The following is a 114,549-nucleotide window of genomic DNA, read 5'->3' on the forward strand; positions in this document are numbered from 1 at the left end:
CTTCTGAGATTGAAAGTGAAACCTATTATGTTTTACCAAACTTGGGGAAATCATTTTTAGAGTTTGTGAATGATAATGTAGAATCCTTGTTTGTTCTCACCTATGGAGGGAACGATCTGATAAAAATGGGATCCCTCCTGAGATAATGTTTCAAGTAATTATTAATAATTTAAATTCCTAGCAATTCTAGTTTAATCACTATAAGAGATTTTCAAGACAGACAAAAGAGATATGCAAAACATTTTGGAGCCATTGGATTTTTCAGAAATTCCTTTGTTCACAATGAAGAAACAATAAATTAGAATTATGTATACTCTATCTTTCAAAAATGTTTTTTGCTTTTCTTTTTATTTCTCTTTATGTTATTACAACGAAATTCTTTATAATCAATTTACATGCTTAGACATCCAATTTTTTGAAGTAACACCCAAAAATATATTTCATCAACAAAGCAGATTTGATGCTCAGAAGGTCAAATCCTCCTGCATATTTGTTTAATTTGACACTTTTTTTCACAGCATTTTGATTGGAAGACGAAAATTCCTAGCAATTCTAGTTTAATTACTATGAGAGATTTTCAAAACAATGAAAAGAGATATGCAAAACATTTTGGGGCCATTGGATTTTTCAAAAATTCCTTTGTTCACATGAAGAAACAATATATAAGAAATGAGTATATTATATATTTCAAAAATGTTTTTGCTTTTCTTTTTATTTCTCTTTACGTTATCACAGCGAAGTTGTTTATAATTAATTATATGTTTAGACATCCTTTTTTTGGAGTAACACCCAAAAAATATACTTTATCAATAAAGCAAATTTGATGCTGAGATGGTCAAATCCTCCTGTATATTTATTTAATTTGACACTTTTTTCACTGTATTTTAATTAGAAGAAGAAAATTCCTAACGATTCTAGTTTAATTACTGTAAGAGATTTTCAAAACAGTCAAAAGAGATATGCAAAATATTTTGGGGCCATTGGATTTTTCGGAAATTACTTTGTTCACAATAAAGAAACAATATATAAGAAGAAATGGTATATTCCATCTTTCAAAAATATTTTTGCTTTTCTTTTTATTTCCCTTTATGTTATCACAACGAAATTCTTTATAGTCAATTATATGCTTAGACATCCTATTTTTTTGACTAACACCCAAAAAATATACTTCATCAACAAAGCAAATTTGATGCTAAGAAGGTCAAATCCTCCTGCACATTTGTTTAATTTGGGACTTTTTTCACAGTATTTTGATTGGAAGACGAAAATTCCTAGCAATTCTAGTTTAATCAGTGTAATAGATTTTCAAGATAGTCAAAAGAGGTATGCAAAACATTTTGGGGCATTGGATTTTTCAAAAATTTCTTTGTTCACAATGAAGAAACAATATATAAGAAATAGGTATACTCCATCTTTCAAAAATGTTTTTGCTTTTCTTTTTATTTCTCTTTATGTTATCACAACGAAATTCTTTATAATCAATTATATGCTTAGACATACTATTTTTTGGAGTAACACCCAAAAAATATACTTCATCAACAAAGCAAATTTGATGCTGAGAAGGTCAAATCCTCCTGTATATTTGTTTAATTTGACACTTTTTTCGCGGTATTTTGATTGAAAGACTAAAATTCCTAGCAATTCTAGTTTAATCACTGTAAGAGATTTTCAAGGCAGTCAAAAGAGATATGCAAAACATTTTGGGGCAATTGAATTTTTCGAAAATTCCTTTGTTCACAATGAAGAAACAATATATAAGAAATGGGTATACTCCATCTTTCAAAAATGTCTTTGCTTTTCTTTTTATTTTGTCTTTATGTTATCACAACAAAATTTTTTATAATTAATTATATGCTTAGACATTCTATTTTTTTGAGTAACCCAAAAAATATACTTCATCAAAAAAGCAAATTTGATGCTGAGAAGGTCTAATCCTCCTGCATATTTGTTTAATTTGACACTTTTTTTCACAGTATTTTGATTGGAAGATGAAAATTCTTAGCAATTCTAGTTTAATCACTGTAAGAGATTTTCAAGACAGTTAAAAGAGATATGCAAAACATTTTGGGGCATTGGATTTTTAAAAAATTCCTCTTGTAAAATGACAACATTCGATATGGAGAAGTGCTTTGAAAGTTTGATAAAGACGGTGATGGAAAACTTTCAGCGGAGGAGCTCAGAAACTGTCCTCTTCGCGTGGCCCTAGATTCCAGTATCAGTATTGACGAGATCAAAAGGTCCCATTTTTCTGTGAATATTGGTTTGGTTGGTTTGATTATATTAGTGTGTGATTATATTGGTTGATTGGTTTGATTAGCATCGTGGTTATTATGTGAAATTTTTGTGTTATTTTTAGTAAATTTTTGTGATTATGCATGGGACAACATTGCCTTGAGGGGCTTAGCCAAGTAAAGTTTCTTGTTCTGAAATTGTTATTTTTTTTTTTAATTTTCTTTGAAACTGACAGCAAGATCCCGATTTCAAATATTCTTCAAGGCGATGGAACACTTTTATTGGAGGAGCGCTTTGATACAAACGGTGATGGTTTCATTTCAGGAGAGGAGCACGAAAAGTGCTTGCACAGCTGTTGCATCCCTATAGATGATGGCGAGAACAAATCATTCAGAAGGTTGCAAAAGAGAAAGATCCCAATTTTACATCTTCTTGGTAAAAAGGATCCAAACTACTCAAACATTAAGCTACGAGAAATATTCTTAGGACTCACTGGTTCTGCAAATGCTTCTTTCATTGCTTATGCTCCGACGGTTTCCTCATCAGCTGCGCCACCCCTGATGGATGTTATTGTGGTCGTCAACGCTATGACTTTTGTTTTCCTCTTGCTTAGCTTTTGGCTTCGCAACAAGAAGCCGGTGGCCGCAGAGAGAATTACAAGAGCAATAGGGATTGTTGCTGCGGCGATGGTTTTCTTCTTGATAATGGGCATGTTCTTGCCTTCTGGAAGAAATTAATTAACATGCGATATCCATATAATAACTAGCTATTATTATATGATTAAGGCTAAAACAAGAGACATGGCAAACGCATGGAAGGTCTTCGATGGAAGTCTTCTGAAAATAATTGATTGAATTCTGTTTCCGTCCTTAATAGAATGTTTGTAGATATGAAGACTTTCAGCGGAGGAAAACTTTCAACGGAGGAGCTCAGAAACTGCCCTCTTAGCGTGGCCCTGGATTCCAGTATCAGTATTGACGAGATCAAAAGGTTCCATTTTTCTGTGAATATTGGTTTGGTTGGTTTGATCATATTAGTGTGTGATTATATTGGTTGATTGGTTTGATTAGTATCTTGGTTATTATGTGAAATTTTTGTGTTATTTTTAGTAAATTTTTGTGATTATGCATGGGACAACATTGCCTTGAGGGGCTTAGCCAAGCAAAGTTTGTTGTTCTGAAATTGTTAATTTTTTTTTTAATTTTCTTTGAAACCGACTGCAAGATCCTGATTCCAAATATTCTTCAAGACGGTGATGGAAAACTTTCAGCGGAGGAGCTCAGAAACTGCCCTCTTAGCGTGGCCCTGGATTCCAGTATCAGTATTGACGAGATCAAAAGGTCCCATTTTTCTGTGAATATTGGTTTGGTTGGTTTGATTATATTAGTGTGTGATTATATATTGGTTGATTGGTTTGATTAGTATCGTGATAATTATGTGAAATTTTTGTGTTATTTTTAGTAAATTTTTGTGATTATGCATGGGACAACGTTGCCTTGAGGGGCTTAGCCAAGTAAACTTTCTTGTTCTGAAATTGTTAATTTTTTTTTTTTTAATTTTCTTTGAAACTGACAGCAAGATCCCGATTCCAAATATTCTTCAAGTTCCTAAAGGCGATGAAGACGATTGGTTTCAAGAATTCGGGGAAGAAGACGACGGTGATCGGACACTTTTATTGAAGGAGTGCTTCGATATCTTTGATACAAACGGTGATGGTTTCATTTCAGGAGAGGAGCACGAAAAGCGCTTGGACAGCTTTTGCATCCCTATAGATGATGGCAAGAACAGATCATTCAGAAGGTTGCAAAAAGAGAAAGATCCGAATTTTACATCTTGGTAAAAAGGATCCAAACTACTCCAACATTAAGCTATGAGAAATATCCTTAGGACTCACTGGTTCTGCAAATGCTTCTTTCATTGCTTATGCTCCGACGGTTTCCTCATTAGCTGCGCCGCCCCTGATGGATGTTATTGTGGTCGTCAATGCTATAGCTTTTCTTTTCCTCTTGCTTAGCTTTTGGCTTCGCAACAAGAAGCCGGTGGCCGCAGAGAGAATTACAGGAGCAATAGGGATTGTTGCTGCGGCTATGGTTTTCTTCTTGATAATGGACATGTTCTTGCGTTCTGGCAGAAATTAATTAACATGCGATGTCCATATCTTGAGTGCTCTTTTTTTTTTTTTCATTTTTACGGTATGATCTCTGTAATTTGAAAAAAATAACTAATTCATATTTGTAAAAATAAAATGTATATTTTCGTCATTTCATAAGGTACTTGACAGAAAAAATATAAAAATTGGACGGAAGGACTTTATAAAAGTAAATTATAAAAATATTTTAATCTATTTAAAAAAAAAACAGTGACGGATTAATTGTATTTTGCAATCCACAAGAATCTTATTGTATTTTTCTCTTTTTTTTTCCATTTACCAAAGATTTTGGCTATTGAAGCCAAAATAAAAAGATAAATTTTGTTATTTAAAAATATGAATATTATTTTTATTTCTTTTTTAACAAATAGAAATTATTAATTAAAATGTCATCATTTAAATTCAGAATAATCACCTTTGGAATAAATGATTTAAAAAAAAAAACCAAATTTATTGATAAAAATTGTTTATATCGTCTTTCTTTTTTTTCAAGAAAAAAAAAAAAACCTACTTTTTTCTCTTGTTCCATTTCTTTCTCAATTAAGGATGTTCTAGAAATTCAATTCTAAATTCATTCGAAACATAAAAATTTTAAATATAATCAAATTAGGTATTTCAAATTGGCAAAAATTTCTATTGGTTAATTTTATTTAAAATTTATATACGAATAAATTTATAAAAGCATTAGAGGAATTATTTAAAAACCACAGTCCACGGGCCATTTTTGCCTTCAGGGTTTCAACTCATTTAAATCGGAGCAGCCTCAAAACGACGTAGTTTCTGTTTTGTAAGATTACTGACGTGCACTGCAACGAAAACGAAACCCCTTATTCAATTTTCTACTACAGTTCTCACAGTTCTTAGCCGTCTCGACCATCTGCTGCCCGTTCCTCTTCTTCTTCTTCTTCTCTCCCACTCGTGTCTTCCAGGTTTGTGAACTCTCATCCTTTTTTTTTTCCCCCTTTTTGTTTACTTCGATCTGTTTTTGACGCTAGCCTTTCGATAAGAATTTTTATTAAAAAATCACCATATCCTTTTATTAGATGACAAAAAGAATTTGTGTTTGGAAATTATCCTTCTCTTTAATTTCTTTATCCTGTACTTATTTTCGTTTTCCCTACTTTACTGATTTTTGAATGTTATAGATGGCTTTGAGAGGTGTTTGGCAACTTCAAAAGCTGGTTGTGAGCTATTGTGACTGGGGAGGAAGCAGTAGGGGCATAAGGTATGATTTTGAAATTATAAGCTTTTAATGTTAAATTAAAATGTTAAAAATGAGGTCTAGCTATGGGTGTACTTCTTTGTGATGGATTGAGAAGATAGAGGCATACCCGACCTTAAATTGTAGCTCAGAAATTTTGTATCATTTGATATGAAACTGAATGTTGTCCTGTTGTGTTGAATTGGTTTTAAGCTTCTGTTATTCTTTGATCTCGAAAAGTTATTTTGAGTAATCCCATTATCAGTTTTGTAAAATATTCTGCTGGAAAGAGTTGCTCTTAATTTTCTATATGGTTTATTTCTTTAGTAGATCAATTAACTAACATGCAGGATTACTTGTCTATTCCATTTTTCGAGTAATGTAATGAATCGGCTTCATTGAAACTATTATATCTCATTTCTTAAAGAGTATTTCGCTTCTATAGAACAAGAAAAAAAGTTTATCGAATTTACTTATTCTTTGAGATTTAATCAAATCTATTTATTACTAATATTTTTCATATATACAATCAAATGTCCTTTTAACTTCTAGATGCATAGTTTGGAAGTTTTTCCTTTTCCTGCTTCACATAGATAGACAGATGGAAATTGTAAAGGTGAAGAAGGCATGGTAGTACTTAATTTAGCTTATCTCACTTCTTCTGTTCTAGGTTATTTTAAGTAGGACAAGCTTATTAGTACACAAGCTGGCTCCCAATTATCCAATTATAAAGTTGATAGAGAATTTTGATAACTAGGCATGTGAAAATTTGTAAATAATGATGTTAAAAAGTAAAATTAATTAGTGATGGGATAGAATAACAAGTGAACTTGGTTCTTCATATTAATTGATAGATGTCCCAAGTAGCAGTGTTTGTCTGTTTGGTTTTCCTTGATGCTCGTAGCATTATTCTTGATTTTCCTGGTAATTGGTTCACGTACTCGTGTCATTTGACTCCCCAGCAATGCTTTAAATCTAGTAGTCGGTTTGACATTTTCCTTGAACACAAGTCTTTATCAAATGTGGCAGGCAATTTATGGAGTCGCATCTCCCAGCATTTAAAGAGGTAAATCCTCAATTGGAGGTGATTACTGAGCTCAATCGTGGGCAACATCCATGCTTGAAGGGCTTTTACAGTAAGTAGTCTGTCTCTCTTCCCGTGTATTTGTGCTTACGTCCCCGTGTCTATTCCCAATATGTTGTATGGTGTGTTCATGCACATACTAAATCCTCAATCTTTTTTGGCTCACCATATGAACAGAGAACAAGAACGAGAGGGTAGTATGCGTGAAGAATCTGACTCCAGAAGATGTACTACTACAAGCCACCAGGCTAAGGAATTCTCTGGGAAGAAAAGTAGTAAAACTAAGGACAAGGCATGTGACAACACATCCTAGTGTGCAGGGTACGTGGACGACCGCCGTTAAATTTTGAGTTACTAAACCAGAGTTGTTCTTGGCTCGGTTGTAGTTTTTGAAGCCTGCAGCATGATGTAGCACTAGCTTTAGAATCAAACAAAAATGCTTTATGGAGTTCTCCATTGATGCATCAACTGCTAAACACTACTGAGATGCTGTGTTTTCTACTTTGGATCTGTTTCTAATTGCGTTTGTTTGGCTTTAAAGTAGACCAAGCATTTTTGGGCATCATCTGTATTCATGTGAAAATTTGATTGAGGTCTCCTATTTTTCAGCCGAATCCACTTTTCACAAGCATTAGGTTTGTGTCTTTCCGATTATATAAAGTATGAACCAATGTCGCTATTAGTGACTTTGCTTTATTAAAATTTGTGTATCAGGTGTTTGAAATGATAGAATTATACAATTAGATGTATTTGGCTGCATTTTTTTCTAGAACATCAAAGTAGATTTTTTTTTTACCCGAATGTTTTACTCTATTGATTTCTTTATATTAACAATTATCTCTCTATTTGTATCTTATTACTTTATTTTTTATAGCTTCTCTATTTATTTTATTTCATCTTAATTTGATTTTGAAAATAAAAAGAAAATTATAAGGAATTTTGGAGATTTTTTTTTTCTTTTTGAAAAGAAACGACAAAAAAACAGTGAAAAAAATCAAGAAATATAATTAATAAAAAAACCATTTATACACTTAATTGATAAAAAATAAAGTTGAAATGCTTAAATAAAAACATAACAAGTAAGAATATAAATTTTATGTGCCTAGGGCGATGGGGAAAACAGAAAACGACATTCGAAACACCATAAAAAGCAAGAATTGCACAACTGTGAATAGTGATAAAAAAAAGATATCAGTGGAACTTCTGAACTTCACAGCTACTAAAAGCTTGAAAATCAAATTTTACAATGAAACTATGAAATGTAGATGTAATTATTATTTTTTTTTTTCTTGAATTTATGATTGGGATTTATCATGCATGGTCCTAAATATAACAAAATATGATCCATCAACTTGTTTGTAAATAGTCATTAGACCCCACAAAACTGTTACAATCATAAAATTTCATACTAGACCTCCACATGACTGCAACACTGAAACTATTTGTGTATGTAAATGCATCTTTGCCATATGGGAAAATTTGAACACATGAAAACACCTTTCACATGCTTATATACTTGTGCTCTATTAGATCACCTCACACTATCATCAAAAAGCCAAAAGTAAGAAAATTTCTACGATAAGATTTGATCCAGCGCAAGCTTTATCAGAACCTGCACCACTCCCTCTTGAATGGAGCTACATATAGCACATTTGCATCTGATCAGGAACTCCCGGCAGCAGCCTCAGCAGCCTTCTTGGCCTTCTGTTTCTCTCTTTTCTGCTTGTTTTTCAGTGCGTTCTTGCTCATTTGCCTAAAGTTAATGGTATACATTGATGAGCATTTTAACAACATGAAAATGTAAGAGTTTATAGAAACATGTAAATAGAATCTGTACTTACTCGGTAGTGTTCCCTCCAAACAACTGCAATTGCAAAATATTAAAATCATTAATATCAGCAAGACAATTAACAGAATTCAGTTGAACAGCATAAATCTGTACTTTAGTCCCACAACATGTTATTTTCAAAGAGTTTAAAGTATACCATCTATTTCCTATGAAATTAAAAGGATATTGTATGCAAAGTAGTCCTAATCTTCAACAGACGCTACCCTTGCTATCAAATTGGTGTGCAAAGGTTTCTGTAAGCAGTTATCGGGGAGGATAACTGTCTCATACTCTACCAAACAATTTTGTACAAAGATTTCTGTAAACAATTCAATCACCCTCCTTAACACAAAGCAAACTGTCTCATACTTTACCAAACAGTATGTCTAATCATTCTTATCCTGACCCATGATTCTAAGAAACAAACTTCTTAATTAAAAAGTTCAGTGGTTCTTTTATACCTCTGCCTGAACAGCAGCTGCATTTTTAGCATGTGGCGGGCGATAGGCAGCAGGTTTTTGAGCAGGAGGATTGACAGGAGCAGTTTTCTTGGAGGTTAACCCTTGTCCTGATAAAAATTAAGAATGTCTTAAGGAACCAAACATTTATATGCAAAGGCTTCTAGAAATTGATCGAGTTTCAAGGTACTAAACAAAGGATAGAACCTTGTGGTTTGGTTTCTTCAACCTTTAATGAATCAACAGATTTCACAAGTTCTGCAATTTCACCAAATCTATCTGGTGATTCTGGTTTCCACTCAGCCTGCATATAATCAAAGGTTGAGCAAGACAAAGCTAACAGAAGATTAGTGCAGAAATCCAACATTCTTAGATGCCAACCTGGTATAGCTTGTCAAACATTTTTTTGAAGTACAATGATCCATCATAGTGGAAAATCTTAATCCTTCAAAAACATCAGCGAAATAAGTTCTTGAACCATGGGCATATAATCTCATGTAACATATACATTAACCAAAAACCTATAGAATTGCACATGCCTCTATTGCACAGTAGAAGTTTAAGCACCGGGCTTAATAGCACTGCTTAAACTATTCCATCAAAAGCATAAAGGAGAAACTTCTAAATGTATTTCAAGAATGGTAAAAGATTTACACTAATAGTTTTAGCACCATTTACTATTGCACTCAAAACCATTCCTCTGAACAAAGGATTATTGATCATGGCAGCTCAGAGCTTCAACAAAATCAGGTAAGCATTAGTAGGCAGTAAAGAACTGAATCTCGATTAAAAAGGCGAGTCTATTATCAAGATCCTTCACCTCACGGACAAACAATGTAAATCTTTTCAAAAGTAGAGCATCTACCCTATATATTATAAACCAGAAGTGAGAAAATATGTAAACATGAACCAGAACACTTTTTTTCTCAAAATAATAATGATAACAGTATAATTACTGGATACACAAAAATAACCAAATTATTACTATGACGGTGAGTACCAAATTTCTATCCAAACAAGCATGCAATGATCTGTCACAAATCTTATTAAAAAGCAACCATGGTCCATGGATAACTAGACCTGCATAAAATTGCTTAAGGACACCAATGATCAGCATACCCATTGTCAACTTGTAGTCTCGGTGCTGTTGTGGCAGTCATGAAATAACGTCCATCTGGAGACCACTCACTAGTCACAGAACATTCTGCCCTAGTTGTTCCAAGTTGTTTTTTGTTCACGTAGTCCCAAAATGCCTAAACATAATTAGACATAAAATAAAGTATAAGAAAGAACTCAATCATTTTGTTGGAGTCACAAGCAGAAAATAGACACAGATATATAGGATTGAAAGGTAACAGTTTTTCTTCTTCTCTATTGTCTCTGAGAGAAGGGCATCAAGTTACCACTAAGGTGCACAACAAAACCAGCACATACAAGCACGATGCAGCATTTTAATGAGAAAGTATCCAGTAGACCTGATGTGTCGATTCTCACTACCGTAACTTAATATGGTACATATAGCAAATTGATAGCTTTTCTTTTTCTTTTTATTGCTTGTAGGAGAAGGGTGTAAAGTTACAAATACGTTGCATGAATTCTTTTTTTTTTAACAAAAAAAGTAGGTATGAGACAAAAATAACATTTTAATGAGAAATAAGTCAGTGGATGGTGCATTAAGTCTCAAGTTAGCATTTGATTGATGAACCAGGCCAGTGAAAAAATGTGATTTCCTTCTATACATTTGATAATGGATGTTAATAAAGGAAATACGAGTAACTTCCTAGTTCCAAGTGATAAAACGTGAATTCCTTTTATACATTTGATAATGGATGTCAACAAAGGAAATAAGTGTAACTTCCTAGTTCCAAGTGAAGATCCTAAAGACAATAAAAACACCAGAAAATAAGCATCCTAAACTTACATACCATATCACCAGGTAAGTTACCAAAGCCAGCCAAGCACAGAACTGTGAACAAAAGAATTAAGGTTGCAAATTATAAAGTCAAAAGAATGGCTAATAAGTGCTTCAAGTTAATCAACTTATACAAAATTAATGCAAGGGGCACAAATTTTCATTTCAAGGATACATTTCCCTTTTGGGTTCCATCTGACAGTATTGTAAGGGCCTGTTCCAAGCTCCAGTAGAGGATTGCACTTCTTATCAAACAATGTCGCACTTGCAGGCATGACTGAAATAGATTAAGGGAAGCACAATACTTTGGAAGCAAACAAAAATTATGAAATGCTATCAAAGAATGTTCGTGAATAACACAAAATATTCTAATTTTATGTCAGTTGTCAAATAACTTGTAAAAGAAGCACTCACATTGAATTCCAGACTGAAGGAAATCAAGATCTTTGTGATCCTCAGAATCAACATATTAATTCTTAAGCATCATAGTGAATGCAGAGACATGAATCACATGATACTTGATCAACCAGTGAGAAACCCCATTCTATAGAATGCAAGCGCATGTAATCCTCACCATCACCAAACGAATTTGTCCCTTTGGACATGAAAGCTTCTCACATAAAGTTTTCACGCTTTTCCAATCAAAAGGTTTGAAGAACAATTTTAGAAGTATCACATCAAAACTAACCACTTTCGCTTACTAGATCCCATGGACCATGAGATAAGATCAACTTACCCAACAACTATAGCATGCATCCAACAATACAAGTCTTTAACAAAAATTCCGTTAAACTGCATATGTGCAAAATATGTGCCAACAAATACATGCAATAAAAGTTTACAATAGTGTACATAATAGACACACAGATGCAGAGAGAGAAGGATACATCCATAAACAACAGCAAAATGTGAACCAGAATATGACCACTGAACATCATGAATGGGTCCCTCCTTGCCTGTCAATAAATCCAACAATTAGCAGCTGCCTGTAATCAAAATAACTCAACAGTTAAGCCAGACATACGAAGAGGTACAAGCCCTTCATGGGTCGCATCAGTTGTAAGGTAGTTGAGCTTCGACTCTCCGTAATAACTTTGATTGGTCTTATCAACATCTGACTGCACCACAACCAGAAGCCCAGTGGAACCCCGATTCCAATTCAGTTGCACAGTAGAACATCGAAAAAAGCTTCGTCGAGCAACAGGCTGAGTTTGCATATCTTTCCCGCAGGCAAATATCTGAACACTGGCTGGACTTCCCTATACAATCAAAAAGTGAACTTATATATCAAAATGAAAATGCAATCAAAACAAAAATATGGAAATCATCAGTTAAATTTTGTGTTCTAGCTGAGAAAGAAGTAAATCACCTAGGTAATTTATAGTAAGCCACATGTTGGATTTGCTAAGGCCTCACATGCATTGAGAATTTCATTATGTGAAACTTATTATAATAATCCAAGAAAATCAACTGAACCCCTAACTTCCTAAGTTCAAACTATTGTAGACCATGAAATATCAAATCAAAATTCCCAGAATTTTGAAGTGTGAACCAAACATGGACCTGTTAGCAGACAAATTCAAGTGTTTTAGCAAAAATAACTGTTTCAGGATCTCTATTTGATCGTGATGGAAACAGAAGAGAATAGTCAAATTTTCAGCAAGATAATTAACCATGCAGACAGAAAAATTTTTCAAGAGTTTCCGTGAAAAGGAAAATTGCAGCACAATAAATTTTACATCTTAGATATGATTAGCTTCCATTTATTATAGGTTATCTCTCTTACAGTGAGGATAGAGACCAGTGTCCAAACTCAGCATTGAAGCACAGAGCACAAACCTTAGATTCTGGAACAAATGCTGCTACGTGTGACCCTGGGACCATCGAAAGTGCAAATGCAGCCACCCCAGGAATTCTTAGGCGATGTACAGTTCCTTTTGAGAAGTCTGTAGGATCAAAAAATTGTATCTCATTTGTTGCCATCCGACAAGCAACCACTTCATCAGAACTGAATCGGATTGATGGCCTGATTGGAAGGTGCAAACAAATTCGAATGTTATGAAAATGACTTAAATCTCCAATCACATAAACACATAGGAAGACCAAAAAAAAAAAAAAAAAAGAAAAAGAAATTATCTCAAGAAGAAGAAAAAATTTTTAATGACCTATTTTGATAATTTCTAAGGAAGTACTAATTCAAAATTTTGAGGAAACAACCACAGTTGCACAAAAAAGGGGATGGGGAGAGCTAAATTAAATTTTGTAAAACTTTAAAAGTACCATGTAGTTTTAGTCATGTTTTTTTGAAAATGATGATGTACAGCATCACCAGTCTCTATCTTCCATAAGACCACATTCTTATCCTGTGGCGTCAAAGATTTCTGAAAAGTTTGAAGATAAGTCCCACAAGGGGACAATGCAGCAGCAAGAACATTGGAAACTTGGAAAGATCTAATCTCCTTAAAGCTGCTACAATCATATATGCTAATGACAGAATCAGATTTCATAACAATAAGCTTGGACCCATCTTCACTGAATGTTGCATTGTTGCAAGGAACCCTCTCAAGTTTGATACTAGGTTCACCATTGCCAAATGGTGGCCCAGTCCAGATACAGAATCCTTCTGGCCCTCGAACTGAAAAGAGAGAAGTACAAGAAAAACATAAGAACAACACCTATTAATTGTTGTAGGCAAAGATAACAATTGTTTTTATTGAAGTACCTAAAATCTCCATAGAAGAAGGATTTGCAGCTGCCATAGCAGAACAACACTAAGATAAGAGGACAACTGCAAAGATACAGCACAGCAAGGTAGGCACTGAAATTTATCAAAATCTAACTGATAAAGAACAGTTGTAAACCAAATCAACCAATAAACACTCAATGCCCGCTTTATATATTACAAATTATTTAGAATATATATTGTCTTTTTAGTATAAATTGCAATACTTTATGTTAACATAATAATCAATTCGTAAAAAGCAATCAACCCAAGAGGCAAAGAGCTGTTTTTGGAAAAGAAAAAAAAAATCAATTTATCTCACTCATTTTGCAGCTATGCTATGAAAAAGAAGCCCCCAAGTCTTTTGAGAGAGAGAGAGAGAGAGAGAGAGAGAGAGAGAGAGAGAGAGAGAGAGAGTTAGTACCTTAAGTTGTAAAGAACAAAAAGACTGAATTTTTCGCCGGGCTGCGGTGCCAGCGATTGTTGTAAGACAGTCAAAAAATGGACTGGGATTGAGGTCCTTACAAACGACGTCGGAATTTATCTCTGAGCTCAGCGGCAACAATTGTTGAGAACTAAGAAGGAAAACAATTCGCCTGAAAAAGAAATTAAAAAAAAAATGGAATTTCTAAATTTATTTTTTATTTGACGAGTGTGTAAAAAAAATACTTTAGATTTATTTGAAAAGTATTTTATAGATTTTTTGATATTTGAGGTGTTAAAAAAATAAATAAATAAAAATATTTTGTAGATAAAATAAAAAATTAGTCATTTTTTAAGAAATAAGAAATAATTTCTCACATCTAAAAAAATAGAACCCTTTTTTATTATCAACAAAATTATTATAATCTTATAAATACATGAATATTATCACAATTTATTATTTTTATATTCTTTTTTCTCATTTTAATTTATAGACACACTTTTTATTTCATAAGAATTTAAAAAATAATTATTTTAGTTGGAAACATAAATTTATATGTATTTTTCTCGTTATATTTTTATTTTAATATGAAATATACTCGATAATCTATTATTGACTTTTTACATTAAATAAAATTAATTAATTATCTAAAATAGTTTAACATGAATTTGAAAGTAGGTAAACTATTGTCAATAAATAATGATATTAAAAAATAAAGAGTAATTAATAAAAAAAAGAATTTTTTTTTAACAAGTCACATTAAATACGAATATATTATAACAGAAGTGAATTTTCATAGTTACTGAATTACCTATGTGCCTATATATGCAAATTATCAGATATGAGGTGATAGATCTACATCTTAAACTCGCAGCTAAAGTGTGTAGGAAAGTTAAACAAGCCTCAAAGTCACATTCAATCGCGTTTTGGGGAGTGGACATATAAATCTTGTTCCCCGAGTGAGTGCATGTCCAACATGGCTTCTCAATGCCGTTAGATCAAAAACTATCTCTATGAGATATGAACCTTGTACGTGAACCCTCAAAAGCCCAAAGGAGAACCATTACCGTCGATATCAAAAGCGAGAGCAGGACTGATCGACGAAAAAGGCAGAATAAAGATTCTGACGATGATGCAGAAGACGACGGTCTGACTGGGTTCCAATTAAGAATCAGTCTAAAACTTAGTAATTGGATTGAATTGCTTCGAAGAGCCTCCTTTCCTTTTCCTTTTTGCCTACCCAGTCTCGTCTCCCTATCACCATAACATCTCCTTGGCTTGCTCTATAGATCAACAACGAAGTTTGCCGTTATGAATTATTTGGTCTTTGACTCTAACTCTCCCATTGCTTATAAGCTTCGCCGGTTGTAGATCAATAGCAGCGGATAGTGTTGGTGGTGGTGTGCTCACTCAAGTGGGACCCACACAATTATGAAAAGAAAAAAAAAAAATCAAAGGTTGACAACTAACCATTGAATGGTTGGCATGCCAGTTGAAAATAATGAAGAGCCGTGCATGAGCAATGCACGGCTCTCTCAAATCTTTGCCTATAAATAGAGGCAGGAGCATTCAGCAGACACCAACAAGTGAGAGCAATAGAGAGTGTTTTGAGTTTTAAGAAAAGGGTTCTTAAAACTACGGGTTTAGAAAATAGTGAAGATTATTAGGGTGTTTTTGGAAAACACGTGTGATTACCACTAGTTTGTATTACTCTCTTTGTAAACCTACTATGTTTTTAATAGTGGAAGAAATATTTGGAGTTGGTCCCGTGGACGTAGCCTTAAATAGTTGAGGGTGAACCACGTAAATTTTTGTGTGTCCCATTTTAATTTTTCCGCTGCCGTAATTATTCTCGTAATTTTATTGCCGGTATCCTAACAAGTGGTATCAGAGCCTGGTTCAGCCGGTCAGATAGCGGTACCGGATCTGTGGATATATTTTGAAAATAAATATACCACGAAGACGAGAAAATTACGACGAGTCCGTTGGTGCAGTCCGCTCGGAAAGACGTTGCAAAATCGACTTAGTGATGAATAGTAAAATAGTAACTCGTAAGTGAATAGTTACTATTGACGTTGCTGAGCCCGTCACTGTTAAGCCCAGCACTATTCACGTATAGTACTATTCACACATACAGGTACTATTCACGTATAGAACTATTCACACATATAGGTACTATTCACGTGTACAGTTACTATTCTCATATACTGGTACTATTCATATATACGGTTACTATTCACTCAAAAGTCATGGAAGCTAGAACAAGCAAAATGATCAGTCTAAATGGCGCAAATTACCATATATGGAGAAATAAAATGAGAGATCTCCTTATGGTAACCAAAATGCATTTGCCTGTGTTTGGTTCAAGCAAACCGGAAGACAAGACTGATGAAGAATGGGCTTTCGAGCATGAACAAGTTTGTGGTTATATTCGACAATTTGTCGATGATAATGTGTACAACCACATATGTAACGAGACTCACGCCAGAACATTATGGGACAAGCTTGAACAGCTATATGCCTCAAAATCCGGCAACAACCAATTATTTTATTTGACGAAGCTGATGAATTTCAAATACCAAGAAGGTACTTCTGTAGCAGATCATTTGAGTGAAATGCAGGCGACTATTCACCAGCTGTCAAATATGGGCATAAAATTTGATGATAAAATCCTCGGCCTTATGGTGCTTGCCTCCTTACCAGAGTCTTGGGAGACTTTGAAGATATCAATAACAAACTCTACACCACATAGTGGAGTTAGCTGGGAATTTGTTAAAAATGCTGTTTTGAATGAAGAAATGAGACGTAAAGCACAGAATCCTTCTTCATCTCAGTCAGACATTTTTTTAGCAGATGCTAAAAGAAATAATCAGCCTAGAGGGAGGAGCCAATCTAGAAGTTCAAATACAAGAGATAAGAGCAGAGGTAGATCAAACAAATTTGCCAATATTGTGTGCCATCATTGTGGGAAGAAGGGGCACATTAAAAGGTATTGCCGGAAGTTCAAAAGTGATCAGGAGAAGATCAAAGGCAAGGCAAAGAAAGAAGAAAGCAGTGATGATGAAGCCAATGTTATTGCTGAGTTCCAACTGTTCATTGAAGACACTATCAATCTTGCAACCCAGGAGACCAGTTGGGTAATTGATAGTGGGGCTACACTTCATGCAACATCCCGGAGAGAGAATTTTTCATCTTACACACCAGAAAATTTGGGTGTGGTCAAGATAGCAGACGGTAAACTGTTGAAAGTCGTCGGTAAGGGAGATATCTGCCTGGAGACAGAAAATGGTTCGAGATTAATTTTAAAAGATGTCGTGCATGTACCAGACATGCATTCAAATTTAATCTCGGTTGGCAGACTTGATGATGAAAATTTCTGTAGCACCTTCAGAAATGGGAAGTGGAAGCTCACAAAAGGTTCCATGGTGATAGCAAATGGAAAGAAAGATCCAAAGCTGTATGTAATGCATGCGAAGCTCTCCCGAGATGCTTTTAATGTAGCAGAGGATGACAGTGCAGTTGAATTGTGGCATAAACGACTAGGCCACATGAGTGAGAAAGGAATGACAACTCTGGTCAAAAACAACATGCTATCTCGATTGGATAAAGTCCATTTAGAGAAATGTTCTGATTGTATGGCAAGAAAGCAGAATAGAGTAGCCTTCAAGATTTCTCAGCCTTCCAGAATGAAGAATGTGTTAGATCTGGTACATTCAGATCTGTGTGGACCATTGACGATGTCATATGGTGGAAATCGATACTTCGTTACATTTATCGATGACCATTCTAGGAAGACCTGGGTGTACACTTTGAAGTCTAAAGATCAAGTTTTAGATGTTTTTAAACAATTTCTAAACTTGGTTGAGCGACAGACAGGCAAGAAGCTGAAGTGCATCAGAACAGATAATGGTGGAGAATACACTGGGCCATTTGATGCTTTCTGCAAAGAGCATGGTATTCGACATCAAACAACACCTCCCAAGACGCCGCAATTGAATGGTTTGGCTGAGAGGATGAACAGAACTTTGATGGAGAGAGTCAGATGTTTACTCTCACATGCAAAGTTCTCTAAAAGATTTTGGGGTGAAGCTCTTCTTACAGCAGTTCATCTTATAAATCGTTCACCTTGTGTTCCTCTACAGTATGATACTCCAGAAAGAGTATGGTCAGGAAAGGATGTTTCCTATGATCATTTGCGGGTGTTTGGTTGCAAAGCATTTGTGCATATTCCTAAGGATGAGAGGTCTAAGCTTGATGTCAAGACTCGACCATGTGTATTCATTGGCTATGGCCAAGATCAATTTGGCTATAGATTTTTTGATCCACTCCAGAAAAAGATGATAAGAAGTAGAGATGCTGTATTTGTTGAAAATCAGACTATTGAAGATGTTGAAAAGACTCAGAAGCAAGTTGCCGATAGATCTGAAGATGATTCAACAGATGTGCAAATAGTTCCTCCAGCAATAGAACAAAGACAAGTTGGAGATGAAGAAAATGTTCCACAAGAACAAGAGCCAGAGTTAGAAAATCCAGAAATTCCTCATCAGAATGAACCAGAAGATGATTTTGATGGTGTTCCTGTTCAGCCACCAGCTCCAGAAGGTTCTTAAACATTAAGAAGGTCTAGTAGAATCAGACAACCATCTACTAGATATTCAGCAAATGAATATGTATTGATGACTGACGGGGGAGAACCTGAATGTTTTGAAGAAGCAATGGAAAGTGAACACAAAAGGAACTGGATTGAAGCCATGCAAGATGAAATGAAATCCTTGCATGAGAATAAAACATTTGAGCTGGTAAAGTTGCCCAAAGGCAAGAAAGCTTTGAAGAACAAGTGGGTGTTCAGGATCAAGCAGGAAGAACAAAGCTCCCAACCACGATTCAAAGCTAGACTGGTTGTGAAAGGATTCAATCAAAGAAAGGGTATTGATTTTGATGAGATCTTTTCACCAGTTGTGAAAATGACATCCATTCGGACAGTGCTCGGAATGGCCGCCAGTTTTAATCTGGAAATCGAGCAAATGGATGTAAAGACTGCCTTCCTACATGGAGATTTGGAAGAAGAAATATACATGGAGCAGCCAGAGGGTTTCATAAAAAAGGGGAAAGAAGATTGTGTTTGTAAACTGAAGAAGAGCCTGTACGGCTTGAAGCAGGCACCAAGACAGTGGTACAAGAAGTTTGAGTCTGTTATGGGGGAGCAAGGTTACAAAAAGACCACTTCAGATCATTGTGTCTTCGTAAAGAAATTCTCTGATGATGACTACATTATTCTCTTGCTCTATGAAGATGATATGTTGATTGTTGGTCAGAATTCTGTCAGAATTAATAGCTTGAAGAAGCAGCTAAGTAAGTCTTTTGCTATGAAAGACTTGGGACCAGCAAAGCAGATTCTTGGTATGAAGATTACGAGAAATCGAAGAACCAAGAAATTATGGTTGTCACAGGAGAAGTACATTGAGAAAGTACTTCAAAGGTTTAAAATGGAGAATTCTAAAGCGGTTAGTTGTCCTCTTGCTAATCACTTTAAATTAAGCTCAAAACAGTGCCCTTCTACCAATGGAGAGAAGGAAGAGATGGAAAAGATCCCATATGCTTCAGCAGTCGGAAGCTTAATGTATGCCTTGGTTTGTACACGACCAGATATTGCTCACTCAGTCGGAGTGGTGAGTCGGTTTCTTTCAAATCCTGGAAAGGAACATTGGGCTGCAGTTAAATGGATTTTCAGATATCTACGAGGTACGACCAAAGTATGTTTATGCTTTGGAGAAGAGAAGCCAGTATTAGTCGGTTATACTGATGCAGATATGGCTGGGGATGTTGACTCGAGAAAGTCCACATCAGGGTATCTAATCACATTTGCAGGGGGAGCTGTGTCATGGCAATCAAGATTGCAGAAATGTGTTGCTCTATCAACAACTGAGGCTGAATTCATAGCACTAACAGAAGCATGCAAAGAGTTGCTGTGGATGAAGAAGTTCTTGAATGAACTTGGAATTCATCAAGAACGATATTTGATTTTCTGCGATAGCCAGAGTGCAATTCATCTTGGGAAGAATTCCTCCTTTCATTCAAGATCAAAGCACATTGATGTTAGATATCATTGGATCAGGGATGTACTGGAGATGAAGCAGTTACAGCTTGAGAAGATCCATACAGATGAAAATGGATCAGATATGTTGACGAAGATTCTTCCAAAAGACAAGTTTGAATATTGCCGATTAGCTGCAGGGATGATGGAGAGTATGGCTAACGTCCCCACTTGAGCATGCAGGGGGAGATTTGTTGGTGGTGGTGTGCCCACTCAAGTGGGACCCACGCAATTATGAAAAGAAAAAAAAAAATCAAAGGTTGGCAACCAACCATTGAATGGTTGGCATGCCAGTTGAAAATAATGAAGAGCCGTGCATGAGTAATGCACGGCTCTCTCAAATCTTTGCCTATAAATAGAGGCAGGAGCATTCAGCATAGACACCAACAAGTGAGAGCAATAGAGAGTGTTTTGAGTTTTAAGAAAAGGGTTCTTAAAACTACGGGTTTAGAAAATAGTGAAGATTATTAGGGTGTTTTTGGAAAACACGTGTGAGTACCACTAGTTTGTATTACTCTCTTTGTAAACCTACTATGTTTTTAATAGTGGAAGAAATATTTGGAGTTGGTCCCGTGGACGTAGCCCTAAATAGTTGAGGGTGAACCACGTAAATTTCTGTGTATCCCATTTTAATTTTTCCGCTGCCGTAATTATTCTCGTAATTTTATTGCCGGTATCCTAACAGATAGGACCAAAGCCCTCGCTCCACGATTTCAAAGACTGGAAAGCGTACTCCATAGACTCCTTCCAAGACTGGTAGGCTGAAATAGAGATTGGATTTAAACGACCAGGTACAGCATCACACTTGAGGAAGGTACAGTCCAACTATGAGGTACATCAGCGGATATTCCATGTCTGCCTATTCTAGGACCCCGCAGCTTCCTCAGTTCTACGTTGTTTTTCGTATACAATGAAAGAAAGCGGATCAACAAAAATAGAGACTGTTCTTCTATCAACATCATTTTATTTTTTCCGGTCATCATTTATTTTTTCCAATCATCATTTTATTAACTTTATTTTTATTTATTTTTATCCAGTCAACTCTTTTACTCTACGTGGATTATGGTGTTATTATTCAGTCCACATCATCGCGCTTGTATTTCATCTCTTTTTTACATTTTGATAAAATGCAGGGTTATTAAAAAATTTGATAATACACTGCCTCGATAGAGCCCATAAAGTTCAAGACCACCGGCAGAAACCACAGTAGTTCACAGGAAAATTATGCATGAGGCCCAAATTGAACTCATCCGGTAAGAGCATATTGATGCATAGAGCTATGACACCATAAGCAGCTCCAGCACATTCAATGCAATTGTAGTCAATATTCTAGCACCAAGCCGTGTTTTGTCTGCACATCAACCTACCGCTAAATCAAGAAATATAATCGACAATATTACACCCCACTGCCACATACAGTAGGATTTCTATATTGCTTGAGAGAATGGTTGCCCAAGCGATCACACTAGATGATACAGTAAGATTTCTGCGATTGCGCAGTGCATCCACCCCTACAGATGGACCATCTTGGATTTGTGTTTGGACTTCATTATCATTAAGTGCTGGTGCTCCAGGCGTCGGTCTATTAAGCTCATATATGCTTGAATTGGGATTCATTTGATAAACCTCATTATATTCACGATCACTGTTTGTGTCTTGTGAATCACTCACGTCGATTTGACCTCTGTACAATTAAAATTCATAGAGAAAAAACAAGAAAGAGCAAACAAATATTAACCAAAGAGAGAAAGGAAGAAGAAGAAGAAGGAATTGGACACAATCTTGAATAACTGCGGTGGCAGTAGAGCCAACAGTTACAGAGAGACAGAAGGATATTTCTCTCCGCTGTGTGAGCAATAAAGAGAGGGAGAGGCCCAAAAACGCAAAAGAAAGGGAGGCCTTCTTAGTAATTTTTCTAATCGGAAAAGGTTAAAAACAAAAAATGGTTAATTAATCGTTAAGAAATTGACCGATTTAAATTGGCGAAGCTTCCAAGAAACACCCTGATAAAGACGTGCCACCGAACACTTACAAATCAGGTTTTCTTTTATGCGCGTTCTCTCTCTTCTAGGAAGGTGTTTTGGAGCAAAAATTTTCTTCTCATTTTAAATACTGCAACAACTTTTTTCTTTGAAGGGAATTTTTCTTCTGTTTTGAAGTACTGCAACAAAGATGGGACGCGAATGGAAGAAGGAGATGGAGCAAAACCTGAAACCTCTCACTCCTTCTCTGCTCCCATCGCGGCCGTCTACTACCGGATTCCTCCACGCCGGCGTCATGAAATTGATTTTGTTCGGTTCTTTGGCGGCCGGTATTATTGTCAAGCTACTTCCCTACGAGTACACTGACCGCGGCGATCCAGTTCCAACCGGCATATTCAAGGGGCTTCCGGTGACAACGTTTCATGTTTTTGTAATCTCGATCATTTTTTCCTTCGCCGGGGCGTTTAGCTCGTTGCTGACTAGCGGAAGACCAAAAAATGCGAATTATGAAAAATTCTGCCGGTATTATTCGCTTGTGTTTTCGGCTTTGGCCATAGCAATTCTTGTGCGGGCTGCGATAAGGTTGACTTTTCGATGGGCGCCGATTGTTGATGACTAAGGACAGATCCGAGTATTAAAGAATCAGGTGACTATGTAAGAGATAGCTATGGCGTTTGCTGTGCGTTGCTTTCTCTGATCTGCCTGGCAATGTTAAAGATGACAAACTCAATCCATGTAGGAAATAGCTATGGCTATCGCTGTGTGTTTCTTCATCTGATCTGCTTGGGCATTGGTGATCAAATCAATCAATAAACTTGCGCTTTTCGTAAAATAGGGCCTAATTTGATTTTTTTTTTTTTTAATTACTCCTATATTTTGTTATTTTCAATATAATTCAATTAGAGTTAATTTTAAGAGTTTTGCTTATAATTAAGTATTTATCTTGCACAAATCAGTGAAATTTATTTTTAGTTTTCATAATGTCAAAATTTAATCTTGAGACGGGAGTATTAATTATTATTTATTGAAAATTTTAAAATATATGATGAATGGTTAAATGGTTCATATATTTTTTTATTATTTAATAAATTCAATCAATATTACTTATTCACATGAATTATCATAGAGGATATCATGCAAAAGTGAGAAATGGTTTTAAAAATATAAATTGGCTAAATTTTTTGTACGCTTAAGGCGATTTGAAAAACATAAAACGACAAGAAAGTAGTGAAATCCATTTCCATCTGAATAATTTTCTGAATAAAATTTTTAAAATTTAAATTTCCAATAAAACTTTGAAAAATAAATGTAATTAATTATTTTCCATGTTTCTTGAATTGTATGATCCATTATTTTGTTTGTAAATCTTCACTAGAGCCCACAAAAATGTTACAATCATCTTTACAAGTTCTTCCTCAAACCCTGCCACCATAAACTGCTACAGTGAACTCTTTTCATTTGCTTATATACTTCTGCTCCATTTGATCACCTCAATCTATCATCAAAAACCCAGAAGCAGGAGAAAAAAATTTGTAAGATTTGATCGTCAAGCTTCCAATTCCTATGAAAAAACAAAAGACATAGCAAGCAAAGCAGAGGCTTTTGTCCCTTGCATTCTACAACAGGCAAGTCTATTACCAACATCCTTCACCCCACAGACAAACAATGTAAATCTTTATAAAAGTGGAGCATCTGCTGATTATATTCTAGACCAGAAGTAAGAAAGTATGTAAACATGAATCAGAACACTTTTTTCCTCAAAATAATAATGATAACAGCATAATTACTAGATGCACAAAAATAACCAAATTAAGACCAATGGCTGTGAATACCAATTTCTATCCCACACAAGCAAGCAATAAGCACTGCTTTGTTGTAATTCTCATTAAGCAATGACCAAGCATTGCTGGACACACATAAAATTGCTTAAAAAGAAACCAATGATCAGCATACCCATTGTCAACTTGTAGTCTCGGGGCTGTTGTCGCAGTCATGAAATACTGTCCGTCTGGAGACCACTCAGTAGTCACAGAACATTCTGTGGTAGTTGTTCCAAGTTGTTTTTATGTTTGTATAGTCCCAAAATGCTTAAGCATAATTACACAAAACATGTTTGCATAGTCCCAAAATTCCTAAGCATAATTAAACACAAAACAAGGTATAAGTAAGAACTCAACCATTTGGCAGTCACAAGCAGAAAGTTAACTCAGTATATAGGATTGAATGGTAACAGTTTCTCTGCTTAATTCTTTTTATCGTCTGTGAGAGAAGGGCATCAAGTTACCGCTACAGAGCACAATAAAAGCAGCAGATATAAGCAAGCAGCATTTTAATGAGAAAGTATCCTTACAACTGAAGCATCAACCCTCAAGACAGCATCTGAATTTGAAGCAAATTGAAAATTAACAGCTTTTCTTTTTCTTTTTTTTGCATGTAGAAGAAGGGTGTTAAGTTACAACTAAGTTGCAAAAAAAATCATTTAAAAAAAAAAGAATGGTACAAGCCAAAAACAGCATTTTAATGAGAAATAAGTCGGTGGATAATGCATAGAAGTCTCAAATTAATATGTTGATTTGATGAACCAGGGCAGCGCTAAAATGTGATTTCCTTCTATACGATGACAAGGGATGTCAACAGAGGAAATAAGTGTAACTTCCTATTTCCAAATGAAGATATTATAGACAAGAAGAACAACAGAGAATGAGCATCCTAAACTTAAATGCCATATCACCATGTAAGTTACCAAAGCCAGCCAAGCACAGAACTGTGAACAGAAGAATTAAGATTGCAAAATATAAGATCAAAAGAATGGTCAATTAGCTGCTTCAATTTAATCAAATTATACAAAATTAACGTAAAGTAAACGGCAAAAGTTATTGCTTCAAGGATACATGTCCCTTTTCGGTTCCATCCAACAGTATCGTAAGGGCCTGTTCCAAGCTCCAATAGAGGACTGCAGTTCTTGTCAAACGATGTCGCACTTGCAGGCACAACTGAAATTAGATCAAGGGAAGCACAAATTATGAATTGCTACCAAAGAATGTTTGTGAATAAACAAATATCCTAATTTTTCTTTAAGTTGTGAAATAACCTGTAAAAGAAGCACTCATATTGATTTCCAGACTCAAGGAAATCAAAAGTTTTGTGATATAATCCACAGAAACAACATATTAATTCTTAAGCATCATAGTGAATCCAGAGACTTGAATCACATGATACATGTTCATGACAATAGGATCCACCAGTGAAAAACTCCATTTCTCAGAATGCAAGTACAAGTAGTCCTCGCCATCACCAAATGAAATTGTCCCTTTGGACAAGAAGCTTCTCACCTAAAGTTTTTCGCACTTTTCCAATCAAAAGGTTTGGAAAACAATTTTAGATATTATAACATCAATATCAACCACTTTTGCTATTTCAAGCCAACCATATTTTCCCAGGTCCCATGGACAGATATTCTCTCTAGATGCCCTCAAGCGCTCAACTTACCCAGCAGCTATGACTTGCATCCAACAGTAAAAATTTTTTGCAGAACTTCTGTTAAACTGCATCTGTGCAAAATACATGCCAACAAATACATGCAACAAATTGTATGTAGTGTACATACATAGACATATATAAATACACAGATGCAGAGAGAGAAGGATACATCCATAAACAACAGAAAAATGTGAACCAGAATATGACCACTGGACATCATGAATGGGTCCCTCCTTGCCTGTCAATAAATCCAACAGTCAGAAGCTGCCTGTAATCAGAATAAGTCAACAGTTGAGCCAGAACACATGAAGAGATACGAGCCTTTCATGGGTTCCATCAGTGGTAAGGTAGTTCAGCTTGGACTCCCCATTATAATTTTGACTTGTCTTGTCAACATCTGACTGCGCCACAACCAGAAGCCCAGTGCAACACTGATCCTAATTCAATTGCGCTGTAGAACATCAAAAAAAGCTTCATCGAGCAACAGGCTGACTTTGCATCTCTTTCCTGCAGGCAAATATCTGAACGCTGGCTGGACTTCCCTATACAATTAAAAAGTGATCTTATGTATCACAATGAAAATTACAATCAGTACAAAAAGGTGGAGATTATCAGTTAAATTTTGTGTTCTAGCTGTGAAAGAAGTAAATCATTTAGCTAATTAAAGTGAGCCACATGTAGGATTCGCCAAGGCCTCACATATGTTGACAATTTCATCATGTGAAACTTATTATAATAATCCAAGAAAATCAATTGAATCCCTAACTTCCTAAACTCAAACAATTGTAGACCATGAATTCCTAAATTCAAACAATTGTAGATCATGAACTATCGGATCAAAATTCCCAGAATTTTGAAGTGTGAACCAAACGTGGACCTGTTTGCAGACGAATTCAAGTTATTTAGCTAAAGTTTTAGCTAATAGACTGGAATTCTGTTATTTTTTTGTAACTTTAGCTAGATTCATTTAAGAGGGAATGTTTTTTCTGTTGTATAACACAATGCTTTTTCATATGATATCATTACACACACACACACACAGAGATATATGATATAAAAAAAAAAAAAAAACTTTTATTGCATAGAAGCCAACAGACAATTAAGGCAATTGTCAACCAGAAGACCATCCGCTACAACCCAATACAAAAACCTATCATATCAAGGTGCTCCAAATCTGCTAACAACCAATTAAGGCAATTGTCTCTGAGGAAAGCATAACAACCAATTAAGGCAATTGTTGACAAAAAGAACACCTGAGAACCCTGTTCTGCCAACAGCCAATTAAGGCAACTGTCAGCAAGAAGACCACACGCTACAGCCTAATACAAGAAAACCTATCATTTCAGGGCTGCTCTAATCTGCTAACAACCAATTAAGGCAATTGTCGGCTCAAAGAGCATCTGTAATCCGCTAACAACCAATGAAGGCAATTGATAGCAACAAGAGCATCTGCTAACAACCAATTATGGCAATTGTCGGAAAGAAGAGCATCTGTAGTTACAGAATCCGCTAACAACTAATGAAGGCAATTGTCGGCAAGAAGAGCATCTGCTAACAACCAATTAAGGCAATTCTCAGGGAGAAGAGCATCTGGAGTTACAGAATCCGCTGACAACCAATGAAGGCAATTGTCGGCAAGAAGAGCATCTGCTAACAACCAATCAAGGCAATTGTTGGCGAGAAGAGCATCTGGAGTTACAAAATCCACTAACAACCAACGAAGGCAATTGTCAGCAAGGCTAACAACCAATTAAGGCAATTGTTGGCAAGAAGAGCATCTGCTGACAACCAATTGAGGCAATTGTCGGCGGAAGAGCATCTGCTAACAACCAATTAAGGCAATTGTCGGCAAGATTAATAACCAACTAAACCCTTAGAAAAGGGTAGTAGCAAATTTCCAAAGTAACAAAGCTGACCCGCACATTTTGCACCATTAAACCTTCAGCAAAGAGTATAAGCAAATTGCACAAGCAACAAGGCTGACCCACAAGTTTAGCGGATCATCCAAGAACATACTCATGGATGTTATAAAACCAACAGCAGCTCCAGCAAATGCAAGTCTAGTCAATATCCAACTAGCAAGCCCTGTGTCTTGTCTGGACATCAAGGTACGGATAAATGCAGAACCAAAGCCAACAATAATACTCAATGCTGAGACGACTAGTAGAATTTTTCGATTTTGTGATAGATCTTCACCATGCCAACCTGTTAACAAACTGCCAGATACATTGGCAGAAGCAAGATTCATACTTTTCAAATCTATCCCAGTCTCGTTAAGTATTGCTAGTAGTCCATCGGGAGCCACTGGAGTCACTGGAGTTCTAGAGCCATGGCCATTATTTTCAATGGCAAAGGTACTAGATGTCAACTCAGCCTGATGGGCTACTACAGACAATCTCTCCTCATCTCCAGGCAATCCTATTGCTATGGCAGAAGCATCTTGAGAATTGCCCTGCTCATCAATCTGCACAAAAACAGCATCAAATGGTAGTCAGATTTGCCAATTGATGAAAAACTGAGGTATGGCATTCTGTAACCAAAATAAAAGTAGGACTCTCAGACCACTAAGTCAACCATCAAAAAGAGGACATTTTGTTTTCCAAAACTGAACCAAAAATCTTTGCAAGCTTCTTGTTTTTTATTAATATTGTCCTTTGCATCGAATGAACTGGAATTAAATATGGGTTTTGAGTGTGCATTATAAAAGCTACAGACAGAAGAAAAAATTGACTTTGATCTCGTTCATGGAAAATAAAATCATGAAGTAATGAAAAAGAAAAGCAAATAAGTATTAAAATCATAAAAATAGTCTAATTCAGATCGCGTACCAGTATAATTTCATCATGAGATGCTTGGTTGCCGCTCATGATGCTGTCCATGAAGAAATGGAGAAGATAAGAAAAAGGCTTAAATTTCTTTGCGATGATCTAGTAAAGTTGATCGAAAAATTCAAGTCATCAATAACTGGAAGAAACCAAGAAATAAACCCTCAAGTGCGAAATTATAGAAGATCCCCTTTAAGATTAAACAATTCCATTGAGTTGTATGAGTGATAGCATCTACTATACCAGGAATATCAATGAACCTTAAGATACCCATTTTTTTTTTTTTTTTAGCTTCTAGAATCTATTATCTTAGTTCTAGATCCCTTTTACTAACTGGAATGAAAAAATTAATAGATCTGTCTAAAGTAAAAAATTTTCCATACCTGCTTGAGCTTGGATTCAAACTAGAAACCTCCTCCTCATATCCACCAAGACTGATAACATGTGAACCGCTCATGTTGATTTAACCTCTGCACAATTAAATTTGTGAAAAAAATCTAAGCTATCACCAAAATGAACAGCTAAATATTAACCGGAGAGACAAAAGAAGAAGAAGGAGACTGTTGAAATACCTGCTGTGACCGGGGATCTCTCCGCCGTGAGAACAAGAAAAGAAAGTTAAAGAACAATCAAAATTAAATAGTCTTTGAAGAAGAGAGTGAAGGTTATTAGTAATTTAAGTTAAATTAAAAAATATTAAATTAATCGTGCTGTTAATGAAGTTTAATTAGTCGTTAAGAAATTGACATAGTCAAAATCGAAGAAACTTCCTTGCCAGAAACGCCGTGAAAAGGACGTGTAAGCTAATACTGTACCAGTATAAACTTTTCTTTTTCCACCTTCTCTCCTTTTTTATGGAGTTCAAATTTTTCTTTCGAACCGAAAATTTCCTTCCTTTTCAAATACTGCAATAAAATGAGACATGAGCGGAAAAAGAAGATCCAGCAGAACCTGAAAACTCTCCATCCTTCTGTACGCCCGTCGCCGCTGTCTACAACCGGAGTCCTCCACGCCGGCGTCATGAAATTGATTTTGGTCAGTTCTTTTGCGGCTGGTTTATTGTCAAGCTACTTTCCTCCGAATACAGGAACGGCAGCGATCCATTTCGAAACGTCATATTGCCGTTAAAGAATTAGTTTTTGAAAAACAGTGCAAAGTAAAAAGGAAAGAAAGAAAGAAACGAAGAGAATGTCAATGGCTTGATTGATGATGGGTGATTACGTCTCGTTTTGACCACGTGCGGTCCACGCATTTACTCCAGCTCAACAAATATGCTACTCATTTTTTTTTTTTTTTTTTTTTGGCTTTATGGAGCTTTTAGGCCAAAAAAAAATTAAATACTAAACTTTTTTTTTTTAAATTCATAGTATGATGCATATGATTAAATTGAATCAATGAGTCAAACCGTTAAAGAAAATCGAATCAACTTGGTAGCTGTTTGTGGAAAAACGAAGTCTCAAATACACTATATTTAAATATTAAAACAAATAATAAAAAAAAGTTGTATAAAATATAAAAGTTAAAGATAGAATATCAAACACTAATTAAACTTTAATTAATCTAGTTAAATTCTACAATATATAAGGACCCCAATATGATTTTTTTTTCCCTTATATTATTTGTTGTTATCAGCGAATTTGCAATATAAAATAATTATATATTAATTTAATTATGAAAATTTTCATACTGCAAAACAACCAAGTTTATTTTAAATATATGAGAGCAAGTTAATTTAATAACTATCATTAATACAATTGTTAAAGGCAAATATCTTAGATTTACTTTTATATCTTAAAATATACTATCATAATAGATTAGATTTATATTTACAGTCGAAAAGTTTGAAATTATTGAATTTTGAAATCGATTTTTCATAAAATGAAATTTTAAATTTTAAAAAATATTCGAAAAGGAATAATTTGAAAAAAAAAAACAATAATTCATCATATCGATTGATAAAAATAATAATTCATTGTATCAATTGATAATAAGTTTCATACTTTTTTTTTTTATCATTTGCTCTTTCTTGAATTGTATGATTGTGTTTTATACAAGAGAATATGATTATGGCATCTTGTTTGTCAATCTTCATTAGAGAGATTATCTTAATCCGAATACATACAAGAGAATTGTATGATTGTGTTTTATATTTTTTTTATCCTAAATACAAGAGAATAAGATAGATCATCTTGTTCGGAAATTTTCATTAGAAACTAAAAAAAATGCTACAATCTGTGTCAAAAGTTTTCCCCCACACATTGTCATCTTTGAGTTGAATCTTAATCCAAATATATAAATTTATAGTCATTGTCACAAAAAATTACAGCATCTTAAACTTTGTAAAACACCTATTATATTTTCTAAATTAAAAATTTTAATAATATCACACACCTCTAAGCATGAGTAACAGTTTTTAAGATTTTAACTTTTACATGCATGAAGCCTATTTTATCTTGTTTACTTGATTTAATTTACAAATTGAAGTATTTAATACAATAATTTTATAAGTTGAAGTGTTGAATAAGTCTAAGTTGAAATTGTCGTAAAATTTCTCCCTATAAATTCAGGGATGAATCTATACATTTGACTTGCACCTTTGCCATATCATGGAGGCGCCTTTTATACGCTAACGTACTTTTGCTTTATTTGATAACCTCACATTCTATCATCAAATGCCACAAGAAAAATAATTCTACCACAAGATTCAGGGCAAGCTTATGGTGAAATGCACCAGATCCTCTTTAGTGCAGCTGGAACCTAATATAGTACATTTGCATCCGATCGGGAACCCTTAGCTGTTGCTGCTATGGCAGAAAGGACGGCAGCAATAGTGGCAGCAGCGGCAGCTCCAGCAGCTATGGCAGTAGTGTCAGCTGCAGCTGCAGGCTTTCCTTTTGTTGCCGCTAATATAGCACCTATATCTAACTTTGTTTCCTCCTCTTCTCCTTGTTTCTCTTGTTTCTCTTTCTCTGTGTCAGCAGCAGCAACTGCCGCTGCAAGCTTTCCTTTTGTTGCTGCCTTTTGTTGCTGCCTTTTCTTTTGTTTCACCCTCTTCTCCTTGTCTCTCTTTCTTTGTGCCTCGCTCTTTTGCCTAGGTTAATGGCATACATAAATCAGCATTTTAACGTCGAGAAAATCCGAAAGTAAACAGAACATGCAAAGAGAATCTGTACTTACTTTGTAGTGCTCCCTCCAACCAACTGCAATTGCAAAATATTAAAATCAGTAAGGCAACTAACTGAATTCAGTTCAACAGCATAAACCTGTACTTAATACCACAACATGTTCATTTCAAAGAGTAACTATACAATTCCTACTAAAATAAAATGGCATATTAAGCAAAGCAAAACTGATTTTCTGACAGATGATTTCCCCAGCTACTAAATAGGAAGGCAAAGTTTTCATTTAGCAGTTATTGGAGGAACAACCCGCCAGTAAATGTTTCAGATATTCATTCACACATCTCATCTTCAAACTGTGATTGGGAATGGATGGAGGGGTCATTATGGGAATAGAGAGAACTAGCTCCACTGTGTGAAAACTTCTGTAAATGTGTAAAGTAAGGATGTCATGCAGCTGGCAGTGTATCGAATGGAGCAGCAAATAAATAGCTTATATTCTTAATTTCCATTACGCCAAAAAAACTAAAACTAGCAAATTTTTAAAAGCAAAACCAGCAATGAGCAATTCAGTCGCCTTCCTCAACACAATGCAAACTATCTTACACACTATCAAGCAGTACGTTCAGTCATTCTTAACTTCTAAACTTCTAAACAGTACCTTTGCCCGAGCAGCTGCATTTTCATCATGTGGTGGGTGATTGGCTGCAGATTTGACAGCAGGAGGGTTCGCAGGAGCAGTTCTCCCAGAAGTTGCCTCTTGCTCTGATAAAAATTAAGAATGTTTAAGAAACCAAAGATTTATGCACAAAGCCTTCTAGAAATTAATCAAGTTTTGTACTAAGTGAAGTATAGAACCTTGTGGTTTGCTTTCTTCAACCTTCAATGATTCTGGTTTCCACTTGGCCTGCATCATCTGATTTGCAACAGATGATTTCCCCTGCTATAAAATTGGTATGCAAAGTTTTCATTAAGCAGTTATCAGAGGGACAACCCACCAGTAAATGTTTGAGATATCCATTCGCACAGTCTCATGTTCAAACCGTGTCGGGTGGGGTCTGTTGGGTGAAACATGCTTCAACCCAAGACATAAACAAAGACAAGGATAATCTTTCTAAATGAAAACACTAGTGAGAACTAGCCACACAGTTTGCAAATTTCTGTTAAGTGTGCAAAGAAAGGATGACATGCAGCTGGAAGTGCTTCAAATGGAGCACCACAATAAATAGCTTATATTCCTAATTTCCATTATTCAAAACAAACTGAAACTAGCAAATTCTTAACAGCAGAACGAGCAATGAACAATTCAGTCACCCTCCTCAACACAAAGTGAATCATCTTATATTCTGTCAAACAGTATGTTTGGTCATTTCTTATCCTGATCCATGATTCTAACAAACAAACTTCTAAATTAAAAAGCTGAGTAGTTCTTTTATACCTTTGCCAGCACAGCCGCTACATTTTCAGCACGTGGTGGACGATTGGCCACAGGTTTCTCAGCAAGAGGGTTGGCAGGAGCAGTTTTCCCAGAGGTTGCCTCTTGCCCTGATACGAATTAAGAATATTTAAGGAACCGAAGATTTATGTGCAAAGCTTTCTAGAAATTAATCAAGTTTTGTACTAAACAATGGATAGAACCTTGTGGTTTGCTTTCTTCAACCTTTAATGAATCAACCGCCTTCGTAAGTTCAGGAATTTCACCAGATCTACCTGGTGATTCTGGTTTCCGCTTAGCCTGCGTCATCTGATTTCTGACAGTTGATTTTCCCTGCTACAAAATTGGTATGCAAAGTTGGCATTAAGCAGATATCAGAGGGACACCCACCAGCAAATATTTGAGATATCCATTCACACTTCTAACATTCGAACTGTGTTTGAGGAGGCTGGGTGGGGCTCATTGGGGGAAGCATTATGGGAATAGAGAGAACTAGCCGCACTGTGTAAGGGCTTCAGTAAGTGTGCAAAGAAAGGATGACAAGCAGCTGGAAGTGCTTCAAATGGAGCATCACAATAAATAGCTTATATTCCTAATTTCCATTATTCAAAACAAACTGAAACTAGCAAATTTTTAACAGCAGAACAAGCAATGAACAATTCAGTCACCCTCCTCAACACAAAGTGAATCATCTTATACACTGTGAAACAGCATGTTTGGTCATTCTTATCCTGATCCATGATTCTAATAAACAAGAGGTGATTCTGGCAGCACAGCCGCTGCATTTTCAGCACGTGGTGGACGATTGGCTGCAGGTTTCTCAGCAAGAGGGTTGGCAGGAGCAGTTTTCCCAGAGGTTGCCTGTTGCCCTGATACGAATTAAGAATATTTAAGGAACCAAAAATTTATGTGCAAAGCTTTCTAGAAATTAATCAAGTTTTGTACTAAACGATGGATAGAACCTTGTGGTTTGCTTTCTTCAACCTTTAATGAATCAACCGACTTCATAAGTTCAGGAATTTCACTAGATCTACCTGGTGATTCTGGTTTCCGCTTAGCCTGTGTCATCTGATTTCCGACAGATGACTTCCCCTGCTACAAAATTGATATGCAAAGTTTTCATTAAGCAGTTATCAGAGGGACACCACCAGTAAATGTTTAAGATATCCATTCACACGTCTCGTGTTCAAACCGTGTTTGAGGCAGCAGGTTGGGGTTGGTTGGGGGAAGCATTATGGGAATAGAGAGAACTAGCCGCACTGTGTAAGGGCTTCTGTAAGTGTGCAAAGAAAGGATGACATGCAGCTGGAAGTGCTTCAAATGGAGCACCACAATAAATAGCTTATATTCCTAATTTCTGTTATTCAAAACAAACTGAAACTAGCAAATTTTTTACAGCAGAACGAGCAATGAACAATTCAGTCACCCTCCTCAACACAAAGTGAACCATCTTATACACTGTCAAACAGTATGTTTGGCCATTCTTATCTGGATCCATGATTCTAATAAACAAACCTCTAAATTGAAAAAATTAGTAGTTCTTTCATACCCCTGCCCGAACAGCAGCTGCATTTTCAGCATGTGGTGGGCGATTGGCTGCAGGTTTAACATATCCATTCACACGTCTAGTGTTCAAACCGTGTTTGAGGCAACAGGGTGGGGTTGGTTGGGGGAAGCATTATGGGAACAGAGAGAACTAGCCGCACTGTGTAAGGGCTTCCGTAAGTGTGCAAAGAAAGGATGACATGCAGCTGGAAGTGATTCAAATGCAGCACCATAATAAATAGCTTATATCCCTAATTTCTGTTATTCAAAACAAACTGAAACTAGCAAATTTTTTACAGCAGAATGAGCAACGAACAATTCAGTCACCCTCCTCAACACAAAGTGAACCATCTTATACACTGCAAACAGTATGTTTGGTTATTCTTATACTGATCCATGATTCTAATAAACAAACTTCTAAATTGAAAAGATTAGTGGTTCTCTTATACCTCTGCCTGAACAGCAGCTGCATTTTCAGCATGTGGTGGGCGATTGGCTGCAGGTTTCTGAGCCGGAGGATTTGGACAAGCAGTTTTTCTGGAGGTTGCTCCTTGTCCTGACAAAAATTTGGGATGTTTAAGGAAAAAAGATTGATGTGCAGAGCTTTCTAGAAATTAATCAAATTCTGTATTAAAAAAAGGATAGAACCTTGTGGTTTGCTTTCTTCAATCTTCAATGAATCAGCGGACTTCATAAGTCCAGCAATTTCACCAGATCCACTGGATGATTCTGCTTTCCAGCTTGTCTGCATACAACCAAAAGGATGAACAAGACAAACTTATAAAAGATCACAGCAAGATATCCATAAGATGCAAATTGTTGCTTTATTTACACTCACTCAACCAATGGCTACCACAAATTAGATTAGCAATAAAAAGGACAGACTTTAAATTTTCATGAAACTCCTATAAGAGAGTAGATAAAATAAATTTTGGAAACCTTTAGCATTCGATATCAATTTCTTAGTGTGGTTTCCTTATCATTATCACTGGTAATACAACATAGAAATACAGAACAAACAGAAGAAGATGCTAAGGTATTGCTATTAATGATGGGTACATCCAAATCACTCTCTCTTCATATGCCCAATTATTGCCGAGTTCTAAAGAATAAAGCTTTTTTATCTTTTTTTGTTCTCTAATAAATCTGTCCTCCTTCAATCACACTTGTTTCTGTTAATCAAGCGATGCATTTGATGCAATACAAAAGTAACTAACAATTAGATTACATGGATTTAGGGTGACCAATTGCATGAATATACACAAATAAGCATTTATAATTTAGTTGCTTTATAAATTTAAGTTATAGATGCGGAAGCAGATAATAAAAACAGTAAATTGAATATTACAAATTAAGTAAGAGAATAATTGAAGATAAATAACCTGCAGAAACCTAATTTTTATTAGCTCATGAAAATAATCTATTATTTCTTTGGTTGCATGCAGTTGATGAAAGAAAAGCCTGTAAACTATATATATATATATATATATATATATATATATATGTGTGTGTGTGTGTGTGTGTGTGTGTGTGCTGTTGAGTCCTAAATTACATAACATGTAAATAACATAAAATAATCTAATTATGAAAAAGCAAAACAAAATAGGAACTCTGTGCTAAAAGAAATTAAAATGAAATTACCATTTGCAGTCTGTGACTGGAACAACAACCAAGGAACGAAACTATGAAAGTGAACAGTTAAGTGAAGGAGAGTGACTATGAGACTGAGTGAGACTGAGAAGAAATGAGAAGCCTTTACTATCAAAAGCATTTAGAATTTCTAATCAAAGATTTCTCTATTGCTCATCCATACAGATTATTATAGTCTTCATTTAATAAAATCCATTATCAATGAAACCAGTGCATCAAATTCAATCATCAACTACCCAAACACAACCCAAAAACAAATGTATCAAATGGAGGTGCAAATGAGGGACGATTTTTATATGTTTTGGCAAGAAAATTATCTAAGCATAACTATCTAATCCCCTGTAGTTTTTTATCTTTTCTCTAAATCAGGAGTAATAGATAGCAGAATAATGCTTATCATAACATAACATAACAGCAATTTACTGTTTCAGAACTTTCTCGACAATCAAAAGGATAAAAGAAAAAGAGATCACTGAATTGACAGAAACCTGATAAGCAGTTGTATACGGAACGCTTACTGTGGCTGACTTTATAGTAGAGATGTTTTGTGATAACCTCAAATTATGCAACCGTGGCTGTGATTGAAGCCTAGAATTCTCACTGGAAAAGGAGGATGCAGTTGACGGTGCTATTCCTCCACAGTCAACCCCTGGGTCAGAACCTTGAGTCCAGATTCCTCCACACATAATGCAATAGTATTTAGCTTGTAAATTGAAGGGGTCCCAGGATTCGTACAAATACATTTCGCAGAGAGAGCATTCTACCTCCACCTGCATTTGATTTACAACCACCAGCTTCAGCCTCGGGTTTTGATAGTTACTGCATTTGATTTACAACCACCGTCTGCTATTCACGTTTTTTCTTGTTTTTTTAATAAGTAAAATGAAAAGAAAATATCTTCAAATTATACAATAAAAAATTACGCAAAAATGAAATAATTTAGACATATTAGTATAAGATTGATATACAAATTGAAAACCAAAGAATTCATCATTCATTAGTTTCTCATAAATCAAACACAAAGAAACTTCAAAAAATTGCACAGCAAGATCTAAGACAAAAAAATATAATTAAAAAAAAAAAAAAGCAAGGAGATACTGCACAATTAATAGTCTAAACAAAATATATATAATAAAAAAGGAAGCAAGGAGAAATGGAGAATCATAAACCAAACACATTAAACATTAAAATTTAAAAATTTGCACAGCGCGATCTTTAAAAAAAAAAAAAAAGCAAGCAATCAGAAACTGCAGAATTAATAGTCTAAACAAAAGAAAAAACAAGAAGAAACTACAGAAATAATAGTTACAGGAAAGGAAAAGGGCTGCCACAGCTCCGAGATCCAAATATTTGGAATTGATTCGTGCTCCTTAATCGATGAAACATTTTTGTTGAGTGGTTTTTTGTACTGTGTCATTTAAATCAGAGTGGTCTTTCTTCCTTTCTCTCTTTGTTCATTTCCCGTTATTTCACTCCCTTTCGTTCGTTAATCATTTTTTTTTTCTTTATTCAAATCGAACACGAAAACTTTTACTGTTTGTCCTTATAGAAAGTGAGAAAACCAACAAGTGATTGCTTTTTTTTTTTTTCCTTAAAAAAATGATTATTATTTTATTAGAAAAGTACAACATGACACAACCTTTTATTTTCTTTTGAAAAAAGTATGACACATCGGGAAACATGGACTAACAAACATTTAGAATTTCTAATTAAACATTTCTCTACTGTTCATCCATACGTATAAATTATAATCTTCATTTAATAAATCTATTCACAATAAAACTAGCACAACAAATTCAATCCCCAACTTACCAAACACAACCAAAAATTAATGTATCAAATGGACGAACAAATGAGGGTTGATATTTATATGTTCTGGTAAAAATTATTGAAGCATAACTAACCAAATTTCCCTGTAGCTTTTTATCTTTCTCTAAATCAGGAGTAATTGATGTGTGAATAAACTACACACATGTAGAGCTTATTTTGTTTACACTTTTATCTTTATTTTTATAGTTTTCATATCGTTTTCATATGTTTTTAGTTCCGTTGTTAATCTATCTTACTTTTGGTTGTTTTTGATGTATTTAGGTTCTTATTGAAGCTTGGATTAAATGTTCTGAAAGTGCAAAGAATAGAGCAAAGGTTGGAGCAAGAAAAGCTTTGAAAGGTAGCTTCCACAAAATTTCAGTGCTGACATCTCTCCACTATTTTGCAATATCATGAGCTACAGATGGAATTTTTGAGTGATTCAAGTTCGATTAATAACTAGATTCAAACGTTTCTGGCAGTATATTATATGACCAATTTGATTGAGCATTGACGCTATAGAGCATTTTCAACTCGGTATACTGATGCCGAATTGCAGAAAAAGCTTGGAAAACTTCATTAGAATGAATAACAGCCCAGGCTGTTAGTTTATTAGCAGTCGTTAGCCAATTAATGATAAATTGGAGAAAAGAGACAGAATCAAGAGAAGAACAAAAGGCCTGGGCCATACGGGCGTTAGTTTTGAGCAAAAGCTCAGCAGATTTCCTGATTCGAGGAGTTGTCCTCTGTTTACTATTTTGGGCATAAATTCCTCTACGTATGTTGGATTGAGGTGATTCAAAATGCTATAGAAAGCTAAAACATAGGGCTACAGCTTTCCTGAAGACTTTAACTTCCATTTCAATCATCTTATGGTACAAAATTGGCTCATAATTCTCAGGGCTCTACATTAGGCAGTTTTGAAGTTGGAATCCTTACGGGATTCAGATTGCTCTTTGCTTCTATAAGAGGAGGGGACTTGACCAGCTATTAGGAGGACAAATTTAGAGAGGAATTCAAAGGCTTTTCTCATAAAAACCAAGCCACCAAAAAGAGATTAGGAAGTAGATCAAAGATTCAAATCTTGAACGAGATTGAAGGGACTACAAATCAAGCTTGAAAATTTAGAAGACCAAAGACAGATCTATTATCTTCTTTAATTCTTGAGTATTTTTTTGTTTATTGAATTCATGATTTGCTTTGTTTCTTTAAACTCTTGTACTTATTTGATAAATATCATGGAGTAGTTTCTCTCTTCAAGGTTAGGTTGTAAATCAACAATATTATAATTGTAATGTAGATTTTTATCCTAATTAATGATAGCTTATGTCTTTTGATTAATTAATGCTAGTTTACGTCTTTTGATTCAATTATTATTCTGTTTATTGCTTGTGATTATATTGATGTCTATAATAGCACGATTTATAGATTTTAAGCGAAGAACTGAAAGGTGAATTTTAAAATTGGAAAAGCTAGCAATTGAGCCTAGGAAGTTTTGGCTTAGATATAAGAAAAATTACTTTGAGGAGTGCATTGAGATTTCATGAATTGATGGTTTCTAATTAATTTAAATAGCCAAGATAACAAGGTTTACTTTAATTAGAATGCAATTTTGTATCTCGATGGAGAGAATTAGTTACTTTAGGAAATCTCACCTTTCAAAAGAATAATCCTGTTAGTTACAATAATCATAATAAATTGATGTAGTGAAAATCCTAACCTATTAATATAAATTGGTGCTTATTTTTTATTTATTGTACCTAAAGGTTTGAGTTTGGTTAGTTTCAAATCTTTAATCATCTAGATGATTAAAATCACAATAGTTTGGTATTCAAAACCAATCCTCGTGGTAAGATACGCTACTCACTCTTTATTATCTGATAATGACTCGTACACATGCAGTTTTCGCACAAGAGCAATGGATAGCAAAACAATGCTTAACATAACATGACACCAATTAACTGTTTCAGAACTTCCTAACAATCAAAAAAGATAAAAGAAAAAGATCACTAAATTGATAGAAACCTGATAAGCAGTTATATAGAGAGCTTTTGCTGTGGCTGAATTTGTGGTACAGATGTATTGCGGTGACCCCAAATTATGCCACTGTGGCTGCAATTGAAAACTAGAATTCTCACGTGAGGAGAAAGAAGATGCAAATGACGGAGCTTTACTTCCACGGGCATCCACTAGGATAAAATGTTGAATCCAGAATCTTTCACAAGTATAGCAAAAGTATCTAATTTTGACTGAATCGGACTGCCAAGACTCGTACCAGCAGAAATTTATTTCCCGTGACCCACAGAAAGAACATTTTTCCTTTACCTGCTGCAGCTGCACCACCTGCATTTTATTTACATCCATTGCCTTCAGCCTCCAATTTTGCTTATTACCGAAGAGAATTTAAAAGAGAGCATCAAAGTTGACAATCTAAAATTTTGACACTACTTAGATTGCTCAGACCTCCTTATTGCAAAACAGCCACTCGACCAATGGCTACCACCAATTAGATTAGCAATCCAAAGGACAGACTTTAAATTTTCATGAAATTTCAGTCAGAGAGTGAATAAAATAAATTTTGGAAATCTTTAGCATCAATGTCAATTTCTTACTGGATATATCTTTATCATCTTCACTGATGATACAATATAGAAATGCAGAACAAACAGAAGAAGATAAAGGTGGGATTGTTATTGATGGTAAGTACCTCCAAATCCCTGTCCCTCTCTCTCTCTCTCTCTCTCTCTCTCTCTCATCTCATATGCCCAAAATTGCAGAGTTTAAAAATAAAGCTTTTTAATCTTTTCTCATCTCTAATAAAGTTTTCCTCCTCCAATCACTCTTGAACTGTGTTAATCAAGCAATGCATTTGACGCAATACAAAGTAAACTAAGAATTAGATTACATGGATATAGGTTGACTAATTGTATGATTATAAATTATTAAGCATTTATAGTTTACTTGCTTTATAAATTTAAGCTATGGAAGCAGAAACAACTAATAAAAACAGTAACTTGTCAATTACAAATGAAGAGAGAGAAGAAATGAAGAAGAATAACCCGCAGAAAACCTTATTTTTATTAGTTTCAAGATCATCTACTTTTTCTATGGTTGCATTCAATTCATGAAAATAAGGCTTGTTAAAAGGCATAGACACACACAAAACCCAAAAACTAACTGTTATGGTCCCTAGATAAGGATCTAGTTATGGGGCGATGGGATGAGGGATTGGTGGGTGATTGGGATGACGAAGGGCGTTTACTGCGACCTATGGTTGCAGACGTTCAGGCTCAATAGAGGGACCCTGAAAACCTCTTGAGTTTAAGTCTCAAAAACTGTAGAAAGTTCAAAACTGAATTTCATTAACAGAAATGAAAGATTAAATACAGAAATATAAGTAACTGTCTCTACAATTAAGGAAGTTACTGCCTTAGTGGAATTGGTAAACCACCCACTAACTTAGGGAAAGCAAACACATGACAGAACATGGGAAAAACAGAAAAACAGAATAGAAACTAACTGCTGGACAGACAAAACAGAAAAGAAGCTAACTGCTGGACTTGACTGACTTAGCTTTCTGTCCATGGGTGAACCTCTTGTACACCTGGACGGGCTTGCTAACACTAACATGTCAAATGGACATGCAAATGAGGAACCATATTTATCATTTTGGAAAGAAAATTATTGCATTGTAGCCAATCTAATCCCCAGTAGCTTTTTATCTTTTCTTTAAATCAGGAGTAATGGATAGCAGAATAATGCATGACATAACATAACATAACACAACAGCAATTTACTATTATAGAACTTTCTCAACAATCAAAAGGATAAAAGAAAAGGAGATCACTGAATTGATAGAAACCTGATTAGCAGTTGTCTGGGGAGCTTCTGCTGTGGCTGAACTTAGAGCAGAGATGTGATTATGTAATGACCCCAAATTATGAGACTCTGGCTGCGATTGTGACCTAGAATTCTCATTTGAGGAAAAAGAAGGTGCAGATGATTGTGCTTTCACTCCACAATCATCCTCTAGGGTTAAACCTAGAAACCAGCATATTCTACATTTATTGCAAGAGTATCTAAGTTTGACAGCAAGATCCCAAGATTCAAAAAAATGAAAGACTGTTTCCAGATCCCCACAGAGAGTGCATTTTTCCTTCACCTGCACTTGATTTGCAACCCTCAGGTACAGCCTCAGATTTTAATTCTTACCGGAGAGAGAATTTTAAAAGAGAAGATCAATGTCGAGAATGGAAAAATTCGACACAGAAAATTCCAACATATATACACCTCAGTCTGCTATTCGTGTTTTTTTTTTTTTTTTTTTTTTTAAAAGTAAAATGAGAAGAAATATCTTCTATCTAAACAAAAAATGAAACAATTGAGATACATATTTGCATAAGATTGATCTAACAATTAGGAAAACTAATAATTCATCATTCATTAGCTTCTTGCAAACCAAACACATCAAAACCTAAAATTCAAAAATTAGCAAAGCAAGATCAAAAACAAAAGAAATATAATTTGAAAAAGAAAAACAAGGAGAAACTGCAGAATTAATAGTCTAAAACAAAAGAAATATAAAAAGTTTAGTAGTTCTTTTATACCTCTGCCAGAAAAGGATCTGCACTTTTAGCATGTTGTGGGAAATAGGCAGCAGGGTTGGCACTAGCAGAATTACTGGAGTTTGCCCCTTGTCCTGATACAAATTAAGAGTGTTTAAGGAACCAAAGATTTGTCTGGAAACTATTCCAGCAATTAATCAAGTTCTCTACTAAACAAAGGATAGAACCTTGTGGTTTGGTTTCTTCAGCCATTAATGAATCACCAGACTTCATAAGCTCAGCAATTTCACCAAATCTACCTGGTGATTCTGGTATTCACTCAGCCTGCATATGACCAAAAGGTTGACAAAGGCAATCTTATATAAGATCACAGCAAGAAATCCATAACATGAAAATTGTTGATTTATCGCAGTACTTAGATTACTTAGACCTCTTGTATTACAAACCAGGCAATCGACCAATGGCTACCACCAATTAGATTAGCAATCCGAAGGACAGACTTTAAATTTTCATGAAATTTCAATAACGAAGAGAGTGGATAAAATAAATTGTGGAAACATTTAGCATTCGATTTGAATTTCTTGGTGGGGTTTCCTTACCATCTTCCCTGGTAATCGAGTTCTCTCTCTCTCTCTCTCTCTCTCTCTCTCTCTCAATCGTCTCAAATGCCCAATTATTGCTGAGCTTTAAAAAATAAAGCTGTCATCTTTTCTCATCTCTAATAAATATTTCCACCTCCAATCACACTTGAATTGTGTTAATCAAGCAATGCATTTGATGCAATACAAAGTAAACTAAGAATTAGATTACATGGATATAGGGTGACTAATTGCATGATCATAAATTATTAAGCATTTATAATTTACTTGCTTTATAAATTTAAGCTATAGAAGCAGAAGCAACTAATAAAAACAGCAAATTGAAGAGGAATAACCTGCAGAAAACCCTAAATTTTATGAGTTCAAGAAAACAAAATAATTTTTCTTTGGTTGCATGTATAAAAGTGTGTGTTATGTATGTGTGTGTGAAAAAAGAAAAACAAAATAGGAACTCTATGCTGGAAAATAAAAATTAAAATGAAACTACCGTCTATGTGACTGGAACCACAACAAGGGAATGAAAATATGGAAGTGAACAGTTAAGTAAAGGGAAGCGTCTGTGAGACTGAATGCGAACTGGTGCCAGATTGAGAACTGAGAAGAAATGAGAAGACTTGACTAACAAAGTCATTTAGAATTTCTAATATATTGTTCATCCACAAGCATAAATTAAAGTCTTCATTTAATAAATCGATTAAGTATTAACAATAAAACTAGTGCATCAAATTCAATCCTCAACAATCCAAACAGAACCCAAAAGCTAATGTATCCAGTGAACGTGCAAACGGGCAAGATATTTATACGTGTTGGCGAGAAAATTATTGAAGCATAACTAATTTAATCCCCAATAACTTTTCATCTTTTCTCTAAATCAGGAGTAATGGATAGCAGAGCTTAATGTAACATAACACAACAGCAATTTACTGTTTCAGAATCAGAACTTTCTCAACAATCAAAAGGACAAAAGTAAAAGAGATCACTGAATTGATAGTAACCTGATAAGCACTTCTATAGGGAGCTTTTGCTGTGGCTGAATTTGCAGTGATGATGTTTTCTAATGACCCCAAATTATGCGACTGCGATTGCAATTGAAACCTAGAATTCTCTGTTATTAGTAGTTCAGCCAAGCTTAAAATATAATATTAAAAAGTTAGAGAAAAATGAGATGGCTCATGTCAATTCCTTCATTGCTAAGAAGCCAAAGTCCAAGTTTCAGTTCAAAAGGAAAGAAAAGTCCAACTCAAATTATAACAAATTCGGCAATATATATATGAGCAGTGATACCTGCAATTCGCTCCAAGGCACGAGACATTTTTTATATTAAAGGTGGGCCACCGTAGAGTTCAAGTTGAATACTACGTATAAGAAATAAGGATAGTAGGTGTAATTGGTTCTTTAGTGGAAGTTAAAAGAAGCAATTTACTAAATATTTGAAAATTTGGACCCAAATCCACTTGGAGGTCTAGCGATTCTAAATTCTAATCCCTAATCGGAAAAGAGCAAGATACAAAGAATGAACAATGGCTGTAATGATGATGTAGCACACGCAGAATAAAATTAGTCTTAAAATTATAATCTCAACAAGTTTTACATATACTTAGTTTATAATTTTTTTTTTATTTTTCAATATGAAACTTTAAATATCCTAAAAATCATATATTAAAATTTTTAAAACAAAATGAATATTTAATATATCAAGTTCTCAAAATTAATAATATTAACCCTTTTTTCCACTATCTAATAAATTCAACTAATATTAATTATTTATACAAATTATTATATGAGAAGAATGAAAAAAATATAAATTATGAAAGCCAGTAGTCCATTGGTAAATAGTGACTGGTGGTAGTAATTATAATGATTAATAAAATAAAAAAATATATATAGATATAAAAGGTTTGTCAATATTGAAAATATTTTACTCTTTCAAAATAGAAAACTATTTTTCTTACAAAAATAACTTATTTTTTTAAACGCTCCAAATAACGAAAAATTATGAAAAATATTTTTCTATAAATTATTTTATAAAAATAAACGAAATTTTTATATCTCGACGAAAATATTTACAATCGAGTGTTTAAATTCAAAAAGATTTTTAATAAATTGTCTCCGATTTACAAGCCAAGCGAAATTACAAATAGGATGGGAAGTGTTATACCCCATCTATATTTTGTCTTTTTAGCATAAATTGCAATACTTTATGTTAACATAATAATCAATCCGTAAAAAGCAATCAACCCAAGAGGCGAAGAGCTGTTTTAGGAAAAGAAAAAAAACTTCAATTTATCTCACTCATTTTGCAGCTATGCTAGGAAAAAAAAATCCCCAGGTCTTATGAGAGAGAGAGAGAGAGAGAGCAGTACCTTAAGTTGTAAAGAACAAAAAGACTGAATTTTTCGCCGGGATGCGGCGCCGGCGATAGTGGTAAGACAGTCAAAAAATGGACTGGGATTGAGGTCCTTATAAACGACGTCGGAATTTGACACTGAGCTTAGCGGCAACAATTGTTGAGAACTAAGAAGCAAAACAATTCGCCTTAAAAAGAAATTAAAAAAAATGGAAATTTCTAAATTTATTTTTTATTTAACGAGTGTGTAGAAAAAAAAATACTTTTTAGATTTATTTGAAAAGTATTTTATAGATTTTTTTTATATTTGAGGTGTTAAAAAAATAAATAAATGAAAATATTTTATAGATAAAATAAAAAATTAGCCATTTTTTAAGAAATAATTTCTCACATCTAAAAAAATAGAACCCTTTTTCATTATCAATAAAATTATTATAATCTTATAAATATATGAATATTAATTTATCAATACCATCAGTTACTAGTAACCATCACGGGTTATCTTATCACAATTTATTATTTTTATATAATTTTTTCTCATTTTAATTTATAGGCACACTGTTTATTTCATAATAATTTAAAAAATAATTATTTTAGTTGGAAATGTAAATTTACATGCATTTTTTTCATTATACTTTTATTTTAATATGAGATATACCCGATAATCTAGTATTGACTTTTTACATTAAACAAAATTAATTAATTATCTAAGATTGTTTAACATGCATTTGAAAGTAGTTAAACTATTGTCAATAAATAATGGCATTAAAAAATAAAGAGTAATTAGTAAAAATAAAGAAGTTTTTTTTTAACAAGTCACATTAAATACGAATATATTAGAACAGAAGTGAATTTTCATAATTATTGAATTACCTATGTGCCTATAATATGCAAATTAACAGATATGAGGTGATGGATCTACATCTTCAACTCGCAGCTAAAGTGTGTAGGAAAGTTAAACAAGCCACAAAGGTGACCCACAAATTGAATGACCTAATGCATAATTTAAGACCACCGGCAGAAACCACAGTAGTTCACAGGAAAATTATGCATTAGGTCCAAATTGAACTCATCCGGTAAGAGCATATTGATGCATAGAGCTATGACACCATAAGCAGCTCCAGCACATGCAATGCAATTGTAGTCAATATTCTAGCACCAAGCCGTGTTTTGTCTGCACATCAACCTACCGCTAAATCAAGAAGTATAATCGACAATGTTACACCCCACTGCCACATACAGTAGGATTTCTATATTGCTTGAGAGAGAATGGTTGCCCAAGCGATCACACTAGATGATACAGTAAGATTTCTGCGATTGCGCAGTGCATCCACCCCTGCAGATGGGCCATCTTGGATTTGTGTTTGGACTTGATTATCATAAGTGCTGGTGCTCCAGGCGTCGGTCTATTAAGCTCATATATGCTTGAATTGGGATTCATTTGATAAACCTCATCATATTCACGATCACTGTTTGTGTCTTGTGAATCACTCGCGTCGATTTGACCTCTGTACAATTAAAATTCATAAAGAAAAAACAAGAAAGAGCAAAAAAATGTTAACCAAAGAGAGAAAGGAAGAAGAAAAAGAAGGAATCGTACACAACGTTGAAATAACTGCGGTGGCAGTAGAGCCAACGGTTACAGAGAGACAGAAGGATATTTCTCTCCGCTGTGTGCGCAATAAAGAGAGGGAGAGGCCCAAAAACGCAAAAGAAAGGTGGGCCTTCTTAGTAATTTTGATAATTGGAAAAGGTTAAAAACAAAAAATGGTTAATTAATCGTCAAGAAATTGACCGAGTTAAATTGGCGAAGCTTCCAAGAAACACTCTGATAAAGACGTGCCACCGAACACTTACAAATCAAGTTTTCTTTTATGCGCGTTCTCTCTTTTCTAGGAAGGTCTTTTGGAGCAAAAATTTTCTTCTGATTTGAAATACTGCAACAACTTTTTTCTTTTGAAGGGAATTTTTTTTCTGTTTTGAAATACTGCAACAGAGATGGGACGCGAATGGAAGAAGGAGATGAAGCAAAACCTGAAACCTCTCACTCCTTCTCTGCTCCCATCGCCGCCGTCTACTACCGGATTCCTCGACGCCGGCGTCATGAAATTGATTTTTTTCGGTTCTTTGGCGGCCGGTATTATTGTCAAGCTACTTCCCTACGAGTACACTGACCGCGGCGATCCAGTTCCAACCGGCATATTCAAGGGGCTTCCGGTGACAACGTTTCATGTTTTTGTAATCTCGATCATTTTCTCCTTCGCCGGGGCGTTTAGCTCGTTGCTGACTAGCGGAAAACCAAAAAATGCGAATTATGAAAAATTCTGCCGGTATTATTCGCTTGTGTTTTCGGCTTTGGCCATTGCAATTCTTGTGCGGGCTGCGATAAGGTTGACTTATCGATGGGCGCCGATTGTGGATGACTAAGGACAGATCCGAGTATTAAAGAATCAGGTGACTTTGTAAGAGATAGCTATGGCGATTGCTGTGCGTTGCTTTCTCTGATCTGCCTAGGCAATGTTAAAGATGACAAACTCAATCCATGTAAGAAATAGCTATGGCTATCGCTGTGTGTTTCTTTATCTGATCTGCTTGGGCATTGGTGATCAAATCAATCAATAAACTTGCGCTTTTCGTAAAATAGGGCTTAATTTGATTTTTTTTTTTAATTACTCCTATATTTTGTTATTTTCAATATAACTCAATTGGAGTTAATTTTAAGAGTTTTGTTTATAATCAAGTATTTATCTTCCACAAATCAGTGAAATTTATTTTTAGTTTTCATAATTTCAAATTTTAATCTTGAGACGGGAGTATTAATTATTATTTATTGAAAATTTTAAAATATATGATGAATGGTTAAATGGTTAGTATATTTTTTTTATTATTTAATAAATTCAATCAACATTACTTATTCACATGAATTATCATGTTTCTTGAATTGTATGATCCATTATTTTGTTTTTAAATCTTCGCTAGAGCCCACAAAAATGTTACAATCATCTTTACAAGTTCTCCTCAAACCCTGCCACCAGAAACTGCTACAGTGAACTCTTTTCATTTGCTTATATAGTTCTGCTCTATTTGATCACCTCAATCTATCATCAAAAACCCAGAAGCAGAAGAAAATTTGTAAGATTTGATCCAGGGCAAGCTTCCAATTCCTATGAAAATAAAAAGACATAGTAAGCAAAGCAGAGACTTTTGTCCCTTACATTCTGCAACAGGCAAGTCTATTACCAACATCCTTCACCCCACAGACAAACAATGTAAATCTTTATAAAACTGGAGCATCTGCTGATTATATTCTAGACCAGAAGTAAGAAAGTATGTAAACATGAATCAGAACACTTTTTTCCTCAAAATAATAATGATAACAGCATAATTACTAGATGCACAAAAATAACCAAATTAAGACCTATGGCTGTGAGTACCAATTTCTATCCCACAAAAGAATGCAATAAGCACTGCTTTGTTGTAATTCTCATTAAGCAATGACCAAGCATTGCTGGACACGCATAAAATTGCTTAAAAAGAAACCAATGATCAGCATACCCATTGTCAACTTGTAGTCTCGGTGCTGTTGTGGCAGTCATGAAATACTGACCGTCTGGAGGCCACTCAGTAGTCACAGAACATTCTGTGGTAGTTGTTCCAAGTTGTTTTATGTTTGCATAGTCCCAAAATGCCTAAGCATAATTAACACAAATCAAGGTATAAGTAAGAACTCAACCATTTTGGCAGTCACAAGCAGAAACTTAACGCAGTATATAGGATTGAATGGTAAAAGTTTCCCTGCTTAATTCTTTTTATCGTCCATGAGAGAAGGGCATCAAGTTACCACTAAGGAGCACAATAAAAGCAGCAGATATAAGCACAGCATTTTAATGTGAAAGTATCCTTACAACTGAAGCATCGACCCTCAAGACAGTATCTGAGTTTGAAGCAAATTGAAAATTAACAGCTTTTCTTTTTTCCTTTTATTGCTTGTAGAAGAAGGGTGTTAAGTTACAACTAAGTTGCACAAAAAATCATTAAAAAAAAAAAAAAAAAGAATGGTACAAGCTAAAAACAGCATTTTAATGAGAAATAAGTCAGTGGATGATGCATAGAAGTCTCAAATTAATATGTTGATTTGATGAACCAGGGCAGCGATAAAATGTGATTTCCTTCTATACGATGACAAGGGACGTCAACAGAGGAAATAAGTGTAACTTCCTACTTCCAAATGAAGATCTTATAGACAAGAAGAACACCAGAGAATGAGCATCCTAAACTTAAATACCATATCACCACGCAAGTTACCAAAGCCAGCCAAGCACAGAACTGTGAACAAAAAAATTAAGATTGCAAAATATAAGATCAAAAGAATGGTCAATTAGCTACTTCAAGTTAATCAAATTATACAAATTAACGTAAAGTAAACGGCAAAAGTTATTGCTTCAAGGATACATGTCCCTTTTCGGTTCCATCCGACAGTATTGTAAGGGCCTGTTCCAAGCTCCAATAGAGGACTGCAGTTCTTGTCAAACAATGTCGCACTTGCAGGCACAACTGAAATTAGATCAAGGGAAGCACAAATTATGAATTGCTACCTAAGAATGTTTGTGAATAAACAAATATCCTAATTTTTATTTAAGTTGTGAAATAACCTGTAAAAGAAGCACTCATATTGATTTCCAGACTCAAGGAAATCAAAAGTTTTGTGATATAATCCACAGAAACAACATATTACTTCTTAAGCATCATAGTGAATCCAGAGACTTGAATCACATGATAAATGTTCATGACAATAGGATCCACCAGTGAAAAACTCCATTTCTCAGAATGTAAGTACAAGTAGCCCTCACCATCACCAAATGAATTTGTGCCTTTGGACAAGAAGCTTCTCACCTAAAGTTTTTCGCACTTTTCCAATCAAAAGGTTTGGGAAACAATTTTAGATATTATAACATCAATATCAACCACTTTTGCTCTTTCAAGCCAACCATATTTTCCCAGGCCCCATGGACAGATATTCTCTCTAGATGCCCTCAAGCGCTCAACTTACCCAACAGTTATGACTTGCATCCAACAGTACAAATTTTTTGCAGAACTTCTGTTAAACTGCATCTGTGCAAAATACATGCCAACAAATACATGCAACAAATTGTACATAGTGTACATACATAGACATATATAAATACACAGATGCGGAGAGAGAAGGACACATCCATAAACAACAGCAAAATGTGAACCAGAATATGACCACTGGACATCATGAATGGGTCCCTCCTTGCCTGTCAATAAATCCAACAGTCAGATGCTGCCTGTAATCAGAATAAGTCAACAGTTGAGCCAGAACATATGAAGAGATACGAGCCTTTCATGGGTTCCATCAGTGGTAAGGTAGTTCAGCTTGGACTCCCCATTATAATTTTGACTTGTCTTGTCAACATCTGGCCGCACCACAACCAGAAGCCCAGTGGAACACTGAGGCCTGAGCCTAATTCAATTGCTCTGTAGAACATCAAAAAAGATTCGTCGAGCAATAGGCTGACTTTGCATCTCTTTCCTGCAGGCAAATATCTGAACACTGGCTGGACTTCCCTATACAATTAAAAAGTGATTCTATATATCAAAATGAAAATTGCAATCAGTACAAAAAAGGTGGAGAACATCAGTTAAATTTTGTGTTCTAGCTGTGAAAGATGTAAATCATTTTGCTAATTTAAAGTAAGCCACATGTAGGATTCGCCAAGGCCTCACATGCGTTGACAATTTCATGATGTGAAACTTATTATAATAATCCAAGAAAATCAATTGAATCCCTAACTTCCTAAACTCAAACAATTGTAGACCATGAACTATCGGATCAAAATCCCAGAATTTTGAAGTGTGAACCAAACGTGGCCTGTTTGCAGACGAATTCAAGTTATTTAGCTAAAAAGTTTTAGCTAATAGACTGGAATTCTGTTATTTTTTTATAATTTAGATAGATTCATTTAAAGAGGGAATGATCTTTCTGTTGTATAACACAATCCTTTTTCACATGATCTCATTAATTGGTTGTTAGCAGATTAGAGCACCTTGATATGATAGGTTTTTGTATTGGGTTGTAGCAGATGTTCTTCTGGTTGACAGATATATATATATATATGATAAAAAAATAAAATAAAATAAAAACTTTTATTGCATAAAAGCCAACAGACAATTAAGGCAATTGTCAACCAGAAGAACATCCGCTACAACCCTACAAAAACCTATCATATCAAGGTGCTCTAATCTGCTAACAACCAATTAAGGCAATTGTCTCTGAGGAAAGCATAACAACCAATTAAGGCAATTGTTGACAAAAAGAACACCTGAGAACCCTGTTCTGCAAACAGCCAATTAAGGCAATTGTCAGCAAGAAGACCACACGCTACAGCATAATACAAGAAAACCTATCATTTCAGGGCTGCTCTAATCTGCTAACAACCAATTAAGGCAATTGTCGGCTCAAAGAGCATCTGTAATCCGCTAACAACCAATGAAGGCAATTGTTAGCAAGAAGAGCATCTGCTAACAACCAATTATGGCAATTGTCAGCAAGAAGAGAATCTGTAGTTACAGAATCCGCCAACAGCCAATGAAGGCAATTGTCGGCAAGAAGTGCATCTGCTAACAGCCAATTAAGGCAATTCTCAGGGAGAAGAGCATCTGGAGTTACAGAATCCGCTAACAACCAATGAAGGCAATTGTCAGCAAGAAGAGCATCTGCTAACAACCACTTAAGGCAATTGTCGGCGAGAAGAGCATCTGGAGTTACAAAAGCCACTAACAACGAACGAAGGCAATTGTCAGCAAGGCTAACAACCAATTAAGGCAATTGTTGGCAAGAAGAGCATCCGCTGACAACCAATTGAGGCAATTGTCGGCAAGAAGAGAAGAGCATCCGCTGACAACCAATTGAGGCAATTGTCGGCAAGATCAATAACCAACTAAACCCTTAGAAAAGGGTAGAAGCAAATTGCCGAAGTAACAAAGCTGACCCGCACACTTTGCACAATTAAACCATCAGCAAAGTGTATAAGCAAATTGCACAAGCAACAAGGCTGACCCACAAGTTTAGCGGATCATCCAAGAACATACTCATGGATGTTATAAAACCAACAGCAGCTCCAGCACATGCAAGTCTAGTCAATATCCAACTAGCAAGTCTTGTGTCTTGTCTGGACATAAAGGTACGGATATGTGCAGAACAATAGCCAACAATAATACTCAACGCTGAGACGACCAGCAGAATTTTTCGAGTTTGTGATAGATCTTTATCATGCCAATCTGTTAACAAAGTGCCAGATACATTGGCAGAAGCAAGATTCATACTTTTCAAATCCATCCCAGTTTCATTAAGTATTGCTAGTAGTCTATCGGGAGCCACTGGAGTTCTAGAGCCATGGCCATTATTTTCAATGGCAAAGGCACTAGATGTCAACTCAGCCTGATGGGCTACTACAGACAATCTCTCCTCATCTCCAGGCAATCCTGGTGCTATGGCAGAAGCATCTTGAGAATTGACCTGCTCATCAATCTGCATAAAAACAGCGTCAAATGGTAGTCAGATTTGCCAACTGATGAAAAACTGAGGTAGGACATTCTGTAACCAAAATAAAAGTAGGACTCTCAGACTACTAAGTCAACCATCAAAAGAAGACATTTTATTTTCTAAAACTGAACCAAAAATCTTTGCAAGCTTCTTGTTTTTTATTAATCTTGTCCTTTGCATCGAATGATCTGGAATTAAATATGGGTTTTGAGTGGGCATTATAAAAGCTACAGACAGAAGAAAAAATTGACTTTGATCTCATTCATGGAAAATAAAATCATGAAGTAATGAAAAAGAAAACCAACTAAGTATTAAAATCATAAAATAGTATAATTCAGATCGCGTACCAGTATAATTTCATCATGAGATGCTTGGTTGCCGCTCATGATGCTGTCCATGAAGAAATGGAAAAGATAAGAAAAAGGCTTAAATTTCTTTGCAATGATCTAGTAATGTTGATCGAAATAATCAAGTTATCAATAACTGGAAGAAACCAAGAAATAAACCCTCAAGTGCGAAATTATAGAAGATCCCCTTTAAGATTAAACCATTCCATTGAGTTGTATGTGTGATAGCATATACTATACCAGGAATATCAATGAAACTACTATTGAAATTGCTCCAGATACCTTTTTTTTTTTAGCTTCTCGCATCTATTATCTTAGTTCTAGATCCCTTTTACTCACTGGAATCAAAGAATTAATAGATCTGTCTAAAGTAAAAAAATTTCCATACCTGCTTGAGCTTGGATTCAAACTAGAAACCTCCCCCTCATATGCACCAAGACTGACAACATGCGAACCGCTCATGTTGACTTAACCTCTGCACAATTAAATTTGTGAAAAAAAAAAATCTAAGCTATCACCAAAATGAACAGCTAAATATTAACAGGAGAGACAAAAGAAGAAGAGGGAGACTGTTGAAACACCTGCGGTGGCCGGGGATCTCTCCGCCGTGAGAACAAGAAAAGAAAGTTAAAGAACGATCAAAATTAGGTAGTCTGTGAAGAAGAGAGTGAAGGTTCTAAGTAATTTAAGTTAAATAAAAAAATATTAAATTAATCGTGCTGTTAAAGTGTTTAACTAATCGTTAAGAAATTGACAATGTCAAAATCGAAGAAACTTCCTTGCCAGAAACGCCGTGAAAAGGACGTGTACCTAACACTGTACCACTATAAACTTTTCTTTTTCCACCTTCTCTCTTTTTATGGAGGTCAAATTATTCTTTCGAAGCGAAAATTTCCTTCCTTTTCAAATACCGCAACTAAATGAGATATAAGCGGAAGAAGAAGATGATCCAGCAGAACCTGAAAACTCTCCATCCTTCCGTACTCCCGTCGCCGCTGTCTACAACCGGAGTCCTCCACGCTGGCGTCATGAAATTGATATTGGTCAGTTCTTTTGCGGCTGGTTTTATTGTGAAGCTACTACTTTCCTCCGAATACAGGAACGGCAGCGGTCCAGTTCGAACCATTATTGACGTTAAAGAATTAGTTTTTGAAAAGCAGTGCAAAGTAAAAAAAGAAAGAAAGAAAGAAACTAAGAGATGGTCAACGGCTTAACGGTGATGGGTGATTATTTCTCGTTTTGACCATGTACGGTCCACGCATTTCCTCCAGGCTCCAGCTCAACAAATAGGCTACTCATTTTTTTTTTTTTTTTCTAAACTCATAGCATGATCATTTTTTTTTTTTGAAAAGAACTCATAGCATGATCATGATGCATACTATTATGGTCCGGTTTGAAAATTTTATCGAACTCAATCTGAAAGTCAAGTTTATAAAAAGTTTAAATTGAATCAAACCGTTAAAGAAAACCGTTAAATACACTATATTTAAATATTAAAACAAATAATAAAAAAAAGTTGTATAAAATATAAAAGTTAAAGATAGAATATCAAAAACTAATTAAACTTTAATTACTCTAGTTAAATTCTACAATATATAAGGACCCCAATATGATTTTTTTTTTCCCTTATATTATTTGTTGTTATCAGCAAATTTGCAATATAAAATATGAAAATTTTCATACTGCAAAACAACTAAGTTTATTTTAAATATATGAGAGCAAGTTAATTTAATAACTTTCATTAATACAATTGTTAAAAGCAAAAATCTTAGATTTACTTTCATATCTTAAAATATACTATCATAATAGACTAGATTTATATTTACAGTTGAAAATTTTGAAATTATTGAATTTTTAAGTTGATTTTTCATAAAATGATATAAAATGAAATTTTAAATGGTATCAAGACAAGTTTCATTCGGTACCATTCAATTACACCACTATTCATGTGAGCAAATTTTGAAAAGATAATAATTCATCGAATCTATCGATGAAAATAATAATTCATTGTATCAGTTGATAATAAGTTTCATACTTTTTTTATCGTTTGGTCTTTTTTGAATTGTATGATTGTGTTTTATTATACTTGGTCCTAAATACAAGAGGATAAGATAGATTATCTTGTTTGTAAATCTTCATTAGAACCTAGAAAAATGGTACAATCGTGTCAAAAGTTTTTCCCCAAACATTGTCGCAAAAAATTATGACATCTTAAACGATATTAAAACCCTATTATATTTTTAAAATTACGAGTTTTAATAATATCACACACCTCTAAGCATGAATATCAGTTTTTAAGATTTTAGCTTTTATATGCATGAAACCTATTTTATCTTGACTTGATTTAATTTACAAATTAAAGAATTATACAATAATTTTATAAATTGAAGTGTTTAATAAGTCCAAATAAAAGTTGAAAGTGCCATAATATTTCTGTCATAAATTCAGGGATGAATCTATACATTTGACCTGCACCTTTGCCATGACATTTTTTTTTTTTTTTGAAGTTAAAATGGGAAAATTTTATTACGAAATCAATAAATCAAGTAGAACAGGAGGTGGTACAGAATTCCAAACCCCCAAGCCTGCTTCGGAATGTGTTCCAACTGCTAACGTATGTGCAGCTACATTCGCAGACCTATAAACAAAATTACATTTTACGACTGGTATCTCAGACAAAAGAGATTTGCAGTCCTGAATTATCAAACCAAAAGCAGACGAGTCATTTGTAGTATCATCGTTGATGGCATTTGCAACTGACTGAGAATCGGTTTCCAATAAAATATAATTCCATCCGTGATCCTTGATCCAACTCAAAGCTTCTCTCACGGCTATGGCCTCAGCCACCTTAGCAGTAAAAAAACCCGGAAATCTCCACGCTTTGCCAGCAATAAACTCAGAGGTTGAATTCCTAACTACTATGCCAATACCCACATAACCAGAAGCCACTCCAGTTGAAGCATCCGTGTTCACTTTTAACCAGTTAAACGGGGGTGGATTCCATGTACAATTTGAGTTTGCTGGAGAAGGAACTACCAAACCATGAAGCTTAGCTTCCTTCCATGCATGCCAAACACCCGAAGCTAGTAAAATTACTGCCCCTGGATTCCTGCTTTTTTGACGCCATACCATATCATTTCTAGTTGTCCATAATGCCCAACACACCATAGAAACATAACTCAAATTCTCCAAAGTCAATGAGTTGGAGGCTTGCTGAAACCACTCCCCAAAAGATATAGCCGAAGACCACCGAAATCCAAGATGGGAAAGAGTCCAAACCTGTCTTGAAAAAGGGCAGTTGACAAGAATATGAAGATTAGTTTCAGAATCTCCAAGACATAGAGGGCAAATATCGTGAATGTCCACCTTCCGAGAGCATAAATTCCTCCTACAAGGTAGAACATCACATACTGCACGCCAAATGAAATTTGTAACTTTGGGTGGGATCTTCATCTTCCACAGCTGAGTCCAACTTATAGTAGACATAAATTGTGACGCAAGAGGATTATGTAGGAGTAATCTGTAAGCACTCTTGACTGTGTATGTACCTTTTGTGTCAAATTTCCAGCAAAACCGGTCATCTCCCATGTGATTACTTAAAGGAATAGAGAGGATACAAGTAACATCTCTTGCATTGAATAATCGTCGAAGCCGCTCAACATCCCATCTTCGTTGTACAATGAGATCCGAAACCAGGAAAACATTGCTATTGTGTGGTCGAGGAGTGGAGATAAAAGAACACTCTTCGACAGGCAACCAAGGAGAATCCCAAATAGATATGTTGGAACCACTACCAACCCGCAAATATAATCCCCTTTGAATCAAACTCTTAGACCCCCAAATGCTTCGCCAAACATAGCTCGGATTGGAGCCTAGATTAGCTTCCAGAAAACTACAAGTCGGAAAATACTTTGCTTTCAACACACGTGCAGCCAATGAATCTGGGTTTACCATGAGATTCCAGCCCTGTTTACCTAGAAGAGCTATGTTAAATTCATGAATTTTCCGAAATCCTAGCCCTCCGAACACCTTCGGGATGGCCATTTTTTCCAAGCAAGCCAGTGAATTCCTTGAGAGTAGTTCCGCCCACTGCCCCACCAAAACCGATTCATGATACGTTCCAGTTCCGTACATAAAGTCTTGGGTAACAAGAAAAGACTCATAAGGTAATTAGGTAAAGCATGAAGAACCGTTTTTAACAAAATTTCTCTTCCCGCACGGGAGAGAGACTTTAGCTCCCATGAGTTTAAACGCTTCCACATTCGGTCCTTAATGTAATTAAAAACCTCCTTCCGATTCCGACCCATGTGAGACGGTAAACCCAAGTAAGTGCCTAAAGTATCCTTTTCCGTAACCTGAAGTAGGGAACATATTTGATTTCTGGAGTGTCGAGGGGTATTAGCGCTGAAAGTAATGGAAGACTTATTTAAATTGATCTGTTGCCCTGATTCTGCCTCATACATAGCCAAAATATGTTTGAGAGATTGTGATTCTTGAACCGAAGCCTTCAAAAACACCAAACTGTCATCAGCGAAAAACAGATGAGAAATTAACGGTCCTCTCCGACAAACTCGAAAACCACTCAAATTGCCATTCTGAATAGACATCTGAATTATATTGGATAAGCCTTCAGCACAGATGATGAATAAATACGGGGATAAAGGGTCACCCTGTCGCAAACCTCGAGTGGGGATAATGGGTCCAAGCTCTCTATTATTCCGCAAAATCCAGTACTTAACCGAAGTTAGAGTAGACATGATAAGATTAATCCATAGAGCATGAAACCCCAACTTAGTTAACATTTGACGAAGAAAGGACCACTCCATTCTGTCATATGCTTTACTGATGTCCATTTTGACAGCTGCAGAAAAATTAGAACCCCTAGTCGTCCTGTGAAATGCATGTAAAGCTTCAAAGGCAACAATACAATTATCCTGAATATTCCTACCCGCAACAAAGGCACTCTGGCTTTCCGAAATCAGACGCGGAAGAATAGTGCGAAGACGATTTGCGAGCATCTTAGTAATGACTTTTAACAGAACATTGCAAAGAGCAATCGGTCTCAAATCAGTCATAGATTCAGGGGATGATTTCTTAGGAATCAAAACCAAACCAGTCACATTCAGATAATCAGGGATAGACCTGCTGTGAATTATCTCAATACAGTATAGAGCAATATCATTACCTATAATGTCCCAATAGCCTTGGTAGAAGCCAGGATTGAACCCGTCAAGTCCCGGGGCTTTGTCGGCCTTCATATCAAACACTGCTGCCATGACATGAAGGCGCTTTTTATGCGCTTACATACTTGTGCTTTATTTGATAACCTCACATTCTATCATCAAAAGCCACAAGTAAGAAAAATAATTCTACAACAAGAGTCAGGGCAAGCTTATGGTAATATGCACCAGATCCTCTTTAGTGCAGCTGGAACCTAATATAGTACATTTGCATCCGATCAGGAACCCTTAGCCGTTGCTGCTATGGCAGAAAGGGCGGCGGCAGCAGTGGCGGCAGCAGCAGCAGCGGTGGCAGCAGCGGCAGCTGCAGCAGCTATGGCAGCAGTGTCAACTGCAGCTGCAGGCTTTCCTTTCGTTGCCGCTGCTACAGCACCTGCCTCTCCTTTTGTTTCCTCCTCTTCTCCTTGTTTCTCTTGTTTCTCTTCCTCTGTGTCAGCAGCAGCAACTGCCGCTGCAAGCTTTCCTTTTGTTGCTGCCTTTTGTTGCTGCCTTTTCTTTTGTTTCATCCTCTTCTCCTTGTCCCTCTTTCTTAGTGCCTCGCTCTTTTGCCTAGGTTAATGGCATAAATAAATCAGCATTTTAACATCGAGAAAATCCGAAAGTAAATAGAACATGCAAAGAGAATCTGTACTTACTTTGTAGTGCTCCCTCCAACCAACTGCAATTGCAAAATATTAAAATCAGTAAGGCAACTAACTGAATTCAGTGCAACAGCATAAATCTGTACTTAATACCACACCATGTTCGTTTCAAAGAGTAACTATGCAATTCCTACTAAAATAAAATGGCATATTAAGCAAAGAATAACTGATTTTCTGACAGATGATTTCCCCAGCTACTAAATTGGTAGGCAAAGTTTTAATTTAGCAGTTATTGGAGGAACAACCCGCCAGTAAATGTTTCAGATATTCATTCACACATCTCATGTTCAAACTGTGATTGGGTATGGATGGAGGGGTCATTATGCGAATAGAGAGAACTAGCTACACTGTGTGAAAACTTCTGTAAATGTGTAAAGTAAGGATGTCATGCAGCTGGCAGTGTATCGAATGGAGCAGCAAATAAATAGCTTATATTATTAATTTCCATTACGCCAAAAAACTAAAACTAGCAAAGTTTTAAAAGCAAAACCAGCAATGAGCAATTCAGTCGCCTTCCTCAACACAATGCAAACTATCTTACACATTATCAAGCAGTACGTTCAGTCATTCTTAACTTCTAAACTTCTAAACAGTACCTTTGCCCGCGCAGCAGCTGCATTTTCATCATGTGGTGGGTGATTGGCTGCAGGTTTGACAGCAGGAGGGTTGGCTGGAGCAGTTCTCCCAGAAGTTGCCTCTTGCTCTGATAAAAATTAAGAATGTTTAAGGAACCAAAGATTTATGCACAAAGCTTTCTAGAAATTAATCAAGTTTTGTACTAAGTGAAGGATAGAACCTTGTGGTTTGCTTTCTTCAACCTTTAATGAATCAACAGATCTCGTAAGTTCAGGATTTTCACAAGATCTACCTGGTGATTCTGGTTTCCACTTGGCCTGCATCATCTGATTTGCAACAGATGATTTCCCCTGCTATAAAATTGGTATGCAAAGTTTTCATTAAGCAGTTATCAGAGGGACAACCCACCAGTAAATGTTTGAGATATCCATTCGCACAGTCTCATGTTCATACCGTGTCGGCTGGGGTCTGTTGGGTGAAACATGCTTCAACCCAAGACATAAACAAAGACAAGGATAATCTTTCTAAATGAAAACACTAGTGAGAACTAGCCACACTGTTTGCAAATTTCTGTTAAGCGTGCAAGGAAAGGATGACATGCAGCTGGAAGTGCTTCAAATGGAGCACCACAATAAATAGCCTATATTCCTAATTCCCATTACTCCAAACAAACTGCAACTAGCAAATTTTTAACAGCAGAACGAAGAATGAACAATTCAGTCACCCTCCTCAACACAAAAGTGAAATATCTTATACACTATCAAACAGTATGTTCGGTCATTCTCATCCTGATCCATGATTCTAATAAACAAACTTCTAAATTAAAAAGCTTAGTAGTTCTTTTATACCTTTGCCAGCACAGCAGCCGCATTTTCAGCATGTGGTGGGCGATTGGCTGCAGGTTTCTCAGCAGGAGGGTTGGCAGGAGCAGTTTTCCCAGAGGTTGCCTCTTGCCCTGATTAAGAATTAAGAATGTATAAGGAACCGAAGATCTATATGCAAAGCTTTCTAGAAATTAATCAATTTGTACTAAACAAATGATAGAACCTTGTGGTTTGCTTTCCTTTACCGTTAATGAATCAACCGACTTCATAAGTTCAGGAATTTCACCAGATCTACCTGGTGATTCTGGTTTCCGCTTAGCCTGCGTCATCTGATTTCTGACAGTTGATTTTCCCTCCTACAAAATTGGTATGCAAAGTTTTCATTAAGCAGATATCAGAGGGCACCCACCAGTAAATATTTGAGATATCCATTCACACTTCTAACATTCGAACTGTGTTTGAGGAGGCTGGGTGGGGCTCAATGGGGGAAGCATTATGGGAATAGAGAGAACTAGCCGCACTGTGTAAGGGCTTCCGTAAGTGTACAAAGAAAGGATGACATGCAGCTGGAAGTGCTTCAAATGGAGCACACAAGAAATAGCTTATATTCCTAATTTCCATTATTCAAAACAATCTGAAACTAGCAAATTTTTAACAGCAGAACGAGCAATGAACAATTCAGTCACCCTCCTCAACACAAAGTGAATCATCTTATACACTGTCAAACAGCATGTTTGGTCATTCTTATCCTGATCCATGATACTAATAAACAAACTTCTAAATTAAAAAACTGAGTAGTTCTTTTATACTTTTGCCAGCACAGCAGCTGCATTTTCAGCACGTGGTGGACGATTGGCCGCAGGTTTCTCAGCAAGAGGGTTGGCAGGAGCAGTTTTCCCAGAAGTTGCCTCTTGCCCTGATACGAATTAAGAATATTTAAGGAACCGAAGATTTATGTGCAAAGCTTTCTAGAAATTAATCAAGTTTTGTACTAAACAATGGATAGAACCTTGTGGTTTGCTTTCTTCAACCTTTAATGAATCAACTGACTTCGTAAGTTCAGGAATTTCACCAGATCTACCTGGTGATTCTGGTTTCCGCTTAGCCTGCATCATCTGATTTCTGACAGTTGATTTTCCCTCCTACAAAATTGATATGCAAAGTTTTCATTAAGCAGATATCAGAGGGACACCCACCAGTAAATATTTGAGATATCCATTCACACTTCTAATGTTTGAGGAGGCTGGGTGGGGCTCGTTGGGGGGAAGCATTATGAGAATAGAGAGAACTAGCCGCACTGTGTAAGGGCTTCCGTAAGTGTGCAAAGAAAGGATGACATGCAGCTGGAAGTGCTTCAAATGGAGCACCACAATAAATAGCTTATATTCCTAATTTCCATTATTCAAAACAAACTGAAACTAGCAAATTTTTAACAGCAGAACGAGCAATGAACAATTCAGTCACCCTCCTCAACACAAAGTGAATCATCTTATACACTGTCAAACAGTATGTTTGGTCATTCTTATCCTGATCCATGATTCTAATAAACAAACTTCTAAATTAAAAAGCTGAGTAGTTCTTTTATACCTTTGCCAGCACAGCCGCTGCATTTTCAGCACGTGGTGGACAATTGGCTGCAGGTTTCTCAGCAAGAGGGTTGGCAGGGGCAGTTTTCCCAGAGGTTGCCTGTTGCCCTGATACGAATTAAGAATATTTAAGGAACCAAAGATTTATGTGCAAAGCTTTCTAGCAATTAATCAAGTTTTGTACTAAACGATGGATAGAACCTTGTGGTTTGCTTTCTTCAACCTTTAATGAATCAACCGACTTCATAAGTTCAGGAATTTCACCAGATCTACCTGGTGATTCTGGTTTCCGCTTAGCCTGCGTCATCTGATTTCCGACAGATGACTTCCCCTGCTACAAAATTGATAAGCAAAGTTTTCATTAAGCAGTTATCAGAGGGACACCACCAGTAAATGTTTAAGATATCCATTCACACGTCTCGTGTTCAAACCGTGTTTGAGGCAGCAGGTTTGGGTTGGTTGGGGGAAGCATTATGGGAATAGAGAGAACTAGCCGCACTGTGTAAGGGCTTCCATAAGTGTGCAAAGAAAGGATGACATGCAGCTGGAAGTGCTTCAAATGGAGCACCACAATAAATAGCTTATATTCCTAATTTCTGTTATTCAAAACAAACTGAAACTAGCAAATTTTTTACAGCAGAACGAGCAATGAACAATTCAGTCACCCTCCTCAACACAAAGTGAACCATCTTATACACTGTCAAACAGTATGTTTGGCCATTCTTATCTGGATCCATGATTCTAATAAACAAACCTCTAAATTGAAAAAATTAGTAGTTCTTTTATACCTCTGCCCGAACAGCAGCTGCATTTTCAGCATGTGGTGGGCGATTGGCTGCAGGTTTCAGATATCCATTCACACGTCTAGTGTAAAAACCGTGTTTGAGGCAACAGGGTGGGGTTGGTTGGGGGAAGCATTATTGGAACAGAGACAACTAGCCACACTGTGTAAGGGCCCGTAAGTGTGCAAAGAAAGGATGACATGCAGCTGGAAGTGATTCAAATGCAGCACCATAATAAATAGCTTATATCCCTAATTTCTGTTATTCAAAACAAACTGAAACTAGCAAATTTTTTACAGCAGAATGAGCAATGAACAATTCAGTCACCCTCCTCAACACAAAGTGAACCATCTTATACACTGCAAACAGTATGTTTGGTTATTCTTATCCTGATCCATGATTCTAATAAACAAACTTCTAAATTGAAAAGATTAGTAGTTCTCTTATACCTCTCCCTGAACAGCAGCTGCATTTTCAGCATGTGGTGGGCGATTGGCTGCAGGTTTCTGAGCCGGAGGATTTGGACAAGCAGTTTTTCTGGAGGTCTCTCCTTGTCCTGACAAAAATTTGGGATGTTTAAGGAAAAAAGATTGATGTGCAGAGCTTTCTAGAAATTAATCAAATTCTGTATTAAACAAAGGATAGAACCTTGTGGTTTGCTTTCTTCAATCTTTAATGAATCAGCGGACTTCATAAGTCCAGCAATTTCACCAGATCCACTGGATGATTCTGCTTTCCAGCTCGCCTGCATACAACCAAAAGGATGAACAAGACAAACTTATAAAAGATCACTGCAAGAAATCCATAAGATGCAAATTGTTGCTTTATTTACACTCACTCAACCAATGGCTACCACAAATTAGATTAGCAATCAAAAGGACAGACTTCAAATTTTCATGAAACTCCTATAAGAGAGTAGATAAAATGAATTTTGGAAACCTTTAGCATTCGATATCAATTTCTTAGTGTGGTTTCCTTATCATTATCACTGGTAAAACAACATAGAAATACAGAACAAACAGAAGAAGATACTAAGGTATTGTTATTAATGATGGGTACATCCAAATCACTCTCTCTTCATATGCCCAATTATTGCCGAGTTCTAAAGAATAAAGCTTTTTTATCTTTTTTTGTTCTCTAATAAATCTTTCCTCCTTCAATCACACTTGTATTCTGTTAATCAAGCGATGCATTTGATGCAATACAAAAGTAACTAACAATTAGATTACATGGATTTAGGATGATCAATTGCATGAATATACACAAATAAGCATTTATACTTTAGTTGCTTTATAAATTTAAGTTATAGATGCAGAAGCAGATAATAAAAACAGTAAATTGAATATTACAAATTAAGTAAGAGAATAATTGAAGATAAATAACCTGCAGAAACCTAATTTTTATTAGTTCAAGAAAATAATCTATTATTTCTTTGGTTGCATGCAGTTGATGAAAGAAAAGCTTGTAAACTATATATATATATGCTGTTTAGTCCTAAATTACATAACATGTAAATAACATAAAATAATCTAATTAGGAAAAAGCAAAACAAAATAGGAACTCTGTGCTAAAAGAAATTAAAATGAAATTACCATTTGCAGTCTGTGACTGGAACAACAACCAAGGAACAAAACTATGAAAGTGAACAGTTAAGTGAAGGAGAGTGACTCTGAGACTGAGTGAGACTGAGAAGAAATGAGAAGCCTTTACTATCAAAAGCATTTAGAATTTCTAATCAAAGATTTCTCTATTGCTTATCCATACAGATTATTATAGTCTTCATATAATAAAATCTATTATCAATAAAACCAGTGCATCAAATTCAATCATCAACTACCCAAACACAACCCAAAAACAAATGTATCAAATGGAGGTGCAAATGAGGGACGATTTTTATATGTTTTGGCAAGAAAATTATCTAAGCATAACTATCTAATCCCCTGTAGTTTTTTGATCTTTTCTCTAAATCAGGAGTAATAGATAGCAGAATAATGCTTATCATAACATAACATAACAGCAATTTACTGTTTTAGAACTTTCTCGACAATCAAAAGGATAAAAGAAAAAGAGATCACTGAATTGACAGAAACCTGATAAGCAGTTGTATAGGGAACGCTTACTGTGGCTGACTTTATAGTAGAGATGTTTTGTGATAACCTCAAATTATACAACTGTGGCTGTGATTGAAGCCTAGAATTCTCACTGGAAAAGGAGGATGCAGATGATGGTGCTATTCCTCCACAGTCAACCCCTGGGTCAGAACCTTGAATCCAGATTCCTCCACACATATTGCAATAGTATTTAGCTTGTAAATTGACGGGATCCCAGTATTCAAACAAATGAATTTCGCAGAGAGAGCATCCTACCTCCACCTGCATTTGATTCACAACCACCGGCTTCAGTCTCGGGTTTTGATTGTTACTGCATTTGATTTACAACCACCGTCTGCTATTCACGTTTTTTCTTTTTTTTTTAATAAGTAAAATGAAAAGAAAATATCTTCAAATTATACAATAAAAAATTACGCAAAAATGAAATAATTGAGACATATTAGTATAAGATTGATATACAAATTGAAAACCAAAGAATTCATCATTCATTAGTTTCTCATAAATCAAACACAAAGAAACTTCAAAAAATTGCACAGCAAGATCTAAGACAAAAAAATATAATTAAAAAAAAAAAAAAAAAAAGCAAGGAGAAACTGCAGAATTAATAGTCTAAACAAAATATATATAATAAAAAAAGAAGCAAGGAGAAATGGAGAATCATAAACCACACACATTAAATGTTAAAATTCAAAAATTTGCACAGCGAGATCTTTAAAAAAAAAAAAAAAAAAAAAAAAAAGCAAGCAATCAGAAACTGCAGAATTAATAGTCTAAACAAAAGAAAAAAACAAGAAGAAACTACAGAAATAATAGTTACAGGAAAGGAAAAGGGCTGCCACAGCTCCAAGATCCAAATATTTGGAATTGATTCGTGCTCCTTAATCTATGAAACATTTTTGTTGAGTGGTTTTTTGTCTTGTGTCATTTAAATCAGAGTGGTCTTTCTTCCTTTCTCTCTTTGTTCATTTCCCGTTATCTCACTCCCTTTCGTTCGTTAATCATTTTTTTTTTCTTTATTCAAATCGAACACGAAAACTTTTACTCTTTGTCCTTATAGAAAGTGAGAAAACCAACAAGTGATTGCTTTTTTTTCCTTAAAAAAAATGATTATTATTTTATTAGAAAAGTACAACATGACACAACCTTTTATTTTCTTTTGAAAAAAGTATGACACATCGGGAAACATGGACTAACAAACATTTAGAATTTCTAATTAAACATTTCTTTACTATTCATCCATGCGTATAAATTATAATCTTCATTTAATAAATCTATTCACAATAAAACTAGCACATCAAATTCAATCCCCAACTTACCAAACACAACCAAAAATTAATGTATCAAATGGACGAACAAAAGAGGGTTGACATTTATATGTTCTGGTAAAAATTATTGAAGCATAACTAACCAAATTTCCCTGTAGCTTTTCATCTTTCTCTAAATCAGCAGTAATTGATGTGTGAATAAACTACACACATGTAGAGCTTATTTTGTTTACACTTTTATCTTTATTTTTATAGTTTTCATATCGTTTTCATATGTTTTTAGTTCCGTTGTTAATCTATCTTACTTTTGGTTGTTTTTGATGTATTTAGGTTCTTATTGAAGCCTTGGATTAAATGTTTTGAAAGTGCAAAGCATAGAGCAAAGGTTGGAGTAAGAAAAGCTTTGAAAGGTAGCTTCAACAAAATTTCAGCGTTGACATCTCTCCACTATTTTGCAATATCATGAGCTACAGATGGAATTTTTGAGTGATTCAAGTTCGATTAAAAACTAGATTCAAACGTTTCTGGCAGTATATTATATGACCAATTTGATTGAGTATTGACGCTATAGAGCATTTTCAACTCAGTATACTGATGCCGAATTGCAGAAAAAGCTTGGAAAACTTCATTAGAATGAATAACAGCCCAGGCTGTTAGTTTATTAGCAGTCGTTGGCCAATTAATGATAAATTGGAGAAAAGAGACAGAATCAAGAGAAGAACAAAAGGCCTGGGCCATACGGGCGTTAGTTTTGAGCAAAAGCTCAGCAGATTTCCTGATTCGAGGAGTTGTGCTCTGTTTACTATTTTGGGCATAAATTCCTCTACATATGTTGGATTGAGGTGATTCAAAATGCTATAGAAAGCTAAAACATAGGGCTACAGCTTTCATGAAGACTTTAACTTCCATTTCAATCATCTTATGGTACAAAATTGGCTCATAATTCTCAGGGCTCTACATTAGGCAGTTTTGAAGTTGGAATCCTTATGGGATTCGGATTGCTCTTTGCTTCTATAAGAGGAGGGGACTTGACCAGCTGTTAGGAGGACAAATTTAGAGAGGAATTCAAAGGCTTTTCTCATAAAAACCAAGCCACCAAAAAGAGATTAGGAAGGAGATCGAAGATTCAAATCTTGAACGAGATTGAAGGGACTACAACTCAAGCTTGAAGATTTAGAAGACCAAAGACAAATCTATTATCTTCTTTAATTCTTGAGTATTATTTTGTTTATTGAATTCATGATTTGCTTTGTTTCTTTAAACTCTTGTACTTATTTGATAAATATCATGGATTAGTTTTCTCTCTTCAAGGTTAGGTTGTAAATCAACACTATTATAATTGTAATGTAGATTTTTATCCTAATTAATGATAGCTTATGTCTTTTGATTAATTAATGCTAGTTTACGTCTTTTGATTCAATTATTATTCTGTTTATTGCTTGTGATTATGTTGACGTCTATAATAGCAAGATTTATAGATTTTAAGCGAAGAACTGAAAGGTGAATTTTAAAATTGAAAAAGCTAGCAATTGAGCCTAGGAAGTTTTGGCTTAGATATAAGAAAAATTACTTTGAGGAGTGCATTGAGATTTCATGAATTGATGGTTTCTAATTAATTTAAATAGCCAAGATAACAAGGTTTAATTAGAATGCAATTTTGTATCTCGATGGAGAGCATTAGTTACTTTAGGAAATCTCACCTTTCAAAAGAATAATCTTTTTAGTTACAATAATCATAATAAATTGATGTAGTGAAAAACCTAACCTATTAATATAAATTGGCGCTTATTTTTTATTTATTGTACCTAAAGGTTTGAGTATGGTTAGTTTCAAATCTTTAATCATCTAGATAATTAAAATCACAATAGTTTGGTATTCAAAACCAATCCTCGTGGTAAGATACGCTACTCACTCTTTATTATCTGTTAATGATTCGTACACATGCAGTTTTCGCACAAGAGCAATGGATAGCAAAACAATGCTTAAAATAACATGACACCAATTAACTGTTTCAGAACTTCCTAACAATCAAAAAAGATAAAAGAAAAAGATCACTAAATTGATAGAAACCTGATAAGCAGTTGTATAGAGAGCTTTTGCTGTGGCTGAATTTGTGGTATAGATGTTTTGCGGTGACCCCAAATTATGCCACTGTGGCTGCAATTGAAAACTAGAATTCTCACTTGAGGAGAAAGAAGATGCAAATGATGGAGCTTTCCTTCCACGGTCATCCACTAGGATAAAATGTTGAATCCAGAATCTTCCACAAGTATAGCAAAAGTATCTAATTTTGACCGAATCAGACTGCCAAGACTCGTACCAGCAGAAATTTATTTCCCGTGACCCACAGAAAGAACATTTTTCCTTCACCTGCTGCAGCTGCACCACCTGCATTTTATTTACATCCATTGCCTTCAGCCTCCAATTTTGGTTATTACCAAAGAGAATTTAAAAGAGAACATCAAAGTTGACAATCTAAAATTTTGACACTACTTAGATTGCTCAGACCTCTTTATTGCAAAACAGCCACTCGACCAATGGCTACCACCAATCAGATTAGCAATCCAAAGGACAGACTTTAAATTTTCATGAAATTTCAGGAAGGGAGTGAATAAAATAAATTTTGGAAATCTTTAGCATCAATGTCAATTTCTTACTGGATATATCTTTATCATCTTCACTGGTGATACAATATAGAAATGCAGAACAAACAGAAGAAGATATAAAGGTGGGATTGTTATTGATGGTAAGTACCTCCAAATCCCTGTCCCTCTCTCTCTCTATCTCTCTCTCTCTCACACACATCTCATATGCCCAAAATTGCAGAGTTTTAAAAATAAAGCTTTTTAATCTTTTCTCATCTCTAATAAAGTTTTCCTCCTCCAATCACTCTTGAACTGTGTTAATCAAGCAATGCATTTGAAGCAATACAAATTAAACTAAGAATTAGATTACATGGATATAGGTTGACTAATTGTGTGATTATAAATTCTTAAGCATTTATAGTTTACTTGCTTTATAAATTTAAGCTATGGAAGCAAAAACAACTAATAAAAACAGTAACTTGTCTATTACAAATGAAGAGAGAGAAGAAATGAAGAAGAATAAACTGCAGAAAACCTTATTTTTATTAGTTTCCAGATCATCTACTTTTTCTATGGTTGCATTCAATTCATGAAAATAAGGCTTGTGAAAAAGCATAAACACACACAAAACCCAAAAACTAACATATCAAATGGACATGCAAATGAGGAACCATATTTATCATTTTGGAAAGAAAATTATTGCATTGTAGCCAATCTAATCCCCAGTAGCTTTTTATCTTTTCTTTAAATCAGGAGTAATGGATAGCAGAATAATGCATGACATAACATAACATAAAACAACAGCAATTTACTATTATAGAACTTTCTCAACAATCAAAAGAATAAAAGAAAAGGAGATCACTGAATTGATAGCAACCTGATCAGCAGTTGTCTGGGGAGCTTCTGCTGTGGCTGAACTTAGAGCAGAGATGTCATTATGTAATGACCCCAAATTATGAGACTGTGGCTGCGATTGTGACCTAGAATTCTCACTTGAGGAAAAAGAAGGTGCAGATGATTGTGCTTTCACTCCACAATCATCCTCTAGGGTTAAACCTAGAAACCAGCATCTTCTACATTTATTGCAAGAGTATCTAAGTTTGACAGCAAGATCCCAAGATTCAAAAAAATGAAAGACTGTTTCCAGATCCCCACAGAGAGAGCATTTTTCCTTCACCTGCACTTGATTTGCAACCCTCAGCTTCAGCCTCAGATTTTAATTCTTACCGGAGAGAGAATTTTAAAAGAGAAGATCAATGTCGAGAATGGAAAAATTCGACACAGAAAATTCCGACATATATACACCTCAGTCTGCTATTCGTGTTTTTTTTTTTTTTTTTTTTTTTTAAAAAGTAAAATGAGAAGAAATATCTTCTATCTAAACAAAAAATGAAACAATTGAGATACATATTTGCATAAGAATGATCTAACAATTAGAAAAACTAATAATTCATCATTCATTAGCTTCTTGTAAACCAAACACATCAAAACCTAAAATTCAAAAATTAGCAAAGCAAGATCAAAAACAAAAGAAATATAATTTGAAAAAGAAAAACAAGGAGAAACTGCACAATTAATAGTCTAAAACAAAAGAAATATAAAAAGTTTAGTAGTTCTTTTATACCTCTACCAGAAAAGGATCTGCACTTTTAGCATGTTGTGGGAAATAGGCAGCGGGGTTGGCACTAGCAGAATTCCTGGAGTTTGCCCCTTGTCCTGATACAAATTAAGAATGTTTAAGGAACCAAAGATTTGTCTGGAAACTATTCCAGCAATTAATCAAGTTCTGTACTAAACAAAGGATAGAACCTTGTGGTTTGGTTTCTTCAGCCATTAATGAATGACCAGACTTCATAAGTTCAGCCATTTCACCAAATCTACCTGGTGATTCTGGTTCTCACTCAGCCTGCATACGACCAAAAGGTTGACAAAAGGCAATATTATATAAGATCACTTCAAGAAATCCATAACATGAAAATTGTTGATTTATTGCAGTACTTAGATTACTTAGACCTCTTGTATTACAAACCAGGCAATCGACCAATGGCTACCACCGATTAGATTAGCAATCCGAAGGACAGACTTTAAATTTTCATGAAATTTCAATACTGAAGAGAGTGGATAAAATAAATTGTGGAAACATTTAGCATTCGATTTGAATTTCTTGATGGGGTTTCCATATCATCTTCCCTGGTAATCAAGTTCTCTCTCTCTCTCTCTCTCTCTCTCTCTCTCTCTCTCTCTCTCTCTCTCTCTCTCTCTCTCTCAATCATCTCAAATGCCCAATTATTGCTGAGCTTTAAAAAATAAAGCAGTCATCTTTTCTCATCTCTAATAAATATTTCCACCTCCAATCGCACTTGAATTGTGTTAATCAAGCAATGCATTTGATGCAATACAAAGTAAACTAAGAATTAGATTACATGGATATAGGGTGACTAATTGCATGATCACAAATTATTAAGCATTTATAATTTACTTGCTTTATAAATTTAAGCTATAGAAGCAGAAGCAACTAATAAAAACAGCAAATTGAAGAGGAATAACCCGCAGAAAACCCTAAATTTTATGCGTTCAAGAAAACAATATAATTTTTCTTTGGTTGCATGTATATATGTGTGTGTTATGTATGTGTGTGTGAAAAAAAGAAAAACAAAATAGGAACTCTATGCTGGAAAATAAAAATTAAAATGAAAACTACAGTCTATGCGACTGGAACCACAACAAGGGAATGAAAATATGGAAGTGAACAGATGAGTAAAGGGAAGTGTTTGTGAGACTGAGTGCCAACTGGTGCCAGATTGAGAACTGAGAAGAAATGAGAAGACCTGACTAACAAAGTGATTTAGAATTTCTAATATATTATTCATCCACACGCATAAATTATAGTCTTCATTTAATAAATCGATTAAGTATTAACAATAAAACTAGTGCATCAAATTCAATCCTCTACTATCCAAACACAACCCAAAAGCTAATGAATCCAATGAACGTGCAAATGGGGACGATATTTATACGTGTTGGCGCGAAAATTATTGAAGCATAACTAATTTAACCCCCAGTAACTTTTCATCTTTTCTCTAAATCAGAAGTAATGGATAGCAGAGCTTAATGTAACATAACACAACAGCAATTTACTGTTTCAGAATCAGAACTTTCTCAACAGTTAAAAGGATAAAGTAAAAGAGATCACTGAATTGATAGTAACCTGATAAGCACTTCTATAGGGAACTTTTGCTGTGGCTGAATTTGTAGTGATGATGTTTTGTAATGACCCCAAATTATGCGACTGCGATTGCGATTGAAACCTAGAATTCTCTGCTATTAGTAATTCAACCAAGCTTAAAATATAATATTAAAAAGTTAGAGAAAAATGAGATGGCTCATGTCAATTCCTTCATTGCTAAGGAGCCAAAGTCCAAGTTTCAGTTCAAAAGGAAAGAAAAAGTCCAACTCAAATGATAAAAAATTCGGCAATATATATATGAGCAGTGATACCTGCGATGCGTTCCAAGGCACGAGACATTTTTTATATTAAAGGTGGGCCACCGTAGAGTTCAAGTTGAATACTACGTATAAGAAATAAGGATAGTAGGTGTAATTGGTTCTTTAATGGAGGTTAAAAGAAGCAAATTACTAAATATTTGAAATTTTGGACCCAAACCCACTTGGAGGTCTAGCGATTCTAATCCCTAATCGGAAAAGAGCAAGATACAAAGAATGAACAATGGCTGTAATGATGATGTAGCACACGCAGAATAAAATTAGAATGGGAAGGAGGAGTTGTAGAAGCGGGAAATTAAGGGAAACAAAAATGGTAAAAGAGAAGCAGTTAAGGGAGAAGAGGAAGCAAACAAAAATGGAGGGGAGGAACTGTTGAAGCATGAAATCGACTTGTTTTTCCGCTGTCCGATCGACCGCCGACCGCCGACTGCACCTTACCCTTTCAATTACTTGGTTTTCCCCGGCCTTCATCACCACTCCTTCACCTGTATCCCAAATGGGTTGCATTTCCCCATCTTTCCAAGCCATGTCCTTTTCTCACTTCTACAGATTATATTTATGCTTTTCTCCTTTTGATGAGTGAAATAATAAGGGGCGAGCATTCGGCTCCGGACATTCGATTGACTCTTTATGGCAATCAGAGGTGAATTTTCGGTTGTTAAAATGTTCAGGTAAAAATTAATCGAATTAACATTTCCTCCAAATTTTTTATTAAGTAAATAATAAAATTAAAATATTTTTATTTTTATTTTGATTAACCGGTCATTAGTAATTTCAGTCTAATTATGTGATTAATAATCAAAATTTATTTAGCAGTTAATTTAATTTTTTTTTTCTTAATTTAATTTTTATAAAAATATTTACATATACTTAGTTTACAATTTCTTTTAATTTTTCAATATGATACTTTAAATATCCTAAAAATCATATATTAAAATTTTTAAAATAAAATGTATAGTTAATATATCAAGTTCTCAAAATTAATAATATTAACCTTTTTTCCACTATCTAATAAGTTCAAGTAATATTAATTATTTATACAAATTATCATATGAGGGTTGAAAAGTGAAATTTTCCGAAATTATAAAACAGAATATTATTTTGAGAAAGAAAAAAAAAAACTGGGACTGCGATTTTGAAACTCAAGGAATAATACTTACGAACATACATAGGACGTTATAACTCGTTATTGATTTTTTATATTTTTAAACATGGTTTACTACATTTTTTAATTAAAAATGATAAAGGTAATCATGGGTAATTATGAAAAAGATAAATCTTTTACAAGGAAAAAATTATTAAAAAAGTAATTATTTTTCTATCATAATTATTAAAGTAATCATAATGTTTTTTTTTTTTTTTGTAATATGTGCCGGTTTGATAGTAAATTAATTTTCTTCCATATCTTTTTTTTTTCACAAAATTTGAATAAAAATAGAATAAGAAAGATTAATTACAAATTTGATGTTTAAACTTTTTAAAATTTTCTATTTTTTATTCCGTTTGTTTTCGTAAAATAACTTGCTGAAAAATATTTTTTATTGAAAATTTTTTTTCAAATGACTTATTTTTCGTTGTTTGGTTATAATATTAAAAATTAGTTTAAAATATTAATAAAAATAGAAATACGAGAAGAATGAAAAAAATATAAATTATGAAAGCCGGTGGTGGTGGTCGATTGGTAAATGGTGACTGGTGGTAGTGATTACGATGATTAATAAAATAAAATAAAAATATATATGGATATATAAGATTTGCCAATATCTAGAAAATATTTTACTCTCTCAAAAATAAAAATTATTTTTCTTAAAAATATGACTTATTTTTCTGAACGCCCCAAAGAACGAAAAATTGTGAAAATATTTTCCTGTAAATTATTTTACAGAAACAACGAAGTCTTTGTATCTCAACAAAAATATTTACAATCAAGTTTTTAAATTCAAAAAGATTTTTAATAAATTGTCTCCTGACTTACATACCAATCGAAATTACAAATAGGATCGGAGGTGTTATACCACCATATATATTTTGATAACCTAGAAAAAAAAAATGGTTAAATTGTCAACTAATGATTTGGCAATGTGAGTTTAATGAAAAAAAATTGAATTTACTAACATGGCCTTGCAATTTAATGCCATTCTATGAGATATTGAAGGTTATATATTATTGGAAAATTAGGGTTTAATATCACAAAAATTGACAGAGGAGAATTAAGATGAGAACCTATTCTTCCTTCTTCATTGGAAAACATGGAATGCATACTAATCAAACCGATTAACGAAGTTCCTATTGATATATAAAACGCACCAGTTTGCATGTAGAATTCACATTCAAAGGAAGCTTGAATATCGCCGTCAATATGATTTGAATTTTAATAAGCAGACGGCCAATGGATAGCATCAATTCAAGGGAGCTTGGTATCCGCCATACGCAACGGCAGAAACCGGGGAGTGGCCGATAGGGGCGGTAGCCCGCTGGCTCAAAAGTTGTTTATATGTATTGAGAAAATGATCAATGTGTAATATAGCTCGGTGAAAAATCTCTTAATGGTTGTACTTTACAACCAATGCTTAAAATTTGGTAATGTTTAAATATAAAAATATTATTTGGATCAATTTTATCCAAATCAAATCCACTAAGTGCAATAAATGGTAATGTTTAAAGACTAATTTATCCTTCATCAATTTGGAAGGAATGTTTGGAGAGAAATAATTGCATAATGGAAATTGGAAAATTGTAGCAATTAATGCTTCATTATCTCTAAACTTACTTTGTAAAACGTGGTTATTTAATGAGCTCTTCAAATCTCAGGTGACCTTTTATTGGATAAAAGTAAAAGCATGGCAGTGCACAATTGTGGTTTTGATGGTTTGTCGTTCAGCGAATTTCTATTTTCTTTTAGCTATTTTATTGAGAAATAAAATATTTTAAAATTATTACAACACAAGTCTCCAAATCACCGAAATATATCAAAAGACAGTACAATATAGGCAGATATATTAGAAATATTAATTATTCTAATTTGAACTAGCACTTTAATAGAATTATTATTATTATAACATTTGCAATTATAGTTGTATCTAGTATTCTAATTAGTGCTATACTCAATAGTATTATAATTATGTATAATATCATAATACCTTACTTTATTAAAAAATATATTTATGTTTTTAATACCCCTAAATAGCTTACATTTTTGTGTTATTATATATTATAACGAGTTATTCCTTTCAAAAAAAAAATTTTCTAAATGTAAATATTTTTGGATATAAAGATAAAAAAAATATGAAACAAAGTAATTTTAACATTAATATAAGGTCCATTTGTTTCCGAAAAATAACTTACCTTTGAAAAATATTCATTGAAAATATTTTTTAAATGATTTATTTTCCATTGTTTGGTTGCAATTAGAAAATTAATTAAAAATAGTAAAAATTTTAACTCATAAGACCATAAAAATATTAATAATATAAATTTCATATTTTAAAAATTTTATTGTTAAATATAAGAATAATGAAAAAAAAGGTAAATTATGAAAATCGCAGGTGACCGGTGGTGGTGGTTGGCAGTGGCCGGTGGTAGTGGTAGTGGCCATCAATGATTAATAAATTAATAAAATATGAATTTATAAGATTATAATAAGTTTATTAAATTTCGGAAAATGTTTTACGCTCTTAAAAATGAGAAGTTATTTTTTTAAAAAAATACTTACTTTTCTTTGACCAGGAAAATATTTTCCGTTGACTTATTTTTTCTGAATGACTCAAACAACGAAAAAATGTGAAAAATATTTTAATGTAAATTATTTTATTGAAACAAACGGAACTTAAGAGAAAAACTCTTTTTCTCCACAACAAAGGAAAAAGGAGAGCTTTTTAATTTAAGACCAACAATGACGACAGAAAGAATTAAAAACATAAAAAAGAATTGCCAATCAAAAATTAAAAAAAATGCAAATTAATTGATTATAACTTAGCAGCATGATGTAATAAAATTACTTACGTGCGTAAATAAATTAAAATTAATTTCTTTTTGGACATTCAGTATGATATTAAATCACTCATTTTTCGTATGTATGAAATTATCCTTGCACTATATTTTATATACACAACCCAAACGATATGCATTAATTTTATTTTTAATTATAATAAAAATCATAATAATGTAAAGATAGATTTTTTTATATTAATGAAATTAAATTCTAACACCTTATCATTAGGTTTTTTAGGCATACAAAATTTTCATTTTTAGTCTTTATCGAAAAGTATTATAAATTTATATATTATTGTGATAAGATAGAAAATAAATAAAGGAAAAAGATGAAGATAAAACTAAAGAAATGCATTAAAGAAATAAAAAAACTTAACTTTATAATTTTGTAGTCCAATAATATTCTCCTTTGATGGAAATCATCGAGTAAATTTTAATTTCTTCTAAAGTTATCATATGTGCATAATTATGGTATAATATTGCTTATTTTTCATCTTAAATTTGGACTCAAGAGCTGTGTGAAATATATCTTCTTAAAGCTTCCTATTCCAAAGATTGTCTTCAATTTTCATGTTTCTATGTTAAGATAGAACGAGATGAATCTGAGAGAGGGGAAAAGTGACATACAACCCCGAGAATAAAAGAGTAAATGTGAGTTCTTAGTCATTATTAACTCACAAAACTCAATGCATTTAATGCTTGTAAAGAGGAAAAATGAAAGCCTCAAAAAATTGAGAAGGGCAATTACGACAATTTAAATGAAAATGGTGGATTTAATCCTGATCAAAATGATCAATTTAACATTACTCAATTAAATACTAGACAAGTATAAAATTATAAATTATAAATTTTAAATATGGGTGATGCTATTTAGCACAGTTTTAACGATGGCATAATTGTATCTTTTAACTTTTTTTTATATTTAGAAAAAAAAAAATTAATTATTATGACAATTTTATCCCTCATTAATTTTTCTCGTAATAGTAGGAAAATTTATTGGTGTTTAAAAATTCAAAGTCTTATTAATTTTCAATGCATTGCCATGCTCTTCTTTTTTCTCTCTCCTATGCAACTACCTCTGCATTGTTATCTTCTCTCCCATTAGAAAATTTATCTTTTAAATTAGATATAAATCTATACCATGTAGATTATGGTACATATTATTATAATATTTATAATATTTGATATAAAACCTTATTGTAGAATGAAACAAAATTTGGTCCGACTCCATATAATAGAAACTTCTATTTTGCCACAACAATTGACCCCAATTATGTTTTGTAGTCACTACAAAACTATATTCCAAAATATTTAAAAGCAAAAAAAAAAAAAAAAAAAAGGAAAGGATAAACTCAATCCATTCATAAGCCAATAGAAAAGTCTCCGTGACCTTCTAAACAATCCTAATTACAAACGTTAATGGCAACGGGTAATTAATCATTGTTATTACTTTAATTAATTACAAAATTAAACCACAAGAAGGTCAAACCTTCTTTCGTGGCGGCACCCACAGGACATAAAATCTCCATTTTTCTCTCCTCTCTGTTTTTCTTTTAGAAAAGTCCGTTCGAACTTACAGTCCAAGAAAAGCATCGTTACCGTCCAAATACAAATACAACACCAAGAGACAATATCCATAATCTGATTCTGTAACAAGAAAAGAAGAACCGAAAAGAAAATCCAGGAGGAAGAAGAAGAAGAAGAAAAGGAAAGGTAAAGTTCGAATCTCTCTGCATCCGAATCTTCTTCTTTTTTCAGAAATGGCGTATGTAGACCACGCTTTTTCGATAACGGACGATGACTTAATGATCGAGACATCATACGTTGTCAATAATCGTCCTCCTATTAAGGAGATCGCTCTCGCCGTTTCTCTCCTCGTTTTCGGCGTCGTCGGTATTGTTTTGGGCAGCTTTATGACTTATAACAAAATCGGTGGTGATCGTGCTCACGGTATTTTTCTCTCTTTGTTATTTTTATGTTCTTGAGTTTTATTTTAGATTTTTGTTAGCTTAGCTTAGTAATCGGAGGATTAGGGTTTTGCATTTAAATGGAAGCTGGAATTTGCTAATTTTGAGAGATTGATTTGTTGAATCAGGGCTTTTCTTTGCGATTCTGGGAGTGGTTTTGTTTATACCAGGGTTTTATTATACAAGGATTGCTTACTATGCTTATAAAGGATACAAAGGCTTCTCTTTCTCCAACATACCTCCTGTGTAATAGTTCAGTTGGTAGATCGTCAGTTTTCCCCAGCTACTTGTGTACATATCTTTCTCAGTTGTTCTTTCTATAATGTACTTGCTTCCTCATGTTTGTGGTTCTGTCTTATTTTCTTTATTATTTTAAATAACCTTTATGTTTTAATTGCTTCGGACAGCTTGTTCTCGTTGCAATGTAGTGGAATTGTGTTTTAAGTTGTCAATGACACAGCTCTAGATTTTTTATCTTTTAAGTCACCTGTTTTTGTGGTCTAGTTGTTGTAATCTAGTCTGCGGCTGACTTTCTTTGATGCATATATTTCATAACATTCAGGTCCAAAAAGATCATCTACATTCACTGACCTCTCATTCTCTCATTTATTATGCGTGATTTTTCCCAGTTCCCTGTCTTGTATGATGCTGACCGTCCTCGTCTAGTAAGATCATCTGCATACAGTACTTTGGTGTGAAAATTTATTTTTAGTTTGCAGCTAACATTTGATATTAATAGATAGACAATGCTTAGAACCAGATGTTTCATAAACTCAAGTGTAATGATAGGTATTTCTGTTTGCCTTTGACACTTTTTTCTTAATTGAAGCATAGACATATATTGTATAATTTACTGCCAAGATGAAATTGAATTGTAAATGGAACATGTCAAATGTAAAAGCACTTGTTGAAAAAAAGTGATTCATAGAAAATCAATGAATGTTGTTTCTTCCTTTATAATTAGACCTTCAATAAGCTTCAGAATGAACAATTCAATATTAAGCGTGCCAAATACGGAATGTTCTTTTCATCCCATATCAGCATCAAGTATTTCTGAGATGGTTACATTTTCACTGTCTGGCACATGGGAGGATGACCCTTGGGCATAAGCCTTTATCAACTGTTTTTGATCAGTGAACAATGGCATGATTATTAGTATAATTTAATTCCAAGTTACAACTGTTACTTTTCTTGTTGTTGTAGTAGCAACTTTGGATAAAATAATTCCTATAACTTGTATCGGTCCTCTGGATGGTGAATATGGTACAAATTTTATGCATAAATATCTTGCTAGGAGTGAAAAACTACTTGGTGTATTAGATGTCTTGATTTGTTGCATAGAATTGGAATCCTTATGCTTTGCCTTTTTACATAGAGGCAGTTTACCTGCTTGGTCGTTGGTACATATATGTAGGGGCTCTTAGTTGGATTGAATTTTGTTTTGTTTCCTTGCATTTAGAGGGACAGAAATTTATGCTAGGATTGTTTTGGGCTAGGATTTGTGCTTGATGTTCGTGTTGGTGAATTAAGGTTCCTAAAATTTGCGTGCTAACTTGATTTTCATTTCAACTGTTGTTGGCGTTCAGAAAGTTTGAGAAAGCCTTTTCTTGATTTTTTAGGTTGATCATGATATGGGTTATTTAGTGAAGTTGTACGCTGCTTTTGTCCCTGTTTCTTTAAGACTATTTCGAGATTTTAGTGAGTATTTATTTTGGTATTTATCAGGTGGAGTTGCTCCAGAAAATTTAGCTCACTAAAGATTGGTACTCTGGCATGTTATATAAGTAAGCGCCTATTATGATCGGATCTCAAGGAAATTGATCTGCATAGTAGGTGGTGTGGCGGTATGGAACTGATAAAATTGGCTTAATATATTTAGAATGTCTTCAAAAAGATTTTATGTAAAAGTTGATCTTGGTCACTTCTCTATAATGATATGGGTGAGCTACCCTATAACAAAGATATGTTTGTATAAGTCAGGCATACTTTCACTATATGCCAAGTGTTTTGGATGTTTCTGGTACGCCGTTGTCCTATTCATGATTAATGTTTAATGTTACCAGTTCTTGCCTTGGTATTGAGATCATCATTACCAGTTAAGGATATGATTAGATTCAAATAACAGGGATTTTTTCCCCTTATTCTTCTCCCTAATGGAGTTGAATTTAAAGGGTTTGGTTTGTGTCTCAATCAAACATACTTCTAAGTAAAAAGTCATGAGTATAATAGTTTTTAGTTTGGCTTCTAAGTTCATTAAAAAAAACTTAAATTAAATCATTTCTCATTAGTGAGATAACCCTGGCTGTTAATTATCTACTTATTTTTGCAATAATGTTTGAACAAGTAAAATACTATATTGTCCTAATGATTTTTTAAAATGCCAATGTTACTCTCATTTTAAGAAACCCTTGTTAACCAAACGCCCAAACTACTTAAAAGTAAGTAGTTTTACCAAAAACTTAATTATTTATTTTAAATTGATTTGGAAGTTAAAAAGATATCCGATGTCACAAAATGTTCAATTCTTACATGGGATTCTTGAACAAGGAAGCGGAAGGATGTGATCTGTGTGCTTTGTTGACAGTTGCAACTGAAAAGTAATTATGACTTCTATTGATAAACCGCATTTGCATTTTCTGTTTAGTTGACTGGTAATTGTCGGTGGAGGATATGACTGCATGGGGTAATAATGCAGTTCGGTACTTATAGATAGCTTTTAAGCTTCTTGATTAGTTGATTGTCACTCTTCTCAAAATGCAATGAAGCTTATGTAATCTGCAATGCAAAAGCATTGCTTTTCTTGGTGTTTAAGTCTTCTTTCTCATCATAATGAGTTTTCAACATAGCATGGTATTCAGTTACTCATTACTTTTGAAATTCGAAGCAATCGTCGTGGATAGAAGGAAAGGTGCCAGAAAAGATAAAAGGTGCTTTAACTACCATCAGGCCTTCATCCTCTTCTTGTAGATGAAGCGATCTCCAATCCTTTTGTTTAGATGAAGCGCCTTTCCTTTTCTAACCAAAATCTGGGGTTTCAGATATATTGTTCTCAATTTTGTTCCTGATATATTGGTTCTTGATGTTGTTTGGTGTATTTCATTTACTAGAGGTTGGATATCTTTGAGGAGAATTCTTCTGTCAGCAATGTGTTGGATCAATTGACCTTTTTTTTTTCCTCTCTTTTCCCTGGAATTTATACTTCCTCTGTTTCGCATTGCATTTTTTCCTGCCCCCTTTTCTTGATTTGAACTGGCATGCTATCTGATGCATTTTTAGACCTTATTTCTTTGTTGGTTCTATTTATGTTTTATTTTCAAGCTATTGGCTGTCAATTTGGTTATGGTTTGAAATTACATGCCCAAAAAATGATTCAGTGATTGTTAATGGGTAGCAGAAAGGTAATGTGGATGTGGATGTGTAACCGGAACTAAGCTAGCAGAAAGGTAATGTGGATGTGGATGTGTAACCGGAACTAAGCCATTAGAGTAAGCAGAGGCAGAGTTGAGGTATACACCCAGATTAGTTTACAGCCATTTATTCTCTATATGAACTAGGTAAAGAGAGATAACCTACTTAATAAATTATGGGTTCTCTTTTATGCCACTGAAAATTCAAATCAATTTTAGACTTCTAGTTTCTTAATTGAAACATTTCGTTTATTGAAAACTCATTTTGAATAAATAATTTTTTGTTAGTTGAAAATCATATTGATCAAGTTAATTTCCATTTTCCTCCTTCATTCACACATACAATTGAATTAATTAATAATTAAAATAACAAAACTAAAAATGGGTCTGACAAGAGAAACTGGAGTCCTTAATGTATTTTTGGGCCCATTACTTTGAGCTGAGATTTGAGCTGAACCAGTAAGCCTGAATCATACCAAAACCGTAGGCCTCGAATTTTTTTGAAGAAAGACTCAAAGCGTTATCCATGCCCTGTTTTCTGGATCCTAGGCTTTTATGTATCATCAAAATTCCTTCCATTTCTAGTTTTGTTTCTTGAAGTTAATGGGCAGATAACATTAGCAATCTTAAGAGCTAATTTCTATTCCTACCTTTACATCTTAAAATTAAGTATGAATCTATCAAAAAAAAAAAAAAAAAAAAAAAAGAAAGAAGTTAAAAACTAAATTGAACCGAAGCAAGTTGGTTTAATTTAGTTTGATTATGTGCATTATTTGATTTATATTCTGTTTGTAAGTAAAAAGAAGAAATTAATCCATTCTATTTATATAGGTTGGGTATGATTTGAACCAAATGACTGAATCCTCATCCTAATTAGGCAGGCCATCAAACACGTTGGTAAATCCTAGCCAAATAAAAAAAATTCTCATCTTCCAAAATAGGCTTGGGTATGGTTGTTTGGTGGGTAGGACAAACCCAGCTGTATATGTGCATTTATACATGTGTAATTGTACTTGTACATATCATGATTAAAAAAATGGAGAGAGAAGACATCTTTTGTTGCCTTATCCAAGTTGTCCCTCTAAACTCATACAAGTCTTATTCCAAATCCCACTCTGAGAGTCACTTGCCCCAAACTTTCCACACCTTCTGCGTCACCAACCTTCCATTCCCAGCTCAGCTATTCAAACACAAAACCCATAATCAGTTCTATATATACATATATAAAGGCTTCACAGAAACAGACAAAGTTCCTTGTTTTGGGCGGCTGCTACATTTTTCGCCTATTCCGCTAATGCTCCTCCTTTGCGCCTTATTACTAACTTTTAATGCCTATTACATGGCAATTCAATTTTATAGTATATATTTGTGCATAAATATCTACACTTAAAAAACAAATTAAATTTTTTTTTTTTAAATGCATAGATTTAAGAAAGTGAGTTTTATGAATTAATTAGTGATATAATAAAAAAAAATTTTAGTATTACAAATTACCTTATTAATTTTATGATTTAGGCTTCATATTAATAAGTAGGATTAAAGAAGGTTATGAAATTAAAAATACTTATCTTTTTTTTGACCTAAATAAAGATAGTATACGCTTTTGTTTCTTATTTTATATTTGGAGAAGAGTTGAAAAGACATAATAGTCAGCTTCCAAGGCTACATAATGACCAAATCAAGCCCCGGGATTTTTTTTTTTTTTTTTTCCCTCAACTTGGTGCTGTAATGGAGTGGTTGCCTGCTAGTAAAATGTGCTTGCTGATGATAATCATATGATGCTACATTGAATTTGTACTTGTCCTTCCTGTTAATTGACTGGATTTTTCCTATTGTAAGAATACTAAAATGCCATACAATTATATTCTATGATAAATACTAAACTAATAAATAGCAAATATATTAGGATCTTATTATTATTATTATTATTATTATTATTATATTTCCACCTATGGCAAATTTATCCAAATATTTATTTATTTGGAGTTATTAAACCTTGTGAGATTTTGAATTCCCTTATTTGTAGTTAAAAAAAAAAAAAAAATCTTATTGAAGATTTAGATATGAAAAAAACAAAAGAACCTAATTTGCAATTGCATCTAAACGGGGATTCTAAAAAATGGGAGGAAATTATCAGGCAAAATTTCTTTTGTTGTATCAACTATCAACCATCATGTATAACAGGGATGGAAGCAATGCGAATATTTTAGGGTATCCGCACTGCTCAATCAGTTTAAAAATGTTATAAATAATTATAAATGAGTTTGAGATAGTATGAACAATCAAGTTACTTTTCATAACATACAAAGGTAGGGTATATACATAGATATTTAGATATCCGCTATCCGTTAATTACTTGCTATATTAAAAGAATTTGATAATAGATTCACATATATTTTATCCATTATTAATAAAAAATATATTTTAAATAGGTTCAAATTTGAATAATTTAAGATTCATAAGTATTCTGTTATTTTAATATATACTTTAAATGAATTTTGGATGAATATATGTAATAAAATTCTAAATGTTTACGGATAGCTTAAAGTTTACAAACACTCAGCCTCACTTCCATGGCTCAATTCGTCAAACAACTCGATGCATCTCTTGACACCACACGGCCATTAGGCTAACATTCATCATCATCAATTACCTAATTATATCATAAAACCACAATTATAAGGTTAACAATGTGATTTGTCAATGATAGAAATTAGAAGAATTTGAGTACAATTTGGAAAATACAATCTCCTAAAACTAGGTAGAAGTCTTGGCCTTCCACCGCAATATGGATATACACTAAATACATTTTAAAAGGATAATACGAGCATTTTCACCTAAAAATAAATTTTTAGAAATTTAATTAATCAAAATTATATAATTTAAGCACTCAAAGACATAATCCACTTGTAGATCTCACATGTCTTATAATTACATTTTTAGTGTCTAAATTTCTTCTAATTTTTTTATTATTACAAACTGTAAAATTATGTAATTGATTTGAAATCATAATAAACAATGTAAAACATAAATTTACTTATCATTTAATACCATTTAAAACCTTGATAAAGTTATTTTTTTAAATATGTTTTATTAGTAAGAATATACTCCGTAGAAATTATATATATATATATATATATATATATATAATTATTAAAATTTAAAATTCTCATTTTTTTTAATTTGTCTCAAGAAAATAAAAACTTTTATTAATTGAATTTCATTAAAAATTTAATAATAAAACAAATCTTCAAAGTTTAGAAAATAAAATCGAATTTTATTTTTATTCTGTCCTTAAAACCCAAAAAAATATTTTATTACAAATAGTTATCCATTTATAATTTAATTACATTTTCTTTTTCTCTCAAAGTTCACATTTTATTTGTTTGTTTTTTACTTGACAAATTCAGTACACCTGACATCCCGTACCTAAAGCCAGTAACTTGGAAATATCTCTATGACTTTGTCAGAACTCGGAACAAAATCGTAATTAAGCTCTGGCAATAAGGGTAATTTGGTCCTAAACACATGACAGGTTCATTTCGTAAATTCCGCCACCACAAAGCTTCCACCTTTATAACCCCCACTGCCCACTCTTTCCACTTGCTCATTCTCTCTCCTCTGTCCTTTTCCTGTTCTCCACTTGAGAAAGAGACACAGGGAAGCTGCGAACTAGAGAGGGAAACGATATATATTAATACATATGCAGTAGTGATAGAAAAGAGAAAGGAAATGGTGGATGATTTTATGGTGTGCGTGGACAGAATCATTGCTTCTGCTTGCTTTGAGTCGGTTAATGGAGAAAGAGACAGAAATGTCGAGGCAATAGCAAAAAACGAGAGTGATATAACTTTGAACAGTAATGGAGAAGGGTGTTCTTTAAAGAGAATGAAAGAAATGGTGGAATGTAGAATATGCCAAGAGGAAGATGAGGTTCTCTCTATGGAGGCTCCTTGCGCTTGCAATGGCACTCTAAAGGTCTACACTTTTCTGGGTTTTCTTAGTATTTTGGTTAGATGTTTTAAATTTTGTTATAATTTGTCTCGGTTTTGAATGAATCGCTCATTTTCTTCCTCCATTTATTTATTATTATTACTTCTTCTTCTTCTTCTTCCTTATATATTTATTACTTCTGAGAAGACTGTGCCTTTGTTTTGTTTTGTTCTATTTGGGATGCGAGTTTTTTGAGCTTCGCTTGGTTTTATAGTGTGTAATATTTGACTCTTTCTCCTTCCCTAGGTTTTTAATTGAAATTTGGTTCACATGACCAAGTCCGTGAAAGAAAATAAAAAACGGAGGCTTTTTTTTTTTTTTTTTTTTTTTGTCACTTTGTGTCTACACTCTATAGTTACAATCAGCACTCTCAAGGTCCTAACCTTTCTCGGTTTTATTTAAATTAGGTTTTCAGTTTGTTAACCATGGTCCATGCTGCATAGCTTTGCTTCCAATATATAGTCTATATTTTTTATAAAAAACAAAAAATTTAGTTTAACTACAACCACAATGCTCTTAGAATACACTGCTCTCAACAGGATGTTTTAGGTAGTGGTGGGTGTATGCATTTAATGACACTCTTGGTAAATGCCTTTGTTCAATAATTGACTTTTTATATTTGTGTCTTTTACCTATGGAATTGTGATTATTAACCTCCGCCTCACCGTTTGACAAGTAAATGGAGACAAGTTGCAATAAAAATTTATGTCCTTTTAGTTTCGTATGATAAAAAGGTTAGAAAACAAAGTTCAAGTGCTCCCATCCAGGTTGCGAAATTGAGTTTTCAGTTGGTCCTTTTCATAATTTAAACTATAATTAAATGTTAAAATATTGAGGTTCCATGTATTTCCTCAGCTTCCAAATAAAGTTTCCATACATTTGCAGAAAGACCTCATTCTCCCTCTTCAATTCAAATCCCTTTTTGGATTGGGATATCATTTAGCCCTAGTTTGTTTCCATTAAAATGGTACCTTAGTCTTAACTAATTTTTTATCAGCTTGTTAATTATTTTTAAAGATCTTTCTGAAAGATTCGTAAGCGTCTTCATCTGATTTTGATTTTCATTAAAGTATCAAGAACGGATAAATTTAAAAGATTTTAGTATTGGGACTATTTCAATTTCGTACCATGTTAGCTCCAACTTGTTATATTTGTATTAATCACCATCTTTCGATGTTCCATGCCAGCTCCAACTTGTATGGTTAAAAATTGAATCTTTTTGTTCTATTATTTGCTGCCAATTTGTGACAAATGAATATAATAAATTGAGCTCTCATTGTGATTATATAGTAAAAAATCTTCCTGAGTTTCAGTTACTGAGATATTACTTTCAAGTTGGAGCACGTAAAATTTTTTGCTGATGTTTTCTTGGTCCTTGTTTGTAGTTTGCTCATAGGAAATGCATCCAGCGATGGTGCAACAAAAAAGGTGATATCACTTGTGAAATTTGCAATCAGGTAAAGAATTCTCTAATTCATCTCTTGGTACATGAATTTTTCGCTTAGGAGTAGAAGAATATGTCAATTTTTGCATAACACATCTGTGCTTTCTGTTCTGCAGGTCTTTTCACCAAATTATTCTGTTCCACCAGCCCGCAGCAATCCTGATGTCATGGCAATTGATATCAGGTGACTATCTGTTCTGGTATTATACATGTTAGAAATGGAGAAACAGGATGTAGTGGAACACTTTATGCATAACATAAATATAAATGTGTATATGACATCTAGAATCTGATGCCTAAGGAAGTAGATGGGGATTTCACCAACTCATTTCAATGTGTTTTTGCAACTTAGAAGTGCGGGATGGTGTTGCATTGAATTTGTTGAATGAGTTAGTTGGATGGCTATAAGAGATTATGTGTCTGGCTTGTCCTCAATGACAGAGGAACACAATCCATATACCTTGTGTACATTTCAATATTGGTTGTGTGCTTTCATACAGTCGAGAATTATGCTAAGCATCGAACTGGAGTCTTAAAGGTGTGCGCCTTTGCTAGTATACCCATTTAGCTAGCTAATTGGGATCATGCTGACTGGGACATTGATTGACTTGTTGGTCCCACTTTGGCTACATAAATGGAATTCTTTTTGGGGGGTCTATGTCTGTGTTAGGGATAAGCTTTTTGAGATATTGAAATAAAGATAAGCTTAGTCAAAGGGGGATATCATTCAAAAAATGAAATTTCACGTTACACATCATGTCGGGACCAATCAGCAAATGTGCACACCGATAATCTACTTTTCCAGGCCTGGCTAGTGGCCACACTTGTTGCTTGTGTCAAATTAAATCAGTTGGACACTATGTAATGATTTACTTGATGCTATACGGGTATTGATATTGAAGGTATAAAGACCTATGGGGAAATGACTATGAGATAGCCTTTCTGCTCCCTTCCTGTCCTCATAACTAACCACAATTAATATTGTTTCTCATTTATAGTTTGTTAATAGTTTATCAATTGTGGAACTGAGAATGGCAGTATGAATCGGTCAGCAACATGAGGCGCTTGTATTAATGTTTAGGTCCTCTAGAAAAAGTAATTTGCCATATACTATATGAGATCTCTGAATTTACAATAACATGCTCGTACACCCCATGCGAAGTTCTGTCCTCAGCTACAAGCTTCTTGTGGTAATACCGAAAGAATAGAATAAAGTACTTTTTGTTTTCCACTGACACTAAAAGGTTGCAATAGTCCAATTTGTATCAATTAGCAAAGGGATTTGCTTTGGTCAGTTCATTATGTGAATGCTTATACTTTCAATAGATATCTGCCGTTACCTTGCTCCATTGAAATCTTTCTTGGAGCTTGTTGTGTGTTTATGATTTTAAGCAACTCAAAATTTTTATTTTTCTTCATTTTCTAATCAGGCAAGCATGGGGGCAACACATTGATCTGCATGATTCTCATCTTCTAGCTTTAGCCGCTGCTGAGCGTCAGTTACTTCAATCAGAGTACGAGGATTATGCTGTTGCTAATACAAGCAGCATTGCATGTCTTCGATCTGTTGCTCTAATTGTAAGCAACTATTTTGGAGCTTTCCTTTTAAGCATTTCACCACAATTTGTCCTTAGAAGCTAATTTGGGTTGTGATATGCACAGTTGCTGGTAATTATTCTTCTATTCCAAGCTCTAATAATTACAAGGGATGCTGGGATAGTGCAGGAGTCGTCATCACTTTTCAATGTAACCACTCTTGCTGATAATATATTTTACCTATACACATGCATATATGTCGACTCATTGCATATCTTTTGACATTTAGCTTCAGATTTCTCTTCTTCGATTTGCTGGCTTTCTTTTGCCCTTCTATGTGATGGCCCGATCATGGTACATTGTGCAAAGTCGAAGGAGACAGGTATATCTTTATCAAGCTATGTTTAGAAATTTTTATTCTCATTAAAATATATTTCCTCTCCTTACACCACTTGTAACAAGCCTTTTATTAGCAATATCTACGTGCTGCTAAAAGTCAATTTTGATGTTTATAAGAACTAGCAGCAAATATCACATGACGCCTGAAATATCTTTAATCTATCTCTTTAATCTTTTTTTATTTTTTTTATATCGGAATTAAAGAGTGCTACATATCTGATGTAATATAAATACTTTAATAACTCTATCATAAATATCTAATGGTCTGATCGACATGAAATTAATAACATATTAACATGTTGTAATAAATATGGACTTGCTGTTAACTATTATTTTAACATCTGATATCAAATGTTGTTAAATCCAATATTTGTTCTAGTGTTAGCTTAGAAACTATGCTTGTATGCACTTAATTTGTATGATTTTCCATCTTTTTCGCTGTAGGGTTAAATGAGAAATTGTCGATAGCATCCTCGTATGCTCAGAGAGACATTGACTTTGCTCCTTTTTGCATTTCTTCTTGCTTATGACTGGCAAGCTCTTTTGCCTATGGCATTTTTCAAAGATGTACTTAAATTGGAAGGTGCTGAAATTAGCTGCAGAATCAATCCGGAAAATGGTTTGATCAAGTATTATCACGGCTTTCCTGAAGCCACCTGAGAACTCTTAACAAAATGTAAATGCGAACACGAGTTCTTTAGGTGTTCTCTTTGTTTTTGTTGCTTGCTGTGTATGGTGTTAGTGAGTGCTAGATGCCATCAATATAGTCAAGCTTTTTGCATAGGAATGTGGTGAGAACATTTAGTTTAATTTGGTATATGGCTAAAATTAAACAGATAGCAGCGGTCAAGTTGAGTATTTCTCTAGTGGGTTAAAAAGAAAAAGGTAAAAAAGAGGAGGTAATCATTATTTAGTTTTTGAAGTTTGACTTATCTTGAGTCATGATTTGTATGTTTAAAGTTAAAAGAGTAATTTCATATCATCAGCTATTTGCTTCTTCTGTCAAATTTTATTTTGCCATTGAACTTTTACTCCTACTGGTGAGGTGGTGGTTTTTTTTCCTTCCAAAATTAAGACAAAGGCAGAAAGGAATCAGTTCAGGTTTGGGTATCTTTCCCAAAGGTTTTGGGTTCATATCAATTGGGCCAGGCCAATCTGATATAGAGTTTATTTTATTGGAGTGGGCTGGGCTGGGCTGGGCTAGAGGAAGTAAGTGTTTATATGAACCAATGACGGATTCGGACATTGTTATTTTCCATTGCAAGAAACCGTGAATTCATCCATAACTATAGTCTTATTTAAAAAAAAAAAAAAAAGGAAAAAAAGAAATTAATGTCTAGTATATGTCATGTTCCAAAATTGTTGGACACATTATGCTTCAAAATACAAACCTTACATTAAATTACAGCAAGACACTTGAATTCGTCAGATTTTTTTTTTTTTTTTTTTTTTTGTGAATAATTCAAATTTTAAGTAGAAAAAAATATTTGTAGACAAATGTTATTATGAACGGGATCAATTTCGAACATATTATTATCATATAAATTCAATTATTTTTTAACTTGAAGGATGAATGCAAGTCAAGTATGTTAAAAATATAAGATAAAAACCGGAATTCCGCAAAGAGAAACAAGCAAGATATTATTGCTTCAATCTGATTTTAAAATTGAAACCTAAACATATTATTATTATTATTATTATTATTAGTAGGTCTAATGATTAAAAAAAATTCTGAACTTTGGCATTTTTAATAATTTTGAATAATTTTTTTTAATTGCTACAATCAATACGGTGAAGTAATTTTTCATTAACAATTGTGGCCTTCGTGCATTAACTGTTACTATTATGCTGATGTGGCTGTTAGTGAGATCCTCACCATGACATGTTACTTGTTGCAAAGCATAATTGTTAAAAAAATTAGTCAAAATTATTAAAGATCGTTAAAAAAATTAGCCAAAATTATTAAAGACGACAAAATTCAGGTTTTTTTTAGTCATTAACGCTTATTATTATTATTATTATTATTATGAAAATCCAACAAGAATGCAAGCATCTTAAAAGATTATATCAAAAGATGTACCGACAAAACAAAAGCATCATAGTAATCTTGCCGCTAATCTTGTCATGTGAGAGAGAAAGAGAGGAGCCAATTTTTTCAAATGTTAAGTTAAATAATTAATAATCAATAATTAATGATTCATAGCCCATTAAGCATAGATTAGATATTGAGGTATTGTTTATTATTATTTTTATAAAAAATATATATTTTAAGTTTTTATGTTAAAGAATCGAAAATCATGTACATTAGGACAAAAGTACATACCTTATCAGAATGATTAAGAAAGGGGAAAAAGAAAAAGAAGAAAACAAAAGAGGTAGGTTCTTTTCCTGGCTAAAAGCTTCTGCCTTGAAAATGATTTTGCACCTTCAAGAACCCTTTTTCATCTATCGAAGTTGTAGATGTTGACCCCACTCTCACCCCCCCTTTGACATTATTTAACCAACTTCATTTATTTTATTTGGAAATTTTTAAATAATTATGCTTTGGCCTTTCTTTTTTTATTTTTTTAATAATATATTTTTTTTTTTTTTTTTTTACATAAAATTTCTGCATGGTCATTTGATTCTCAAGTTGGTGATGATAGAAATTTAAATATACTTATGAATTTTGTGATTAAAAAAATTATATTAATAATTATCTAATTTTATACTCAGTTTCATTAAGATTACATAACTTGAATTTATTATTTTTCTGTTACTAGCTTTTGATTATTGATTTTTTTTATTTATTAATTTTCTATTTTATACTCAATTTCAAGGTAAATTATATACCTTAACTAATGAAATAATATACTAAATATGCTTAAAAATGAAATAAAAAATACTAAAAATATATATATGCATGTATTTTATTTTAAAATTAAATAATTAGTTGAATGAGTTTCATTATCAGTGAATCTAAATTAATAAAAATTTCAAGATTTGGTGTCATTTTCATTAGACTAATAGGTTCCATGTTTTCTGCCATGATTTCCGTTGGCCTCATTCTTGCTAGAGGAAAATTCTACACTGACCAACTACCTTCCAATTTATTTTCTCGTTTTAATCCCACATGGGCAGACTTATAAATATTATTAATATTCTTTGATTTTATTTGCCATCGAAGTTATCAGTCTACATATTAGAATATAGCATAATCCAATGAATTTGAATTTGAATATTTGTTTTTAGATAGATCATTTTCTTCGTCTTAACTCTTACGTCGATGGATTTTCTTAATTGGAGGATACGAAATTAGACTATAATGAGTTCCATATGCAATGTCAGGCAATTTCCCTTTCTGTGATCTGAAAAAATACACTGATAGTATTCTTCTTATAGTATGATAGACTTCATTTGCGATATATAATTAGTACGTCTTTATCCTTTAAGAAATATACTAAAATTTCGCTATAGTTTACTTTCGTTAAACCATAAGGTCATTCCATCTAATTTTTGCATAATTTCAGTTAAGCATTTTATAAAATGATATAAATACTCATTTTATTTTTAAAAACACAATGACAGACTAGTAGAATTTTTCAAACCATAAGGATTTTACTGTAATTTTTTTAATATAATATTTTAATAACTTTATTTTGACATCTGTGTTTTATTGTTAACTTAACCGAAAATATGTAAAAGTTGGTTGAATAACATAATAGTGTTACGGAAGCATAATATCAGGATAAATTAATATATTTTAGAAAAGACAAGAACAGACTAATTATATTTCACAATCCATGTGATCATACTGTAACTTTTTCCGTTATTCTTATATATTTTTTATGGTACTATTTAGCTTATTACATGGCAAGGATTAGTTAAAAAAAAAAAAAAGTTTATATTAGATTTATTATCATTAATTAAGCACACATGAAAATAAATAATGATGTTTTTATTGCACTTTTGCATTTTAACATGCAAAAGATTTACTAAACTATAATTTTCTAGTAGCCTTATGGTTTCTAATGGAAATGTATACCTAATTGATACCTCAGAAGAAGAATTGCAAACCTATGTTGGTATTATTTGCAGCAAAGGTAGGTTTTCAGAAGATGGTTCTTGCTAAGGAATGTTCCTTACAAGTAACTCTATTTACTAAATGCAAAATAGAAAAAAATAATAATAATAAAAAAAAGACACTTTCATCTATATTTGTTTAGTATAGATAGCTCTTATAGGTAAGACATAGTTAATTTGATAAATTTGAAGAAATGAGAGAATTAAACCTACTTATTTAAACAAAATTTATGCTATTAATATAAAATTAGTCATTAAAAAATAAAAATAAACCCAAAATTTTGGATTATAAGCCTATATGTCTGAATCTATTAAGGTATCTAATTATGGATAGTAAGATACTATTTTTATGAAACAATTAATTTAGTTTTGTGTTGGAATCCTAAGCATATCTATTTGTCACCAACACATTCCATCACTATATGTCAAGTCTAATCTTTGATTAATGTTAAACCGAAATCACACGTTATTAATCAGTGTCTTTTATTTTAAATCTCACAAATTAGAATTGATATTCTATTTTGTTAAAAAAATTAATTTGAGAGAATATAACTCGTCTGCTAATAATTATATTGTCAAATAATAATATTAATATTTTGGAAAATATAAGCTAATAAAATTTATTGTTGATGCACTGGTAAAGAGCATTTGCAGGTTTTGAAGATCATGATTTAGATCATGAGTTCGATCTCTCAGGTTAATTTATTTGCCTCCAAAGACGATGTGGACCGTTAAAATTATATTAAGTTAAGTTAATTTAACATTTTTTTTTTTTTTGATAGAGACCAAATATATATTTCCGTTACCTAAAAAGTTCCACTTATTTGTAGACACACTTATTTTTCTTAATAAATAGTATCAAATTTAAACATCTAATTCGATTCTCTTTCTTTTTTTTTTTTTTAAATATTGTATATCTATTTTTCAAAAATTCCTTTTAATCATAATTCGATTAATAATACTAATAATAATAAAAAAAGCTCCTCTCAGGTCCTGTCCTGTCCTGTCCTAGAACTTGACAGCACAGCTAAGAACTTATATAAGTAGATAATAGAGAGAGAAGCATATGTATCAGAATCAGATAAATAGCAAAACCGCGTGGGTCCCACCTGATGACTAAAAAATTCTTCCCCTCTTCCCCTCGTGGACTTTTACGCACACGGTCGCAGTTTCTTGTGGGGTCCACTGTTCCTACCTAAATCTATTTACCCTAATTTTTAACGTTACTCTCTACCGTCTAACAGTAGCGCGTGAACTTCACTCTGCAATGTATGAGTGCACGTCTAGAAATGGACACGTGGTATACCAGTGAAGCGAGTAAACCCCGGGCCGCAGTACGAGTATGAATAAGAGAAAAGTAGGGGTTCGAGGGAATCAACAAAAGAGAACAAATGGGACCTACCCCGAGAAACCGCCTACCTGAATGTGGAAACTGCTCTGACAGCGATTTCCCGCCAAAATAAAATCCCTCCAAGAGAACAGTTTCTTTTTTTTTTTTTTCTTTTTGTTCTCTACTAATTAATTAAAATGTAGGAAATTGTGTAAAGGGCAGATCCTTTTTCGGACACCTTGTTTGGTTAAAAATGAAGTGGAGAGGAGTGGGACTGTAGGGACCAGAGCCAGCATTTGGTGACTTCAATTAATTTAAATCGAATCCAAACAATGCTTACAAAATAAATTAAAAATTTTAAAATGTTAACCAAATTAAGCTAAAATGATTGGTTAGGGGCAAAGTGTAAGTTATGGAAAAATGTAAAAAATATTATTATTTGATTTGTATTATCGATCCTACCTTTTATGAAATAGGTCACCCGGTTTCTCTTTATGTGAAAATAATTTCCTTGGACATGGCTAAAAAAATTGTAACTCTTTAGTTAAATTTGATAAACTTAAATTTATATTAGGAAAGTTATATTTTTAAGACATTGATTCGCATGATAAATACTTATAAATTATATGATAAATAATTTCTTTAGAAGTGTATTTTTTCGGAAGAAATATACTTCTCGTAAAAATGACATTTTAAATACCAAAAGAAATTCAAATATAATATAATTTTTTATTTGGCTTCAATTTGATTGGTTCAATTTTAGCTATTTTTTGAATAGATTTGTTCTTATATTTTTTTGGGGCTTAATAAAATCTAACTAAACTGAACAATTTCAATGCTTTCTATTAAAATTCAAAACCAAGCCAATTCTGTAAAAATTTGAATTGAAATAAATCAGTTTCATTGAGAGAGAGGAGAGAGGGTGGAAGGGGAAGAATTGGAGGTGAAAGAAATTTTTTATTGTTAACAATAATAGAATCACAATTATACCCTTAAACAAATCATGTGATTCAAATGAAATAGAAAGATAAAAAAACGTAAATCCATGAGACGACGAGTTCATTTAACTATTTTGATTACGTCCGATTTGAATATGCGACTCTCCTAGAGTAGTAATTTTCATACCCAAAGCTTCGAACTCGAGATCTTTAGTTAAGGAATAAAGAGTTTTAACCATTCTATTCCAATTAAGATTGGTTCTAAAAATTTATTTTAGTATATGTTTGGATTGATGGAAAATGTGATCAGAAAGAAACTTGAGAAGGAAAATAAATAAATTTTCGTTTGTTCACTTTTTTCCCAAAGAAAGGAAGAAAACATGAGAGTAAAGAAATATAAAGGGAGATATATTTTGGTCCCCACATACAATTTTCTTTCCAATTAGGGAGGAAAATTGGTGAAAAATAATTAAAATTATAATTTTGCCCTCCCATTTGTTGTACTTCCACCAATTAAAAAAAAAAAAAAAGTAAATGTTAAATTTATAATTTCACTGTTTATAAAATTACTTACTCTCCTCATTTTCCTCTCACGGATGGAGAAAAAATTCTTTTATATTTTACCTCGTTATTTTCTTTCCTCTCCTTCCCAAACACAGTATGAAATTCGAGCAAATAATTTTCTCTCTAGACATATGAAGTATATTTAATTTACAAATTTATACTATCATTTTTGGCTCTAATATTTTATTAATCATTTTTTTTTTTCATTTCATTTGATTTAAGGCTATTTATATAGTGTATGAACCAAGGCATGTGTTAAATAGTACCAATTAGATTTGGAAATGATTTGAAAGGAAAATATATAGAATATGCTTCCATTATTCCATGGAAATGTTTCATCATAATATTTTCATTTGATTAGAAAGACATCTTCACTGAATTTGTTCTGCATGTAATTTTGTAAATTTGATCTTTCGACAAGGTTAAGGACAATTTATACTCGGTAGAGTATGACGTTATATTGTTTTACATGCATATAAAAAGAAGCAAACTAGAAAGCAACGCAGGGTATGTAGGAGAAAATTAGCTATTTTTCGGTAGTTATTATCTGTTTTAGACTTTTAGTAAGAATTTAAGTGTTAGCTGTTTGAGTAGTCTTTTATGCAAACGTTAAAATCTAAACGTTACATGAGCTAACTTTTCATAAAACACTGCTTTAAATTTTAAAAGCCAGTTCAAATGCTATGTTACCTAACACTATAAAACGTAGCACATAGGGTTTTGATTAAAGCTACTTAAAAATCTGTTTCCAAACACATTTCTTAATAGTAAAAGGAGATAAGTAGAGTGAAATATCATATGTAAAAAATAAATATTATTAACATATATTTAACTTTTTGAAATGAAATATTACAAATTATTACAGTCACATTCTTTTTTCAATAAATAAAACGTTGGAGTATTGGTATCAAGGGTCAACAAACGGTCGATTTGGTTCAAATAAAACAATGGCCAAAAAATAAAAATCGAAAGCTTTTGGACACCAAATCAAATCGAACCGACAGTAGCATCTGAACCAAACCGATTCAAACGAAACTAGTTGATTTGCCTAGTTTTGGTTTGTGTTTGGCATGTCGGTTCAATTTTTAAACCCAACCGATTAATTTTTATGAAACTGACTCGAACTAAACGGTAACTTCGGTTCAAACCAACTAATCAAACACTCTTGAATATGTAATTGAGTTGGTTTGGTTCGATACGTGATTTTGCACAACCCCAACAGTCTAAAACTAGTGGTTCTAATATACAAGAGTATTAGTTTTGATTTAAATTGAACCCGTTTGATTTTAATCTCGATGCTGATTGATTTTACTTACAACACAGTTCCAATACATTTTTGGCTGATTTTGGTTATTTTTTTCATCGGAATTGAAATAATCGAAATCGATTAATTTCGATCGAATTTGATAATTATTTAAATTTCAAATAATGTAATACCCGATTTATACCCAACGCGTTTCCATCTTCTACGCTTGACTATTGGAGAGAATAGCAGTTATATAAGGACTAATAGCTGCAATGCTCAGGCAAAGTGACAACAGCCTAGCCATTGTTGGAAAGTGAAATGAAACAGAAATGTGTATAGTCATACACTTCAATATGGTCATTTTCGACCATGGTTATGACAATGACTTCATCTTGAGTTAAATCGAACTCTCTCTCTCTATGCATGGTTGGATATTAGCTGTCACTAATAACAAAATTATAAAAAAAATTATATATTTTAGGATATGTTGTTTACATAAATAAGAACATTTTTTATTTTATTTTTTTATTACAACATTTTCCAAAACCATTATAAAACGCCCTTTCAAGTACCGTCTCAGTTCTCCTGTCTCTCTCGCCTCCTAGCCTCTTTCACACTCTCTCTCGCCTCTGTTTCGTCCTCCACCACCTTCTACGGCGTCGTTTTCTATAGCCTTCTCACAGATTGCTGGGTTTATTAGGACACTTCCTTTTCTTTTTCAACATCATTATTAAAGTTTTGGTCTTTGGATTGAAGTGATTCTCTGTTAATTCGTGCTCTTGTCTCTAATAAGAGTTCACTTATTGAACGTAAAAGTTTCAACTTTAAAGACGCAAGAACTGACAATTTTTAGCATAAAGTCTCAGCGTTTTCTGCGGAGAAGAGAGAGAGAGAGAGAGAGAAGAGGGAGAAAGAAGGCTTCTTTTGGGTCATTTTTGTGTATTGACAAAAACTAAAATTAAAGCCATTCTTGTTGGCTTTCACCATATATTTGTCGAATTTTGACTGATTTTTGGGGGTGGGTTTCTTAGGATTTTAATATTATAAAGCTTCAGATTTCAGTTTGAGCTCCTTTGCCAATGCAGTCTCTGAATTCTTGGTGAGTTCTCTAACGCTTATAAACGTTTTTTCACTCTTCTTTTTTAACTTCTAATTTAATTTTTATTAATCACAACACTCAAAAATTTCTTGTTCACTCTATCTAGTGGATTAAGTTTGTCACTTTCATATTTCAACTTATTTATGCGCAGATTTCCCTTTCTACTTTGGGATTCATAGTGGTCGTATTTTTCCTTTCAAAGATTTTCTTTTGCCTTCTGGGTTAGGTGAATTTTTAGATTATCAATTAAAACATTGCTTGATGTTTAATTAAATAAAAGGAGCTGGGTAGATTACATTCCTATCAGCAAATTGAATGCATCAATGTTCCGTTCACGCTTGATATGATATAAATTACATTCAGGGCCCACAAAAAAATCTTCTATTCAATTTTGATTTTGTTCTCTGTCACAGTGGCAAAATCATTACAATACTATGTTCATTTATTTCTTTATTGTGTGATGATATATCATATATTATATTTGGTTTAATTTTAACCATCAGATTTGTTTATCGAACTTGAGTGTGACTAATCAAATGATGTGTTCTTGGCTTCTTGCTCTAATTATAAAAAATTAAGGATGTGTCAAGAGATATGCAATTGATTCCATGCATTTGTTTATTTATTGGTAATATTAAAACAACAATTTGATTGTGTGTTTCATTACTTAATGGAACTTCTGTCTGTTTGTGATCATGCAATTGATTAATTAATGAGATATTATATTTAAGTATGTAGCTGTATTTTAATTATTAAATAGGCATGTATTGTTGTCTTGTTTAGCTTTGCTTTCTTGTGGATAGTTAATCTCTGACCGAAACAGTGCATGTTTTCCTCTTCATAACATGAACTATGATTTTTATTTGTTTTTGTTTCCCAAGGTGCCGTGTACATTTATTATAATATTTGAGTATTTTATGGTATAATGATACTGTGATTGAGCTCAGTGGTGGGTCCATAACTTGTGATTTACCTTAGATGCTTCCTTCAATCAAGATCGACTCTAATGAATGTTCAACTATAATTATCTTTTCCCAGTTTTTTTTTTTAAAAAAGAAAAAATTACAGTTATCTTTTTCTTGAGGTGCTTAGTCCTTGCAATCTTTGGAATGGGAACTTTTAGCAGTCACCAGTCCACTGTCCCAAACTAGCCCTGGCCTTTCAACACTATTTCTGTAGTTTTGAGGCTCTACTAATTGTATCTTCTAGGCATAGATCAAAATTATAAACGCCAACTATTGAATTGTGATCATTTATGAATACATAGAATTATGACAATCTACAATAAATTTCCTGATTTCTTGTTCTTGCCCGCTAAAGGATTATGTTATTTTTTAATAGTCACAAATGAAGGGACATCAGTGTGGAAAATGTGTTTGGGAAAATCATTTTGTTGCAAGACATAGAAGCAGTCAGATTCTGCTTAGATCTTTACTGCTGTGAAAATCAGTGAACATGTGTATCACATCGGTACCTGTCAATTTGGTTGTTATACTATTTGGATTTGTTGCCACTTCTGATTTGGATGCCCATTTGAAATGGTTTGAGTTCTATTTATCAATTGAACTTGTCAGGCTCTTTTAGATGTCCTGTTTTGGTGTCATTAGTTGCTGAACAAAATCTTAATTGCATGTGTTGCTTTGATCTCTGATTTAATATGGACGTTTCTATGTAGGGAGAATAAGCGATTGTGTTGAAAAAGATGATGGAAAACAAAAGAAGTCCCTGCTCTGTTGACCAAGGCAGTCTCACTTCTATTGCAACCAAACGACATAAGGCTGATCTTTCTATTTCCACAAAGGTTTCACCCTGCAGCCCTCCCTTTTACTTTTACATTTCCCCAGCTGGGATATGGATTCTTATTCCTTTGTTATGTTTACTGAGTTTATGGGATAAAAAAAAAAAAATATGACCATATAGATATAGTAAGATAGTTGGCTCTTGTAAGTATTCTCAGTACATAGAATGAGATCCATGAAACCTTTGGTATTAGCTTCCTGTCAACCACCATTTTTTATCCTTGGCAATCTTTTCTTTTCTCCTAGGGGCTCCTAGCTTGTTTTCTTGTCTTTCTTGGCTTTTGTTTCATCCTTGCCTTAGCACTATTTTTGCAATCTAGAAATCATAAATCTACAGGATGAGCTAAAAACCACGGATTTGGGCCAGGGCTTGCCATTGGCCTAGCTGACCCCATTTTTAATTCTGGTAGGGAGGAATATTCCTGACATTTGAACTAAAATTTGTAAAGCTGGATGAGGACAGCTTTTATTTGTCATTATAGAAGAAAGTAGCCCCAAAGTGAAGAAGCATGATTAATAAATAGCAGTTCTGACGTAGTTTGCATTAGCCCCAAAGTGAAGAATCATGATTAATAAATAGCAGTTGCGAAGTAGTTTGCATTATGATGGACAGTTTTCTTTAAATTTTACAGTACTTTAATGACATCACAATTTAATAAAAATAGGTTGTTTGGTCATAATTACTCATTTACGCAAATAATGCTGTCAAGCAATATTTGCTTAAACTTGATTCCAATAACTTCTTTGGTGCTAAGGGCACAAAGTTCTAAGCCTTTAATAAATCCAATCCTAACCTTTTTTTATTTGCTGGTTATTTTACTTTATCACATGAAATTTTAGCAGCTCAATTCTGCTTCTTATTTTTGTTCTGGAATAGGAGAGAAAAGAGAAGCTTGGTGAACGCATTGTAGCCCTGCAGCAGCTTGTTTCACCGTATGGGAAGGTAATAATGGGGATCTCTTATTCTTAAATTAAAAACCATGCGGATGTCTTCAAAGATTGATTGTGCTGCATGCTTATTAGATTATAGCTCATTCATTTGCCTTGTGTTATATTTTGCAGACAGACACAGCGTCTGTCCTTTTGGAGGCAATGGAATACATACGTTTTCTTCATGAACAAGTTAAGGTTTGGCCTTCTCTTGCTTATTTTACTTGCATTATCCTAATGACAACCTGTTTACTTTACTACAAATTCAGAAAACATCTTATATGTAGACTTTCATTCAATGGAAACCATTTTAAAATTCTTTAGCTGTTAAGTTTATATTTGAGAATAAGACGCGGTTTATGAGATGTGATGTAGGAGCTATTATGTTCTGGCTGCTGTCATCTCTTAAAATTACATGAAATTGGAACAACTTTCTTGTCAGACAGTCGTGATTCCCACCCAGAGAACAGCTGGACATAATCCATTACCAACCGTTAGCTATTTGGTTGGTCTAATTAGTAATTATATGTTGAGACTTCTTTGCAATCCAAAAAATATTAATGTAAAAGAAGCATCAATGTAGCTTTCTTTAGTATTAACTAGAAAATTTGACATTTGAATAGCAATGGGAGTGTTAATAAATGGTTAGAACTAGGGGATGACAGTGCTTTTGTTATAATGTTCGCATGACAGTTTTTACTTTGATCTCTCATTCTTTGCCTTCTTGGGATGGTTTCAGGTGTTGAGTGCTCCTTACCTCCAAGTTACTCCAGCTCAGCTGCAGGTGAATGTGAATTGGATTTGTATAACATTATAAATTTGAAGAACTTTGTTATGGAAGTAGTCAATCATTGTTTGCAACAAAAAGCAAAGCCATTGTTTGAAAGCAGTTCTCTAAAACATCTGAACAATAGTTAGATACCAATACCACACATTAGATAATCTATCGTGCATGACACTTCAAACATAAAATCTCCATTTGAGAATAGAGACCTTGCTACTGTTTACTTGAATTTGAATGTTCTAAAATGTTTACTCAAAAATCAAACTGCACCATGCAGTCTCCAGTAATTTTTTATTTGATCAATTTTTTTTTTTTTTTTTTTACTTCTGTGATGATGGTTCATGTGAATCCACGTTACGGTTTTAATCTCTGTTTCAAGCATTACTATGGAATCCTATATTGTTCACCGCCATTTGCTGAAGGGTTTGACTTACTCATGCAGGAATTGGAGCAATACAGTCTGAGAAGCAGAGGTTTATGTCTTGTACCAATCTCGTGCACCCTCGGAGTTGCGCGCAGCAATGGTGCAGATCTCTGGGCCCCCATCAAGACCACTTCTCCCAAATTTGAGAAGGCAATTTAACTATTCCCAATCACATAATTATAGTTAAGCAACATTGGAAGGTCATTTAGGAATGAATAGACTTGATGGTGTAAAGGTAACCTACTTATATTATGCTCAACAAATTTTTGTCAAGCAGAAGCAAACTTTGTAACAGAAGCTCAGCAGAATAGTCTTCTATATATAATGTAATGTTGGTCAATCTTTCAAAGAAAAACCATCGTGGTTATGGTTTTAAGCCAATGATGGGATCTAGGCATCCTAGTAAGGTATGTTTATCTCTTTCCTAATTAGAAAAAAAATTGTATATTTGTAAACCTCAATAATTGTAAAACAAAGGATTAATGAATATATGGGGAGTTGGTTCATGCTTTATGTATTTGATGTTCTCTTTTCTTTGAAATATGTCATTGGCTGGCTGTAAATATACTATTGAGAACTTCAATTTACAGTTGATACACTTAAATGGTGGCTTAATTTTACTCGTTGGCTTTGATCATCAAATTTTGTAAACTTTGATACTAAAACTTTTAGTACTCGTACAAATTGACGTTTTATGTTACAATTTAAAAATTTGGGCATATTATGGTTTGGATGTGATTTATTAATTGGTCTTTTTACTTATGTGAAGAATGGAAGATCGAGTTCGAAGTTTGATGAAATTAAGGGTGGTTGGTAAAAGTTTGGTTTTTTGGTGGGCCTCTTTGATTTAGTTTTGGTTGGTAAAAGTTTGATAGGTGTTAACATTAAAATTTAAAATATATATTGCCCTAAGTCTTCTAACGGTCGGTTACATTCTATTGTAAGAGTTAAACACTTAGGTCAAAACTCAAAATTGAAAGGGAAAGAAAAAACAGATTAATCTTATCGTTAAGAATACTAATCATAAAGTTAAAAACATAGTTGCCCTTGAATCATCATTATATTAGATCGTTAAATTTGAAATTTCATGGGAGTTGCTTTAATCACTTTTAACCTTATAAATTTGTTAATCAAATCTTTAATTTTGTTGGTGATAATTTTACCAAATTTTGAAAATTTTAATTGATTTCAATCAAAAGTTTTATTAATATATGCCCCAAAATTCAAATGATGGAGCTCTCTCTCTCTCTCTCTCTCTCTCTCTTGTTATCAGCTTTTTTCCAGCAGAAAAAAGCAGTTCTCAGAACTCTCTCTCTCTCCTTCAGTCTGCAGTCTGAAATAGCAGAGTTTCCGTATTTATAATTACGGTAGTTGTTATCAGCTTTTTTCCATTAGAAAAAAGCAGTGCTCAGTGTCAGTGAGTAATGGTTTACTAACTAAAGCCTTTTCCACATTAAATGCAACATCACCATTATATTTTTCTCTGGAAAATGGTTCAGCAAATCTGTGTGCGTCATGCTTACGAGTTTTCGGATTCAGCGATCTATTTTATATTATTTTCCAAATATTAACAAACTCATTTATAAAAAGAAAAAAAGAAAAAAAAGGAAAACATCCATAGCCCACCAGCCACTCATCTACAAATACAAGTTTAATGCACAACAATAAAATGTTCATTGATTTAACTAAATTAGAAAACTGTAGAATAGTTATTGCATTTAATTTAAATAAGGATAAAATTAGAAAAAACTTTATTAATTACTCCCAGATATTCTCGAAACTGACTTATATTTGTGAACAAAGAGTAACTTCTAATTGATTTTCTATTGTAAACAAATAACGAAAAATGGATTATTTTCTCGAAAATGTTTTCCACATAAATTTTCTTCTGCAAAACAAATGGAGGCTAGAAAGTTGCAAAAGCAAGTGCTTGCCCTTAATTCATCTCATTAGTATTCATCACAGTGCAATCTTTGTTTAAATTTGATTACCAGTGCAATCTTCTTGATTTCATTTCCTCAGCAATATTCAAGTACAACTTAAAAAATTAAGACAGAAATCATAGGATAGATTGTTAGGATGAAGCATGTTTAACCTTTTCACGCAGGAACTGCAACAGATGTTCACGTTTCCAGTTGTCAATTCTGCATGAGTAAAATAATAGGATGAGAAAAGAAATCATTGTTAGAAAAATGCAATATTGATGCATGAAAAATGTAATTCCAGGACTTAAGCTGCTATTTCCTCCAAAAGACCAAAACACACAGTTACATAATTCCTAATTTCAAATACCACTTCAATACAATCTTCTCCATCAGATATTACAGCTATTCTACATAATTCGCAAAGTAGACATTTACGTAGCAACCAAAATTAATTAATTGTCGCATGCTATGCAAAAAGGATAATGCGACTCTTTTCAGATTATCAGGCCAGGAATCAACTTAGTACGCAAAGACAGGTGTGGGTCTATATGTAAATGTATGTGGAATGATATTGTATTGTTTTTGTTCACATAGTAATTGAGGCCAGGATAAGAGGCCCCTTGAAGTTGAACTACAGCCGAGCAGCAAGATATGATCAAATACTAAGATCTAGAAAAAGTTTAAACACTTTGCTTCTAACATTGTGAGCCAGGTTAAGTCATTATCTATGATCAAAATGCCCAAGTATCTATTTGATTGTTGTTATGCAAGAACAGAAATAAACAAAAAGGAATGCAGCTTACCTAACGGTTTCTTTATGCTGACCCTCATCATCCAGCAAGATCAATTTTGGAGGAGAATTGAAAACATATTGAACTTTAACTGTGGGAAACTGATCCTTCTCTTCTTCAATGAAACCAACAATTTCAGGATAAAACACCAATTTTCTCATGCAAACCTCCAGTAATGCGCCAGAATAGGTAATCTGCAGTTTCACAGAGTTAGATTTCTTTTGATGTCGTTGAGTGGACTTTATTCATATCAATCTATCAACTTCATACACGGGCTGTTATCTAAATTTTCTCATTGTAATAATATAATGCAAGTCATAATACACATATCTCATGAGGTGTTATAACATTATTATTTTATAACTAAGATTCTGCAACAAATACGCATCATATACAGTCATTTAAGTGCACCAACTACTAATGGTTGCCACAACCAGTGAATGAACAACATTCAAAGCTTGCACAATTACTAGGTTTTCTGAAATGTTCAATCCAAGTTCATTCAAGTACAATTTTGGGCAAGTTCAAAATTTCTGTAGCATGATGAAAATGCTTAGTTTGAATATCATAAATGATATCAGGATGAGCATGCCATGTTGTTAGAAATGCATAAAAGAAATAAGTTGAAATAAAGATCATCTTTCACAATGTATTTGAGATTTGCAGCATCCTATTATCCTGCAACATGATACATACCTTGCTCAAGGAGTCATCGGAATCCTCAGTGCAGCACTTCAAACAGTCAGACACCAACTCTGCAACAACCACTTAACCTTAGATTACTATTATCCGCAAAAAAAAAAAAAAAAAAAAAAAAAAAAAAAAAAAACTGTAAATAATTCATATAATTGGACAGCTATATCTACCAAAGAGTTGACTCCAGTATGCCATCATTCAATATCTCGTGAACTTGTTTCACCCGGGACATAGAGACTTTGTCAATCATTTTCAGCCAATTTGCAATGCAGAAACTAGTTAAATATGTGTTCAACAGTAACAAGTTTCTTTTTAAAACTAGAATTCCTTGCTTGGACAACTAATTTGCATACTACTGCATGCATTACTTTCCTGCCAACAAGAGTTATAACTCAACAAGTTCAAATTTGCAGAGCATAAAATTCTTGTCTTTATGAATATCCAGAGTAATGCTCACAGAAAGTCTAAAGAATCAAAAGATGGAAAATAAACAGTTGTTGATGGACATAGCAGTACTTAATGCTAGAAGAAAGTTAGTGATCAACGAGTTCAAACAACTTCGAAGTTTATGAATATACAGAGTAATACCAACAGCCAGGTTTAAAGATCAAAAGCCGGGAAAGAAAGCCATATTGTCAGACTTTAAGCTCCATAAACCATATTTCACAGGTCAAGTCATCTATAACGAGACAAAATATTTTTAGGCTGTGATAGAGTGCTCTTATCACCACTATGCTTGATATTGGGTTGGTGCATACATCCAAGAAGATGCATTAAAACATGTGCAAGGATGTAGCAAAATATTGCATCTTTAAGAACTTTATGAAAGATTGCAAAATGCCATGCATGAATAACATGATATAGTGAAATATGCAAAGTTAGACGACATCATTAACCTTAAATTGACAGGACTCATGCATGCATTAATGTGTCTGTGAAACAATTTTCTGCTCAGAGCATTTATCATATCTACACACTTTAAAGGTTTTCTCAACCCAAAGTAAACCATGTTCGGAACTGTGAATTAAGAAGTTTATCCATCCAAAAGTGCAAATATATCTGCATCATCTCACAATGTGCATCGTTGAGATGGAAGTGTTGGAAGAAAAGAAAAAGGTCCCTTTTAAGCCTTGATTGAGTTTTACGAAGAGCACTTATTGGTACCATCAATCAATTTTAATCTTAGATGAAAAACATTTAAATCCAAGTTAAAATGTTTAAATGTTCTAATATTACAAACGGAAACCTTTTAGTTAGGAACATTTCATTCTAAAGAATTAACAAAGAAAATCCATCTAAAGCCAAAAAGGAAAAAGGCAGGGGGTAGGTGGTGGTGGGGAAGGTGGGGGGCTGGGGGGTAGTCGTGCAGAAATGATCACAGTTAAAATGAAACTTTTGAAGTGGGAACATGTTATTCTTCAAAGAAAACAAATAGAAAATAAGCCTTTTAATATCTAATTAAAATTCATTTCTAAAACAAACTAATAGATATGTCAAATACTAAAAATTTCATCAACTGAACTATTATCAGAAGTTCATAGTAGGGAAAGTGCTCTTCCCTCTTTCTTTTTCATTTAGTAATTGGTTATGCTTTCATCAGTATAACTTTTGTCGATAAGAATTTTATAGATATAAAAAAAAGTATACACTTGCATTAGTTCCATCTTGCAAATGGGGAGGAAGTAGGATTTGAAGTAAAGATCAAAAAGTTCTTCTACTTTTAGTCATTGACTCATTGCACCATGAAATGTTGGAGCAATAGCAAGATTGGTTCACTGTAACCTTGCGCTTATGAGTTCAAATCCCAAAGCAGCTACCTTATATAAATTTAGAAATCATCTTCTTATCCGTATTTCAATCTTTCTATGCTTCTTCTTAGATTCTTAGGCTCAGAGCATGTCATAGTCTTTTTAGCTTAGTTAATAAAACATAGATGACATTACAATTGGCAACCTAGATTTTTCCAAACCCAACATCCAGATTTTTCAAATAAATATCACTGAGACATTGAGCTACCATGAAGCCCAGAAATTTCATGAAGTGCATCATTAAGGAAATTTGAAATTAAGGCATCTTAATGGTTTCTCACGAATGGCGAATGTGGCACAATACTACCGATACCTTACCTTCACAACTCGAAAGATCAAAGAAGAAGACAGGACAGAAAAATGATAAGAACCATGAGAAGCTCCTAATATAATGGCTAGCCCAAATTGACAATATCACCAGAATAATTAATTATAACTTTACAATAAGATAAATGGAGAGGAGTCGAATGGTGCTGCTCTGCCAATTAGTATATCATGTAACCTAATATCAACATTTCATTAGAAAAAAGGTATAAAGCTCCATCATCTCGCTTCGTACAAAATCAGCGACATTGTTAGATTGATGCAATCTTTTATGCTTTTTCCAGCCAACTTGGAATTTAAGAATATCTTTTTGAATAGGCTTAATACATAAATTGGCACTTGAACTTTGCAAGAAAAGCCTACTGGCACTCTCAACTTTTAATTGACCTATTAAGCCCTTCAACTTATAAAATGTGCTCATTAGACACTTTAACTTGTGAAATTGCAACTAATAAACATAAATTTACAAAATTTTCAATTTTCAGATATGCATTCAATTAGTGTGACCTTTATGGATCTTGTAACACAAATTAAGGAATAACAGTTTTCACATTTCTTAGCTATTCTGCGAGTGTCCAATAAGTACGATATTATAATTTGAAGAGTTTAGAAGGTGCAATTTTATAAGTTAAAGTGTTTATAGGTGCATTTTTACAACTTCAATATGTTTGATGGTAAACATAGAAATTGAGGGCGCCACTAAGTTTTTCTCATAAAGTTCAGGTGGCAATTTATGCATTTGGCCCTTCATAAAATTTGAATCTTTCCCACATAATCTATCAAACAAAGTAGAGCAGAAAAAAAAAAAATCCAACAAATATTCATATTATCCAGTAAATGAGGAAACTTTAGAAACTAAAACAACAAACACGCTTGATAATTGGATAGAATATTCAGAACCCATAAATTAATTAAAGAATTATGACCAAATGACGAAATTGGAAAAGGAAACAAAGGAAAATGAAAGGCACGAAAGTTAATCACCTTGATTCTTGACATACTCGGCAAAAGTGTTGCAATCAGAGCACAAAGCAAGACCAGTGAAACCCAGATCCTCGCATTCTCTTGAGCTCAGCTGCTCTTTTGATGATGCGATTGGCAATATAATACAAACCCACAACAACGCCACACAATATCTACGCAAATCCATATCGGTTCCTCTCTTGTGAAATTCAGTCTTGCGAATAACTGGAGTAAGATGGCAGCAGCCGTAGACTCAACGACTCGGCTCGGGATTTTTAAGGCGTTGACAACGATGTCGTATTTAGGAGAACAAACAGTGTCGTTTTAGATTTTAAAGTAACAAAATTTTAAGTGTACAATCAATTCAGATTTCTCATGTATTTTTTGTAAAACTAATGTATGTGCTAATTGGCTGGCGAAATTTGCTTCTATGAAATTTTGGAGCTTGATGTTCTTGATTTCATGATATTCTTTTTTGGTTAGCTCATATTACTGAGATTGTTATAGTTGTAAAAATCCATGATAAGTTCTATAAAAATATAAAACATATGTCTCTACACCATAATTCATTAAATTACATAGAGAAATCATGTTTGTATAAATTTCATCAATTCGCATGAAATTTTTAATTATTATGTATTTCACATAGCTATTTTCTTTTCTTCCAAAAAAAAAAAAAAAAAAAAACTTTCATCCAAATAAAAAGTTAGTGTCTTATTATTTTTGTTTCATGGTCTTATGATTTCACGAACTTTTAGATACAGGCGGGATTTACTCTTTTGGAATTGAAATCAGATGCTAAAATGCATACACAATGGAACCAGTCCCAAATATCTAAAATCTGAAGCAAGTAGTTTGCACTTTTGATCAATTATTAGATGTTAAAATTTTAAAATAAATCAAAAAATTCACAATTATAAGAATTTATAGTCTTTCCCATATAACTATTTATGCAATTATTGATCGTATAATTATGTATTTTGCAATTACAACAGAGAAATAGTATTAAATGTGTAAAATAATGAAGTTGCAATTTGAAGAAGATAATGCCTGTGCTTATCTTGACGCAGGAATTCTCTGCTTTTGGCCTCTAGAACCTCTAACAGACAGAACGACAAAAAGAACAGAGCAATTAGAAAAGTAAAAAAACGACATGCTTACAGGAGATCAAAATGGAAATTTTCCTCTTGCTCAAGGTGTATCTTTTTACAATTAACAGAAAACAGCACTTAGCAAATTTGACTTTGTCCAAACAAGACGACAGGTCGTTCCAAATAGCCAAAGGGTTCCGATATAGGCAAATTCGTTCTTAGTTTCATGCATAGGCAAAAAAAAAAAAAAAAAAAAAAATCCTTTAGAGGCCCTTTTCTTTGTTTATTTCCTCTATGCAAAGTTCTTGTTCTTGATTTCCTATTTTGTTTGTGTAACCTAAACTGAGCAGAAAGGAAGAACCTTTCTATAAATACCTAACATAAAAAATACTTAGCTGCGTAATAGAGTTAATCTTCTCACTTAAAAGTATTAATTAAAAATGGGTGTGCTCTGTCTTGTTGAATATGATCGAACTCCAGGTTCACGTTTCTATTTATGCCGTGCATGTCAAGCCCACATAGCCAAAGATCATCACCTCTCTTTCAGAGTAATAGCTACGTACAATCTCATTGTCTTTTTCATATATATTGTTAAATTTATACTATAATAACTATTCCTGGTACGTACTTTTTTCATGCAGACTGCAGTAGAAACAATAGGTATATTTGAAAATGCGTAAGAACTTCCTATAACTTATCAGAGTAATAAATATTCCTTGTATTTTTCTTTTCATTCTTTTGTGAATTATTAAAACTGATTATTACTTGTATGTGTTTCATGTTAGTGTGAACATATTTAACGATCAAGAGCACCAGACAGTCAGTGGTATAACAACTTCTGTTGTCTATTGTGTCCAATGCTGTAAAAACTTGGGCTATAAATTTGTAATTTCTCATCCAAGCCTTTCTTTTTTTCTGAGTATAAATATGGGTGTGCAGACAGACACTTCGGTTCCCAAATTTATACTTTTTGGACTAATGACTTTTTTTTTATATTTCAAATTTTTTTAGCTTCACGTCGAAAATCCCAACAATATAGCACAAACTGGCAGAGTTATGCTGGCAATGTAAGATAATTTTAGGATGGTACTAATACTATACTATATGTGATACTCTTTTTTTTTTTTTTGTTCTGTATGTGTTCTGATTTAACAAGTTTTGGGTACTACAGGGAGGATTTGCTGTTTTGGAATGGAAACCAGATGCTGCAAGCATTAACAATGGAACCATATATGGATATTTAAGTATTTTCTTTAAAGAAATCTTGTTCGACTCAATTTTCTATCTTCTATTCTAGTTTAATTTTACAATGAGAGAGCCTTATTCAATGTTTTAATTTTGAAATTCAGATTAATAATATTTAGAATTTGAAAATAAATTGAAAAATTCATAATTACAAGAATATAGAGTCATTGACTCATTGCACCATGAAATGTTGGAGCAATAGCAAGATTGGTTCACTGTAACCTTGTGCTTATGAGTTCAAATCCCAAAGCAGCAACCTTATATAAATTTAGAAATCATCTTCTTATCCGTATTTCAATCTTTCTATGCTTCTTCTTAGATTCTTAGGCTCAAGCTCAGAGCATGTCATAGTCTTTTTAGCTTAGTTAATAAAACATAGATGACATTACAATTGGCAACCTAGATTTTTCCAAACCCAAAATCCAGATTTTTCAAATAAATATTACTGAGACATTGAGCTACCATGAAGCCCAGAAATTGCATGAAGTGCATCATTAAGGAAATTTGAAATTAAGGCATCCTAATGGTTTCTCACTAATGGCGAATGTGGCACAATACTACCGATACCTTACCTTCACAACTCGAAAGATCAAGGAAGAAGACAGGACAGAAAAATGATAAGAACCACGAGAAGCTCCTAATATAATGGCTAGCCCAAATTGACAATATCACCAGAATAATTAATTATAACTTTACAATAAGATAAATGGAGAGCAGTCGAATGGTACTGCTCTGCCAATTAGTATATCATGTAACCTAATATCAACGTTTCATTAGAAAAAAGGTATAAAGCTCCATCATCTCGCTTCATACAAAATCAGGGACATTGTTAGATTGAAGCAATCTTTTATGCTTTTTCCAGCCAACTTGGAATTTAAGAATATCTTTTTGAATAGGCTTAATACATAAATTGGCACTTGAACTTTACAAGAAAATCCTAATGGAACTTTCAACTTTTAATTGACCTATTAAGCCCTTCAACTTATAAAATGTGCTCATTAGACACTTTAACTTGTGAAATTGCAACTAATAAACATAAATTTACAAAATTTTCAATTTTCAGATATGCATTCAATTAGTGTGATCTTTATGGATCTTGTAACACAAATTAAGGAATAACAGTTTTCGCATTTCTTAGCTATTCTGCGAGTGTCAAATAAGTACGATATTATAATTTGAAGAGTTTAGAAGGTGCGATTTTATAAATTAAAGTGTTTATAGGTGCATTTTTGCAACTTCAATGTGTTTGATGGTAAACATAGAAATTGAGGGCGCCACTAAGTTTTTCTCATAAAGTTCAGGTGGCAATTTATGCATTTGGCCCTTCACAAAATTTGAATCTTTCCCACATAATCTATCAAACAAAGTAGAGCAAAAAAAAATCCAACAAATATTCATATTATCCGGTAAATGAGGAAACTTTAGAAACTAAAACAACAAACACGCTTGATAATTGGATAGAATATTCAGAACACATAAATTAATTAAAGAATTATGACCAAATGACGAAATTGGAAAAGGAAACAAAGGAAAATGAAAGGCACGAAAGTTAATCACCTTGATTCTTGACATACTCGGCAAAATAGCCAAAGGGTTCCTATATAGGCAAATTCGTTCTTAATTTCCTGTATAGGCAGCAAAAAAAAAAAAAAAAAAAAAAAAAAATCTTTTACAGGCCATTTTCTTTGTTTATTTCCTCTATACAAAATTCTTGTTCTTGATTTCCTATTTTGTTTGTGTAACCTAAACTGAGCAGAAAGGAAGAACTTTTCTATAAATACCTAACATAAAAAATACTTAGCTGCGCAATAGAGTTAATCTTCTCACTTAAAAGTATTAATTAAAAATGGGTGTGCTCTGTCTTGTTGAATATGATCGAACTCCAGGTTCACGTTTCTATTTATGCCGTGCATGTCAAGCCCACATAGCCAAAGATCATCACCTCTCTTTCAGAGTAATAGCTACGTACCCTCTCATTGTCTTTTTCTTATATATTGTTAAATTTATACTATAATAACTATTCCTGGTACGTACTTTTTTCATGCAGACTGCAGTAGAAACAATAGGTATATTTGAAAATGCGTAAGAACTTCCTATAACTTATCAGAGTAATAAATATTCCTTGTATTTTTCTTTTCATTCTTTTGTGAATTATTAAAACTGATTATTACTTGTATGTGTTTCATGTTAGTGTGAACATATTTAACGATCAAGAGCACCAGACAGTCAGTGGTATAACAACTTCTGTTGTCTATTGTGTCCAATGCTGTAAAAACTTGGGCTATAAATTTGTAATTTCTCATCCACGCCTTTCTTTTTTTCTGAGTATAAATATGGGTGTGCAAACAGACACTTCGGTTCCCAAATTTATACTTTTTGGACTAATGAATTTTTTTTTATATTTCAAATTTTTTAGATTCACGTCGAAAATCCCAACAATATAGCACAAACTGGCAGAGTTATGCTGGCAATGTAAGATAATTTTAGGATGCTACTAATACTATACTATATATGATACTCTTTTTTTTTTTTTTTCTGTATGTGTTCTGATTTAACAAGTTTTGGGTACTACAGGGAGGATTTGCTGTTTTGGAATGGAAACCAGATGCTGAAAGCATTAACAATGGAACCATATATAGATATTTAAGTATTTTCTTTAAAGAAATCTTGTTCGACTCAATTTTCTATCTTCTATTCTAGTTTAATTTTACAATGCGAGAGCCTTATTCAATGTTTTAATCTTGAAATTAAGATTAATAATATTTAAAAAATTTTAAAATAAATTGAAAAATTCATAATTACAATAATATATAGTTTTTCCTTGATATTTAATTTATAATTACATTGACTGTTCTTGTGATCATCAACCATCTTGATTAAATATCATTCTGAGTTGTTAAAGGCCTCAAGAATTTAACGACGTAATTTTAATTATTTTAATAATTATTAACGGTTTTAATAATTATAAATTATTAACGGTTAAATATTAGCCGGTAGCAATTAGACATTAAAGCGGATATATAATTATTTATATATAATTTCTATTTTTGGCGATCTAGAGAGCTGCGATAAAAAAAGGGTTGGAAAACCCGACAAGAACACTGGAAAACTGGCCGGTCAAGACGGCGGCTCCACCACCAGTTTATCCAGCTTAGCTGTAGCAAGCAGCAAGCTTGCAAAGTAGGTGAGCGGTTAAGCGCGTATTAGAAAGGTAACACGTGACAAAAACGACTTTTTGTCAGAAACAGACAAAACAGCCTTTTACGATTTCACACGCAATACTACGCGTGTCTTTTTTTTTTTAAA

At 33.6% G+C, this 114,549-nt stretch overlaps 10 protein-coding genes and 2 long non-coding RNA genes across 32 annotated transcripts; 5 read left to right on the forward strand and 7 right to left on the reverse strand.

The window, feature by feature from the left end:
- Positions 1-2,118: 2,118 nt before the first annotated feature.
- Positions 2,119-4,501, forward strand: LOC119369977 (uncharacterized). 2 transcript variants are annotated; one of them, XR_005177521.2, is made up of 4 exons: positions 2,119-2,237; positions 2,468-3,222; positions 3,457-3,572; positions 3,808-4,501. It is a non-coding gene; the product is annotated as an uncharacterized LOC119369977 (long non-coding RNA). The 2 variants fall into 2 exon arrangements; XR_016320653.1 differs by having other exon boundaries at positions 2,468-3,572.
- Positions 4,502-5,151: 650 nt separating this feature from the next.
- LOC105628280 (mitochondrial ribosomal protein L51/S25/CI-B8 family protein) lies at positions 5,152-7,415 on the forward strand. The gene is made up of 4 exons (XM_012209679.4): positions 5,152-5,310; positions 5,527-5,606; positions 6,612-6,718; positions 6,844-7,415. The coding sequence occupies exons 2-4, from the start codon at positions 5,527-5,529 to the stop codon at positions 7,014-7,016; spliced, it is 360 nt and encodes a 119-aa protein (XP_012065069.1). The 5' UTR covers positions 5,152-5,310; the 3' UTR covers positions 7,017-7,415.
- A 591-nt stretch (positions 7,416-8,006) lies between these two features.
- On the reverse strand, positions 8,007-14,171 carry LOC105628279 (Eukaryotic translation initiation factor eIF2A family protein). The gene is made up of 14 exons (XM_012209678.4): positions 14,011-14,171; positions 13,587-13,652; positions 13,145-13,499; positions 12,704-12,890; positions 11,889-12,123; positions 11,752-11,820; positions 11,040-11,141; positions 10,878-10,918; positions 10,072-10,205; positions 9,334-9,397; positions 9,160-9,256; positions 8,956-9,062; positions 8,508-8,530; positions 8,007-8,419 (listed from the first exon to the last, which is right to left on the reverse strand). Exons 2-14 carry the CDS (start codon positions 13,621-13,623, stop codon positions 8,329-8,331), a joined length of 1,542 nt encoding a protein of 513 aa, XP_012065068.1. The 5' UTR covers positions 13,624-13,652; positions 14,011-14,171; the 3' UTR covers positions 8,007-8,328.
- A 12,449-nt stretch (positions 14,172-26,620) lies between these two features.
- Positions 26,621-29,598, reverse strand: LOC105628275 (uncharacterized). Of its 2 annotated transcripts, none has more exons than XM_012209675.4 (4): positions 28,964-29,598; positions 28,775-28,861; positions 28,395-28,493; positions 26,621-28,030 (listed from the first exon to the last, which is right to left on the reverse strand). In XM_012209675.4, the coding sequence occupies exons 3-4, from the start codon at positions 28,443-28,445 to the stop codon at positions 27,500-27,502; spliced, it is 582 nt and encodes a 193-aa protein (XP_012065065.2). In that variant the 5' UTR covers positions 28,446-28,493; positions 28,775-28,861; positions 28,964-29,598; the 3' UTR covers positions 26,621-27,499. The 2 variants fall into 2 exon arrangements, with proteins under 2 accessions (XP_012065065.2, XP_012065064.2); XM_012209674.4 differs by having other exon boundaries at positions 28,395-28,437; positions 28,964-29,595.
- Positions 29,599-30,837: 1,239 nt separating this feature from the next.
- On the reverse strand, positions 30,838-44,356 carry LOC105628276 (uncharacterized). 6 transcript variants are annotated; one of them, XM_089720838.1, is made up of 14 exons: positions 44,109-44,356; positions 42,742-42,838; positions 42,557-42,648; positions 41,812-42,111; positions 39,975-40,292; positions 36,659-36,910; positions 35,139-35,235; positions 34,940-35,046; positions 33,149-33,281; positions 32,949-33,055; positions 32,369-32,453; positions 32,172-32,275; positions 31,569-31,654; positions 30,838-31,482 (listed from the first exon to the last, which is right to left on the reverse strand). In XM_089720838.1, exons 2-14 carry the CDS (start codon positions 42,785-42,787, stop codon positions 31,149-31,151), a joined length of 2,061 nt encoding a protein of 686 aa, XP_089576964.1. In that variant the 5' UTR covers positions 42,788-42,838; positions 44,109-44,356; the 3' UTR covers positions 30,838-31,148. The 6 variants fall into 6 exon arrangements, with proteins under 6 accessions (XP_089576964.1, XP_089576961.1, XP_089576962.1 ...); XM_089720835.1 differs by having other exon boundaries at positions 33,149-33,278; positions 36,629-36,910; XM_089720836.1 differs by having other exon boundaries at positions 32,369-32,450; positions 36,629-36,910.
- Positions 44,357-46,243: 1,887 nt separating this feature from the next.
- LOC149498805 (uncharacterized) lies at positions 46,244-48,209 on the reverse strand. The gene is made up of 2 exons (XR_016320676.1): positions 47,061-48,209; positions 46,244-46,968 (listed from the first exon to the last, which is right to left on the reverse strand). It is a non-coding gene; the product is annotated as an uncharacterized LOC149498805 (long non-coding RNA).
- A 103-nt stretch (positions 48,210-48,312) lies between these two features.
- LOC105628274 (uncharacterized) lies at positions 48,313-54,737 on the reverse strand. Of its 3 annotated transcripts, XR_016320673.1 has the most exons (8): positions 53,956-54,736; positions 53,763-53,849; positions 53,375-53,417; positions 51,805-53,012; positions 50,823-51,049; positions 50,113-50,739; positions 49,016-50,014; positions 48,313-48,624 (listed from the first exon to the last, which is right to left on the reverse strand). XR_016320673.1 is itself a non-coding variant. In XM_089720852.1 (5 exons), the coding sequence occupies exons 3-5, from the start codon at positions 53,834-53,836 to the stop codon at positions 52,491-52,493; spliced, it is 639 nt and encodes a 212-aa protein (XP_089576978.1). In that variant the 5' UTR covers positions 53,837-53,849; positions 53,956-54,027; positions 54,185-54,737; the 3' UTR covers positions 51,610-52,490. The 3 variants fall into 3 exon arrangements, 2 of the variants coding, with proteins under 2 accessions (XP_089576978.1, XP_089576975.1); XM_089720852.1 differs by lacking the exons at positions 48,313-48,624; positions 49,016-50,014; positions 50,113-50,739; positions 50,823-51,049 and having other exon boundaries at positions 51,610-53,012; positions 53,956-54,027; positions 54,185-54,737; XM_089720849.1 differs by lacking the exons at positions 48,313-48,624; positions 49,016-50,014; positions 50,113-50,739; positions 50,823-51,049 and having other exon boundaries at positions 51,610-53,012.
- A 3,727-nt stretch (positions 54,738-58,464) lies between these two features.
- LOC105628273 (uncharacterized) lies at positions 58,465-73,091 on the reverse strand. Of its 9 annotated transcripts, XM_089720869.1 has the most exons (20): positions 72,653-73,090; positions 72,483-72,553; positions 72,193-72,292; positions 70,794-70,890; positions 70,609-70,700; positions 69,862-70,161; positions 68,470-68,787; positions 65,114-65,395; positions 63,672-63,768; positions 63,473-63,579; positions 62,443-62,575; positions 62,243-62,349; positions 61,665-61,797; positions 61,465-61,571; positions 60,879-61,011; positions 60,680-60,786; positions 60,052-60,184; positions 59,852-59,958; positions 59,250-59,272; positions 58,465-59,163 (listed from the first exon to the last, which is right to left on the reverse strand). In XM_089720869.1, the coding sequence occupies exons 4-20, from the start codon at positions 70,849-70,851 to the stop codon at positions 58,833-58,835; spliced, it is 2,568 nt and encodes an 855-aa protein (XP_089576995.1). In that variant the 5' UTR covers positions 70,852-70,890; positions 72,193-72,292; positions 72,483-72,553; positions 72,653-73,090; the 3' UTR covers positions 58,465-58,832. The 9 variants fall into 9 exon arrangements, with proteins under 9 accessions (XP_089576995.1, XP_089576998.1, XP_089577000.1 ...); XM_089720872.1 differs by having other exon boundaries at positions 60,052-60,181; positions 72,483-73,091; XM_089720874.1 differs by having other exon boundaries at positions 65,144-65,395; positions 72,483-73,090.
- A 4,877-nt stretch (positions 73,092-77,968) lies between these two features.
- LOC149498806 (uncharacterized) lies at positions 77,969-80,567 on the forward strand. Of its 2 annotated transcripts, XM_089726559.1 has the most exons (3): positions 77,969-78,428; positions 78,574-78,736; positions 80,171-80,567. In XM_089726559.1, the coding sequence occupies exons 1-2, from the start codon at positions 78,239-78,241 to the stop codon at positions 78,693-78,695; spliced, it is 312 nt and encodes a 103-aa protein (XP_089582685.1). In that variant the 5' UTR covers positions 77,969-78,238; the 3' UTR covers positions 78,696-78,736; positions 80,171-80,567. The 2 variants fall into 2 exon arrangements, with proteins under 2 accessions (XP_089582685.1, XP_089582683.1); XM_089726557.1 differs by lacking the exon at positions 80,171-80,567 and having other exon boundaries at positions 78,574-78,927.
- Positions 80,568-85,438: 4,871 nt separating this feature from the next.
- LOC149498807 (uncharacterized) lies at positions 85,439-90,231 on the forward strand. 2 transcript variants are annotated; one of them, XM_089720813.1, is made up of 7 exons: positions 85,439-85,830; positions 87,231-87,302; positions 87,406-87,473; positions 88,720-88,867; positions 88,952-89,035; positions 89,121-89,207; positions 89,669-90,231. In XM_089720813.1, exons 1-7 carry the CDS (start codon positions 85,585-85,587, stop codon positions 89,672-89,674), a joined length of 711 nt encoding a protein of 236 aa, XP_089576939.1. In that variant the 5' UTR covers positions 85,439-85,584; the 3' UTR covers positions 89,675-90,231. The 2 variants fall into 2 exon arrangements, with proteins under 2 accessions (XP_089576939.1, XP_089576908.1); XM_089720782.1 differs by having other exon boundaries at positions 85,441-85,830; positions 89,115-89,207.
- Positions 90,232-97,891: 7,660 nt separating this feature from the next.
- On the forward strand, positions 97,892-102,781 carry LOC149498808 (basic helix-loop-helix (bHLH) DNA-binding superfamily protein). 2 transcript variants are annotated; one of them, XM_089726309.1, is made up of 6 exons: positions 97,892-98,463; positions 100,139-100,264; positions 101,140-101,205; positions 101,325-101,390; positions 101,932-101,976; positions 102,419-102,781. In XM_089726309.1, the coding sequence occupies exons 2-6, from the start codon at positions 100,166-100,168 to the stop codon at positions 102,557-102,559; spliced, it is 417 nt and encodes a 138-aa protein (XP_089582435.1). In that variant the 5' UTR covers positions 97,892-98,463; positions 100,139-100,165; the 3' UTR covers positions 102,560-102,781. The 2 variants fall into 2 exon arrangements, with proteins under 2 accessions (XP_089582435.1, XP_089582440.1); XM_089726314.1 differs by having other exon boundaries at positions 101,325-101,384.
- A 1,533-nt stretch (positions 102,782-104,314) lies between these two features.
- On the reverse strand, positions 104,315-109,170 carry LOC149498809 (selenoprotein family protein). The gene is made up of 4 exons (XM_089715922.1): positions 108,929-109,170; positions 105,813-105,871; positions 105,129-105,310; positions 104,315-104,544 (listed from the first exon to the last, which is right to left on the reverse strand). Exons 1-4 carry the CDS (start codon positions 109,092-109,094, stop codon positions 104,475-104,477), a joined length of 477 nt encoding a protein of 158 aa, XP_089572048.1. The 5' UTR covers positions 109,095-109,170; the 3' UTR covers positions 104,315-104,474.
- Between the last annotated feature and the right edge of the window lie 5,379 nt (positions 109,171-114,549).

The sequence above is a fragment of the Jatropha curcas genome, chromosome 1 (genome assembly GCF_041381405.1).
Source record: "Jatropha curcas cultivar XTBG-Jc1 chromosome 1, XTBG_Jcur_1.0, whole genome shotgun sequence".
In the NCBI taxonomy this organism is placed as follows: domain Eukaryota; kingdom Viridiplantae; phylum Streptophyta; class Magnoliopsida; order Malpighiales; family Euphorbiaceae; genus Jatropha; species Jatropha curcas.

Excerpts from the sequence above, each read along its gene's own strand:
- LOC149498807 (XM_089720782.1), top strand. The coding sequence starts at position 85,585 with ATGGTGGATGATTTTATGGTGTGCGTGGACAGAATCATTGCTTCTGCT. Across the intron at positions 87,303-87,405 it reads CTTGTGAAATTTGCAATCAG|GTCTTTTCACCAAATTATTC; the intron begins GTAAAGAATTCT and ends TCTGTTCTGCAG. Across the intron at positions 87,474-88,719 it reads GTCATGGCAATTGATATCAG|GCAAGCATGGGGGCAACACA; the intron begins GTGACTATCTGT and ends TTTTCTAATCAG.
- LOC149498808 (XM_089726309.1), top strand. The coding sequence starts at position 100,166 with ATGATGGAAAACAAAAGAAGTCCCTGCTCTGTTGACCAAGGCAGTCTC. Across the intron at positions 101,391-101,931 it reads TTCTTCATGAACAAGTTAAG|GTGTTGAGTGCTCCTTACCT; the intron begins GTTTGGCCTTCT and ends GGATGGTTTCAG. Across the intron at positions 101,977-102,418 it reads TTACTCCAGCTCAGCTGCAG|GAATTGGAGCAATACAGTCT; the intron begins GTGAATGTGAAT and ends TTACTCATGCAG.
- LOC105628274 (XM_089720852.1), bottom strand. The coding sequence starts at position 53,836 with ATGAGCGGTTCGCATGTTGTCAGTCTTGGTGCATATGAGGGGGAGGTT. Across the intron at positions 53,418-53,762 it reads TTGAATCCAAGCTCAAGCAG|CATCATGAGCGGCAACCAAG; the intron begins GTATGGAAATTT and ends CTTCATGGACAG. Across the intron at positions 53,013-53,374 it reads CTCATGATGAAATTATACTG|ATTGATGAGCAGGTCAATTC; the intron begins GTACGCGATCTG and ends GTTTTTATGCAG.
- LOC105628276 (XM_089720834.1), bottom strand. The coding sequence starts at position 42,787 with ATGAAGTCTGGTGATTCATTAATGGCTGAAGAAACCAAACCACAAG. Across the intron at positions 42,112-42,556 it reads CAGATCCTTTTCTGGCAGAG|GTGAAGGAAAAATGCACTCT; the intron begins GTATAAAAGAAC and ends AATCAAGTGCAG. Across the intron at positions 33,282-34,939 it reads CAGCTGCTGTTCAGGCAGAG|CAGGGAAAATCAACTGTCAG; the intron begins GTATAAGAGAAC and ends CCAATTTTGTAG.
- LOC149498806 (XM_089726559.1), top strand. The coding sequence starts at position 78,239 with ATGGCGTATGTAGACCACGCTTTTTCGATAACGGACGATGACTTAATG. Across the intron at positions 78,429-78,573 it reads CGGTGGTGATCGTGCTCACG|GGCTTTTCTTTGCGATTCTG; the intron begins GTATTTTTCTCT and ends TTGTTGAATCAG.
- LOC105628275 (XM_012209674.4), bottom strand. The coding sequence starts at position 28,848 with ATGAGCGGTTCACATGTTATCAGTCTTGGTGGATATGAGGAGGAGGTT. Across the intron at positions 28,438-28,774 it reads TTGAATCCAAGCTCAAGCAG|CATCATGAGCGGCAACCAAG; the intron begins GTATGGAAAATT and ends CTTCATGGACAG. Across the intron at positions 28,031-28,394 it reads CTCATGATGAAATTATACTG|ATTGATGAGCAGGGCAATTC; the intron begins GTACGCGATCTG and ends GTTTTTGTGCAG.
- LOC105628273 (XM_089720869.1), bottom strand. The coding sequence starts at position 70,851 with ATGGCTGAACTTATGAAGTCTGGTCATTCATTAATGGCTGAAGAAACC. Across the intron at positions 63,769-65,113 it reads CCTATACAACTGCTTATCAG|GCGAGCTGGAAAGCAGAATC; the intron begins GTTTCTGTCAAT and ends GGTTGTATGCAG. Across the intron at positions 61,012-61,464 it reads CAGCTGCTGTGCTGGCAAAA|GAGGGAAAATCAACTGTCAG; the intron begins GTATAAAAGAAC and ends CCAATTTTGTAG.
- LOC105628279 (XM_012209678.4), bottom strand. The coding sequence starts at position 13,623 with ATGGCAGCTGCAAATCCTTCTTCTATGGAGATTTTAG. Across the intron at positions 11,142-11,751 it reads TTTTGCTGTTGTTTATGGAT|TCATGCCTGCAAGTGCGACA; the intron begins GTATCCTTCTCT and ends AATCTATTTCAG. Across the intron at positions 9,063-9,159 it reads TGAAGAAACCAAACCACAAG|GACAAGGGTTAACCTCCAAG; the intron begins GTTCTATCCTTT and ends AATTTTTATCAG.
- LOC105628280 (XM_012209679.4), top strand. The coding sequence starts at position 5,527 with ATGGCTTTGAGAGGTGTTTGGCAACTTCAAAAGCTGGTTGTGAGCTAT. Across the intron at positions 5,607-6,611 it reads GGAAGCAGTAGGGGCATAAG|GCAATTTATGGAGTCGCATC; the intron begins GTATGATTTTGA and ends CAAATGTGGCAG. Across the intron at positions 6,719-6,843 it reads ATGCTTGAAGGGCTTTTACA|AGAACAAGAACGAGAGGGTA; the intron begins GTAAGTAGTCTG and ends CCATATGAACAG.
- LOC149498809 (XM_089715922.1), bottom strand. The coding sequence starts at position 109,094 with ATGGATTTGCGTAGATATTGTGTGGCGTTGTTGTGGGTTTGTATTATA. Across the intron at positions 105,872-108,928 it reads CGAGTATGTCAAGAATCAAG|AGTTGGTGTCTGACTGTTTG; the intron begins GTGATTAACTTT and ends TGGTTGTTGCAG. Across the intron at positions 104,545-105,128 it reads CAGCATAAAGAAACCGTTAG|AATTGACAACTGGAAACGTG; the intron begins GTAAGCTGCATT and ends TTACTCATGCAG.